The sequence below is a fragment of the Lipophrys pholis genome (genome assembly GCF_963383615.2).
Source record: "Lipophrys pholis genome assembly, chromosome: 4".
Classification (NCBI taxonomy): domain Eukaryota; kingdom Metazoa; phylum Chordata; class Actinopteri; order Blenniiformes; family Blenniidae; genus Lipophrys; species Lipophrys pholis.
The window spans coordinates 16988970-17110865 of NC_137637.1; the positions used below are offsets into that span (position 1 = coordinate 16988970).

General features: G+C 43.2%; 7 protein-coding genes across 15 annotated transcripts; 2 read left to right on the forward strand and 5 right to left on the reverse strand.

The window, feature by feature from the left end:
- Positions 1 to 1088: 1088 nt before the first annotated feature.
- Positions 1089 to 5650, reverse strand: myorg (myogenesis regulating glycosidase; the record flags this gene model as incomplete). Its single annotated transcript, XM_080462253.1, has 3 exons — positions 5550 to 5650; positions 3057 to 3423; positions 1089 to 2880 (listed from the first exon to the last, which is right to left on the reverse strand). The coding sequence occupies exons 2-3, from the start codon at positions 3317 to 3319 to the stop codon at positions 1089 to 1091; spliced, it is 2055 nt and encodes a 684-aa protein (XP_080318379.1). The 5' UTR covers positions 3320 to 3423; positions 5550 to 5650.
- A 4107-nt stretch (positions 5651 to 9757) lies between these two features.
- Positions 9758 to 15489, reverse strand: LOC308109095 (BOS complex subunit ncln). The gene is made up of 16 exons (XM_080462465.1): positions 15378 to 15489; positions 14921 to 15074; positions 13600 to 13790; positions 13245 to 13389; positions 12964 to 13061; positions 12781 to 12858; positions 12548 to 12651; positions 11804 to 11892; positions 11579 to 11718; positions 11316 to 11494; positions 11123 to 11210; positions 10987 to 11025; positions 10508 to 10680; positions 10360 to 10413; positions 10208 to 10286; positions 9758 to 10060 (listed from the first exon to the last, which is right to left on the reverse strand). The coding sequence occupies exons 2-16, from the start codon at positions 15045 to 15047 to the stop codon at positions 10004 to 10006; spliced, it is 1641 nt and encodes a 546-aa protein (XP_080318591.1). The 5' UTR covers positions 15048 to 15074; positions 15378 to 15489; the 3' UTR covers positions 9758 to 10003.
- A 2727-nt stretch (positions 15490 to 18216) lies between these two features.
- fam219aa (family with sequence similarity 219 member Aa) lies at positions 18217 to 27725 on the reverse strand. 3 transcript variants are annotated; one of them, XM_080460888.1, is made up of 6 exons: positions 27476 to 27725; positions 23091 to 23187; positions 22027 to 22120; positions 21330 to 21410; positions 19487 to 19541; positions 18217 to 19041 (listed from the first exon to the last, which is right to left on the reverse strand). In XM_080460888.1, exons 1-6 carry the CDS (start codon positions 27533 to 27535, stop codon positions 18883 to 18885), a joined length of 546 nt encoding a protein of 181 aa, XP_080317014.1. In that variant the 5' UTR covers positions 27536 to 27725; the 3' UTR covers positions 18217 to 18882. The 3 variants fall into 3 exon arrangements, with proteins under 3 accessions (XP_080317014.1, XP_080317012.1, XP_080317013.1); XM_080460886.1 differs by having other exon boundaries at positions 19466 to 19541; positions 27476 to 27719; XM_080460887.1 differs by lacking the exon at positions 27476 to 27725 and having other exon boundaries at positions 23091 to 24492.
- A 564-nt stretch (positions 27726 to 28289) lies between these two features.
- On the forward strand, positions 28290 to 38914 carry dnai1.2 (dynein, axonemal, intermediate chain 1, paralog 2; the record flags this gene model as incomplete). Its single annotated transcript, XM_080461109.1, has 20 exons — positions 28290 to 28313; positions 28432 to 28491; positions 28651 to 28746; positions 29248 to 29328; positions 29592 to 29715; positions 30161 to 30216; positions 30660 to 30815; positions 30960 to 31019; positions 31143 to 31271; positions 31498 to 31582; positions 31680 to 31797; positions 31918 to 31961; positions 32073 to 32320; positions 32794 to 32883; positions 33014 to 33095; positions 33209 to 33288; positions 34351 to 34499; positions 36325 to 36424; positions 37524 to 37706; positions 38822 to 38914. 20 exons carry the CDS (start codon positions 28290 to 28292, stop codon positions 38912 to 38914), a joined length of 2058 nt encoding a protein of 685 aa, XP_080317235.1.
- A 15397-nt stretch (positions 38915 to 54311) lies between these two features.
- LOC308108281 (cytochrome P450 3A56-like) lies at positions 54312 to 81391 on the forward strand (the record flags this gene model as incomplete). Its single annotated transcript, XM_080461110.1, is given in 17 exon segments — positions 54312 to 54382; positions 54454 to 54547; positions 68062 to 68114; positions 68279 to 68378; positions 68459 to 68572; positions 69334 to 69422; positions 69546 to 69694; positions 69803 to 69930; positions 70732 to 70734; positions 70738 to 70801; positions 70884 to 71005; positions 71007 to 71045; positions 72044 to 72270; positions 72367 to 72529; positions 73637 to 73864; positions 74268 to 74453; positions 81308 to 81391. Coding segments are annotated over 17 exon segments (1914 nt in total).
- Positions 81392 to 92413: 11022 nt separating this feature from the next.
- On the reverse strand, positions 92414 to 95991 carry LOC308108128 (transmembrane protein 233). The gene is made up of 3 exons (XM_080460867.1): positions 95769 to 95991; positions 95021 to 95155; positions 92414 to 94505 (listed from the first exon to the last, which is right to left on the reverse strand). The coding sequence occupies exons 1-3, from the start codon at positions 95952 to 95954 to the stop codon at positions 94494 to 94496; spliced, it is 333 nt and encodes a 110-aa protein (XP_080316993.1). The 5' UTR covers positions 95955 to 95991; the 3' UTR covers positions 92414 to 94493.
- Positions 95992 to 97322: 1331 nt separating this feature from the next.
- Positions 97323 to 121675, reverse strand: LOC308108891 (RNA-binding protein Musashi homolog 1). 7 transcript variants are annotated; one of them, XM_080462184.1, is made up of 14 exons: positions 121315 to 121675; positions 120666 to 120706; positions 119883 to 119964; positions 119650 to 119734; positions 111523 to 111564; positions 110959 to 111051; positions 105327 to 105375; positions 104575 to 104657; positions 104323 to 104440; positions 102296 to 102376; positions 101634 to 101690; positions 100390 to 100449; positions 99931 to 100085; positions 99428 to 99780 (listed from the first exon to the last, which is right to left on the reverse strand). In XM_080462184.1, exons 1-14 carry the CDS (start codon positions 121377 to 121379, stop codon positions 99739 to 99741), a joined length of 1053 nt encoding a protein of 350 aa, XP_080318310.1. In that variant the 5' UTR covers positions 121380 to 121675; the 3' UTR covers positions 99428 to 99738. The 7 variants fall into 7 exon arrangements, with proteins under 7 accessions (XP_080318314.1, XP_080318313.1, XP_080318310.1 ...); XM_080462183.1 differs by having other exon boundaries at positions 104305 to 104440; positions 121315 to 121470; XM_080462185.1 differs by having other exon boundaries at positions 104305 to 104440; positions 121171 to 121468.
- Positions 121676 to 121896: the final 221 nt, after the last annotated feature.

The window sequence follows — 121896 nt, forward strand, 5'->3', positions numbered from 1 at the left end:
TTAAAATACTCAACATTGGTCTGAAGTTAACGTAATTATTTTTCTTTTGTTTTATCAAACACTTATGAGAAAGAAATATACCAGAAGCCTTGTGTTTAGCAGCATGTAGACATTAAGAAATTTGTTAGACACTTCAAATAGTCCACAGCTGGAAAAAGCTGTTACCTGAGGAAGAGTATTAAAAATTTAGAGGCTAATAAAAGGCATCTTCTTCTTCTGAGCCAAAGAGTAGTTACATGACACTGTGGTATACAAATGAGAGCACACGCAGTTTGTAATGATTAAACCTCAAGCATTCATCCTAATAAGTGAAGCATAATTCCTGAAGAGTATCCAGAACAGACGAAGATAACATCACGAGACAGGCGGACATGTCAAGGTTTTATGCAGCCTTCCATCTGCTTGAGCTGCAATAACGATGCGCCCTCACTTGTCCTCCCACGGCACAGTCTGTGTGGCTGAAGTTGAAATTCAAAGTACACATACACAGGCTCCCACGCCTTATTCAATTCACAGTTTGTTCATTCCCTTTTTAACAAATGTTTCAAAATCGCATAATGGACAACCATTAAAAAGAAAATGCAACTTCAAACACATCACATTACTTATTTAAGAAACTAATAAAAAAAAAAAATAATAAAAAAAAAAAAAAAAAAAAAGCATGACAGTTTTTAAAGTTGCAGCCTGACACAAAAAAACAGACGCCCGAGCATCTCCTGATCAATTTGCTGTCTATTTGACTCTTCCTGTGTTAATTCTCCATGGCTGTGTAGGAAAGTAGCAAGCTATCACTTCTAAGCCCACTTAGTTATCTTCTGTCAAGATATTGCATTTAGGAACCTGAAATAAGACGGAATAATTTGATTAAATATCCAACTAGAATGAGCTTTAAGATTTTAAAGGGAAGTTTAATCATGTTTGTGAATTAATGCGAGTTTAAATAAATCCCTGTAAGACTTTTCAAATTTAGCCATTAAAAACACACGGACAAGCCTTCACTTTTCAGCCATTTAAGGTAAAGCTTTGAAGCTTTTGTCTGGCAGGTTAGACCGACTCCAGAAATGATCAAGTGTAGTGCTTCCTTCCTGCTACACCCAAACAAAGTAGGCAATTTCATCTAAGTCTACAGGATAGTCTGTGAGGTGCAGTGGCTCCTTGATATCGAATCTCTCCCCCTTATAGCTTTTCCAACGGCCGGCTGGGAGGTAGATGTCACGTTCTTGCTTTCCAGGCTCTAAAACTGGGGCGACCATGAGGTCATCCCCAATCAGGAACTGGGAGTCTATTTTATAGGCCGTCTCATCACCTGTGGCAATCCACCACAGGGGACGTATGATCGGGTCCCCGGTGTCCAGCACCTCGCCAGCCAGCTCAAGGACCCGCGGCGCCACAATGCTTTCATGCAGGGCTGTGTATTTCCGAGCAATTTCCACTACCTCGTTGTCGTATTCCCACGGTGGAATAGAAAACTGCATGGAGGGCATGAAGGCAGACAGCTCCAACCAGCGGATATAGAGCTCCCGATCAGGCAACACGCGATTTCCATCTGTGCGGTTCAGATAGGCATTCCCACCGATCATGTCTGGTAGAATGAACTGGTATCCCAGAATGCTGATGGTGAGCACTGTGGGAATAAGAGATTTGAGACCCAACTCATAGCCCCACACGGAGTCTCGGTCAATCGGCCTGAAGAAGCAGGATATGTTCTGGGACTGGTAACCACTGCGCAGCTCGGCTCTATCGTTGTAGGGAATCGCCATTTCTGTGTAGCGTCTTGTGAAAAAACTTGGATCGCGAATCGGAGTCCGAGTGCTAAATTTCCATGGCAAGTAGTTGGTCTCTCCTGCATCAAATTTAAAGGAGGCGACCCCATACCGGGAGCGCAATGAACGGAGCTGGGAGGAGAACCAATCGCGGGCTTCCGGGTTTGTGAAGTCCAAAATCCCACCAATGCCATTCCACCAACGTACCAGGGCAGGCATCTGGCCTGTGGGTTCTCTTACAAACAACCCCCTTTCTACACAGGTGTGGAAGTTTTCTGAGTCATAGTTAACAAAAGGGTGGATCCAGAGAGACAGCAGAAAGCCATCCGTTTTCAGTTTTTGAAACATCGACGAGGCATTGGGAAACTTTGCCGGGTCAAACTCAAACTCCCCATAGCGTTTGGTGTAGCGATCATCCAGCTCCAGGTGGCTACAGTTGAAGTTGTATTTGCGGATGTTGGCAGCATACGTCAGCAGTTTGTTTTGATCAATGTCAGTTTTATGCAATGCCCAAGTCGACCAAATGGGATGACGAAACATGGCTTTGGCAGGCACTTTGTTTGGTTTGTTGAAGTACCTGCGGACCATGTACTTATGTATGGATGTCACGTCTAAACCAACGCAAACTCTGTAGCTAAGCTCGGCGCAAGGCGCCTCCCCTGGATCTGGCTTGAAGGGACTGTCATTGTACCGTGCCTGGAAGTACATGGTCTTGTCTGTGTCATTCCATCCCAGGTGAAAGGGCACCGAGTTGTTGATCTTAATTGCGGTGGCGTTTGATGACAGCCAGTAACTTTCCAAAATGCCACCAAATTCATTGCGGTTTGAGTAGATGTCGCTCGTGACAAAGGGCTTCGGAGCCTGTTGACCAGAAAGGGAGATCGGCCAGTGCTGGATAGCTGACACTGCACCACCGTACCAATGTGCAAACTTGTATGTCATGGCATGTTCGACAGAAATGTCAGGAACCAGTTCCTCCCAACGCACACGGTAGCACTGCACGGTGTCTTTGGGTCGGACTGTCTCAATAAAGAAGTTCAGTGTCCTATCAGTGGTGCGTCCACAGCTCAGAAGCTCTCCTTCTTTAGTGCAGGAATCCAAATCAAGGGTCCCTGACCTGCCAATGATTTAAAAACATTACATTTTTAGGTATTCTCTTTCAAAAACCAAAAGCACATTTCCATGAATACCCAAGATATTGAACATATCATTTTACATTAGAAAATATTTTTGTATTTACTTTTGATTTTAAACAGATCTAAGAAATTTCAATAACCGACTTAAAATACCAACCTGAAATCCATTCGGAAGACAATTGATCCTCCTTGGTTGCGGATGATATAGCCATCTTTATTCAGATCCAGCAGCTGAGTCTTAAGCAGCTCAGCTTTGCGGAGAGAGGCTATGTAATAACACCACGCGGTCATCGCTGCAATCACCAGCAGCAGACACATTACTCCGTGCCCAACTAAGGGTCGAGTGTCCCTGCTGTGTTTCTGCTTGGGAATAACATCTGTAATTGTTCCCCCCGCGCCTCCCGGTACTACTTGGTACATGACTTCAGCAGGAAAATCCAAAAGGTGATCATCAGTGTTCAGCGAGGGAGCCTCTCTTGTTGGTTGGACTCTGACCTGTTGTCACATCTGTTTGCCTGAATGTCCTGAAAATGAGATAATGAACTTTGAAAAGGCACTGATGCAGTTTTTGTTTGTCACAGAGAAACACTGGTGTTCAGGAGGGAGGAAGGCCCACTATTTGATTGTTTTAAAGGACAATGTACCATGCATTTATCATTTGTGAAAAGTAAGAATTTATTGACTTAATGATAGGAGACGAGCAGGAAAACAGCCGCTGTCAGATCAGTGTAAAAGACGTGCTTTCAGCCTGACTTGTTCTCTGTCAGTTCAAAGCCTCCATTCCATTTTTTTTTTTTCACAAAGTCTTATATGCTCCGCAATGCTGAACAAGCACTTAAAAGGTATTACGCTGTCAGGATGCAAACTTTAAAGGTGTGATCGAGATTTAACCAAACAAATCTACTGCCAATTGCACATTAAAAAAACAGATAAAGTGGATGTTCCCAGCTGTAATTCTAACACACGAGTTCAATTGAAAGAAATCTCATTTGTATGTAAGGGGTAGAAAAGGAGAAAAGGGGATTTTAGCCTTATACCTCTGCCAGCGCCGAGAAGGAGAGGAAAGAATACTAAATGTTGTGGATGGCCAAAGCCAGCTATCCAAAAGTCGAGGTAACTGGGTTTGTACTAGTCCACTTTGACAAGTGTGCCAACAAATCCAACAAGAGCGGACCCCACTGTACCTCCCAGCATGGATACAAGGGAAGTTCTTGTGGATAATGAACTGGTCAAGAATAGTTATTGTGGCTTTAGCTAATCAGAATAGATCTGATTAGAATTCAGAGCAGAGCGACGGGAGTTCATTCGCCTCCGAGCTCCCCGTTTGCTGACTAGTCCTAACACCAATTGACCCTCGCGCCTTGCCCTGGCAGCAGGGGTCGATAATAAAAAATGCTGGCAATTAATTAGCAATCTTATTGACTAATTCTGTGTTCAACCACCCTTACTATAGATTTCCCCCAACAACAGGAGTGATAACATAAGCCCATTATTAATTAACACAGAACTAACCGTTGATTCCAGAGATCTGCTCGGGCAGCCACACTTAAGGATCCTGACCCAGGAAGTCTTATAACGATTAAATAAGTATCTCAAGTAAGTGCGAGGAAACAGCTAAGATTTTACAAGACTTTCCACATCAGGCAGCAAACGAATAGTTATCAAGTTTAAGGATTAGGCTGCAGATATATATACTAGTAAGGAAATTAAATTCCTCTTGTGCTTTTGCACTGTACCTTAAATCATCATTTGAAACTGTTTCCATTGCATTTATATTACAGTAGATTCTAAACATTACATTATTAATTAGATTTATGCACCACTTATTCCTTTTAATCTGAATTTCTTCTCACAAAAACAAACATTACAGTGAGAAATAAGCCATTTTTGACAAATCCATTATGTCACAAGTACTCAAGCTTGTAACTTGAAATCAAGTTATAAAGCATTTTGTTTGTAATTATAGTAACATAACATTTCATTTCTGCTTTTACTGAATGCACAAAAATCTATCAGCTGACTGATGAACCTGGCATGATATAAATAAAAAAACAATCAAGAAATAAAGATTATATGACTTAAAAATAGTGTTCTCTTACTTTTTTATTGAATGGGCTACTGATCACTCATCTTCCAGTCAAGTAAAAGTTTTTTTGTCTTGCTATGGAACAGTGAAATGTTCAGGTCGTGGACACGTCTTTGTTTATGGGGGTTCACATGTGCAGTTTCAGCCGATTCATTATCTGTCCTGAAGAGGAGGAAAACAAACAAAGAAGTGCTGATTCAGAGCAGCTGTGTGAGAAAGTCTCCAGAAGTGCGTTGGGTTTTTTGTTTTTTTTCTATTTTCCATACCCCTTTCTTAATAAACATGTATGCGTGAAGGACCATTTAAAGTATGCATCGCACTAAACAACACTAATCACGTGTACGCACTTTCAAAGTAAAAGTCAGAAACGGGATCAAATGAAATATGTTCAGTCACGGATTGTGCATGCAGTGATCTAATGTGGAAACCACACGTTGTTGTTTTGCGCCTTGATGGGTGGTGCGAGAAAGTTAACGGGAGAGAAATAAGTGGGACTGCAGTTATCTCCTCGTGCAGACTCACTTTCACTCTCAGCTCAATGGTTAAAAATAGTTTTTCGCCTACCGGTCAGCAGAAGCCCCCTCGGCACCTCCAGACCCAACTTGTTTGCCTCAGTTGACAGAAAAGGACTGAGAAAGGAATCAAAGCGTGTTGGTGCGTGTCCGCCTGCTCCGCGCCCAAGGCATCATGGGAAATGGAGTTCACCACCTCTGTTTTCGACTTCTGCTTGAGTTCCAGATGTGCAGGGTTTGATGATGTCACGTCGGGACACAATGACCTCCTTAGGAGTTGTACATCATCTTAGGTGTCGTTTTGGACTACTTTGTTGTCGTTTGTGTGTCTTTCTGAGCTCTTACTTGTGTCTCTGTTACTTTGCTTGAATTGTACTTAATTACCAAGAAAAGTACTGTTATGAAAGTACTCTTCTTAAAACCATTCCCATTGTCAATTGCAGACATTTCATTTACTTTAAATAAATTAGGCTATCCAAATGGAATACTATTAATCTCCTTGAGGAAAACGTCCACATTTACCCATCCTATTTCTAGGTGCTTTTGCAAGTATAAATCCCTCAGTGGACAGGTCACTACTGTGGGGGACTGGTCCACTGAGGGATTTATACTTGCAAAATTCAGATCAAGTTCCCTTCTCCAACCTTTACGTCACCACTGGCAAAAAAAAAAAAAGAACATTTCTCTGTCAAAAAATGAAGCACCCTAAAATCGCCATCCATCTTTAAATCCAGTGAAGGGTCATGGAGCACGGGAGCCTTACCCCAGTGCACAATGGGTATGCACCAGTCCTACGTTGGATGAACACAGCGAGTTGACAATCATACATTCACACATCTAGATGAGATGAAATCAGTACATTGATAATTAAAACATATTTCTCTGCGCATTAGTTCAATGGCATCTATCGGCGCTGTGCAGTTCTTCCTTTATTAGCTGTATCATATCCCTGGAGAATACCAATCATAAGATTGTAAATCCTTTGGATACATTTTTCTTGTTTATTTTCATTTTAGTTCCTGAAACATCCAACAGAAAATTTACGTGTCACATGTGGAAAATGATTGCTCTAATAGGAGATTTAATTTGTAATGTCACAGACAGCGCAATATGGACCACGCTACCTAATTTGAATTCATCGCCACAAGTCCCTTTTGGGAAGATCTTTTTCGCTGATTAACTGTTGGAGTTTTTCTATTGTGTGAAAGAAGATGATAGTGCTCCGGGGCCAGCCTGCATTATTCCTTGTTACACATTGTCTCACAGGGTTAATTAGCAAGGATTAAACAACAGTTAACAATCGCTGGTTTTGCAGGGGAATCCCCTGCAGGTCCTCTGATGGACCTCTTGTGATCCTAAATCCTCACTTTGGAATGTGGCGCTCTAATTGTTCTAGTAAAGGCATTCAGACACAAACTCGGGGTGTATGGTGTAGTGTCCAGCTTGGTAGGGCTTCACCACGTGGAAGCAGCTGTAGCAGCCACTGTTGAGAAGAAGAAGAGAGAAGAAACATGAGACTTCATAGGTATATTTGTGCAACATTATTTGTAAGTGAGTGTGCACCTATAATCCAGAGAGCTGTTGGAGCGACACTTCTGGTGTGTCTGTGGAAAGTGGCGAGAAGCTGCAGGAGGGTTGGTAGTTTGGGGTCTTGTTCGAAACGGCACGCCTCTGTTTTGCCTGTAAAAACATTGCTTTGAACATACCTTCAATTGTCAGTAAATTACTTATCTGTAAGGTTTATCAGCTGTTTTAGTGTTTTCAGGGTCCATAGGCCACAAAAAGAAGTCAAAAATCACTTAGTTAAATTAGTTGTTGTGCTGAGAGTGGATGGCAACCCCTCTGTGAATCTAGTCTGAACAAATCAATACACAGTCACTATTCATTTAGGTTAATGGTTTGCAAAGTGTGGAACACCTGAGGGGTGCCAGAGAGCTGGGCAGGGGGTAGTGGCAGGTAAATATGGGAGTCAGAGACAGGAATTCTATCAGCATTATCTTATATTTCGAATTCAAGTCATGGTAATAAGTAGCTTTAAAATGTTCACAACCAAGTTTGATGCAATACAGACAAATTATTATTTATTTTATTTAAAGTTGTAGTGCAACACCATAGGTGTAAGAGAATATTCACTGACAATATGTTGACTTACCAGATGTGAGGGAAAGAATAATACCTTATAAAATATTAGGAACCAAAAATTACGTCTTGGCCTGAGCCACTTCTGGATTTATCACATTTTGCTCCATAGAAGGTTTTGATTTGGGGTTTTTTCAAGATAAAATGAGATTGAAATAGATCAAACAATTACCTTTGTTGGATGTTCAGATCAGAGTGTAGCTGAGCAGTGGAGGGAGCAGGAGGCTCTGTCGGCTGTAGTTTCAGCAGTCGGTCAGCAGAGGGCAGAGCATGCTCTCTCAATGGGGTGAGAGGAGGCATGTGTTGGACTTCTGCATTTGTTGTGTTTGACGAGTTGCCAGGACAAGCCGTAGCAGGGCAGCGAAATGACAAATGTCTGACTGGGGGGAAGAGGGGCCGATGTGTGCTCACTGGGGTCACGGCATGTGGCGGTGCGCGTGGTGACCTATAGCTGGGCTGAAGGCTGCGAGGAAACAGAAAGTCCTGAGGGGACAACAGAAAGATGGATATGTAGAGGTGGAAATAAGATGGGGATGAATGACGTTTTTGGAAAACAGAAATAAAAAACCACCCAAATAGCCTCCATTTACACATTGCAGGACCTTGCATTTACAAAAGTATCTTTTATTTCTTTGCTGATTCCCCAATATTAAGGTGCGAGTAATTTCCATGTTGTGTGTAACTTTTAAGAGATATATGTCTTAGTTTTCTCTCAGCACCATTGCAGTGTACATAAATCAGAATCAGATTCTGATATGTCAAAATTACTCGATTTTTGCATTTATGTATTTTCTTTTAAAAGATAGGCATGAAGGGAGTAATGAATAATAGATATATTGCAACTTTCAACGCATAAGGGAACATAAACAACCAACCACAAATTAGTGAAGAACACTTCTGTGGCTTAATGAGGATCAGTGTCAGTAATAAGTGACCAAGTATAGTCTTGTCCAACTCTCAGTGCACCAAAGTTTTCAAATCTGCTAAATAACAGGAGCAGAGTGCCACAACATATCTATCTTCGATAGGTACTTTGGTAAGTAAATCTTGCAGTAGGACAAGCCTGAGTGTCTTACCGGCCGGGGCTGGGGGTTGTTCCTGCGGTGGGCTGACGTTGGCCGAAGCTCTTCTCGTTTCACTGTGCCGGGAGATCTGAACTGCTCTTTGTACGCTGTGATGTAGAGCTGAGGAGCCATTTTTATTTACTGGAGGGCTCACTGTGCACTGTTTGCCTCCTGTTGTGCTCAGAACTTCTTCCAGCAGCAGCATCCTTCTCCTCCCCATCACGTTAGCTCCACCTCTTCTCTTAGATCAGTGCTCCACCTGCTTTACCTTGGCATTTATTTTGAAATATGTTTGGGGTTTATCTGTTGTTTGGATTTGAATGCTTACAATTTCACAGTTTTAAGTGCCTCGTTATGTTTTCTGCACGTTTAAGGAATTTATCTGACGTCAGTTGCTGTAAATCCTGGAAGCATGTCGATCACTTCCATTTATTTTTTTAACATCTTATTTAACCTGTTGCCATTGTAACTACTCCTTTGGAGGTCAATAGCATCCTTACTGAAGCAGAACAACTCATTGTGCCATTTGAGCACTCAGCTACTAATCCTTCTAAAGCTCCAAGCCCCCTGCAGAGACTCATACCTGGGGGTCACTGTCCATGACCTACTTCCCTCCCAGGGGCCCCTTCACAACCCGGCCAGCACTGATCTCAAACACTGAGGCTCGGCTCCTGGCAGTGGAACTGCCTTCTAGTTAAAACGGACTCAGGTTTCATCAGATCTACAGAGCTGGAACAAACCAGCGGACGAATGGGACTTCTAAGAATCTCCCACCGCCACCCACACTCACCTCTATTCCGTGTCAGCATGCAACACAAACATTAATAATTCACCAAGCGCTGTAGGGTGTCTTTGTGTCTCCAGCGCTCTCACTGAGTTATCAGTGACAGGAACTGGCTGTTCGTCCACCGCCGTGCTTGGGCCTGGGTTACACAGCAGTGTTAAGGCCAGTCAAATCCATGTCAACAGATGCAGGGCAGAGGACAAGGGGCCATCACGGTAATGATGTGGCAGGGGCGTCTTTTATGGCTGCTTAAATCACATCCAGGCTGCGGGTGGTGTTCCTGACTTTGATGCAGCATCAATTCTTTATTGCTGTTTCAGACCTCAGCGAGTCTTTATATAATGAAAGGTACAAACATTACACACTTCAAAGCAAATGCACACAGTATAGAATATGCATATCGCCATATTGAGAAGATTCATGCTGCACTGCTTTCATGTTGTGCACAATCCAGTGAAACAAATGTCCAGCGTGTGCAAAGTGCTTGTCGCAGCTTCAGTGTTGGTAGTCCCACTGCATTCATTGGTGCTTAGATTTCACCGCAGCTTTCAGTTTTGTGTAGAGATATCCAAAATTCTGTAAAAGCGACAAAACGAAAATAAGACACTGAATATCTAATAATATTTTTTTTTTCCTACTCGTTTCAGTGCTTTGAAACCTTGTGATTTCTGGAAGATGCAAAATATTAAACATGAATTAATGACCTGACAGTACATTACTCACCTGGATTGCATAATAAACGATTGCCAAATAAGCAGCAATGCAACCACCCAGGAAGAGATCGAATGCAGCAGGCTTCACTCTGAAAAACACCGAGTGTCAGTGTCCAAATGATCAAATTTAATACATGCACAAATCTCAAAAGAATTCTTTACCTGTACATCACTACGGGCTGGTTCATTTGGTCAAAAAAGGTAATATCAGGGTCCCTGTAGGGAGATGATTATTTTTGGTCATTTTTAGATCAAGTCACAAGGGTATGTTTTTGTTTTGTTTTTTTCTACTTGAGCTACTGCGAGTGACCTCTTGTCCTGTCGAAACGTGTGTCTGTAGACGTGCTGCAGGTAGCGTTTAAAGTCGTGCTCCAGTGAGTTGACCAGCAGCATGTGACCGGGCTCCTTATCCAGCAGTTGAGTGGCCCGAGGGACTGACGTCAAGAAGGACATCAAACTGGAAATCTTACTGTCCTGAAAGTCCTGCATGAAGGTCGTGGAAGTGCATTTGCAGGAGGAGAAAGGCGTGATAAATCGCACCAAAACTAGAAGCTACTGTATGTCAAGCTGCTTAAAGATCTACTTTTCTAATGACCTGGAAAAAACACATTTTATTTTGTTATTCAAATACAGCTTTTCTCTCCATTTATTGTTATTGTCCTGCGTCGATGGCATAGATTCATGCAAAAGGTGTCAGACGTTCCAACGAACATTCTGTAATGTCTGTGAATTAACACCAGAGGTCAGCACTTGTCTGTTAATGCTCCCCCAAAAACCGTAGGGACTTACCAATTGACCCTTGAAAAGCTGTACTTCCTTTGGGGAACCCTACAGAGAAATAGGACACATGAAGCATTAACGTCCAGTAAAAACTGTTGACTCACTTTATATCTTCATGGATTTGTTGTTTCATGGCTTCACTCACCTTGTCAGAGAGATTGTACATGTGTCGGGCCAGCGCTTCTGCGACAATGATGCAATTACGCTTAAGTCTCCTGAAGTCCACTTGAGACCTGTGAGGAGATGTTTATTAAAAAATAAAGTGACTTGTCATGTAAAAATAAAAGTGCCTTCTAAGTATTAAAAGTAAGTTATTTCATTAGTAATTCAGATCCTACATTGTGTCCAGCATTGAGCCACGGAGCTCCGATTTAGGATCTTCGACATGAGAAAGAGTGAAACTGAGGATCCTGCGTAGGCTGTAACGCTCATGTTCCCAGGCCACTGTGGACTCCACCAGATTGATCTTCTTGTGAATTAATCCCACCTTCACCGAGGGAAATCTGGAGGAAACCACCTATAAGACCAACATAACATCGAGCCATTACAACTTATCGTATCTGCACATGTTTGCAGATGTAGTAGAGCTGATGCTGGTTACCTCCTCCAGCTGCTGAATGAAAGCGTGCATGGGACTTTCAGGTTTAGGAGGGCGGGACACGTGCACGAACAGCTCGTCTCCATTGGCCAGAGTATCCAGACATAGAACAAACGCCACATTGTCATGCAGCAGGCTGGACTCTGGAAAAATATTTGGCTTGAATAAAATTCTTTTTGGCGCGTACAGTACAAATTCCACATGTTGAGCAGGGCCACAAAAACTCACCAGCATGGTCTAAATTCTCCTCAATCCACCTCTTTGTGCCAAGGAAGTTGTATTTTCCTCCTCCAGTCAATGAGAACATTAAATTATATCTTTAAAAAAAGCAAACCGAAAACAAGAGAGTCTTAGAGATGCAAAACAATAAAACATACTGATGGCTGACCTGATTTTTTGAGATTTCAACATTTGATTCCCACCAACAGTCGCTGTGGGGTTTCTACCAGGACACTTCAGTCCTGGAAGAAACAGCACTCTTCCTAAAAATGTACTTTATTTAGTAGTTGAATGTTAAATTGCATTGTGAAAGTAGGTTTTCTATCCATGTTACCTTCAGTGAGAAGCACACTTCTAAGTCAGACAACACAGTACTTCATAATGTGAGTGTAATCTGTTACTACTGTTACTGGTCCCTGTGGTCAATTTCCATCCCTTTTTTATTGTTAGTATCTCATTGAGGTGTTTCTGTGGTCCATTTGTGTCTTTACAATCTTTTGAAACTCACCTCAAGTGTTTGTATGTTTATCTTTGTTCATTGTCAGTATTTTTGGAACCTTTGTGGTGATTTAGTGTCTCTTTAAGGATATTTTAGACTGCAAATCCTTACAGGTAACACGCTGGTTGTAATCAAAAAGGTAATGAGGACAAAAACTTAAATCAGTCCAGAAATATAAATGTTTATGATATTCATAGTAATTTATAGTGATTGAGTGCTGTATTGATGTCCAGTGTTCTATTCCCTGAGCTCACTGTGGTCTGGTGCTGGGGCTGCTGTAAAGCTTCTGGAAGAGACGAGCCAGCTCCATCAGGATGGTCACGCCACTGCCGTTAGAGTCGGCTCCAAAAGACAACCACTGTGTAGCACACAACCAAATCCCATCATGAGTGCAGTGGCATATTGTCCATTCTGACATGTTAAGAGGAGAGCTTTTGGAGAAAAAAAAAAAAAAAACTTCACATAATTTTTTTTGCATGTGACTCACTGGGGCCAGACCATAGGAGTCATAGTGGGCAGTGATGACGATAGTGGGCGCATCTTCAACCGATCCAAGAAGCACTCCCTGAAACAAACACGAAAAAAGCAGCAAATACAGATCTGACTTCCATACTTTTGTTGCTTCTCCTGCAAACCTTTCTATACAACAAGAAAGCGGTACCACACTCACCTCCAGAGTGATTACTGAACTGTCAGTGACGGCTTTTATCGGTGCTGTGTTGCTCACCAGGATCTGGAAGGCTGTAGCTGTGACCATACTACGAAGCACTGCCAATATTAAAACCAAAGTACATTGAAATGTTTCGTTTTCCTTTGGGTTTTCTTGATTGTTACCATGTTTTTCATTTTTTTGACACCTATTGGTATCTAATTCAAATTTGTGATTGAAGTCTCTAATCATCATATATACCATTCTTCATTTATATTCACTCGACTTGTTACGTTCATTACCTCTGACAAATATAGATGATGTACGCGTGGCTGCGGTCTGCTTGATCTCCTCATACATGTAGAGCAGCTGTTCATCCTCGGGGACAACATACACTGGCATGAGGGTCTCCTTCTGCAAGGTCTCACCTTCGCTCACCATGAAGGACTGAGAAAAAGGTCATTATTAAACGAGCAGATGAAGAAAACAATTAAGTGGCAATAATTCATCACACTTTAACCTTCTACCTACTTCAGACTACCAGGATGTTTTCAGATTTAAAAAAAATCCAGACACCATGACGTACAAGCATTGTGCCAAACAATGAAAACTGTGCTAACTGACATTTTCTCCTGCAGCGACTCTTTATCTAATTACCTGTATCGTGTCATGAGGGATGCCGGATGTGTTTTTGGGCAGCAGGATCAATACAGCTGCAGCATTTTGTCTCTGTGCCTCAAAGTACTTCTCAGTGCTGAAGTCCTGCACCTTCATGATGACACAGCGGCGGGTCAAGGACGGCTCGTCTGCTGAACGGGCCTCAGCCACCAAGATGGCTCCGCGGCAGCCTCAGCCAAGGACACAAGTCACATTAAAACAGATGTAAGTCCTGTTTGAGGGCAGCACCCACCGAACAGAGAGACTTTTCGCCAACGGTTTCATCTCTCACTGAGAAAGTAAGATGAACTTCCATATTTTAAGGTTGGATTATATATTCAATTCAAATGGCCATAAATGAAACCTCATCACAGAAGCCAGATTTTTAAGCAATTCCAGTCACAGTTAGAAAAAGAAAAAGGTCGGTTGGTTCAGTGATTCAGTGGTGAGGCTCTGCTTAGTTTACATGCTCTTCCTGCATCTGAATGGAATCCAGCTTCACCCCGCAGTGCAAAGCCACACTTGTTAGGGTAACTGGTGACATAGGTTTTGGTGTAAATGTATGCAAGTAAATGTCTGTCTCAGTTGACTGGAAAATCTCATGCACTTTTCCTTTTTTTTTTTTTGTTCACTCTCCCCTGTTTCTCTAACTTGGACAAAGCAAGGTTGAAAGACACATATGCAAATACACCTACTTTCATTCTAAAAACTAAAATAAAAAGTAAATATTCTGCTCAGAATAGAAAATTATAACTTGGTATGATTATTTTGCTATTTCTTCAACTGCTGTGCCCACTTAAAAGAAAAGTCCCAAATTTGAATGACAATGAATGCCAATATCTTTTTACTTCACATGCAACAAAAAAAAAAATTCTTACATTTTCTCTGAGAAAAACTAATTCGTGCAATTTACAAAGGTAATTCACTTTTATATAAAACACATTATCTGCGGCTATTCACATTGCTTTAATGCCAGCTTTTCCAACATTGGACATATGACACTTGTGTAAAAATATGTTGTCATGTATTAATCATCCTTCAGATTAATGTAAAAATATCATTATTCTGCCAACACCCAACCACACAACACTCAATTGCAATAACTTGCTATTTTCAAATGAAGCAACGTTCTTGTCATGTTTAAAGTTGGAGTAAGACTTTATTCACAGCTGCACAAAGCAGAAGCGAAGGTGAAGATCTTCCACTACAATACTATCCTCACATGCTACCTGAGCTGAGTTGGGACAGGAGGCTGCATTTCCCAAGAAATTAAAATACATGTAGGCCAGAGTGTGCAGGAAGGAGCATTGTCTGAACTCACCATGTTTCTGCTGTGCCAAAGTGTACTGTTGCATCCTGTAGGCAGTGAACTCATAGGAGGACACCGCGGGGAGAGCAGAGCTGTGCAGACGCTGCACGCCGAGTAGCAGCACAACAGCCAGGAACATGACGGCTCGTTCGGTTGTGATGTTGGTCTGTAAAATAAGAGTGATGTCACCCTAAATACTGTTTGTAGGTGTACCGAAAGTCCAAAGAAGAATGCATTCAGAGGATCAGAGCAGGTGTTTAAAATGTTGATGAGTACATCTTCTCTAAGTCATACAGATATACGTATGTGGACTTGGAGGCTGCAGATGAGGCCTTATTGCCCTGTGCAATAATCTCAACACACATGGACCCCCCCCCCCCCCCCTCATGAAGAGACATCTACCGGTGTTCTGGAACAAGGTAATTTGTTACTGTAAAAGCACCCATTTGAGTATTGCAATGTTTCTCACCTGTCTCCCTGCTCCTTCTCGTCATGAGACCTCTCTCCACGTCTTCTCCCAAGCTTGTCCCTCCAGCCAAGGTGGACACGCAGTGCTGTTCCCTCCTGGGATTCAAGGCGTCTAGGTAAGCCATCATTCACCATCTGCTCCCAAGGGATCAATTCAAGGCTAATCACAAAGGCCCAACCCCCCCCCCCCCCACACACAACTCCTCACACTCATTACTATATCCAAGCAGGGATCCCTATCCCGCCTCTCTTGGCTGTAATGTCGTTCACTTCAGCGGGTAATCACCCATCTCCAGCAGCGACTGTGTGGGAGGCAGGCAAACCGTTTCATCCACCAGCTATTTGTTTCATCTCCAGCAGGGACGACCGTTTGAGTCGGAGGAAGTGCCGGACTGGAAGATGGTAGTGACTGTTGAACACGAATGAAATCACAAGGCACTGTCGAACTTGAGATATCTAATATTTATTTTTTTGATATGTTGCACTATACACAGAACTTCAACACTGTTAAAATCTAAATGGAACCAGTTCACAATCGTCATAACGAGCATCTGACAAATAAAAATAAAAAATAAAAAAAGCGCCTGTCCGCAAATGAATTACTTCCCATCCATAAGAATCGATGAAAAAACACAGAACTGCAAATAAATAGCATTTGTTACGACAAAGTACTCAAGACTCTAAACTCAAAAGTTAGTGAAGCTACAGCTCGGTTTATACATTAGCCACAAGTATTGCACTCAGTAGAGGGCAACTGTGATGACTCGTGTGCAAATTCACTGGGGTGATGGTAATAGAAAATTGCAGCACCTTAGTCAGTCCCACAGTCCGTCCCTCATTGTTTTATGTGAAGTGTATACGGCTACAGGCAAAACAATCACATGGCCTAGTAGCTGCATTGGTGGTGACATTTTAAACTACCTACTGTGCTGTAATGTAATGTTCTCCCTAATGCAGAATAGTTTATTGTCTACACAAACGGCACATCGTTGCCAAACAACAGGGGGAAGAAAACTGGATTGTTTTCTTACTGGTGCACACATTTTTCATGATGGTTCACTTAAACCAGAAAAAAAAAAAACCCTCCATCCAAGTAGGTTTTAGTCGTTTTCTCTTACATACAGTACAATTCCTGAATGCATTTGCTCAGAGCACACGTTCTTCTCCCGACCATCCATGTATGAGTACAGATCTCGATCAAAATGAATAAGTAAATACCTCAAAATAATACAAACAGAAAAAAAAACAACTCTTGACTGTAAATCCAGTAGTCAACCGCAAAGTTACTTTTGCTGCAGTTTCTATTAAACTAGGCAGAAGTCTATTCCAAAAAAAAATGCTAAATCTCGGAAATCAGCAATTGTTTCATTCAGCTCAATGTGAAGTTGTGTAAAAACCGGGACACGAGTCTACGCAGATGCTCAAACTGAAATCAAATGAGAATGTTCACTGTGGCTCCCTGTGTTCACTCCGCAGAATATTCAGAATAAAAGGTGCTACCGTTGTGTAACACTTGCTCCATGCTGCGGTTCTCCCACCAACCCTCACAGACAGAAAAATACCTCAGAAATGTTTAACTCATCTTAACGAGGAACTGTTTTGTCAGCGTGTCACGAACACGAATTTCAGTGTTCGTGTTGTAAACCGTGGCCTGGCTCTCCGTCATTAGTTCTTAGCACTTTTACATGCAAACGAATGCAAATCTGTGGCGGCGGAGCAACCTTCTTTACAGTGATGTAAACATACATGTGAAAAGTAAACATTGCACATACAGTACTCCTAGACAACGAAATGCTATTGAACTCAGTGGGAAAACAACAAAATGGCATAAAGCACCGACGATACACGGCTGTCTGTTGCTACATGTGCAGTTCTTCTCCCTTACATCAGACAAATGATTCACTATGCAACCAGGAAGGGGAATGTGCACACATTCTGAAACTCATAACCAAAATTCACCTTTAAAGAAAGAAAGTAACTTGAACCTCCCTTTCTAAAAAAAAAAAAAAAAAATGGAAGAATCTCTCAAAAATAAGCAAAACCTTCCCATTTGAATGTAAAAAAAAAATAAAAATTTTCATTGGCATTTTTCAGGAGTCATCACTAAAACTGCACAACTTCCGTTGTATGTGGGATCTTTTTCCCCCCCGCCCATCTAATCATTCATTTTCTCTTGCATTTGAACTATTTCACAACCTTCATTGCAGGAGGTTAACTTGGACACACACACACACACACACACAGAAAGCACACATGAACTTGTGAGCTCAGCTCAGCCCTCATTACAATGGGTGCTCTAGATCTACTGACACTACAGTAGGTCAGGGGTCTTCAAAGTGTAGGAGGATGAGCCGCACCAACCGAGCCATAGACCGAATGAAATGCTGAATCGGGGTTTTCAGCCTCTGTTAAGTCCGTCTCGATAATCTGCGACTGACACAAGTGGAACAATGTCATCCGTCTGTTTTTTTCTTTACTTAATGAAATATTAATTTGAGGAACAAATCATGCAGGGATAAAGCATTCCCCTTACCAACAGATTTTTCCTGCAGCCGCGACGCCCCCCCCGAGCAGAGGGCTGCCCCACACTTTGAAAACCGCTGTCATAGGTAAACATGACTAACTTTATGATCTTCAGACGACACACTGTGGATGTGATAAGGGTCAATTAAAACTGATGACTTATCTGCACAGGCTGGTCGTCAGGATACAGTGTTAACAGGCAACATGCATTTTTTCAGCTTATTTTAACTGAATACAAAAATCAATCAGTACAATCTCAGTGGAACAGATGGGGCAAAGAATCTGGATTACTATTTTTTTTTTTTTTTTTTTTTTTTAACGTGTGGATAGTGTAAGCGTTCGGGTCAGCAGCTTGATGGTTTAGCAATATTTTTCAGGGCATAATTGGACACACGCGTGTCATTTCCACATACACACACACAGGAAGACCAAGCAGACTGGCTAAAAGAAGTTGGGAAGGAGGAGAAATCAATGGCCACTTTAAGTCCGACCTCTTCAAGTCCGTTGTCTGTGACCACCAATCATAAGAGAAGCGATGAAGTCCTCGGATGCTATAAGTGAGACGGCAGCAACTCAGTATTTTATTTACTTTGTTGGAATTTAATCGCCTCACGTTGTTTGTTAGCATTTCTCCCGCGGCGTCCCATAATCCGTTGGGGTCCACATTAAACCAGACAAATCTTGAGATGGAAGTCAAACAAAAGAAAAAAGCTCAATTAATGGGATTTCCTTCGAGGTAATGTTACTGCCATTAGTCCCTGCTGAACCAACGATGCAGAAGTAAGACGCACACATCCTGCCATAGGAGGAACATGCACAGATACTGCACATATTCTGCTTTTTCTTTTCTTTTTCTGAACCCCCCACCCCCCCTTTGTGCCCATGCCAGTTATTCTTGCTTGCTGCCCCTCTGGTCAGTAGTTGGCTTCTGTGCAGGAGCAGGCAGGAGACTTTGGGAGTCGGATAGGTGAGTGGAGGAGGTGCTACTGGATTTGACAGGCTGTGGAGGGAGCAGCCTGGCAGCACATGCAGGTGGGGTTGACGGCTTTAGGAGGAATCAGATCGAGATCCTCATCATCGGGGATCTCGTCCAGTCGGTACCCGTCCTTCAGGAGCTGAATATTCAGGTCCTGGTTGATCTGCTGTGGGAGTCAAACAAACAAGATGTCAGCAGAGTAACTTTCTCATGGAACGGCTGACGTTAAAATAAAACTTGTGAGTCGATCGCAAAAAAGTGTTTGCCATGAAAACGTTGTGAATTAAATTAAACGATTTTTTTTACAAAAGGCAGTGGGAGTCAGGTCAGTGATGGTAATGGCTGGAGGAAAAGCGCAAACACACACACAAGACGAGCTATAAACAAAGAGGAGGAAATGAAGAGGAACACATGAATGAGCAATGATGGAAAAGTCATCGTGACGACGAATGTTGGAAAGGGCCGGTATACATTTGTTTTCCAATGGGTGCACGAACACCTGGCGTGACAAAGAAACTGGGTGATCACGTGGCGATGTTTGTGGTTCCACCAAATGATGCCGTGAAACAATATAATATGTGCATAGATACCTGGTCCCTCAGACATCTCACCTCGGCTGAGGAGTATCCTGATGAAGAGTATCTGGACATGTCGAAGTCGTCGTCACTGTAAGACAGCAGGTAACAGCAAGTAAGCACGAGTGACGAGGCTCAATACACTCGCACCGTTATATTGTTTGTTTGCTTGTTTGTTTTTTTCATCAGAGTGAAATCTACAGCAGTAAGATTTCAATTGGAATGTTTCAGTCTCTTTTAATGTGTTGAGCACATTCATACAGATCATGGTTAAATATTAAATATCTCTAAATATTTCATCGATCGGATTCTTCTTAAGACCAAAAAAAAAAGATCAAAACATCAAAACTTGCTTACTTTTCTCTCCATAATAGTATTAATAGTTATGCAGATTCTTCGTATGAGTGACATTTTCTTGGCTGAATAAAGGTTAAGAAATAAATTTTAAAAAAAAATGAATAAATACTGCTTATAACTTTGTAAGTATAAAGTGAAACTACTGTGTGAACTCAGCAGATGGACGTTGTGTTTTAAATATACAGCCACGCGTCTTCAGACAGACATTATTTTGTTATTTTGCCCAATCATGACAAATAAACATTTGAGGTATTATTAACCTCAAAACCCACCCATATCTAAGACCTGCGTGATATTGTTTAGAGGCATGGAACATTTCCGTGAATCATATATTCTGTCTTCATGTGTGTCGTCTTTTCTCCTGCAAATGTTTCCTGGAGAGAAAGTGGATTTACAGGACTCGGCCCAGTTTACACGACGACAATGAGTTTCACTGCAAACCTTTCTTCAACTTTTGGGAGGTTAATAGTTCCTTCTGCTCATGCGCCTGTAAACAAACGTGGCGGACCCATAGTGGCATGACTCCGTATTCTAGTTTTATAGTCCATATCTGTAGTTTTATAGTTGAGATACACTCATAATAGCACCCGATCCGTCGTCAGTCCGGACAAATGACGGGTTCTCTCGATTTTGTCGACATTTATAGCGTAGTGTTCTCTGGCGCACATCCCCCCGCTGTCGCGTAAACTCCGACAAAACAAAACATTGAAATACAAGAGATTTGTCGAATGTCAAAAAGTGACATTTGAATCCCTAAAGTGTGCCAGTGAAGAACAAATCTGCTTTCTGTTGCATTAAATTTAAACTCGCACATGTTTTGATCCGTACCGGAATTAACGTCTTTAAATCAACAGAGGTGCCAGGAAATGCATCGCAATTTACACGCTCTTGAATATGTTTGAGATATGTGTGAGGAGAATCGGCAGCATGGCAACAGAGTGGATTGCATCTCTCTTTCAAATGAGTAATCTGCCTTTTCGCAGTGCAAAAGAACAGAAAGAACAGACAGACACTGTGCGGACGCTGTGCGCATGAATCTAAAAGATGGACAACAAACAAACGGGGATCCTGTGTTGCTCTGAGTCACAAAGCTACTCAGAGAGAGTATATGATGCACTCCATGATGTAAGCTTTATACGAGTGGCTTTGTCTCATGTAGCAACATACGGGTGGGGGGGTGGGGGGGTGGGGGGGTGGGGGGCAAAGGGTGGGCCTCATCTGTGACAAATACCGGCCTGCTGTTTCAGGGCGGAGGCGAGTGCTATCTCTGAGCTGATTCTGGCTCTCCAAATCCTCACCCTGCTATCCCTCTAATCCGGAGCCCTGGGAGGGGCTTTTGCCCCTTTTAAGGATCCCTTCTGTGAACAACTCTCTCAAGTTGCTGTACGGATTAATGAGCCACGATAACAAGAGTGAGTGAGACCTATAAAAATACACGTTAGCCACTTTCCTATTCCTAAAAAAATGTGTTCTCGCCGTCGTATTTGAGTGTGACAAAAAGGGAAAAGTGTTGGGTACTCACCTGTCAGTGTCCAGCGCTACCAAAGGCTTCTCATCTGGGCTCTGGTCTAAGGAGGAGTAGCCTTTGTTTGGCACCACCAACCTATAGAGCAGCAAAGAAAGGAAACAACACATTACGTTATGAGTGAAACGTTTAGAGAATCTCTGTGCACATGACCACATATTCCACTAGTTATACGCATGACATTCATTTCTCCTGAAACTGGGGCTAATCTGTAGCCTTCAGGCTGCAGTCTGCAACTAGATTATCTTCCTGCCTCAGAGAATCTGGGTTCAGACCAGTGGGTAGTCTTTCTTATATTTCCACTAATCCACTATGGAGTGGGATTAAGCAGATGAGCCAGTTGTCAATACTGCAGGTTGCAGAGAGTTTATGCCGACTCTTTTATCAGCAGTTCAGTTTCACTGCACAAATATATATAATGTCTCTATGAAGCCCTGCTGTGCTGTTAGTGTTGGGGTGTAACATTAGGAAGTCTGATGGTGTCCCTTGCAGGCTGGCAGCAAGCAAAGCCTTCAGAGGCAGCGAACACTGTCCTCGTGTTTTGCATTTCACTCGCTCGCGGTGTTTTGCACTGCATGGAAAACAGAGGATGCAAAAACATATTGCTTGTGATGCTAATGAATGCAAATTGTTGACATTTGTGACTGAGGTGGTCAAACTAATAGAGAAACAAAGGGTCAGTGGAAGCGGCTACCTTGTTCTAGCATTCTTCTTGGGCTGTTGATTGACGGGACTTCCCACGGTGCCATTCTTCACCGATCCCTTCCTGGCGAGGTCCCTCTGTTTCTCTGGGCAACCACAGGAAGTGAGGTCATCAATAAAGCCAACGATTAGGCTAAACACATTTACCTCAACTGCTGTGTTTGTTTCACTTAGCCGAAGGAATAGGAGCACCACAGAAAATTGAATGTCCGATAGTTGGGTAGTTTTGAGTGACGTGAAGCATGAACCTCGAAAATGAAAGCGGTTTCTAAGCAATTACCAACAAATAGTTTCCCAACACTCATTACAGTCTCTTATTTTGATGATGTTTTATATGATAGAATTTTGACAACCTCGATGCAGGCAAAGCTTCAGGCCCCTTGTGATCACTGGTGCCTTCATCGGAGGGGTTCTCAGAACCCCGGTTGAGAACCACTGGCTTAAGGGAACCCCAGTCCAATTTTCAACGTGACTGTGTGCAGTGTGTTCTTGTGAATGCACTATCATGTGATGTTTTTATTTATACATAGAAAAAAAGACTGTATGAAAAAAGTCTTTACTGTTTTCCGCCTTCTTGTGAAGCGTCAACATTTCTGCGTGCTGAGAAAACTATAAAATACTATAATTCTTGTCTGGTTGAGATACAATATGCGACACAGACGTCTTCTGAATGTTGCAATGTAAAAGAAATCGAGAAATAAAGTCTATACCAGACGTTTTGATTCTAAATGTACGGATGCAGATGTAATCATTTGGGACATCTGCATCAATGTGATACGTTGACAGAGATTTCTGTATCACACCTACTAAAACAGACTAAAACTGTACTGTGACGTCTCCTCATGAATGGAAAGATCGTTCCACCAACGTATAACACGCATCATGACCATCATATGACACCAAATGCTTATTTAACCGCCCCTGGCCTCATTTGAGGCACACTACAGAAATGCGTGGTGAGTTTCATGCGCGGTTGTCTTTGCTGCTGCTGTCTGGAGTTTGAGGATAGTGTGTAAACAGTTATCATTTTGTAACGAGTTGTACTGGTTCTGATACCTATTTGGACTTGCAGGGGAGACGGTTTGTAGTTCAGGGCCACACTCTCTCCCTTAGTGTCGGGCTCTGCTTCGGAGGTGGAGGACGCTGCTGGGTCCTGGGAAGAGAGACAAAGTACAACACGCCAGCTTTGAACGCCGCTAACTAACTGGACGTTACTTTGATATATTCCCATAGATTGCAAATGATCAGAGAGGATGATGTGTGGTCGTAATTCAGTTCTGATTATCTTGAGGTACATGGAGGTGGACTCAGTCTATGCGATCACTAACTACAAACAAACGCAAACAAAAATAGCAGGCTCGCTTTTGAAAACCCGCTTGTATCCATGAGCCAAGCAGGATTCCTCCAGCCTACTATTGCTGCTCGGAAAGGCTGCATCAATAGGCGTGAGTGTTCGAGCCTGTGTTGCTGGCTGTGTCTCTTTCATATGTGAGCGAGCGGTGATGGCATGGGGAGGAGGCAGTGGGAGAACAGAGGGGGCTGCTGTTGGAGCCACGGTTTCCCCCCCAGATTGAGAGAGGCGAGCTGGGCCACGCTTGGCCCACTCTACTGACAGAGCGCCACATTATGTGGCGCCTACAGCCCTCCCCTTGTTGCACTCTCAGGGACTCCACGGGCCACACAAACGAAGGCTAACCAGCGTTTGGCTTTCAGTAACTGAGTTTTCTCCTGAGAGTAGGCCGTGACAGTAAAAACATACTGCGAGTACTTTAATAGCTGGTATGAATGCTTGGAAAAAAAAAAAAGGCGTGTCAGCCTGTGCACCAGATATAGTATGCTAATTGTATAAATCTGTTTAAATAATGTAGAGTCTGCTTGTGTTGGATGCCTAAAACACCTCAAGCAAGCAAGGACGATGGCGGTATTCCATAATAATGTTTTAAAAATTAATTTAAAAAAGGTTTTATATTTGAGATTTGTAAGAACGAATGATACAACAAGCCCACATATGCCTCATTCATTTTCATTGTCACCTTTCTATGATATGATTGAGAAATTCTGCACCAATTTAGGCCAAGCCCATGAGGCCAACAGAGTTTATCCAATCTCACAGGCCCCGATGAAAGATTCATGAGTGTTTAGCAGGGACAGTGAAAGGCTTATTTTGCATACCAATTTTTATGTAACACAATGAACAACAAGCTGCCAACAACCAAACCAGATAAAACAGTACAGCAAAGCGCAACGTATTTAGACGCATGTACTGACTGCTGAATGCACAAGCAAAACTGTGATAACGATATAGTCTGACGAGTCATTAATATTTTGTCTCACAAGCATAATAACTGTATCTTTACTGCAAAGACTAGTCACATAATTTGGGATAAATTACCAGCATGGCCCGGATTGCACCTTCATCAACAACCTCATCTGCATGTGGTGATGAAGAGTTGTTCACTTTGGTGGAATAATTAGTAAGTGCAGTAAGAGTGAGCGTAATCCACAGCAGCAGTTGCCGGTGAAATGGCACAAAGATGAGGTATTCCTGCTGTCACAAGCACAAACTCTTTCTGTTCTGTGACAAGACGCCTCCCATAGATCATTAGGCTTACCCATAAGATTTTTCTCCCTATTCCTTCACACTTCCTCACTACAGAGAGATGCTGCAATGAAGAGGGGTCGCACAGCCCGTCAAAAAAAAAAATGAAAAAAATAAATAAATCCCTTTGAAATCCTTTAGTGGAGTTTCCAGTGAATAATGAAAGGGATTCAATATTAAGCTGTTTGTGACAGGACTTTCTGCCACTTCTTGAAAATAGGATGACACAGTTAATGATAGCGAGTACAAGGTAAACAAGCACAAGCTCTTCCTGAAATACACCAACTTGAAGTGTTGAACACCGAGCCGAGAACAGGGGCTCAGCTGCAGGGAAATGATGGGGGTCAGAGGAGGAGGGCCTTTTCCAAGGATTTCTGAGAAGAAATCATGATGGATAAAAATGATTGGATTGTAAACCTAATAACATGAATGAGTCTGGCCGCCACTGAAGAATTTGGCATGAGAAAAAAAAAAAAATCATGTGTGGTGTAAGAATTGAGGGTTGGGGTGTGAAACTCTGAAATATGAACAAACAAACGTATTGGTAATAAAAAAAAAAAAGAAGGAAAAAAATGACTTAACTCAGTATAATATACATGAAGAACCTGCAGTGTCCTGAAGTAATGTTCTGGAAAACTATCTACAAATGATTAGATCTAATCCTGAACACTGGAGGCAACACATTGATTTTTATGTATGATAGTAAAACATGGCCTGTCGCCCTGACCTTCAACACACATTCATGAACACCTGCCTCACACACGCACACACACGCTCACACACGCTCACACACGCTCACACACGCTCACACACCTTCATGGGGATGTTGCACAATACATCCTTATTAATTTTTCTGCAGACTAAGTGTAATTCTCAGTACAACCAGTCTAACATTAACCACAGTCTGACCTTGAAATACGGAACTTCTGAACAAAACTGTATGATTGTCCTTATGTGTTTTGTCCCATTCGGATACAAGCACCCCCAGAAAGTAGCTTGCCCTCTTCCAGTGCTGTGGATGAACACGTTTTCAGAGAGTAGAGTCCAAAATGACAGGCAAACATTACAAAAATGACGACTTTGTGTATTAGATTCATTAGTCTTTCCTCCTTCTCTCGCTCTGATGATGGAGAGCTACAAGGTTGCTGACACAACATAAACTCCAAGCGATTTGTAGGATTATACATCATGACTGTCTGTTGACCAATCACAGAGAGGAATGATAAGTCAGGTGACCAATAAAACGGTTCAATGCTGTACCTATACGTGACAGCACCAACCAGGCTATGTATATCACAGCCCAGATCTACTGCAGGGCACTCTGTCAGGAACAGATTCATACTATAGTACAAATATCTCCATATCATCATTTCTAAGGGGAAAAAAAGGGACGAGTTATGACGCCTTGCTACATTGACAGAAAACTAATATAATTCAAAACTCTACATAAAGCGGCTTTATTTGTGTTGAATAAATTCAGAACAAAGGGACAGGTGCCAGGAGCAATCACATGGTTTGGGACTCACAATGAGGCACATTAGCATTTCAATGCAGAGCCATGTGTGTCACAGAGACCGGGACTCTGACATGGCCAGACCATGTAGGTATCAAACAAAAAGGGACTGCTTTGACAGTCTGACCTGGAAAATATTGCACTGGGAGAGGTCCACAGTGTTGAGTGATTGGCATGGCCTATTATTAGTAGAAGATGAAAAAGAATAAACTAGTTAGTTTCCAGAGTTTTAGGTCAAGAGCTGACCGCTGACAGACTGCAGCCCCGATCTGAGCATCTCTGGTATTGGATTCATCTCTGCATTAAATAAATTAATAAAAATCTCACAGGATGAAACATGAGAGCGAACTGATCAAATCTTCATGGGCCAAGGCACTTTCAGCAGCATTATAAAAGGGAGACCCTCTCCACCAATGAACGCTTGTTCGTCTGTGATTTCTGAGTTTAGCTTCAGGGGCAAAAAGGGGGCTTGGTAAGCGTGGATGTGGTATGAACACTGGGACTTGTTGCTCTGCTTTCTTGCCTAAACCCCAGAGGCAAACACTTAAAAAGGGACGGCTGTTCCAGACTGCTGTGTTTGAAGACTGGAGAACAAGGCCGGCTGCTAGAAATGCATTGCTTGAAATTAAAGCTCCCTTTAAAATACAATGTAGGGAGAATCATCGGTGGCTTTTGCAGATCTAGCAGAGAAACCCACTTCTGATCTATTTCTCCATTCACATTTCAGTGACGGGTCTGAAACTTGTCATGGAGGAAGGAGAAAGTCTCACAGGCCTGATAGCTGACACTGTAGTCACGGCTCAGCTGCAGTGTGGCTTTGTACAGTGTGTGATTCGGACACAGCTCCAATCCACGCAGTCCTTGAGGCTTACAGCTCCTGCACCCATCCCGAACCCAGAAACACGTCACCAAATGACGAAATGCACAAAAAAAAAAGGAAAGGAACAGTGGGCTATGTCACCTCCTGATGTAAACAAGCGCATACTGACGTGGCTGTTAAAAAAAGAAAATCACGATCTAAGCAAAGTGCGCAGTCTAATCATGATGTAATACATAGAAGTGGACACTGCATGTATACCGCAGGTATTATCTGTGGAGGTTTTTCTGTGGGGAAAGGCGAAAGTCGCCATCCTTGCATCTGTAGATGGTGGATTTACACCCATCCCGAGGAGCGAGTCCGTCCCAGAGCCGCGCGCGGGGGCTATCGGCTAGCTGGCACGCAGATTATGTGTCACAGCTGTCACGGGCAAACCACCCAGGCGAGGGAGGAACATGTTCCCGTTAGCATTAAACACAGAGATTTGCATTAGATGTGTGTTCGTCTCTCACCAAAGGCTGCGTCTCGCCGTTGACTGGAGGCACTTGGAACCTGTCGATTTCTTCCATCATCTTGGCAAAGCGGCGGCGAAACGACGCAGTGGTCGGAAATGAAGCGTTGAGTTTAGTCGTAGCTATCCCGCTATGTGATGCTCGGATGTGGGGAATCCTCCGTTAATCACCATGATTGCAGTTCGTTTTCCTCCATCCTGACAGAGGTGACTCGACAGCAAAACAGCAGCACCGCCCCACTTCCGGGTCTATAAAATATGCATGAAGGAACCGACCAATGGCGGCGCGGAACGCGTGGAACTACAGTTTGACTCACGAGTTTCAATGAAGACAACAATTAAGCACTGACGTGCAAGGGCGTGCTTGTTTGCACATAATTCACATTTAATATATGTGACATTTCCTAAACTGCCATCCCACGTTTATCTGTGTGTATTTTATTTTTAATAAATCCATGTTTTCCTCATGAAAACAATGACAGACATTAAAATACGATGTTATCCAGAAGAAATTAGTAAGTACCTTTCAGACCCTAAATGTCCAACCTAAAAAAAATAAAAATAAAAAAAAATAAAAAACTTTACAAGTTGGAATTATGTGACCGGAACAATGTTTTTTTTTGAGTGTGTCCGGAGCGCCTGGTTGTCTTGGTAACAGATACACAAAAGCCGGGAGCGACCGAGAATTTGTCCTGTTGAACGGTTTAAAACCGTAAACATATTTCTAAGTATCTCTAGAAAGAGAGACTTGCACTCAGAAAGTTGTTTGCTGGAGCATTTAACCTTTATTTCCTGCAATGTCTGTCATCCTCAAAATGAATGCTGTGGCTTCCAAAAAGGTAATTATATTAGTATAGATAGTATCATTTAGCTGACGTCTGAAGTGAAAATGGATGTTCCAGAAACTTACGTCATGTAAAATGTTAATATTGTGGTGACCTCACTGCTTCCATGCAGGGTTCAAACGTTCAGAAAGTAACTGTTGGGAAGCCTACCAAAGGCGCAAGTAAGAAAAAAGTGAGTGTTTTTCTACAAAATGTATCAATATGTTTGTAACATATTTTGTATTTGATTGTTGGCAGGAGAAATACAAGGAGCACATGTGCAGTCATTTTTTTTATGATATATGTTTTTGTAATTACTTTGAAAATAAGTTGCCTCTATGTGATGTTGCAGGATGAAGAAGAGATGTTGGATATGGGTGACGTAAATGAAGAGACTCATGGCAGAGGCCTCATTCATCCTCCAGACCAGGCGGAGCTCACAGAGGCTGTAAGTATACAGTACCTGGCCTCACACTACTTACCGATGGACACTAACTTCTGGATGCCAGCCATCAGACTATTGATTGATTGCAGTATCAACTAGATGCTACATATTATGATCATATGTTCGTACATCACAAATTGGAGACATGCTTCCAATCAAGCACTAGGCTACCAGAAGCTTTCTGTGTGTTATTTGCATCTTATTCCTTTGCAGGTGTGGATTTTCTCTCGGTACTCCAGTTTAGTTTCCTCCCACAGTCCCAAAACATGTGTTTGAATTTTCTTGGTGTTTTAACATCACCTGTCATTGAGAATGCGAGTGTGTGGTCGTCTGCGTCTTTGTGTTGAACTGATGACCTGTCCTGGGTGTACTCTGCCTTCACCCTTATGAGCTGGGATGAGGGACACCAACAACAATAACTATTATGTTATTTGTAATTAACACCTCTGACACATCCGTGCTAATTTGTGTTGCCCTGCTGCTTTCTCTCTAATATATGACCAGGAGCTAAATGAAGAATTCACAAGGATCCTAACTGCAAGTAACCCGCACGCCCCTCAAAATATTGTTCGATACAGCTTCAAGGTAAAGCTATCACATCACCTGCTTGTGTCAACACTGAATAGATGCAAGTACCAATGCAGTACAAGCCATGCTCAGATGCTGTAGTCTTTATTTTGGGGGGATTAAGTAAGGAACAGTATTGCCCCACTGCAATACCTCATTGTCAGCATTCAATGTTAACAAGAAAGGAATTCAATCTGTGCCCTTTGAAAAAAAAAGTCAAAACACAGCCAAAATAAACTAATGCGTCATTTGCTATACTTTCTGTTATTTCTTTTACTCAGGAAGGATCCTACAAGTCTACAATTGTGGATCAGATGGCTGTGCACTTTGTGTTAGAGAGCAGCCTTCTGCATCAAGACTCTGATGAGGCTCGTAGACTAAGAGCCAAGGAGGGTCTCCTGGAGGGTAAATCATCACCGTCACAAAATACACACACACTGACACAGGGAGCCAGACTATAAATACATATACTTTATATTTGTGTGTTCTATATTTATTGGTGGGGATTATATAGAGTGTATGCAATATGTATACTTTGTTTATATTCTTTTTATATTCTGTGTTAAGTGGGAAAAGGTGAGCATTTATAATGGATGGAGAAGTGAAAATTAATCCATACAGTTCAAATGATCCTGTATTTTATCTTCAAACACATTTATTTCTCTGTACCGAGTCCCGTGTTGTTTTTTCTTTATGGTGTAGTACATGCTTAGTGCCACAAGATGTCACTTTTAACTAAACATTTCTAAAACGTTCAGTTTGAATGGATTGAATTGAAAAAAGGCATGTTTTAATATTTCTGCTTTGTCCAGTCATGATTATGTGTTTTATTTTTTTCTGATGGGTCCAGAGACTGCAACAGCTGACACTGAAACAGGATCTGATGGAGAAAAAACGGAAACACCGGTAATAATGTTTTTTTTCCTTAACTTACATTTTGGTTAATGCTTGGAAGTCTCTTTTGCAATAATAGTTGACAAAACCTTTACGGAGTAAAAAAAAAAGCATTGCACATGAGACACAAACCTTTCATTGTTTGTATAATGTTGGGATGTATATCATTGCAGATGCACTCACTGTACATTTGCACAAATTAGTCCGCAATGATCAGTCTCCTCACTAATGATGTCAGCGGCACCTAGATGTGTTTGAGCCATCCTTGGTTAAAATGTGCAGATTAAGATGCCCTGGGTGGTGGTGTTGGACCCCAATATGACAAGCTTCAAGCTTTTTTGGGTGTCTATTTTTTCACATTATTCACATATTCCATGCACAAGTCAAAATCCCTGGTTGCATTTGTTAAACTGTAGAAATAATTGGAATGAAATGAAATTGTTGTTTGTCCATAGGTAACACCTGTTGAGGATGGAGGGGAGGCGGAGGAAGCTGGAGAGGAAGACCGACCAGACAGTGTTGCCTCCAAAGCTGACAGGAAGGAGCTGAAAGCCACTAACCAGTTCAACTTCAGTGAAAGAGCCTCCCAGACTCTCAACAATCCACTGAGGGTAGCAAGACACACTGTGGCTGTTCTGCAAAATATTTGACACTTCTAACATGTACTCAAGATTATGATGTTGAAAAGTGCAAAAAAAAAAAAGTGTCATTAAATTCATAGAAAATGTCAGTCATGTTGATTTATTTCCCTGCAGGAAAGATGCAGTCAGACTGAACCTCCTCTGCGCAGCAATTTCTCAGCTACTGCAAGTCAGGTGCTGGATTTCTTTACTTATATATGTTGTATAAGGTTTATGTCAGTTTTGTTCACACTGGTCTGTATACAGAGAGAGAGAGAGAGATTTTTTCACACAGGATGGTTGAACTCTTCTTTGTAGTGGGAAATTTATGATGCCTACCAGGAAGAGCTGCAGAAACAAGAGAAAAACAAGGAGAAGCAAAAAACTGCACCATCAAAGAAAGATAATGAGAAAAACAAGAAGAACATGACGCTGCTGGAGACTCAGGTAACATTCAGTTGCTCCGCAGGTATGTTATTTCTATTTGAGATCATTTTGGTATATCTAAAATAATATAATAGCAAATATTTACAGGTGTTTATGTCAATGTATACAATGTAATGTATTTTCAGAGCTATGTGAACACTTTCTGAACTTATGCTATCAAAAATAAAACATGTGAGACGATTGTCCAGAAGTATTTCAACACAAGATGTCGTTTTGTTTTTGTCAGAGCGATGGTATCACAAAAGTGGGGAAGGCAGCAAAGATCTTAGAGAGAATGGTCAGTCAGAACATTTTTGATGACATTGCACAAGGTATGTTTGGTTCAATTTAGGTTTCAAATAAATCAATTACACTTTAATATTCATGTAAAAAGAAATATGATTTCAGTCTTTTTTTAATCTGTTACAGATTTTAAATACTTTGAAGATGCCGCTGATGACTTTCGAGGTCAGAAGGGAACCCTTCTCCCTCTGTGGAAGTTCAGATACGACAAAGCTAAAGGACTGGCTGTCACTGCCCTCTGCTGGTAGGATGGCTCATCATCACCACATTTCTTTGGACTAAACCAAGCAGCATTTCAGTGATTGTGTATCTCTTCTGTCATTATAAAAGGATGATGATTAATTCAGTCATTTGTTCCGAACAGGAACAATAAGTATCAGGATCTGTTTGGTGTAGGAATGGGATCATGTAAGTACCAATGACGATGGTCTGTCAACATCTCAGAAGATAAGTAAATGCTGTCAAATATGCAATATCTTTTATTGAAAATCCTCTGTTTTGTGGGCTTCTCCTGGCTAGATGACTTTTTAAAACAGGGGCAAGGCATGCTGGTCTTCTATTCACTGAAGAACCCAGCGTTCCCAGAGTATATCTACCCCACTGATTCGAGTGTGATCTGTCTGGACATCCATAAGCAACATTCCTACCTGGTGGCTGTCGGCTTCTACGATGGCAGTGTGGCAGTCTACAACTTAAAGGAGAAGGGACTGGAGCCTGTTTACAAGAGCACACCCAAGACGGGCCAGCACGCTGACCCAGTGTGGCAGGTGAGGATAGGTGACACTTCAGGGATGATGAAAGCTCACTGTCATGTTTATATGCTGGGATGTTAAGTCGACATATTTATAAAATCATAGTTAACTTGCCGGAGTTGTTCATTACAGACACACACATTCAGTCTTGTTGAGTTGACATTAATCCTCAATAAATAAGTGGTAAGCAAGATGAGGAAATCAGTTCCTCCGCCTCCCAGCGTTGCAAGAGCACAACATGCAGAGTTCTCGACATTCACAAGTACAAGTGAGACTATGAGGGCAATGCAGTTTTTATTTCATGTGTTGTAATTGTGTAGAGTACAACACTTTTACTTTTTTTTTTTTTTTTAATGATCTTCTCAGACTGAAGCAGTTAGTCCCTCACCTTCTTAAGGTCCTTCATCTCTGCGGCGATCTTGAAAATAACGGACCTCTCCGATAAATTAGCTTTGAGTTGAAAGTCTAATTTCACCTAATTTATGCAGGTGCGCTGGCAAGATGATGATATTGACAAATACCACAATTTCTACTCCGTGTCATCTGATGGCCGTGTTGTGTCCTGGACACTTTTCAAGGTGAGATAAGAAAAGTTATTCCTTTGGACTCTTTAGTGTTTAGTGTGTTGCTTTTTTGTGTGAACCGTTGTTATGTCTTTGTTGCTCGTTGTGATATGTCACTTTGTTTTGTGTATACACACGACTGCAGCACGAGCTGGCGTTTACAGACATCATCACACTGCCACTGCATGGGGAATTCTCAGAGAAACCACAACATCAGCACCTTACTGGTAACATTTTGCTCAGAACTTGCTCCACTAAAATACTGCGTTCATTTTGTTATCCGCCTGTTGTGTGTACATATGTGGGCCTCGCTTCAGTGTATGTTGTTTTCTGTGCACAGCTTGTGGGACGTCATTAGACTTCCATAAACAGAATGACTCTCTGTTCCTTGTTGGCACTGAGGAGGGGAAAATACATAAGGTGCGTATTAAAGATTTCACTCTGCTGCTTTTGTGCTGAATCAGTCCTCAGATTACAAATTGTAGATGAGAATGGATCCATTACCACTCTGAGTTGGATAATGCGATTTAGACGTTGGATGAAGACTGTAAGATGTTTGCAGAGAAAAAAACAAAACCTCCATAACTTGTGATCTAATAACTTTAAAACCCTGCAGGGGTTTCATACACTGGACAAAGCTATAAAAACATCAATTATGATTGATATTTACCAATGTCATCACATCATCTGGATTTTTTGAGAAAACAATTTGCCAATGTGCCAATATAAAACAGTGTCAAGAAAATATTTAGTCTTTTAAATTTTAAAAGGTATGTGTTTATTTACCCCATTGTTGTCTTACTTGTACATAATACAACTAGGATATATAGGTTGAGACATTTTCCAACCTAAAGATGGCTTATTTTTCTAGAGAGAGTTCTATGGCATCATCAAGTGATGAACGGTTATTATTTTGTTTTTTGAAACTATGTTACTCATGTTGGGAACACTGGTCTCACACCAGGACACTATTGTGGTGTGAATCGATTTTATGAGCTTTTTGGCTATCGATAATGATTAAAAATGATCGAAGATAGTTTGATATTAATACAAAAAAAAGTGGGATCTGATATGCATCAGATCATTTCAGGGCATCACCTGTTTAACAGGAAACGAGGGCCAATTCAATTTACATCCGTCTCATGAAATATCAGTAGAACTCAATCACAAATAATCGAATCAGCCCATCTTCAGTAAAGTCAAACCGTTCTGTGCACAGCCTACTTATTTAACCATCTAATGCCCAGTAGTTGCCACATTGTGGTTACAGTGTCCTGTTCCTCCCTGGTGATGAGACCAGACGCTGGTGCTGGCCTCTGTTGTCTGGTTTGTCCAGGACTTCAGGCCTTCTGGGGTTCAGGCCTCCTCACTGTTAGACGTTAGCAGTTCTGCATTAACATGCTGTGGAGCTGCATGGGTCCTGCTCCTTTGAAGGCAAAGGGTGGACCCCAGCGAGAGTGAGCCTCTGTCTCTATTTTGCAGTGCTCCAAGCTGTACTCGACCAAGTACTTGGAGACTTATTGTGCCCACAGCCTGTCAGTGTATGCAGTCAAATGGAACCACTTTCATCCGGAAGTCTTCCTCTCTTGCAGTTCAGACTGGACTATCGCGGTCTGGGATCATCTCATCAAGTAAGAGTCAAGCAAACATCAGATTTTTTTCATCTGTTGTTGAACACACGGTATTATTTTCTCATCGCATCATCGTCATCATCAACGCTATTGATACTCTGAACAAATATCAATGTGCAGTCAATGAACTATAAACAAGATAGTCACCATTTATGTGATACTTTCATAATATTCCTATATATTAGTCTTTATTAACCTGCTACAGTCATCATTGGCCAAACCAACTTTCCAGCCTTATTTGAATAACCCACCGTGCCTCCCACCTCTTGTCAGCACAGACCGCTTGACTGAATAATGATGGTAATCATCTGCCCATTATGAGAGACAGGGTTTTCAAGTATGATCTATAACGCCCTGGAGATACAGAACATATTGTTTTCAGGGAAAGATGTGATCAAACAACGGTCACAAACTTTTTTACCACACAATCTGAATGGTTTAAAGCTCAACTTGAATGTTTTGTCACCTATAAAATTGGCAGATGCCAGAAGTCTCTGGATGAATAGAAAGGCTGGAATTAAAAGAGTCAATGAATCATATAAACTGTATGAACATTTTGTACCATAGCCTATTGAAAATATTGGACATGACTGTCGAATCCTAGGAGGTCTCTTTATAGGTTTACAACAGTACCAGTCCTTTGGAGAAATAAAATAACATCATGTATGTGGCAGAGAGGTGAGGCAGCGCACATGATGTGAATCAGGTGGGAGGCCTCACCTCTCTGCCACAATGTAATATACTGAAGGGGAGGGTCTACACAAACCTGCATGCTATTTATCAAATAGGCAGAGCTGCACAATCGATGGGGCAGGTGGCTGAAAATAATGGCAAAAATTTTAGCCGGATTTAATTGCACATTCTAGTTGGTTTACAAGTACTCCACATCAGTTTACACATGTTATGAGTATAGTGTGTTGGTGAAAGGTGGTGGAGTGATAAAAATTATAAATGGACTTTATGCAGATCTCGTCTACAACCGCTCGGTTGTTTAAGTCCTTCAAAATTGGATCATTAATGATGGAAGTTGTTCACATAGTGTGAACATTGTTAAAACAATGTTTTTGTCAAATCGCTCTTATGAATGTATTTATCACATTTTGATTAGCTTTTCTTGATGGAGAGCAGCGTTTGATCTCTGAGCAGTGTTTCGATCTCCGCTTCAATTGCTAAATTTCCCCCAGAGACCATCTGGGTTGTTGGTTATGTAATTATTTCTGGCCATCGTAAATCAAACACCAGTTATACACACAATGCAAATGCTAATTGCCTTCTTGTACCAGTTAGTCATCTGCTGAAATTACAACCTATGAAGTGGTTTACACACACACACACACACACACACACACACACACACACGCACACACGCACACACGCACACACACGCACACACACGCACACACACACACACACACACACACACACACACACACACACACACACACACACGGTTCAGCTTACTTGCAGTGGTGTTTCACAAGTTATTAATGTCAGGGAACAGTGTGTACATCCCAAGTTTTCTCTTTCTGGCTCTCGTGAGGCGACACTGTCGAGACATGTTATCATTATATATGACAATCATTATGAATGACAATCAAGAACTGGGTTTGTGTCTGTGGAAACATGTGATTTAACACCCAAATCATATTTTGAATTCCTGAAAATTAAAATGATAGACTGTAAAAATAAAGCCCCATATTATGTATGTTGCAAGTTTCTGGTTTGTATTGTTTTTCAGATGACACCATGTAACACACACTTTAGACTCTATTTGTTCCATGTTGTTGTTCCTTTGTTGATCTAATATGTCTTTGTGCTTTTCCAGCACTCCAGTGTTGATCTTTGATCCTAAAGAGCCTGTTGCAGACGTGGCCTGGTCTCCATACTCCTCCACTGTCTTTGCTGCTGTGACAACCGATGGAACGGTAAGACTCTTCCTCAGATCCGTCTCAGATTGTGTGTGAACACTTCAGCAGTTCCTACCTGGCTGCGATTGCTGTCTGTGATTCAAGGATGCTAAGATTTCCCTTAATCCCATAATACTGCACATACTTACTACTACATACTATTTTAAAGCTTTGCGCAGCATTGTAAGTATGGTGGACGAAACAACATATTATAATGCAGTATAACTGAGGAGGGCCTTGGAGATGTTTATTATTCTTTTTTTCTTATTGATGCTTTTTAACTTCTTCATAAACGGTTTCTCTCTGTAAGTGAAACATAGTGGTTGCAGTTAAAAAGCTATGACCTGTTACACATATTTAGTATGCTGGGAATCAAGTTTATGGGTCTATGTATAATGATTAATAGCTATCAAAGATTCAAATAAAAAATTTTTGATCTGGTTTTCAGCCAATACCAGCAAGAAAGAAAGGCCCCGAAGGCTAGAAACAAATTAGAGCTCTTCTCATTTATTCAACATAAAATTAGATGTGTACTTACAGTACATAATATCACTGCATCACAGTCTTTTCCACACAGAGACTTACTGCGCTTTAAGTTCTTGCAACAATTAAAGATTTAGTCACCGTGTTCTGAGTGATTTCACTTGTCTATGATTAAGAACAAAATGACAATTGTTCTGTTATTTCACACCAGAAATCTGGAATCCGATGCCACTTAATATTTTCCACCCTTCCCACCTACACAATCTAATATGATCTTGTCCAACAGCTGCACCATAAATTCATGTTTAATTTTGCTCGAGTGCAATTTGATTTTTGATTTTAATTTACGAGGTCATGCAATGTTTTGGTTGTGGCACGCGCCTATATTTAGCTGATCAAAACCCAAATAAAGTGTCTTTTCAGCTGCTCTCTCTTTAAAGGGGCTGTCACAGTAAGTTATTGCAACTTGCATGATATAAAAAACGACTTTAAACCAGAAACTTACATGAGCGAACTGGGTTCAAACGTGGGGCCCGTGCAGCCATAGCCAGGACTCCACCTAATGCACCAGCTGAGTGGACACCAGGGTCAAAATACCGATGAAGTCATCAATGGTTACTCCTTTTTTCTTCAGGTTCATGTCTTTGACCTCAGCGTCAACAAATATGAAGCCATCTGCCAGCAGCAGGTGGTGCCCAAGAAGATCAAGCTGACTCACATTGAATTTCATCCCATCTATCCGATCATCATAGTGGGCGATGACCGAGGCATTGTCACCAGCCTCAAACTCTCTCCTAACCTACGCAAGAAACCAAAGGTGATACTCTTAATGTGCCGCTAATGAAATGTTTTGCATTTGAGGCAAGTCACTCCAATGCTATACCAGATTCAAGCCAGTATGAAAAAAAACATTTGACTGTTTTTATAATTATGTAAGATGTCAACTCCATGAAATAGAACCTGGCCTGCTCATCACAGCACACGTTTATGTGTCTGTTCTCTTTCCAGTCTGTGTTGTTTGAGGAGAAAAAAAAAACATGTTATGAAATATTTTATGAGTGTCCCCTCCCTGGAATATAACTTACATAATAACCCGGATTTTTTTTTTTTTTCATCTGTGTAGGATGCCAGAAAATAAACAGGCACAAATTGTTAGGCCTCACAGCAAAAGAAGAGGGATGTGTTTTCATTAGACGTTTCGTTTTGATTCTTAGAGGATGACAGGGATTTTCGCAAGTGATGAACTAACCCGCAAGAAGTAAAATACACAGGTGGATATCTTAAGATCGTAGAATTTATAAATGTGATACATTTCTAACCAATGGATTTGAAGTGTTGGTCTGTGTGCAGTTCTGTGGAGGACGCTTTGAAGAGCGCTGTATCATGGTAGTGATATTATGTTACTGACAGATTTGTCTGCCGAGTACAGCTGTCTGGATCAGCTCCTTTGCTGTATCCATTTCAAAACAGAGTATTAATACAACATTTTCCAAACTTCAGAGGAGGAGTTGGCAAGACATTTGTCATTTGAGAGTTCAATCATTTTGTATGAACCATCTTTTTGTATTTCGGCTTTCACCGTGTCCCTCTTACGTATGAGTACAGAAAGAAGTACATTATAAAGATGGCATAATTACATGTTTGCTCCTCCTACGCGACACTCCTATGGTTAAATTTCCCAAATAGAACTGATGAAGATCAGCTCCTGTCTGTCACATTATCTTCCGTTTTTTCTTCCCAGGGCCCCTTCATCAGACATTTGACAATTTTATTAGACGGCGGTTATTTTCAACTAGACATAATGCTCCATGATGTTACATCCATTGCATTTATTTTGTTGGGTGCATGCTTGTTGTGTTTTTCACCTCTCTCTGGGCTTATTCAGTACCAGGTCAAACAGTTGGCTATGTCTATCTGTCTCACTCTGTGTAGGTAAAGAAGGGTGAAGAGGTGTCGGAAGGTCCAGAAGTGGAAGTAGCCAAGATGGAGAAACTCCTCAGTCTGCTGAAGAAGAGCAAGGACTAAGGCCCTGTCGAGCCAAAACAATCTGTTTTGGGAGAAGAAGACACAGAGCATGTAAAAACGTAGAAGAAGACACGGAGAGTACTGGAGCATGTAGTCCGCCATTGTTGTTGTTAAGTGACGTCACGCAGAGGGTCGCGGGGGTCGAGAGGTGGGGCAATGACATAATTGTATAAATGCTACACCTCTAGTCTGCAAAATATTGTTAATAACTGTTGGTAAAATGTGTGTTTTAATAAAATATTAAATAGCACTTTTTTTTATGACTGTTTGACGAAGAGATATACCAGTAAAAGGCCTCCACCGGACCTTCCTGCCGCTGCAGCCCCCCCTGAAGTGCTCTGAGGAAACTCACCTCGCACTCGGATATAAACCATTTCTCTAAATCAGGCCATGCTGAGTCTGCCGCACACACACAGAGGAGGATTAAAGTCGTCATGGTTCCCTAGGCTGTTCTTTTTTTTGCCCCCCCCCCCCCCCCTATGCGACCCCACTCCATCTTAACTTTTAGTATGTTCACAACTACAGCAGTCGAACAACGTGACACACACACACACACACACACACACACACACACACACACACGCACACACACACACACACTTGCAGCACCTGTTGATTGGATAGAGGGGACCCAAGTCTGACCAATCACATTATTATTGTTAATTAATTAATTAATTAGATTTTTTTTACTTTACCGACCAATTATAGACTAATCCACCTTGTCATTTAAATTAATATTAATAAATTATTCACTTTGTGTTCACTGTCTCTATCTTTCTGTGTCACAGCAACTTGTGACATCAAGATGAAACATTGACTTTGAAATCTTAGAAAGGACGAGCATTATTATTGCTCGCGGTCAGTGCAGGAGCACCGAGGCCTACGCTTGTTACATTTGACTTTTACTTTTGCAGTCAAGAGGTCAACAAGTACTCGTGCTCCTTCGTCTGCTGGTTTCCTGCCTCGCTCGGCGCCAGCACCGGCAGCCTCTCTGGGCTGGAAGGGACCCTGCAGGCTCGGCAGAGGATCAGACAGAGGAGGAGAAGGAGGACGGCTACCAATGCATTGCAGCCAATCGCCACCAACGCAGCCACCAACGCGATGATGTGTTACCATGTTAAAACCAGTTTGGTTACATGCCTTATACAATGTTGTACTGCAGTAAAATGTGGTCATAAAAGTAGTCGATGGGAATAATGTGTCACTAAATTCATATTATATGCCACCTAGTTTTGATTTCACTTCAAGGAACCACATTAGTTAATTCACATTAGGTAGTTCTTCTAAGATAACCCAAGTAGGTCTTATCGGTGTTACAGTCGGCCTGGGGGAAAAAACATGCAGTCTATTTTAGTTAAGTTGAATAAATGTCCATTTATAATCTTAAACTTATCCTAACATGATGGAAAAAAATATGTTTGCCCGAGGAAGGTTTCATCAGTTCTCAGTGAACCGAGGATGATCACCTGGGGTTTATCTCCACCAAACAGAACATAGGACTTTTAAAAACTGTAAATGTGCTTTGGACTCAGGTATACCATTAGTAGCAAACACTGTGGTTCTAAATGGGTCTTAATTTAGATCCTTTTCATCACTGCTCAGTGTGATTGCCTCTGTTTCCAGGCCTGTTGTTGAACAGCGGAAATAATTTGTTTAGCCATACTCTGCACTGCGATACGAGGTGGAAGTCATTGTTTTGCCTGACAGGCGACTTTGCTTGTTCTCCTGCACAACCTCCTCCTTCTGTCTGCAGCAGGAGCCCCGTGTAATTACACCCAAACCATTCCCCTCACCACTGACACTCACCAGCTCTCCCTCCGTCTCTCTCTCTCTCTCTCTCTACCTCTCTCTCACTACCTCTCTCTCTCTCTGTTATTGGAGCTCTTGCAGGCAGTGTGCAGTCCTGGCTCATCTCTGGTCATGTGTGCAGTGCAGAGGAGCAGATAGAGAGGGGAAGGAAGACGGGAGGGATGAGAGAAAAAAAGAAGACAGAGCTCTGCAGACAGCTGAAGAGGGATCTGTGATGCTTGTGAAGAGAAAGACAGAGATGGAGCATCACTGACACATACTGTGGGATGTTCATGAAAAGAACTGGACATTAAAGAATAGACTATTGGCTGAGTCTTTCAGGTAAGTGTGCAACTAGTATGAATGTGAAACTTTGCATGTGACGGCAATACAGCATACAAACTGAAGGCTTTTAAAGTTGTCATTGTGACTAGAATCATGATTTTTCTCCCAAACTGGAGAGAGTCAGTGCATTTTAAAGTGGAACATAATTAGGCAGTACGTTTAAGCGTGATACACAGGGGAGATGTCTGCTTGTGATTGCTTCCTTCTCAAAAGTCAAATAAATCAGGTGTAGAAGCAGCTCTCATCCTGGGGATTGAAGGCTGCAGCCTTTATCAGATCCACCTGTCACAGTCCATGGGCAGCCAGCTTTCCATTAGAGCTGCGGAGGTATGAAATTCACCCAGGCACTCATCAGAGATAATGGTGAATCTGTTTGTGATAGATCTGTGACTTACAGGCAGGTGTGTGCTTGATGCTTTTAAGCTCACAAAGCTCCTGAACAGTTCTGCTGAGTTTCATGTGGAGCGTAGACCAACAGGGGGAAAAAAGACTAAGCAGATTGAACACAGATTGATTGCAGAGTATGGCAGCTCGAGAGAAAACTCTGGCTGTGGATGCAGCACATTTCATGATAAAGTGAAAAATAAGACATGAATCAACACTTGTCTTATCCACATAACAAAGGGAACCAACAAAGATGCCTAACCAAGCAAAAACACTCAGTATCCATATAAGAAAAACTCAAACATGACAGTAAAGTCAGGGCTAACCTACAGTACTAATGCTAAACAAGAAGACCACGTTAACCTTGATGTTTTCCCAGCAACCCCGATGTGGACAACGCCTTCCTGGCGAAAATGTTCACACTTTTCAAAGAAACTTCGGAGAAACAAGAAGAGAAACTTAACATCATTCAGCGAGCAACCACAGCTCTTGAAAGAAAACTAATATTTATAAGGATGTAGAAGCTAGACTGGGCTATTCTTGAGGGTCTCGGCCACCGAGACCGAAGTTAAACAACTTTGCCACAGAATTGATGACCTAGGGAACAGGAGCCCGTGTAACAATTTATGATTTGACAGTTTCCCCAAAAGATATAAAAGTTAGGACGCCCTCTCCCTTTTATGCAAAATCCCACAGGTCCTCCACCTGGAATATCCGGATGGGGTTGCTCACAGTACCATCGGCAGGCGCCGACGTGATGGAGGCCTCCCTCTGTGGGCCATCCTCGCCAGGTTCCTCAGGTTCCAGGACAGAGAGTGGATTGTCACAGTGGCACGCAAAGCAGGGAGAGCGAAAATGAAATGGAAACGCACCTGGAGTGGAAATTCCATAATGGAAAATCATTATGTGGTGGCCATTCCAGGTCTACTACGGATTACTCCAGACCGGTCATTGAGATGGGATTCCAGGTTTAACCAGCCGCTGCTCAAACAATGTGTCAAATGTTCTTTCTGTCCTGCTGTGCTTGTCATTAAGACAGCTGAGGCCCAACACAAGTTTGACGACCTGACAAAAGCCATCAGCTTCATCCGCTCTCTCCCCATAACCAGGTGCTCTCCATAGACAATTTTAGAAAGAATTCTACCGTAATACAAGTGGGTCTGTTAAAACTGCGCTGGGGCTTCGTGGGCCATGTTTTCAGCTCATGTGGGAGTAATAGAAATAGGGGCGTTATGACTTGAATAGATAAACAACTATAATTTAAATCTCTTGAAGAAGACAACAACAATGTTGAATATTTTCTGCTGTTGTCTGTAATCCAACGCCGAACTATAATACTTGGCAACATATATGCTGCGAATACTGACGACTCTGCCTTTTTCAGGAAAACTAAGCGAAATCACAGGGAACCATCCAGTCATCATGGGGGGACTTTAACCTGGTCTTACACCCTTACACACCCTCTTCAGTAAAACAGCTTGTAGGTGGAGACTCAATTCAAGCCCCCCACTGGATTTAGATATTAAAGAATCCTTAAGAGTGCAAACTAACTTTTTTAAAATGGGTAACAACATTTTGTGTGATCTTGGAATGGCAAACAGCTCACAAATTCACTCAACCTTTGTGTTTAGTTTGTAATCTGCAAAATATCTTAATGTGGTTCCTTCGAGTTAAAACAAAAATAGGAGGCATGTAATATGAATATTTACTTCAATAATGGCATGTTAGTCCCATCTTCTACTTTTATAACCACATTTTACTGCAGGAAGACATTGTATAAGGCATGTAACCAGACTGGTTTTAACATGATAACCTAACATCGATCAAAGGTCTCTTTGATCAGCGATCATGCCTCAATAGGTGTTTCTTATTTACTTTGGAAATTTATACTGGAATGACACAAGGGATAAGTGATTTAAGATGATTTGTGTTGTAACTCCTTAATGTAATCATTTATTTTTCCTGATTGAGACATTTAAATTTGCCTCCTAATTGAAACATATGGAACCTCACAGGAAAAGATACATGATACATTAAATCTGGATAATGATGTTGATAAAGCAGTGATTTGTTTTGGCTTTGCGACTAAATTGCTTCATGTTGTTGCAATGTTTAGGTAGACATTAAGGATGTTGGTTCCCATTCTTTTGTGCGACTTACACCGTTAGAGTGAGTTGGCATGTGATTGGCTGAAAGTAGGGCTGGAAACGGACTTAGCAATGTGCTAACAGACGGCTAACGGCAGCTTCGGCCCTGATGACGGCGCACTGCGACGCTTCAGTGTGTCTACAATGGAGTAAAGATCTTACCTCTCCAGGATCTGTTCCATCCCAAAATCTAATGGCTTAGTCCTTGGGTGATGACAAATCATCCCTAAACCGGGTTATTAGTTTTTGCGAAATGTAGGTAACATACATACATACATACATACATACATACATACATACATACATACATACATACATACATACATACATACACACGATCATGCCCCTTGTGGGCAAACGTCCAAACACAGTTCATTGGTAAAAGAAGAATAAATAGTGTTAATTCAGTAATAAATAGAATAAAGAAAGTGGAAAACATTGAACGGCAGGTAAAAGATGATTATTAACTAAGCTGAGAAGATTGACATGTTAAATAGCTGAGACACAGCTTGCTCCTGTGCCCCATTTTATACTCCGCTTGTGATCAATTATTTCTAATTTCAATTTTTTTCCTCTCTTCCAGACAATGGGAGGTATTCACTGGAGTTGATAGCAGTTTTGGAATTGGACAGACGGTTTTTAAATCACCCCTGCAAGCCAGTTCTCCGAGACTCGTCCATATGGTGAAATGTTGGTGTGTCATCCCAAAAGTACGATCCAGGAAAACTGTGCCGCGAGGAGTAAATGTTCGTCTCTGCTGAGATGACTTTCCGGCTGTTGTCTGATATATTCAGCAAAATGTGACTTGTTTTAAGGAACACTTCGGATTTCTCCTGATATTACCTGATTTACCTTGGGCATGAGAAAATACCGTAACTCATCAGTGGAGACATGAGAAACATGATCCAAAGGGTTCACCACGTGCAGTCTCCATCTTTAATAGCAAACTATGAAAATAATGGAACCAACTGAAACTCCAACATCCAAGAGAGTGACCCTGGACATTATGGGCTCTGAGGAGAGCACAACAGGACTGTCCACAGCTGCGTTGGTGGCGATTGGCTGCAATGCACTGGTAGCCGTCCTCCTTCTCCTCCTCTGTCTGATCCTCTGCCGAGCCTGCAGGGTCCCTTCCAGCCCAGAGAGGCTGCCGGTGCTGGCGCCGAGCGAGGCAGGAAACCAGCAGACGAGGGAGCACGAGTACTTGTTGACCTCTTGACTGCAGAAGGAAAAGTCAAATGTAGCAACAAGCGTAGGCCTCGGTGCTCCAGCACTGAGCGCGAGCAATAATAATGCTCGTCCTTTTTTCCGTGTGTGTGTGTGTGTGTGTGTGTGTGTGTGTGTGTGTGTGTGTGTGTGTGTGTGTGTGTGTGTGTGTGTGTGTGTGTGTGTGTGTGTGTGTGTGTGTGTGTGTGTGTGTGTGTATGTGTAAAGAAATTACCTGACAAATCTGAGAGAATGTAAAAGGACACGGCCAAAGGCACAGCGAGAAATAAATGTTCAGCACTCAAAGAACGACTGAGTTGTTTTTGGAGGTTTCTAAATATACTCACCTATTTCATAGGGTGGTCTATAAAAATAAAAATAAATCAGTCTATTGCTAAGAAAGGGGGAGTTGAGCCTGTGTGTGTGTGTGTGTGTGTGTGTGTGTGTGTGTGTGTGTGTGTGTGTGTGTGTGATTGTCACTCAGAAATACCAGTGAACTGCGAGGCACAGCGCCTTGCTGAGGGTGTTACATAAGAACTAGAGAGGCTTAGTTGAAATTTGTGTTCTCTTCAAAATGGCCCTCAAGCTGACATCTGCTCATGTTGTGTGTGATGGGCCACTCGACTCTGGACTGAATCACAGGATACTAACAAACAGTGAGACCAGCTTTCTCAGAATCAGAAAGACCTGGAACATGTGAGTCCCTGTTTCTCACAAACAATCAAACAGTTACAAACAATATATTGCAGACTAGAGGGGGAGTTGTTCTGAACATGCAACATGAAGTTCACCTTTTCAAAAAAGGAAAAATACTCCTTCAAAACAATTAGAGTACTACTCCATCAAACCCAATACGTTCGTCTGGACAGCGGCCACAAAAGGGGGATGAATACAAATGAGACCGATCAATATCCAACCTTTGTGAGCATTACTCTGTTTTACTGAAACAATGAGAGACAGAGACTCTACTGCTCTCTGAGACGGAGAAAGAAAGTAAAAAGTGGTGGTGACCCAGAGGAAATATGGAATGGAGCCTAGTATTGGATGACTGGGTGGCGCTTACTGAAGGACGAAATCATTAATACAGAGGGGAATGCTGAAAACAATCTGTCACGGATTAACACAGGACCCAGAAGCTGACTCACACCGGAGGAGTAAAAGTAAAAGAGTTTATTTCAGATTAGAAAAGCTCTACTTTATCCAAGCAGTGGTTTTTGAGAGGAGATTCGGAAGGAAGGTCACAAAACAGGCAGAAAATGAGACGATCAACAAATGAAACACAAAGAGACCGTGGGCCGTCACGTCGACACTCGAGGTACAAGATGATCGGGCCCAGACACATGAGGGAAACACATCCACTCAAATCACACCCACAGAGGGAGAGGAGGCAGGAAGGACAAGTGAATGGTGGTGAGGACAAAACAGGTGAGACAAAATAAAACAGGAAGAGACAAACAGACAAACAGACTCAAAAGAAAATTCTCCCTGTAGATGGGATATTAATAAGCTCTGACCTCCTCCCTGGATGGGAGCCAGAACACTGAGTTCCAGGTAAGATGTTGTCTGCATGTGGTCCACAAAGGGTTAATCTTTAACCGTCGTTCATCTCTCTGAGTCTCATTGCTCACCTGCAGTGCATCTCTCCTCTCACTTTTCCAGTGAATCAGCCTGTATAATAAACATGGAAATGATCTCACATATTCCTGCATCACAGATCAACTGAATCAGGTGAATTCTAAAGGCTGCCAGGTTACTGTATCAGGTCCTGCTGTATCAACACAGACAATGTTCTTCAAATCTGGGAAATAAATCAATAATCACACTAAAATGGGTTGATGGTTCTGTGAACTTTATTTAGTACATGCATGGGAAAAAAGACCACGTGGCAAAAGGAGGTCATGGCGGTCACATTAACTCTTTGATGCACAACATTAGTCCAAGTTGACCCAACTGAGATTTTTTGTATCATATCATCACATTAAATTGTTTCAATATTCAGCCCTCCGGGTATTCCTCATTTTCCTTATCATAATGCACTCTTCTTTTGTCTTTTTCAATCTTACTTTTTTAATAAAGATTTTTTGTAGGACTACCCTTTTAATGCGCAACATGGGTCAAAAATGACCCATATAAATTTTCAGTTTCTTCATGTATTGCTTAATGTTTCTATGCTATATCTTTGAAATGAATGTATTAAAACTCATCCACCAGGCTAAACGCAGTACTGTTGCCACAGCCAAAGCCAGAATATTCCCGTCTTGTTAATGCATAACTGCATGAGATTGTACAATTTTAATTCATTGGCCAATAAAAAATGGATTGGCACAGCTCTATGATGTCTCAGTTTCACGTTATCACGGCAGAAACGTTTCTTTCGTATTTTTCAGGTGGATGTTCCAGCCCTCAGAGGGGATCTTTGAGTTTCTTCAGAACATAACTAAAATCGTGTCCCGGTGCATCCTCAGATGTATCCCAAACTCGACAGTCTGACGAGGTCAACTTTGTATCACCCACCGCCCACTCAACTCAAAAATCTTTTTTTTTTTTTTTTTTACAAACTTTGGTAAACCAAAGCATGAAGAAGTGTCTATTTCCTTTTTTTTCACCACAGTGAGTCTTTGTCATATGCGCTGTAGACTTGCATAGTTTTTACTGCCTGTTCCTGCCGCGGCAGAGATTCAAACCCGGGTCCCGGGACACTCAAGGTCAAGATCTGAGTCCATGCATATCATCACATGCTTAATATGCTGAACAAATACAAGGCTGGCTCACATTCAGACACTAAATGGGTGCATGGAAAGGCGGGTTTCAAAATGAGCACTTACATAATGAGAAAACATTTTGTTATGAATAGAAACTGCAGATGATTAAAGAAGGTTGGTGATAAAGATGAAGTTTAGGCTGAAGATTTATGTATTCAGTGGATTTGTTGTCCTGTCCTGGTTTCACTGTGACATTAAGAACATTTGGCTCAAGAAATGTATCAGTTTTTGTTTCAAGAACAGAAAGTCAATTTGTTTTGATTTAAAATAGAACACACAACATTTAAGATTACTTGTCTACGGATTCCTAATTTTTGCCAGTGACCCGAGAATCTGATCCAGTAAAAAAAATTAAAAAAGATGTTGTGTGTCTTGAAGAAAACCCAACTCAGTATCAATAAGAAGAGCATCGATAACAGGAGGAGTAAACGTGTATATGTCCTCTGTATAATGTACTTATTTTTGTACTCATACGTAAGAGGGACACGGTGACAGCTGAAAAACAAAAAGATGATTCAACTTTCAAATTACAAATATCTTGCCAACTCCTCCTCTGAAGTTTGCAAAAATGTTAATACTTTGTTTTGAAACGGATACAGCCAAGGAGATGACAGCTGTACTCCGTAAACAAATCTGTCTGCAACATAATATCGCTGCCATCATGATGTAGGGTTCAACTAAGCTGCAACCACAGAACTGAGCACAGACCAGCACCTCAAATTCATTTGTTGGAAATTGTCTTGACATTGTCTGTCTAAGAACCAAAAAAATAAAAATTCCTCATCCTTTGCTGTGAGTACCTGCTTGTTTTCTGGCATTAGACACAGATGATAATAGTCATTATGTTAGATTCCAGGGGACAATCAGAAAATATTGATCTTTAGATCGACATTAGATCAAACTTATTAATATTAGATTTTATTGCATTTAGAGTGTGTCTACAGCTTTCAATCGTAAATTTCTATTATGTCCAGCTGACCATGAACTACAAACAAATATATCCCATGCCTTTAAGTCCAGGGGTACGTCCGAATTGTCCCTCCTAACTCCTTATCCATCGACTTTACCTTAACCCTGTGGATGACATCCCTGGGTTAAGGAAATGAGGTAGAGGGCTTCCTAAAGTAGTTAGTGAAAGGCGATCACGTCAGTGCGGCAGTCATACAGCACTTTCACTTAGTGATGTCATAATAATGCGACGGCGGCGCAAGTTAGTGACGTCCACCATGGTGGGGAAAGAACTACAAGTTTACGAAAGTGGACTGCAAAAAGCGCATTTGGGTTTTATATGATTTAAAGTTGTTCAAGGCAGATTATTCCTTTGGTAACTCACATGATCTGCTCCCGTTTTCCGACATCGTGAGTTTCCCTGAACGCTCGGATGAGTGGGTCCCTTTAAATGTTGTCGCCACAAGGAATTGTGGGGCAGCTCGCCTTCTTTGCGAAAAAAGCATTAGTGGTTTCTTCAGCTAAAGGAGGCTCTAAAGCACATGTGTCGAACTCCAGGCCTCGAGGGCCACAGCCCTGCACGTTTTGCATGTCTCCCAGCTTCAACACAGCTGATTGCAACGAGCAGCTCGTTATCTGGCTTTGTGCTGAATGTGATGAGGAAACATCAGGACATTCAGGGGAGGGAGACATTGAAAACGTGCAGGGCTGCGGCCCACGAGGATCTGAGTTTGACACCCCTGCTCTAAAGGAAGCAACAAGCCTCCTTTCCTTAGCTTATTGAGAATTCAGACAGTCCTTATCATGGCCGCCACACAAAACACTTCCGGGGTGAAGGAAAAGTAGATAGTTAAGGAGTTAGGAGGGACAATTCAGAAGTACCTCTGGTGTACCAGCCCATAGGCTGTATGGCTTGTTTGTGTGTGTGTGTGTGTGTGTGTGTGTGTGTGTGTGTGTGTGTGTGTGTGTGTGTGTGTGTGTGTGTGTGTGTGTGTGTGTGTGTGTGTGTGTGTGTGTGTGTGTGTGTGTGTGTGTTCGACAGGAGGTACCCTCAATGACTTCCTCCTCTCCACATGGAGCACATGGATTGGAGAATGCCGGCTGATTGGCTCAGCTCCGCCCACCAGCTGAGGCCATTTAACCGCTCCAGCAGACGCCTCATGGCGGCTGACATGGGTGGTTTCTGCACAGTTGTGGCACTTTGGTGTGTCTGAACTAGTTTTTGTGATCTTTTGAGCTCGGCTCCACTCCAATCTTTGAATATTTGAGTCTTAGTTAAACTTCGGTCAACAGGACCCTTCGTCCAGCAGTTTGGTGAAGGTACCAGCTGTTCCCTGATTTGGCAAAAACATTGTTTTAACAATGTTCACACTAAGTGAACAACTTCCATCATTAAAGATCCAATTTTGAGGGACATAAACAACCAAGCGGCTATAGACGAGATCTTTGCAAAGTACATTTATATTTTTATCACTCCACATTATTTCTAAATTTCATCAACACACTATACTCGTGTGCTTCAATGCAGCTCTGCCTGTTTGATAAATAACATGCAGGTTGGTGTGGAACCTCACCTCCAGTATATTCCTACAAAGGACTGACACTGTTGTAAACCTATTAACAGATACTAGGATTTTTCCATTAAGTCCATTATTCTCAAAAGATGCAAAATGTTCATACAGTTTATGATTCATTTACTTGTTTTCTGTTAATCCAGAGACTTCTGGCATCTGCCAGTTTTATAGGTGACAAAACATTCAAGTTGAGCTTTTAACCATTCAGATTGTGTGGTAAAAAAGTTTGTGACCGGTGTTTGATCACATCTTTCAATGAAAACAATATGTTCTGTAGCTCCAGGGCGTTATAGATCATACTTGAAAACCCTGTCTCTCATAATGGGCAGATGATTACCATCATTATTCAGTCAAGCGGTCTGTGCTGACAAGAGGTGGGAGGCACGGTGGGTTATTCAAATAAGGCTGGAAAGTTGGTTTGGCCAATGATGACTGTAGCAGGTTAATAAAGACTAATATATAGGAATATTATGAAAGTATCACATAAATGGTGACTATCTTGTTCATAGTTGATTGACTGCACATTGATATTTCTTAAGAGAGTTTTAATAGCATTGATAATGATGATGATGATGATGATGATGGTGATAGTGTGGTTGTTCAACAATAAATAACAAAATGGTTTAACATTTGTCTGTGATGTCATATCTATTGCAAAAAACATGTACATCTGCAACAAGCTGCCTTCACCTCAACTGTTCCATATTTTGTTTAGCATTAATTTACATGCTTCATGTATGATGCCAACACATATGGAACCAAACAAGATGTCAACCTACTTCTAGTATTTCCTGTTAGCACTGAGTATCTCATGTTAGTTCACAGTTATTTTACCCTCCTCTACGAACACACATCAGCCAACTGGAAGCAACAGGTACATGATCCCTCACCAGCTTCCCGCTGGGCCACACAGACAAATGTGTCTATTGTTACAACCACATACACTGGCAGTGACAAGTACGGTGGGCGGGTGAAGAAGCAACCGGATGGCACACGGGTTTTTCCCACATATATGACAGCATACATCACCTTATGATGCTGCAGAAAACAAAAAGCAATCGTAATTTGTAAAATTGGAAAAATTACTTTGAAAAATGTCGGACTTCTAGAGCCGAGATCTTTTGTGTTATGTAAAAGTAAGAAAACACTGGGGTGAACTATAGTTTGTTTTATATTATTTTACAAAAGTATTGAAACACAAACAAATTATATGTCCTTTGCTCAACTTAATTTTTCTGTTATTTATATTACTCAGGAAGGATGGCTGTGCACTTTGTGTTAGAGAGCAGCCTCCTGCATCACGACTCTGATGAGGCTCGTAGACTAAGAGCCAAGGAGGGTCTCCTAGAGGGTAAATCATCACCGTCACAAAATACACACACACATTGACAAAGGGAGCCAGACTATAGGAAATACATATACTTTATATTTGTGTGTTCTATGTTTATTGGTGGGGATTATATAGAGTGTATGTAATATGTATACTTTGTTTATATTCTTTTTATATTCTGTGTTAAGTGGGAACAGGTGAGCATTTATAATGGATGGAGAAGCGACGGGGATACAATAAGTTTCTAACCACTGTTTTGAATATGTAAACCACATTGTTAGTCTACAAATGCTGTGTCTTTCTTTTGTTGCTTCTAGCTTGTTTACAAGTCCAAATGGATTCATACAGTTCAAATGATCCTGTATTTTATCTTCAAACACATTTATTTCTCTGTACCGAGTCCCGTGTTGTTTTTTCTTGAAGGTGTAGTACATGCTTAGTGCCACAAGATGTCCCTTTTAACTAAACATTTGAAAAACGTTCAGTTTGAATGGATTGAATTGAAAAAAGGCATGTTTTAATATTTTTGCTTTGTCCAGTGATCATTGTGTGTTTTACTTTTTTTCTGATGGGCCCAGAGACTGCAACAGCTGACACTGAAACAGGATCTGACGGAGAAAAAACTGAAACACCGGTAATAATGGGTTGGGGTTTTTTTTTTTCCTTAACTCACATTTTGGTTAATGTTTGGAAGTCTCTTTTGTCAATAATATATGACAAAAAATTTACAGGAGTTAAAAAAAGACATTGAACGTGAGACATACACCTTTCGTTGTTGTTTGTCCATAGGTAACACCTGTTGAGGATGGAGGGGAGGCGGAGGAAGCTGGAGAGGAAGACCGACCAGACAGTGTTGCCTCCAAAGCTGACAGGAAGGAGCTGAGAGCCACTAACCAGTTCAACTTCAGTGAAAGAGCCTCCCAGACTCTCAACAATCCACTGAGGGTAGCAAGACACACTGTGGCTGTTCTGCAAAATATTTGACACTTCTAACATGTACTCATGATTATGATGTTGAAAAGTGCAAAAAGAAAAAAAAAAAGTCATTAAATTCATAGAAAATGTCAGTCATGTTGATTTATTTCCCTGCAGGAAAGATGCAGTCAGACTGAACCTCCTCTGCGCAGCAATTTCTCAGCTACTGCAAGTCAGGTGCTGGATTTCTTTACTTATATATGTTGTATAAGGTTTATGTCAGTTTTGTTCACACTGGTCTGTATGTAGAGAGTGGCGGGTGGGCTATAATCTGTATAAGTCATCACTGTTTCTGTTATTCGTAGGATCTAACAGGATGAAAGCAGAAAATTTAAGAATTCTAACAATAAAGATGTAAAGGGGGTAGGATTAAAAAAGTTAAACTTCTTCCTGCCCCCTTTTCTAACATTTCGAACAGCTGTTTGTTTCTTTTTTATTCTATATTTTTTTAGATGTTCGGAAATAAATAGATACATTTAAAAAGAGATAAGGTTTTCATATGGGATGGTTGATAACTGTTCTTTGTAGTGGGAACTTTATGATGCCAAGCAGGAAGAGATCCAGAAACATGAAACAAATACTTGGTTCAGTTGTACATAACAAAAATGGAAACCCGGCCCAGCTGCAGTGTGAAGTCCCACACAGGAAAGTGCCTCCAGCCTTTTATCCTCTGCTGGAGCAACAAGCCAAGGTGCCTCTGATCTACTTCTGATCTATTGATTGGCAATGAGCTCCCGAGGAGACGGAGGTTAACAGACACCTCACATACCCACACTTCTGAGCCTCAGCTCTGGGCCGTCACACGATGTGTTTCATATAAATCAATAGAACTTCCTTTTAATATTCATGTAAACAAATTATCATGAAGTTCTTTCCTCTTCAGATTTCAGTCTTTTTATTCTGTTACAGATTTTAAATACTTTGAAGATGCCGCTGATGACTTTCGAGGTCAGAAGGGAACCCTTCTCCCTCTGTGGAAGTTCAGATACGACAAAGCTAAAGGACTGGCTGTCACTGCCCTCTGCTGGTAGGATGGCTCATCACCACCACATTTCTTTAGACTAAAGTTTAACCAAGCAGCATTTCAGTAATTGTATATCCCTTCTGTCATTATAAAAGGATGATGATTAATTCAGTCATTTGTTCCGAACAGGAACAATAAGTATCAGGATCTGTTTGGTGTAGGAATGGGATCATGTAAGTACAAATGACGATGATCTGTCAACATCTCAGAAGATAAGTAAATGCTGTCAAATATGCAATATCTTGTATTGAAAATCCTCTGTTTTGTGGGCTTCTCCTGGCAAGATGACTTTTTAAAACAGGGGCAAGGCATGCTGGTCTTCTCTTTACTGAAGAACTCAGCGTTCCCAGAGTATATCTACCCCACTGATTCTCGTGTGATCTGTCTGGACATCGTTAAGCAACCGTGGCGGACCTGGACAGGGGGCAGGTCCGTTTCCTTGTTATGTAAGATCCTTTGGACATTTGTTTATCTGCAAAGACAAAGCATGCCCGCAGACACATGACAGGACATGTCTCTGTGTAGGAACAATGTGGAAAAGTTTGAAATAACTTGATTATATTTCTGTTTTGTCAACGGAGAATCTGAGCATTTGAAATGTCTTTTAAAATCCCAGAGCCACTCAACTGAAGATAATTAACAAGTCTTTGCATATTGATCCATTCTTCTTAACATTGTAGAGTTGTACAAGTGAAACAAGTAAACAACAAGATCACTATGAATGCTGCTGAGTCAGACCCTGTCAATCATTTTACCAATTAAAGCTGCCTGTCCCTCGTTCAACTCTCACACACTTCCTGCTCTCACGCAACCGACCTGTCCAGCAGTGAATAAAAGACCAGTGGGAATGATTTGGAGCTTCACAGAGGTGTCGTGCTGCTGCTGCTGCTGCTGAGAGAAGGGCACCTGCAGAAATGGCATACTTTCTCTATTTGTCTGCAGAGACATGGACTCTGCTGGTGGCCCTCGTCACACTGGTATATGTGTAAGTGTGCTCAGCCGCTTCTGGTCTTTGCTTTAACATCCGTTTCTCTTACAGTTTCATGTCTCTGGCAGGTATTCCACTTGGAACTTTGGGATCTTTAAGAAATTAGGCATCGCTGGTCCCAAACCGATCCCAATCTTTGGCACTATGCTGGCATATAGAAAGGTTGACCACGCTGCTACTCACATCACCATACACTATGCAAGCATCACAATGAACTGTGGGTCATTTTAAAAGTGTGATGGTTTATCGTTATGTCTGATTTGCATGGAATGTATTTTGTTTCATTGGACTGATACTTGTAAATATTTTGCTTGAACATTTAAACATTGAAAGCTAAAAAAAAAAAAAAAACCAGACCACTCATGATTTAGTCAGAAGATCACTGACGCTCATCATTACAACTTGTGAAATTAAGATTTTAAGCAAACACTGAAGAAGTCTCACGCAATGTATTGAGGTTGCAGATGTCAAAATGATGAGCAAAACAGTTAAAAATAGTATCTTAGTAGAAACAACACCATCCTTTAAATTCCTGTATTATTTAGTATTGATTTTCTTACATAATGGTGTATAAAAGAAGTCAACACTAACCTTTGCTCTGCTTTGCTGGATGATAAATTCCACTTGATCATAAACTGGAGGTGTGTGACCAATCGATTAATGCTGGTATTGATACAAGTTGATCAAACATGATAGTAGGACAGTGTGCCTCGTGCAATTTTACAATAAAGTGGGAGTGGACTGTTTTGAACTTGTAGTGTTGAAGGATTCAAAGCTCCAGCATTTGTAATGTTGGTAATGTTGTTACCTTTCCACTTCGTAGCCTGAATATTAAAGAGAGCAGCCTCGGGCCAATTTTACTATCTTTAATATGAAAACCTTTGTGCACTTATGCTTACATTAAGGCTTTGGTTTATTCTGTCAGTAATTCACAGACACAGAAATAATTTGTATTGGATAACTATTTACACTGTTGGGGTCAGCGTGTGATCAGAATATGCAAATTACCCTAGTGGTAGGCTACCGGAAGGTTCTACCCTGTCAGAGGTAATTTACATATAAACGAATCGCCAAACAGAAGTAAATTGTTATTTACGGGTTGACAATTACTGATCACTAGCGGTAGGCCACCAAAGTAATGGATTACTGGAGTAATAGATTACTAAGGTAATGTACCAAGTGTAAGTTATGCAAAGCTATAAAGGTTGATTGGAGTAAATAGTCAGTTATCGGCCAACAGCTTTGAGCTAAAAAGGGTCGCCTGACGGGAGGAACCTCCACGGGGTCCAATCGCGAAGGCGGTCCACCAGTGGCACGACCGGTCAACAGGCGTGACGGGTCACTCCTTTGTTGACAACTGCGGGTCAGTGGCGTGACCTACCGAAGCGCCTGTGGACCCACAGGAGGCGACTCGCTGGAGTAACCGGGGAAAAGCTCAAGCTGCGAAGGCGTCACAAATGGCTATTGACCTATCAATGAACAACGGTACTTGATTACGAGTGATGATTAAATTACGGAGAGCAACCTATGATTCAAGTTATCAATGAAACAAACCTGCGATTTGTAAGTCAATAACTGAGGGGAGGCTGAATTACTTCGGTGGAGTGGACCACCGAAGGTGATCTGCAAGTAATTTAGAATGGATTGTTAATCAAACAAGTTTGGTTATTTATCTAATAACAATCGGGAGTAATCAAGGAGGAGTTGGAATTAATTAAGTAAAGTCGGGGTTTACTAATTAAATACAATGAGTTATTTGAATGAGCTAAACCATTGAAATTGAATTAAATGCAGTTAGGATTATTAATTGGATAAACTTGCGCTTTATGAATTAATAATACTGGATAATTGGATGCTGAGATGCACGAAAACCACTTAAAAATGATTAAAAGCACTCTTGAATATTAATTGAATAAATTGACTAATTTATTAATTAATAAAGCATACAAATTATCTATCTGCAACAAAAATAAATGAACAATAGCTTAGAGACAATTCAAGTTGTGATTAGGTTAACTGGGTAACAGATCAATCAATAATAGTGCGGGTAATTAACCACAGAAAATGCGATGAAACACTTAAAATTATTTAAAAGCAATGCGGGTTATTCCCGTGGAAAACCTGCATTCATTCGCCAACGCCTCCTAGGTGTGTTAAATTACCCAAAGCGTTAAAATCATTGAAATTGATTTCAACCATTCAAACTATTAATCAATTGAATATTACCGTTACTTAATCAAAGTCGGGGCACCAGCTGAAGTTAGGGTCTTAAACGAAACATCAGTCTTAAAAAAGAAAGTTCAATTAAAATGTTTAAATTATTATTTCTGATTGAAATGATAATCGCAATTTAACTGAAGCAGGAAAGGAAGGCTGTAAATCCGAGCACTGACTGTTACAACCAGCAGTTGTCGCTGAAAAGCACACAAAAACCACCAAGAATCGTTCAATTCAACTATTAAGTGTTTATTAACAAACGTCTATTCCTAAATCATCAATCTATGAATCACATCTAATCAATAAACATCAAGCAAGATCTCATAAAACAACACAATACAAAACAAAGCCAGCTAATAAAGTGTGTGTGTGTGTGTGTGAGTGTGTGTGTGTGTGTGTGTGTGTGTTCGAGTGTGGGGGAGCGATGTGTGTGAGTGGGTGTGTGTGTGTTCGAGTGTGGGGAGCGATGTGTGTGTGTGTGTGTGCGGGTTTGTGGAGCGAAAGGGGCGTGACTTGGTGAGAGGGTAATGACCACGAACGTCCACCAGAGGGAGGTAGACGTCGGCGGTCCGGTGTAATCACCCGATCTGGCCACTAGGTGCGCGTCGGCGCGCGGGGCAGTTGTGATGACTTAATGCAACCACCAGATGGCGGTACGAGCGGTTGCAATTACCCACGCGACTACCAGAGGGCGCCAAACGGCTCGGCGACCCGGCGAGGAAATCGATGTGATTACCCACCCGGTCACCAGAGGCGCTCGGCGTGCTCTGCCTGGGATAGCGTGACGTCACTGAGCTCCGCACGGGCCGTAGCCGTCGGGAGCGCGCCGGATTCCTTGTGGCCGAGAAATCCGAGCCGCAGTGAACTACACACGGTCCCAGGGACGCACTGAAAGGAGGCGCTTGGAGGCAGCGGCGGCCGTACCGTGCGCTGGTTAGTGAACAGGGAAACAGAGGAGAAGAGGAGAGAGAGAGAGGAGAGAGGAGGGGGTGTCTGACTGTGTACACTGACGCGACCGCCTCAGCTTACACGTACAGAGTCCAAAAACGGCTGTTCAGGCAGATATGGACTCTGGGAGCAGAAGCGTGAGCTGAGGATGAGGAGGCTCGCGCGTGCGTGCGATGATTCGCGTGGATGGCCGTCCACGCGTAGACACAAAAGTACTCAGAAACAGGGATCGGCGTCCCAAAGTTACAAGTACCAACAATAAACACACAGCAATAATAATATCACGTTATTCTAATTCCTGCCCAGACTCTAAGCCTTACTTGGTTGGACGAGGGGGAAACGTGCTTCCGTGGCCAGGTGAAATCCGTCGATTTGTGGCCGCGGGCGGTTCTCTGGCGTCCCAGAAAATAGAGACCTGGCGTGGACTACGGAGGGGAAACCCGTAGTGTGATCCGAGGGGCGATCAGCAGCTTCTTGCGATGAGGGGGGGAGTGAAGAAGCGATGCTCAGGTCGGTCTGCAGACGAGCGTGCGGTTGCAGCGCGCGCTCGGGGTCCGGAGGATGCAAACAAAAAAAGGGAAGAAAAAAAGAAGGGGAAACCAAAAATAAAGGGAATTCCCGCTTTTCTTGAGCTCGTCCAGCGAGGTGAAGAAAATTCAGGCCCGGTCCAGGTGCGTTAACACGAGGCGCTTTGTCTCCTTACGAAAAGGTGCGTCTGGGTTGACGCGATTTCGTTTTGGAAGAGGCTGGATCTCTTCCCGGGCCTGAATTTATACCGTTATGATGTCTTCCGGGCTCCCCGCGGCGTTGGCCGTGGTTCAGCCAATCCACGCGGGGTTGGCTTGCGCGTCACCGGGCCGGTGACCCGGTGATGACGGGATTTTGGGTCCCCCTGCCGTCGAGCTGCAGTGCCGCAGCTAGAGGAGGGGGGACCCGGGGGCCCCCCAGGGGGGGGTCATGTGATCAATGGCGAATTTTCCAGGGTTGAGCACATGGTTTCTTTGTTCTCAAAGAAACGTGGCTCACCCCCCTCCTCGCCCCCCCCCCCCTTCCTCATGAGGGTGAGTGAACAAAGGATTTTGGCTCCAACATCCCCCCTTTGTTCCGAAGAGTGGGATGCAGGTCACAGTCTTTGGAGCAAACCTGGGCCGAACAATCCATAGAATCTGTGAACGTCCCCATGTCCTGTGAAACATACTGTCCTTCTCTGTCCACCAGTTCACATGTGAGGTTATTTCCTGAGCAGGCTGGGCTAGTCTGGGCAGGCTAAGGCTAGTCTGGGCAGACTTACTATTTCTATTCTAACTATCTAAGCACACATACATTTCATTTCTTAAGGGTCGTCACCAGTGAACATGAAAGAGGTAGGAAAGGGACAGGAGAGTGAGAAATAGGAAGGGAACGGGTGGTTAGGAAAAGGGTTAGTAGGCCGTGCCTTCACCTCTTGGTTGGGTGAGGGCTGGCCTATTGTGTGTTTGTGGATGGGCCCACAAAACGTGGCGAGACCAGGGTCAGGGAATCCAGTCGGGCCTGTAGTTTCTGGATGTACTTGTACATCGCGTACGCCACTACGGCCGTGATGATCCAGCCACTGAGCAACATTCCGAGCGCTGCCATGCTGATGGGATGGTCTTGGTATGGGTGTCCACCTGCCCGCCTAGGGAAAGTGGCTGAGAGCCCTGTGGGCTTTAAATTGAATTTAATCAATTTGGTTCCCTCAGCCAGAAGCTGGCTTTGGAGGGTGGCATCAATTGTGAAATTGTGCCCGACGAATGCATCCATCATCTCAATCTCCACCTCGTGTCGGTCGGCATCGAGATGATGGAGGATTATGTCGTCAATGTGTACTGTAGCCCCTGGTGGGACATTGAGGAATTTTGTTTGATTGGGCAGGGTGAGCTTGGTGGCTATATCATGGCGGTCGTAGGACATGGTCGCTTCAGAATGAGGTGTGTTGACGAGCCATCGACTACCTGCTCTCTCTACTCTGGTCTCGGTTCCTTCATCTTTGATGGACAAACTACCTTGACATTTCTGCTCCGGGGCGTCTGCCCTCAGCCCACATAGATAGTTGGTGACATCTCTAATGAAAGGGTTGCTGGGACAGATCCAGTGAATGTCTTTGGTGTTTGTGCACATGCTGAGATTGGGGACCAGGTAGAGTGAGGGGTTGTCGTCGTGGTAGGCGAGTGTGGGTGGCGTTCGGAGGTGTACGTGTGTGTTACCCTCCCAGAATCCCACATTCAATACGGTTTTTAAACGGTACACATTCTGCTTTTCAATGATTGGTAGGTTTAGGATAAATCCTAACTCTAGGTTCTGTGGGTTCACAGAGATCGGAATAGCACTGCCGAGACTATATGCCAGATGTACCTGTGAAGGTTGTACAACAGTGGTGGTAGTGGTCTTGAGAATCTGTTCAACCAGTGTTAGTGGAACTAAGTACGTGGGGATCTTCCCGGTACTGAGGCTACTCACGGAGGAACTGACTTCTCTAAGGAGATCTTGCATAAGATCCCTGACTATTCGCACATACGTTATGTCCTCACTGACGATACTTGACAAGGTTGTTAAGGCATGCAAGGTGTTATTGATTAAAGCAGAATGCAAGTTTACAGTGAGTATGGTTCCCTGAACCGTTTTGGTCAAGCCTTGTAACTGTTCACTCTGTATTAGGAGTCTCTGTTGGATTTCCGGCATTTCTTCTTCGAGTTCCCCGACATGTCTCTGAAGGGCCTTCAGGCTGACCGAGTTGGCTGCGGAGAGGCCAATCGAGAACAGCGAGCCGATGCCTGCTGCTGCGGAGAGCAGTGCACCGAGGAACCGCTTGGGTCGCTTACCGTCGCTGAGGTCTTTCTCAGTGACCATGAATTTGTCCAACTGTTCAAGCATGTGAACCGTTGCCTGTTTCGCATGCTCGATGGTGTCGGTGGTCTGGATTCCGCTTAGCCTTCCCTCAGTCAGCTGGGGGGGCTTGCGGATGTGGTTGCGGTATACATCCCAGGGGTCTAGGCGCACGTAGAACCTCTGGGTGTATAAGCCGCACCGGGTGATGAGAAGTCCAGGCGACCCCTGAAGGATCATGCGGGTGGGGAACGTGTACAACACCTTGTCGAGTGTCTCGTCCCTGATGAGGGATGGAGGTAGGTCGCCAATGACGGGCACCCTGAGCTCGAAGTCGTGAAATGAGCTGTCGACCAAGACGCCTAGTGGTTTTCCCGCATTCACCTGAACCGGATTGTGGGTCAGGTTCTGGACTAGCAGGTAGGCTGAGCGGTTGGTTAGCTCTAGAAGGGGTGTGCCACAAATTGTCAGGCAAAGGTCAGAAAAGCACGGTAAGGGTTGAAAGAATGCTTGTGGGCCAAGCATCCTCTGCCCCTTGAGCAGTGCGAGACGGATTGGGAACCCGGCTGTCCGTGCTGGAATTGTGGCTTCCAACTCACTAGCAGCGTGACACGCCTGCGGGATCGTCTGACCGGATGCCATTTGCTCCGGCTCGGTCGTCAGATGCTGCGTGTCCGCGCTCGCCAGTGACCACAAAACCTGGTTCACGGCGTCCAGCTGGACTCCAAGCCTGACAAGGAGATCCGCTCCTATGTGACAAGGAGGGCGGAGCTGCGGGACGACACTCATATAGTGCATGGCTTTCTTCTGTCCTATCTGCACGGAGAGGGCACATACACCAGTTGCTTTGATTAGTGTCTGCGGCGACCCTGCAGCAAGCAGGCGATGGCTGTGCTGCACTTGGACAAGGAGTGCGTTGTGTTGGCACAGATCCTTTAGAAGATCGGCATCAATGGCAGATTTCTCTGACCACAGAGCCAAGAGTGTCTCTGGGACCAAGGTCCCATTCAGGTGTACCCCCCCCACGATGTGGGGATTGTATAGTGGAGATCCATCGTTCGCCAGTGCGCATAGGAATGATGGATGCTCTCTCAGAGACTGATAGCTCCTAGACTGCCGCGACTGCTGGCCGTCAGGGAGCATGACAAGAGGGGTGTTTGAGCCAGATTCTTTGGAAGGCGTACACATGGGATTAGAACTTCTGGACTCGATGGCAGCGTTCATGCTGTCAGAAGAGGGAGGGTCCATGTCTGGACCGATTCGAGTCGGGTTGCGTACTTGGGCCCAAAGGTACCCGCGACGGCAATCGATCAGTGGGGCTAATCGGTTAAGGAGATCTTGGCCAATGAGTAATGGTTCTGTGTCCAGCGTGGTGACATAGATGGGATGCACCAAAGACATCTCTTGGAAAGTGACATCCACCCAGACGCGTTGGGTGATGGGTGAAGTGTCCTGAGTGAAGCTTCTGATGTTAATGCTGCAAGCTTCGACCTGCAGTGGCTTTCCAAGAGACAGCAGAGCTCTCGCAAGCTCGGCGAAGGTGGCTGAACACATTAGGCTTATTTCGGACCCGGAATCTAACAGCGCGAGGGCGTTTACACATCCTCCCACCACCACGGATGTGTAGATGCGGTTGGCGTTCTCTCGGTGCACGAGATTGCCTAAGAAAGTCAGGAACGGCAAATCGGTGGACTGGGAAGCTGTCGTTCTTGAACGTTCTCCCGCCTCACCTGTTTCTCCCCCCCACCCGACAAGGTAAACCTTGTTTGTGGTGGGTCGGGGCCGCCGCTCTAGTCAGGAGGGAGGGGGCCTACGTCCCCGTCCCCTTGAGGGGGGGTGGCGCCCCCTTTGGTTGGACAGGTCCAAGTTCTGTACAGCCTCTTTGATGCAGGTTTGAACCCACTGCTGTAGCTCAGTCTTTAACTGGTCAGCTCTGTAGCGACCGTGGTCCCTTTCCGAACCTTTCATTTTCCACTTTGAATTCGGGTCGGGCCCTTTCTTCGGTTGGAAGTTTTGTTCTGACCTGGCCCATTTTCCACCCTTTTGATTCGGTGGAATACCCTTCTGGCTCTGTTGTCCCCCCTTTTGATTTGGTTGTGCGCCTTTCTGCTCAGACGGAGAGGGTGTACCAGACCCTCCTCCAGCATTCGTTCTGGGTGTCGGCAACTCATCGCCCTCAAGCCTCAAATCCGTGTTTTCCCTTGGCTCCATTTCCAGGACCCTCTGGTCAATGTCAGGCTTCTTACCCGGGCATTGACGCAATTCCCACACCATCTGCGCGTGCTGGCGCAGTTCCTTCATGGTGGGTTTGGCGGTCCTGCAAAATAGAGCCACATCGAACCTCCCACTGTCGTGGAGGTTGTTGACAAACAGAGACTTGAAGGCGTGATCTTCCTCCAACCCCGGTGCATTGCGGCCTTGGAAGTAGGCCACTCGTAGGCGCCTGTAATACTCCTTTGGAGGTTCAGACTTCCGTTGGGTGATCGCGAATGCACCAAACGTTGCCGAAGCAGGGTCATTGTACAATGAATACTCTTCCCGGAGAGCCTGGCAGAGGGTGGAGTACCGGTCTCGGGTGTCTGGCGGCAGGGATTCCATGAAAACATGGACTGTTCTGGACGTTGTTTTCCAGAGAAGCTTTAGCTTCTCCCGCGTGGAAGGACGTGCGATGTCGAGGAGGCAGCGTTCAACCTCACGGAGGTAGTCCTCGATACTCGCGTCCTTGTTGCTCGGGTCAAAGCGTTCGATGTCCTTTGCGAGGGATTCGAGCTGGCGGGTCCGGACATCCCACCCCCTCACGGGACTGGGGCCGTCAGAGTCCTCTGACGACAGTTCCCCGTGGACTGCTGTCTGACGCGGGTCGGGGCCGCTAGGGCCATACAAGGGAGGTCTACTGGGGTGTAGAGGCACCCTCCTGGACCCCTGCTCCCGACTGCTAGCGTCGCGTGGGGGCTGCAGATGGGAAGGAGTGGCGGAGTCGTCGAAGCGCACCGTGCTGCGGCTGCGCGTGGGCTGAAAAGAATCACCATCTAAGCTATATGAGGCGTCATACCTCTGCGTTGTGGCGCATGAGGAGTCGATAGTGCCAGACCTCTCTGGCGAAGCCAGATTACGACGACCCCAATTAGGGTCACGTTGCGCACCTAGGGTGGCAGTGTAAAGCTGGTGTCGGAGATTTTCTTCCCTCTCCATGCCCATCGCGATTAGCGACTGAGCTTCTTCTAGGTTTTCCTTTAACTCCTGGATCTGAGGCTCACTCTCTAGTGTGCACTCATCGACCTTCGTCTCCTTATGAGGAGGCAGAGCCCGTTGCTTCTCGGGCTCTGAAGGCTGATCCTCGTCCTTGGAGGCGTCCAGCTCCTGTCGGAGGCGAGCGTTGTCCTTGGATAGCCTCTGGTTGTCCAGACGCAGCCGATCCGTACGCTCCTCCGCCTCCTTTGACTGTAGCTCTGCTCTACGCTGGTAGAGCAGGCTGATCTGGCCCAGGACGTCCGGCACTGTACGTGCCGGCTTGTCCCCTGGGTTGTTGACAAAACTTACCAGCTCTCGGATCTTTTCTTCGCAAATCTCAACGCTGTAGCGTTCGAGATTTGCTTTCTCCTCCACGGAGAGACGGACGAGGTGGGACACCACGTCTCGTATGGCCGGCTCAGTTAGCACCGGCGGAGCCTCGGCTCCCTGTGCCCGGGAACTCTTACCCTCCATTGAGTGGTTGAGATTTACGCCCGAAGTCAACAACGTTAGCTGTGGTTAACGGCAAATTAGCTTTGCTACTGCACAGGTAACGGCTGTACCTGTGTCTTACAAACCTCTCGGTTTCGTTAATTGCTCGAGCTGCACCCTATCCAAGTTAGTCAGATGCGTCTAACACCTTGGCGAGCAATATTGTTAGTGTCTATTAATCGTAGTCAGAAATCTTAACACAGCGTGTTAATCATGCGTAGAATGCAGGGAAAGCAAGGCACTAACCACTTCACCACTGATTTCACACCACAAGTGACTTTGTTCGACAGTGCTGAAAAAGTGTATCTTGAAAACCAATTCTGGGAGAATAAAGTTAACGGCTACACCTTAAGTGAACGATTCAGGATTATTTTGTGCAGTTATTCGTAACAATGCTGGTTTACAACAGCCTCACACGGGGCACCATTATGTTGGGGTCAGCGTGTGATCAGAATATGCAAATTACCCTAGTGGTAGGCTACCGGAAGGTTCTACCCTGTCAGAGGTAATTTACATATAAACGAATCGCCAAACAGAAGTAAATTGTTATTTACGGGTTGACAATTACTGATCACTAGCGGTAGGCCACCAAAGTAATGGATTACTGGAGTAATAGATTACTAAGGTAATGTACCAAGTGTAAGTTATGCAAAGCTATAAAGGTTGATTGGAGTAAATAGTCAGTTATCGGCCAACAGCTTTGAGCTAAAAAGGGTCGCCTGACGGGAGGAACCTCCACGGGGTCCAATCGCGAAGGCGGTCCACCAGTGGCACGACCGGTCAACAGGCGTGACGGGTCACTCCTTTGTTGACAACTGCGGGTCAGTGGCGTGACCTACCGAAGCGCCTGTGGACCCACAGGAGGCGACTCGCTGGAGTAACCGGGGAAAAGCTCAAGCTGCGAAGGCGTCACAAATGGCTATTGACCTATCAATGAACAACGGTACTTGATTACGAGTGATGATTAAATTACGGAGAGCAACCTATGATTCAAGTTATCAATGAAACAAACCTGCGATTTGTAAGTCAATAACTGAGGGGAGGCTGAATTACTTCGGTGGAGTGGACCACCGAAGGTGATCTGCAAGTAATTTAGAATGGATTGTTAATCAAACAAGTTTGGTTATTTATCTAATAACAATCGGGAGTAATCAAGGAGGAGTTGGAATTAATTAAGTAAAGTCGGGGTTTACTAATTAAATACAATGAGTTATTTGAATGAGCTAAACCATTGAAATTGAATTAAATGCAGTTAGGATTATTAATTGGATAAACTTGCGCTTTATGAATTAATAATACTGGATAATTGGATGCTGAGATGCACGAAAACCACTTAAAAATGATTAAAAGCACTCTTGAATATTAATTGAATAAATTGACTAATTTATTAATTAATAAAGCATACAAATTATCTATCTGCAACAAAAATAAATGAACAATAGCTTAGAGACAATTCAAGTTGTGATTAGGTTAACTGGGTAACAGATCAATCAATAATAGTGCGGGTAATTAACCACAGAAAATGCGATGAAACACTTAAAATTATTTAAAAGCAATGCGGGTTATTCCCGTGGAAAACCTGCATTCATTCGCCAACGCCTCCTAGGTGTGTTAAATTACCCAAAGCGTTAAAATCATTGAAATTGATTTCAACCATTCAAACTATTAATCAATTGAATATTACCGTTACTTAATCAAAGTCGGGGCACCAGCTGAAGTTAGGGTCTTAAACGAAACATCAGTCTTAAAAAAGAAAGTTCAATTAAAATGTTTAAATTATTATTTCTGATTGAAATGATAATCGCAATTTAACTGAAGCAGGAAAGGAAGGCTGTAAATCCGAGCACTGACTGTTACAACCAGCAGTTGTCGCTGAAAAGCACACAAAAACCACCAAGAATCGTTCAATTCAACTATTAAGTGTTTATTAACAAACGTCTATTCCTAAATCATCAATCTATGAATCACATCTAATCAATAAACATCAAGCAAGATCTCATAAAACAACACAATACAAAACAAAGCCAGCTAATAAAGTGTGTGTGTGTGTGTGTGAGTGTGTGTGTGTGTGTGTGTGTGTGTTCGAGTGTGGGGGAGCGATGTGTGTGAGTGGGTGTGTGTGTGTTCGAGTGTGGGGAGCGATGTGTGTGTGTGTGTGTGCGGGTTTGTGGAGCGAAAGGGGCGTGACTTGGTGAGAGGGTAATGACCACGAACGTCCACCAGAGGGAGGTAGACGTCGGCGGTCCGGTGTAATCACCCGATCTGGCCACTAGGTGCGCGTCGGCGCGCGGGGCAGTTGTGATGACTTAATGCAACCACCAGATGGCGGTACGAGCGGTTGCAATTACCCACGCGACTACCAGAGGGCGCCAAACGGCTCGGCGACCCGGCGAGGAAATCGATGTGATTACCCACCCGGTCACCAGAGGCGCTCGGCGTGCTCTGCCTGGGATAGCGTGACGTCACTGAGCTCCGCACGGGCCGTAGCCGTCGGGAGCGCGCCGGATTCCTTGTGGCCGAGAAATCCGAGCCGCAGTGAACTACACACGGTCCCAGGGACGCACTGAAAGGAGGCGCTTGGAGGCAGCGGCGGCCGTACCGTGCGCTGGTTAGTGAACAGGGAAACAGAGGAGAAGAGGAGAGAGAGAGAGGAGAGAGGAGGGGGTGTCTGACTGTGTACACTGACGCGACCGCCTCAGCTTACACGTACAGAGTCCAAAAACGGCTGTTCAGGCAGATATGGACTCTGGGAGCAGAAGCGTGAGCTGAGGATGAGGAGGCTCGCGCGTGCGTGCGATGATTCGCGTGGATGGCCGTCCACGCGTAGACACAAAAGTACTCAGAAACAGGGATCGGCGTCCCAAAGTTACAAGTACCAACAATAAACACACAGCAATAATAATATCACGTTATTCTAATTCCTGCCCAGACTCTAAGCCTTACTTGGTTGGACGAGGGGGAAACGTGCTTCCGTGGCCAGGTGAAATCCGTCGATTTGTGGCCGCGGGCGGTTCTCTGGCGTCCCAGAAAATAGAGACCTGGCGTGGACTACGGAGGGGAAACCCGTAGTGTGATCCGAGGGGCGATCAGCAGCTTCTTGCGATGAGGGGGGGAGTGAAGAAGCGATGCTCAGGTCGGTCTGCAGACGAGCGTGCGGTTGCAGCGCGCGCTCGGGGTCCGGAGGATGCAAACAAAAAAAGGGAAGAAAAAAAGAAGGGGAAACCAAAAATAAAGGGAATTCCCGCTTTTCTTGAGCTCGTCCAGCGAGGTGAAGAAAATTCAGGCCCGGTCCAGGTGCGTTAACACGAGGCGCTTTGTCTCCTTACGAAAAGGTGCGTCTGGGTTGACGCGATTTCGTTTTGGAAGAGGCTGGATCTCTTCCCGGGCCTGAATTTATACCGTTATGATGTCTTCCGGGCTCCCCGCGGCGTTGGCCGTGGTTCAGCCAATCCACGCGGGGTTGGCTTGCGCGTCACCGGGCCGGTGACCCGGTGATGACGGGATTTTGGGTCCCCCTGCCGTCGAGCTGCAGTGCCGCAGCTAGAGGAGGGGGGACCCGGGGGCCCCCCAGGGGGGGGTCATGTGATCAATGGCGAATTTTCCAGGGTTGAGCACATGGTTTCTTTGTTCTCAAAGAAACGTGGCTCACCCCCCTCCTCGCCCCCCCCCCCTTCCTCATGAGGGTGAGTGAACAAAGGATTTTGGCTCCAACACACAAAGGGAATAAATGACCTTTTTAAATGTGTGGAAGTTCATTGCAGATATTACATTTATACTTTATTCTCTATATTTATACTATTCTATATATCTTGAATAAAATTAGAGATATCTGCAAGATGGTATCTCATTTCAAATGAAACGACAGTGATTGGATAGCTGGAGCTGTACAGCTCAATTTTAAATTTAGTCTGCATTGTTCATAAATCAAATTTTTTCTCTCTCAGGGATTCTACCATTTTGATGAGGAATGCTTCAAGAAGTATGGAAAGACATGGGGGTGAGTTTGCATGTTGTTCTCGCATGAGCTCCTGTATGTGTAGAAGATGTTTCTGATTGTGTTCACTTCTTCACAGCGCAAATGGAGCCTTCTGTAAATTTAAATGTGTTTTTTTGTGTGTGTGTGTTTACATGATTTAAATTCTCCTTCCTTGTCACATTCAGCATTTTTGATGGCCGTCAGCCCGTGCTGTGTATCACAGACCCTGTCACGGTAAAAGCTGTTCTGGTCAAGGAGTGTTACTCCTTATTCACCAATCGAAGGGTACGTGAGATCAATTTTTACTTTCTTACCACCATCGTTTGCGCTTCTAGTTAAAAATGCTGCATTCAACTTCATTTCAGAACATACACGTGAACGGGCCGCTGTACGATGCTGTGGCCATCGCTGAGGACGATAAATGGAGGAGGATCCGCAGCATCCTGTCGCCTTCCTTCACATCAGGGAGGCTGAGAGAGGTGTGACCTTTTAGTCTGAGCATTTTACATCCTGCAGGCCTCATGCAGCCATTTGGCTTGTCAATGACAAATTATGAAAAAAAGAAGAAAAAAGAAAGAGAGAAAATGATTGTCCTGTGTGCACCTTTTTTTGCTTTGATTTTAAAATGGCACCTTCATGAAAATGCATTTATGCTTGAGGTGTATAATGTACTTATTACCCATATTCACTGTTTTGAATAATAGAAATGTTTATCCTGGTGGCCAGAGAACACGCTCAAAGAATCAAAAGCACCTGATTATTGCAGAAACATAAGCTTATCAACACCATGTAAAAAAAAAACTACTTTATAGTGAGAAATATATTCATATTGAGCAGACTGGATTAGGACATATGGCTCGGCCCTGCGCAGATGTCCTACTTCTTCATTTGACCATCTATAAAAATGACTTGGGCAAACCTTGTTTGGCTTGTGAACTCTCAACATGATTAGTTGACCTGGATAACAGGCTCACCATTGGCTCCATGCACTGTATGCATTTTTCCATTTCTAAGTGAAAATTAATCATTTTCTTTTGTCAAAGAAATTTGAAATGAAATGTCCAATTTGACTGTGTCATCAACACGGGGACTTCTTTGTTTATTCTTTTACCTCGAGCCCCTCAGATCTTCTCTTTCAGAGGCTGACGTAGACCAGAGTACAAACAAAAGCAGCAGGTGCTACCGCTGCGACAGCCAACATTGTAATTTCAGTAAATCGGTGTCTGCCTCTGTGTATCAGATGTTTGGCATCATGCAGCATTACTCGACCATCCTGATCAACAGCATGACAAAGACGGCAGACAAGGATGAACCACTGGAGCTGAAGGAGTAAGAGCACATCCAAGCAATTGCATTTAAATGATTCCAGACAAGAAATGACAAAAGAAAAAAGAAAAGAAAAAAAGCCTTTAATTATTACGGTATTGCTATAATGTCTGTGTGCTTGTTCAGCTTCTTTGGACCCTACAGTATGGACGTCGTAACGAGCTCGGCATTCAGCATAGAAATTGACTCACTCAACAACCCCTCATATCCCTTCGTCTCCAACATCAAGAAGATGGTCAAGTTTGATTTCTTAGCGCCTCTCCGCCTCGTAGTTGCTAAATTACTTTTCTAATTGATTATAAATTGCAGTTCTGAGAAATATCTGCCCTGTTAATATTTATTCAACAAAGGATTTGACGTTAAATGTGTCTTTGTAATTTCAGCCTTCTTCCCCTTCCTTGGTCCCATATTTGAGAAAATGGAGCTTTCCCTTTTCCCAAAATCGGTGACAGACTTCTTTTATGCTGCCCTGCAGAAGATCAAGTCCAACCGAGAGACCAGCAAAGAAAAGGTACGGATATCAGGAATACTTTGTGACCTTGTTGATCACGTTTGTTGGACTCACATATTTTATGGTAGCCTTTTGTTTATATTTTGTATTGTTTTATCATTTCTTTATTTTTGGTGTTAAAAGCTGCTCTGAAACATCTCCTTCATCATTGTTAGCTGGTTTGCTTTTGGCTTTGTACTCGCCAACTTTTTAAAAAAAATTTTTTTAACTAAGCATCTCTTTGTTTGGCTGAAGAAAAATAAATAATAATTATTATTATTATAATTATGTATTTTTATCTTAATATAATAAAAACATACTTTCTTCCCCACAAATGGAAATACTGCTACAGTTTTTCTTGACCATCAACCCACATAATCTGATCCTAATGATGACATGTCATTTTTTCCTATAAATGTTAAATGGTTGGTTTATTATGAAGTTACAATATAAATATTAATTGTCATGTGGATGCACAAATGCATCGTTTTGAAATATGTCAGTTTTGTTCCTCTCTGAATTTTCTCACTTTCCCAGCAGGATTTTCTTTTTTGAGTTTTATGGCATTAGGATATTATCAATTTTCTCAATTCCCAGTTATTCACAAACTACTACACAGGAGCATTTCCATCGACAAGTTCAACTTCTAGGGACAACTCTGTGATCGACTAGACTTGCTGTCTGTAAAAGCACCAACACAGAAAAACCTGTACTTTTTATACTGCTGTATTTTTTCCACTTGTACCATTAAAAAAACACAAACAAAAAAACATAGTCAGATCATTTTTCTTTTTTTTCTTTTTTAATGTGTCTGCCCCTCAGAATTGAGTGGATTTCCTCCAGCTGATGATTGACTCTCAGAAAAACTTCAATGGGGGGGATCGGGACAAAGGTGATTCATACGTTCACATGTACAATGAAACTTTACTTGGAGCTGTTCTAAATCCTGCTGTACGTCCTCGTTATTTCCCCAGCTTTGACTGATCATGAGATCCTCTCACAAGCCATGATTTTCCTGTTTGCTGGCTATGAAACCAGCAGCAGCTCTCTCACATTCCTGGCTTACAATTTGGCCCAAAACCCAGAAGTGATGGAAAAAGCTGCAGCAGGAGATCGACGCCACCTTCCCCAACAAGGTATCTGATTGGTGTGAAGCCTGCAAGGTAGAGGTATCTACTTAAAGAGGTGTCCGTGAGCTTAGAGCCATTGGCGGGGCAAAGGGGCTTATAGATAGATACATAAATCTCAAAAATGCACATATCAGACATGTCTTAACTTTTTGTGCTTCCAACGTGAGGGTTTAAAAGAAAAAAAAAAGCTCGTTATTGAGGCTGAGAAGACAATCTAAGTGTTGTTAAATTACGCCATTATGGGATTCAAATTAAGGGATTTCCTTACTATGATACATTTTATTTGGTAAATAAGCTTCAGTTATATTTTAGATGTATCAGGATTTCACTGTTTGAGCAATCTCAGAGTCTTTCACTCACATGTCCACCCACATGCACCACTAGAGACAGCTGCCATGCGATGTGCACACACACTCACATCAACGTGAGCTTTAGTGTCTTGCCCAAGGAAACATGGACACGGGGAGATGATGTGATTGAACCTCAGAAGTGGAAGATGAATGACCGAACCACAGCCCTCCCATATACTATGATATGTTGTGGTAAAAAAAAAAGAAAAATGTCAGGCTTCAGATTGTGCATAAATCACAAAGTTGTTTTGACTCTTTCCTTTTTTATTTTTTTTTATTTCCCCTTGTCCTGTTCGGCAGCTTGGGCCAACAATATGATGTGATTGAGAGCCTTCGGAGTCAGAACAGTTTTTGCTCTTGCAACAGGAAGAGACCTGTAGTCTCCTCCTGTTGTCGCCTCCATCAGAAGTTGGCATGGGTGCCGTACACGACTGGGGGGGGAACGCACAAAGAGAGAGAGAGAGAAGAGAAGAGAGGTAGGGGGTGGGGATAACATACAATACCTTTGTTGTGCTACATATATTATTTGCAGTTATCACACTGATCCAAATACTTTACAACTGTTATTAGATTAAACCAGCCTGAGAAGCTCTGTCTAGACAGACTCTTTCCGTCACACACCAGTGTACCTAGTGAATGTTTCTGTGTATGCAGGCTCCCATTGAATACCAGCGCCTCATGGAGATGGATTATCTTGATGCTACCATCAATGAGTCTCTCCGATTGTACCCCATCTTTTCACGTCTGGAGAGAGTGGCCAAGGCATCGGTGGAAATAAATGGGATTACAATTCCTAAAGATATGATAGTCATGGTCCCCACCTGGACCCTCCACCGAGACCCGGAAATATGGCCCGAACCGGAGAAGTTTAAGCCTGAGAGGTAATGAAAGGAATTTATAGTTTTTTTAGAAGGGCGTGGGAACACAGATTGAAGTCAGTGGCTTAATTTCTGAGATGTGTATGTGTGTACTTTCAGGTTCAGCAAGGGAAAGAAAGAGACAATCGATCCCTACACATTCATGCCTTTTGGAATGGGACCAAGGAACTGCATTGGCATGCGATTCGCTCTGGTGTCTATGAAACTTGCCATCGTGGAGATCCTCCAAAGGTTCAGCTTCGCTGTGTGCAAAGAGACTGAGGTGAGACCGCAGATGTTCAAACACGTGCAAACACGATTCATTGCTTGTTTATATTATAAACTGTTACGTAATGCTGTGAGATTTATCTGCCGGTTCAAAGATCAGAAATCACAACCTGATTTCACACGGTCATCATGTCTGGATTTCTTTTGATATTTTCTTGGAGATTCATAATGAAACAGTGCATTTGTACATCATTAACAATTTCTCTGCACATTTCCCACCAGAACCCCCTTGAGGTTCTGCTGTCTCCAAAACAACCCATCAAACTGAAGCTGGTGTCACGTTCTTAAATGTTAACTTTAAACAGAGAAATTAATGAATAGATGAAAGTTTGAAACGTGTATAAAAATATAACTCCCCACCACAAAGTATAACAGTAAAGTTTTGAAGACCTCTGTATCTCTTCATCTTACCAAAGTCAGAAATTGAACTTGACAACTGCACAATAAAGAATGTATGCACATATCCCATGTGCTGTCTTTAATACATAAATATAATTCCTATGTGTTCAAATGTGAACAATAACAAAAAGTAGTGGCCGTCTCTGCGCTGACGGCGTTCTTCAACTCTGATCACGCCTCTCAAATGCACCGCCTGAAAATTCCACCAAAGGTCACAGAGTCAGGGGAAGAGTTTGTTTCTGCGTTAGTTGAACTGCTGAGGCCGTGTTGCAATGGAAACCTACAGGAAAAACGTATTGTGGCTCAGCTGATCAGCAAAACAAACTACCCCCGCAACTCAGAAAAAGGTTGCTGCAGGAAGGGAGGGAGACTCGTTGAGCACGGCTTTTGGATATCGGCAAAGAGGTGGAGTCTGATTTAAGTCAGTCCCAGCTGTTTGAGATTCACAAGGTCAGTGTGGACATTGGAGATGAGTTGGAGCCTACTGTGAAAAAGACCCTTACAGTGGGAATGAAGAGCCCGAGGCTGGTGAGAGTCAGCGTTGAGGTGATGAGGATGTTGGAGCTTCATCGTCATCTCTGACCGTGAACGAAGACAATGAAGAAGAAGATGATGGTGCCATTATTGACAATGACGACGACGATGACTTTTCCCCCAGTTCAACAAAACACAGAGGCCCCCGCTGTCCAATCTGTGTCAACAGGCGCTTCAGAGACGCAAACAAGCTTGCCGGGCACATGAGGACGCACGCGAAGGATACAACTGTCCATACAGCTGTCCCATCTGCGCTCTGACCTTCAGCCAGTCCTACCGCATGGCTCGGCACCTGAAGAAACAGCAAGAGACGAACAAACAAGTCTGTACCACCTGCGGGGAAAACTTTGAGAGTTCGGCAGATCTGCAGACTCATAGGTTGACGCTCAAGTCGCAAGTTCTGCCGTGTCCACATTGTCATAAAAAGTTCACCAACAGAGACGTGTTCTCCTGTCATGTTGCACTGCACAGCGAGACCCAGTGCACACAAACACTAGAGCCTGGTGTTCAGTGAGAAAACTAAAGTGAAAACTCAAGAACTCTCAGATGCAGGTGAGGGGGTAAACTCTGATACTAGTGATCTGGAGGGTAAAGAGGTTGAAGGTGATGCTGCGTCATCAAAGAACAACTCCGGAGATAAACCTGTGGATGAAGGCAAAAAGAAAGGCTAAGGAGCCTCTAAGGCTCAAAAATGTCCAAAAATTGTGTCGGCAGGCACTTCAGAAGACAAACTCAAACTCGCCAGACATATGAGGAAGCACACAAAAGAGAAACCCTTCAGCTGCCCTGTCTGCGCGCAGACTCTCAGCCAGTCGTACCACATGACCCCACACAGGAAACAGCATGGCCTCGGCCAGTACATCTGCTCCAAGTGTTGGGAAGGTTTCGGCAGCTGGCTGGGGCTGGAAACCCACAGGAAGACTCACACCATTGAAGGCCTCGCGTGCCTGGCATGTGACAAACAATTCAAGGACAAGTCTGTCCTCGTAAGTCCTCTTAAGGCAAGCGCACATGGAGGTGAATCAGAAGTTGAACAGCTGCAGCATCTGTGAGGAGAAATTCAAGGTGGAGTACACGCTGAAGAAGCACCAACAAGCAAGTGTGTGTGTGTGTGGGGGGGGGGGGGGGGGGGGGGGTCCAGGCTACTTAACTGCGGTCTGGGTACCTCCCCCGACTTTGCACCACCCACAATTTAAAAGAAAGAAAAAAGAAGAAGCACCAGCAAGGCCACCAGAACGAGCAGTATTACTGTTCGCTGTGCGAGAAATGCTTTCTCAAGTGTCTGAGCCGGTGCCCCTGTTAAGTTTGCACCCTGGGCAGTTGCCCACAGCAAAATCCGCCACGCACACACACACACACACACACGAAAAGAGAGAAAGAGGAGAAATTGGTATTTTACCAGTATTTCCTCCAGCTTTAGCAGTTTAGTGGCTCCTGGTCAGCCAACATGGCAACCTGCTGTTTTGCTGCAGAGTTACTTCTGTGGTCATTAAATTCAGCTTTACAAAATAAAGCTAACGACTTTCACTTTCTCAATCAGCCGTCAGGTAACTTTTTAAAATGAAACTCTCTGCCCTAAGATTATTCCACTCGGTATTGTGCTGCTCTGTAGTCATGGTGCTGTGGCCAGAGACGCTGTACATAAGGCTGCTCCAATAAGGGAGTTAAAAAAACAAAAGCAAAATGGAAGTAAACAAAACTGCATTAATTACGTTAATTTTCTATAACGAGGTAAACGTTTCAAATCAATTGATTAAATGAACACGTCACTTTTGACAGCAACAGTGAAAATTAATGCTAGAAACATGGAACAGCAGATTTATATATTTGCATTAAATATGACAAAGAAAAATGTAAAAGCATTTAGTTATTGATTGTTGAACAACCACACCATTACCATCATCATCATCATCATCTTAACCGATGCTATTAAAACTCTCTGAACAAATATCAATGTTCAGTCAATCAACTATGAACAAGAAAGTCACCATTTATGGGATATTTTCATGATATTAGTCTTTATTAACCTGCTACAGTCATCATTGGCCAAACAAACTTTCCAGCCTTATTTGAATGAATGAGTGCCTCCCACCTCTTGTCAGCACAGACCGCTTGACTGAATAATGATGGTAATCATCTGCCCATTATGAGAGACAGGGTTTTCAAGTATGATCTATAACGCCCTGGAGATACAGAACATATTGTTTTCAGGGAAAGATGTGATCAAACAACGGTCACAAACTTTTTAACCACACAATCTGAATGGTTAAAAGCTCAACTTGAATGTTTTGTCACCTATAAAACTGGCAGATGCCAGAAGTCTCTGGTTCTGCAAAGGTTTCTTCCTGTTAGAGGGAGTTTTTCCTTTCTACCATCTCTTGCTCATGTGGATTTGTTGGATTTCTTTCTGATAAAAGCAGCTAGAAATGACTGTGTTGTTCGTGGTGCAATATAAGTATAGTTGAATTGAATTGAATTGAATTGAATCGAATCGAATCGAATCGAATTGAACAGAGAGCTGCAGGTCATTGAATCATATAAACTCTATGAACATTTTGCAACTCAGTATAGTTGTTTAAGTCCCTCAAAACTCTGAATTGGTTCATTAATGATGGAAGTTGGTCACATAGCGTAAACATTGTTAAGTTAATGTTTGTTGGACAAATCACTATTGGGAATGTATTTATCACATTTTGATTAGTTTTCCTTCTGGTGATGGAGAGCAGCGTTTGATCTCTGAGCAGTGTTTCGATCTCCGCTTCAATTGTTACATTTCCCCCAGAGACCATCTGGGTTGTTGGTTATGTAATTATTTCTGGCCATCGTAAATCAAACGTCAGTTTTACACACAATGCAATACTAATTGCTTTCTTGTACCAGTTAGTCAGCTTCTGAAGTTTTAACCAATGAAATGGGTTTAATTGCTCTCTCGCTCTCTCTCGCTCTCACTCTCTCTCTCTCTCTCTCCTACACTGTCTTTGCTACTGTGACAAGAAATGGATCAGTGAGACTCCTCCTCAGATGTGTCTCACATTATGTTGTGAGTACTTCAGCAGTTCCTACCTGGCTGTGAGCACATCACTACACCATATATACGATTCATGATAGTGGGATCTACGATAAAGACTGAATGCATTTTTAAAAATGGGAGACAAATGGAAACTCACACAAAAAAAATAGACTTAGTATATAGAAGATACTTCCATTTGCAAATGTCATCGTTGATCATTCCATTGTAACAATTGTTATTAGTCCCAACTATACAAGACTCACATTCATAGTGTTCAAAGGCATCATAAACATTTGTCTTAACGCTGAGGTTTCTCCCAGGACACGTCTGCTGTGTCCCCAAGATAACATCAGCTTGACACTTGCCTGATTGAACATGCGAAGCAACAAACAGCCGCACTCCCTCACACCTGCCACCAGCTTTACTATCATTCTCATATACCAGACATTGGCTGAGCTGGCTAAACCCTTCCTCGGCTGAGCCTCAGATTAATGTTGAACAGCCTCAGGCAATCAAGTTTGTTCAAACAGTGTTTCTTCTCACAAAAGGACTTCCTGCTCCGCCAGTTGTTGTTGATTCGAGCCCAGAGTAATTTCAGTGGATGCTGTGCTCCTTATCACCACATATTTTTTCGAAGTATGGCTCCAAGCTGTCCCCGTCTGTTTGTCTCCACAGTGTGAGCTACACTGTTGTTGTGTCTGACACATTTCTCCCTCCACTGTGCCAAGTGAAGTTTGATGAGAGTGGCAAAGATGAGAAAGATTCATGAGTAATTTTAGAGACACCTTTTGTGATAGTGTGCGTGTGATACCAGGATTCTGTCACCATACAGTTTCAGCCTTCTACCGTGTAATACACTGTTCAACCGTAAACTATGTTTTGAATGAATCGTTCTTCAATGTAGATGTCTTCTGCCACAGGAGGACAAAAGAAAATGTATCAAGGACTTTACTAGAAAGCACAGGGAGTCTCGAGTGTATTCTTAATTATGGTCTGTAACTAGATCAGAGTAATTTTTAGTCACCATGAAAAAAAAATCTCATTAAAGCGTCATCACGTGGCATATATCTCCTAAACACAATATCTGGGAGAACAGAGGTCAAAGTCGATCTGGTCCCTTTTCTTTTTTGGGGGGGAGGTTGTAGATCTCAATTGATCAAATCCACTATGATTGTTGGTACACTCTACTGACAAATGATTGGTATTTAAACTGTATTTTTATGTAGGTTATCTATCACCTGGTGGCTGAAGACATTAATGATTACTCCGGGGGTTTTTTTTCAGGTTCATGTCAGCGTCAACAAATATGAAGCCATTCGCCAAGAGCACAATGAACCTCCTCCCATCTATCCAATCATCACAGCGGGTGATGACCGAGTCTATTAACGGGCTGCTAGTTAAATGTTTTGCAGTACATGTGCAGGATTTATTCTTTCAAGCAATTCACGCCAATGCTCGACCTGGTTCAAGCCAATATAACAAATTATATGATTGTTTCTATAACTCTGTTTTATCAACACACACAAATGAAACATTTATCAAGAAGTGTGCTCCTTGAGCATTGCCATCACATTTATAGGACTGATTATTTTCTTTTGCTCACTGCCATTCTACTGCACTTTTGCATTATTCATAATGGCCACTTGGTCCTCATCGATGAAAGAAGGTCAGATGATTCGCTCATTGCAAAGTCCTGACTCCAGCTAATTTCACCAAATAACAAGCCTCAACACCGAACCTCACCCCTCTATTAGCGTCACTACTTTTATTTTCTCTTTACCATTATCCACAGAGCAAGCTGTTCCTCTTAATTGAATACGTTAGTTAAAATGATCATTTTAAAAGCAGGCCGAACAAGGATTATTGTATGGAAAGAGCTAACACTTTATGATCTGGGTTATCTGTGGGGAGTGCATGGATCATTTCCTTCATTTTGCCCCATCCCTCACATGGGCTGACAATTCCTAAAATTCAAGGGAGTATTTTGGAAAATCTGAACCAAACTCTTCAAATAAAGTTATAGCTAAACAGTAAAGCAAAGTCCCACTTAAAGGGGACATATCATGCTAAATCCACTTTTTTAGCCCTTAAATACATGTTGTTGTATATTTAGAGTGTTTAGAAGTACAGAAAAGTTCAAAGTAGTCTCTTCAGGTGCTCCGTTGATATCTTTATATTCTGTTTTGGTCATATTTTGCGATCCGTTTCGATTTTTCTATTCTCTATTACGTTTTTTGAACAATGACGTCACAGTATTCCCGGCGGAACTGCCAAATTAGGACATCGACACTTCGAGCAATCCGCCATTTTTGTTTCTCGCTGCGATTTTGTAGTCCAACCTAAGGGTGCCGAAGTTACGAGAGGATAAGTCGAAATGTTCGGTTGTTGGATGTAGTAACCCACAAGCTTCGTTACACCGTCTCCCAGCATCAGAACCTTTTCGAAGTGCCTGGTTGAGTTTTATTTTTCACAGAAATGTACCCACATCTGTGGGTAAGGTCATTTTTGTGTGCGCGAAGCACTTTAAGGACGACTGCTTCAGCAACCTCCGCCAGTATAAAGAAGGATTTGCCGAAAGACTTGGTCTGATTGAGCGGTCAGTTCCTTCTATCTATGGAGACGACGAACAGAGCACTTCGGTAAGCTGTATATAACGCTAAAAAAGTGTGATGATAAGACGTCCCTGTCATTGTTTTGTTAGCATTAGCAGTTGCACCGTCTTCATATGTTAGCGCTGTGTGCTCGTTTTAGATTATAATGTAACTTCTGTGTTAAATAGTCGTTGTAATACAGGCAGTATTGTAGTAGTGGGCATGGATGGAGAAGTTAGTGTAAATATAGTAACAAACCATTGCGTTACATCCATATGAAGACGTTGTTCTGTAGGTGCATCATCGTCATTTTCATCTCGCTCCGCCGGGTCCGACTCTGGCTCCAACATGTATGGCTGGATGGACAAATCTTCCGTTGTTGACATTTTGTAAATAATGTGTGAATATAAAGTTTCTGCGCCGCTAGATAATTGTATCTGTTCTATCAAACTACAAAGATGGCCGAACAGGGTGGAGTTGAACCGAGTGTCACCTCTGCAACCTGGAGAGGAGGCGGGGTATGAAGTGTCTCATTTGCATTTGAAGAGACCGCCCCAAAACGAGTTGCTCTCAGAAGCACATCAGAAAAGGGGTAGAAAAGGGGCCTGTGGAGCTCTAATAATGAGGAATTCAGACCCAAGCATTGCAGTTCCGCTTTATATAGACCACAACTGTATGATTTATATGTAAAAAGGAAGGATTTAAAAGCATGATATGTCTCCTTTAAGTTCCCCTCAATGGATGACTTCCCAAGGCTCCTTTGGCCCAGAGGACAATGGTTAATATTTGATATCAATCGTAACATAATCCTGAACCTTTAATCAGAGCTCATTTGGAGGGAGCTCTTCAGCCTCTCCAGCTCTTCTTTGTACCGTTCATTCCCGCAGCACACTAAAGTTTGCACGGTATTGCCATTCCTGGGTGCAATATGTATAAACAGCTCTCCTCCAACCACACTCAGAACACACACATTAGTGAACTCCAGACTGCAGCCCCCAAAGCTTACTAATGGGAAGGAATTGCTCTGTTCAGCACCACTGACGGCGCTCAGAGCTTTTTGGAAGCCCATATGGCAACTCGGCATCACACAATGCAACTGACAATGAATATTGTCCGGAATGTTTCTTTCAGAATCGACATGCGAGTCCATAAAAATGAACACTGTGAGCACGAAGGCACCAAGAAAAATCCGGCGCAACGTCCAGAAAGCTAAACGGTCAAAACACGCAGGTCATAATCAGTGTATATCGGATTGCCTGGACATGAAGGCATTGGGGTTTATATGTTTGTAGTTCATATTGATCGGGACTTGACTATGCTTTGAAATCTTACATAACCGACATATAGTTCAGTGAAATCTATGATTGAATGCTATGGACACACTAAAAGCTTTTCATTGATATTTGACGATTGTCCCCTGGCATACAGCTTACATAATAGCCCTGACATTTTCATCTGTAGGATGCCAGAAAATGAGCAGGCACAGATTTATAGGTCTCACAGCATAGTGGCTAGACGAGCTGGTGGCACAGAGCCAACAGATGAGGAGGGTCTGTGTGTGTGCGTGTGTGTGTGTGTGTGTGTGTGTGTGTGTGTGTGTGTGTGTGTGTGTGTGTGTGTGTGTGTGTGTGTGTTCTTTGAAATAACATGGAAAACAGATATATATATAATACATTGGAAGGGTAGTCCTACAAAAAGTGTTTTTATCAAAAATAAGATTGAAAATCATAAACTAAGGGTGAATTATGATTACAAAAATAAAAACAATTAAAAATCTCAGTTGGGTCAACTTGGACTAATGTTGTGCATCAAAGAGTTAATGTGACCGCCATGACCTCCTTTTGCCACGTGGTCTTTTTTTCCCCATGCATGCAGTAAATAAAGTTCACAGAACCATCAACCCATTTTAGTGTGATTATTGATTTATTTCTCAGATTTGAAGAGAGATGCACTGCATGTGAGCAATGAGACTCAGAGAGATGAACGAAGGTTAAAGATTAACCCTTTGTGGACCACATGCAGACAACATCTTACCTGGAACTCAGTGTTCTGGCTCCCATCCAGGGAGGAGGTCAGAGCTTATTAATATCCCATCTACAGGGAGAATTTTGTTTTGAGTCTGTTTGTGTTTGTCTCTTCCTGTTTTATTTTGTCTCACCTGTTTTGTCCTCACCACCATTCACTTGTCCTTCCTGCCTCCTCTCCCTCTGTGGGTGTGATTTGAGTGGATGTGTTTCAGCTGTGTGACGGCCTCCCCCGTCTAGAAAACTTCCTCCCTCATGTGTCTGGGCCCGATCATCTTGTACCTCGAGTGTCGACGTGACGGCCCACGGTCTCTTTGTGTTTCATTTGTTGATCGTCTCATTTTCTGCCTGTTTTGTGACCTTCCTTCCGAATCTCCTCTCAAAAACCACTGCTTGGATAAAGTAGAGCTTTTCTAATCTGAAATAAACTCTTTTACTTTTACTCCTCCGGTGTGAGTCAGCTTCTGGGTCCTGTGTTAATCCGTGACAGATTGTTTTCAGCATTCCCCTCTGTATTAATGATTTCGTCCTTCAGTAAGCGCCACCCAGTCATCAAATACTAGGCTCCATTCCATATTTCCTCTGGGTCACCACCACTTTTTACTTTCTTTCTCCGTCTCAGAGAGCAGTAGAGTCTCTGTCTCTCATTGTTTCAGTAAAACAGAGTAATGCTCACAAAGGTTGGATATTGATCGGTCTCATTTGTATTCATCCCCCTTTTGTGGCCGCTGTCCAGACGAACGTATTGGGTTTGATGGAGTAGTACTCTAATTGTTTTGAAGGAGTATTTTTCCTTTTTTGAAAAGGTGAACTTCATGTTGCATGTTCAGAACAACTCCCCCTCTAGTCTGCAATATATTGTTTGTAACTGTTTGATTGTTTGTGAGAAACAGGGACTCACATGTTCCAGGTCTTTCTGATTCTGAGAAAGCTGGTCTCACTGTTTGTTAGTATCCTGTGATTCAGTCCAAAGTCGAGTGGCCCATCACACACAACATGAGCAGATGTCAGCTTGAGGGCCATTTTGAAGAGAACACAAATTTCAACTAAGCCTCTCTAGTTCTTATGTAACACCCTCAGCAAGGCGCTGTGCCTCGCAGTTCACTGGTATTTCTGAGTGACAATGACACACACACACACACACACACACACACACACACACACACACACACACACACACACACACACACACACACACACACAGGCTCAACTCCCCCTTTCTTAGCAATAGACTGATTTATTTTTATTTTTATAGACCACCCTATGAAATAGGTGAGTATATTTAGAAACCTCCAAAAACAACTCAGTCGTTCTTTGAGTGCTGAACATTTATTTCTCGCTGTGCCTTTGGCCGTGTCCTTTTACATTCTCTCAGATTTGTCAGGTAATTTCTTTACACACACACACACACACACACACACACACACACACACACACACACACACACACGGAAAAAAGGACGAGCATTATTATTGCTCGCGCTCAGTGCTGGAGCACCGAGGCCTACGCTTGTTGCTACATTTGACTTTTGATTCTGCAGTCAAGAGGTCAACAAGTACTCGTGCTCCCTCGTCTGCTGGTTTCCTGCCTCGCTCGGCGCCAGCACCGGCAGCCTCTCTGGGCTGGAAGGGACCCTGCAGGCTCGGCAGAGGATCAGACAGAGGAGGAGAAGGAGGACGGCTACCAGTGCATTGCAGCCAATCGCCACCAACGCAGCTGTGGACAGTCCTGTTGTGCTCTCCTCAGAGCCCATAATGTCCAGGGTCACTCTCTTGGATGTTGGAGTTTCAGTTGGTTCCATTATTTTCATAGTTTGCTATTAAAGATGGAGACTGCACGTGGTGAACCCTTTGGATCATGTTTCTCATGTCTCCACTGATGAGTTACGGTATTTTCTCATGCTCAAGGTAAATCAGGTAATATCAGGAGAAATCCGAAGTGTTCCTTAAAACAAGTCACATTTTGCTGAATATATCAGACAACAGCAGGAAAGTCATCTCAGCAGAGACGAACATTTACTCCTCGTGGCACAGTTTTCCTGGATCGTACTTTTGGGATGACACACCAACATTTCACCATATGGACGAGTCTCGGAGAACTGGCTTGCAGGGGTGATTTAAAAACCGTCTGTCCAATTCCAAAACTGCTATCAACTCCAGTGAATACCTCCCATTGTCTGGAAGAGAGGAAAAAAATTGAAATTAGAAATAATTGATCACAAGCAGAGTATAAAATGGGGCACAGGAGCAAGCTGTGTCTCAGCTATTTAACATGTCAATCTTCTCAGCTTGGTTATTAATCATCTTTTACCTGCCGTTCAATGTTTTCCACTTTCTTTATTCTATTTATTACTGAATTAACACTATTTATTCTTCTTTTACACTGCCAATGGATTCTTACAAAAGTTATTCAACGTTCTGCGCTTGCACATTTTTGCCCACGAGGGGCACGCTCCGGACCCCATCCCTATTTCCTGATGTGCATTGAGTTAATCTTGAACTGATTTTACTTAAGATTTTAGTCAAAACAAATGACTGCTTCATGAATGTCATTATCTATGTTTCATTCATTCATGTAAGGGTCCCTTCCAATGAGGTTCTATAGGAAATTTGTGAGCGGGTTGGCCTTCCAAGATAACACAAAAATGTTGTTCCCGAAGATAAACCGCATCAGTAGGTCTCATGTTTTCAACTATTCTTGTGGTGATATCTGTGTTACAGTTCATGCTTTTAAGCTTCATTATTCAAGTTAGGTATTCCACTCACGTGCTGCAATTGTAGAAACGATAAGCATAGTTGCACAAAGTAGCACCAAAGCACATCATCCCACAGGACAAGTGTACTGAACGTAATGAGATAGATGTGATCATAATGACATCCACTACCAGGTATGATGACTGTCTCATCCCTATAAACGTCTGTTTTACGACACTCCTTTTGTAGAGAGGCGACACAAAGTCAGTGTGCACGCCGCGGGCTCTATTTGTAGTCAGTATTTGGCTTGACGTGTATTTCAAAACATAGTTAGGCACTTCTGGTCCGCCGTGGCTTGCTTTGTGGAGGTTTAACACAACCACAATTAGCCTGCTGCGCAGCAGCCACAAATGAAAGGCTGCTGTATTTTTGCAGATGGAAAACAACACGTGTCACACAGGAAATTGTTTTCCCTTTTAAAGATGATAACCAGGAAAATCCTGCACGTCACTGTACCTGTCATTGCTTTTAAGGTGGTAATATATGTCAATAAATGATGAATCCACTGGTAATGAATCAAATCCAGTCCCAGTCACTGTGACTTGCTCCTCTCATGAGCTGCAACCATATTACATAGTCAGCCTTGCACATTGCATTTTCTTTCACCAAAATAAACATTAAATAAACCTGCACTCTCGTTTCTTTATAGCACTTCAAATTGTTATTGAGAATACTGACATGTAGTATTAGAAAATAGGCTGGAATGGAATATATATATATATATATATATATATATATATATATATATATATATATATATATATATATATATATATATATATATACTATATATAACACATTACATCAAATGTGAATTCATTACATTTGTAAAGTATTCAAGTTTTATCTGAAGCATATATTTCATTTTGTTTACTATAGCAGCAATAAGGTAATGTGTTGGAGATGATGGTCAAGACGTGTTGCACCACAATTAGCAGTGTCACTGATCTTGTTATTCACAACACTTCCTATCAATCTGTGTTCAATCTGCTTGGTCTTTTTTCCCCCTGTTGGTCTACGCTCCACATGCAACTCAGCAGAACTGTTCAGGAGCTTTGTGAGCTTAAAAGCATCAAGCACACACCTGCCTGTAAGTCACAGATCTATCACAAACAGATTCACCATTATCTCTGATGAGTGCCTGGGTGAATTTCATACCTCCACAGCTCTAATGGAAAGCTGGCTGCCCACGGACTGTGACAGGTGGATCTGATAAAGGCTGCAGCCTTCAATCCCCAGGATGAGAGCTGCTTCTACACCTGATTTATTTGACTTTTGAGAAGGAAGCAATCACAAGCAGACATCTCCCCTGTGTATCACGCTTAAACTTACTGCCTAATTATGTTCCACTTTAAAATGCACTGACTCTCTCCAGTTTGGGAGAAAAATCATGATTCTAGTCACAATGACAACTTTAAAAGCCTTCAGTTTGTATGCTGTATTGCCGTCACATGCAAAGTTTCACATTCATACTAGTTGCACACTTACCTGAAAGACTCAGCCAATAGTCTATTCTTTAATGTCCAGTTCTTTTCATGAACATCCCACAGTATGTGTCAGTGATGCTCCATCTCTGTCTTTCTCTTCACAAGCATCACAGATCCCTCTTCAGCTGTCTGCAGAGCTCTGTCTTCTTTTTTTCTCTCATCCCTCCCGTCTTCCTTCCCCTCTCTATCTGCTCCTCTGCACTGCACACATGACCAGAGATGAGCCAGGACTGCACACTGCCTGCAAGAGCTCCAATAACAGAGAGAGAGAGAGAGAGAGAGAGAGAGAGAGAGAGAGAGAGAGAGAGAGGTGTCAAACCAACCCCCACTTCAGAAAACAGTCAAGCCAGCTGTGTTTAGCGGTGCGCCCATACACCATGCATTACCGTAAGAGCGCACTCAAACGGATTTCAAAATAAAACTGACATTCCAGTGAATGAAGTCTCGAAGTTAGTTAATAAAACACAAATGAATACTATTGCTGATAATAATAGGCAACAGAAAAGCTTATAAATGAGTACATGAATAATACTTAAATAACCATTAGGACTCAAATAATAATAAAATGTACTGCACATAGAAGCAAAAAACAAAGAACAACCTCAGTTTCAGTAAGTGTTTTATAATACGATAAACATATTCCCATTCTGATGATGTCTTTCAAATTAGAAGCCCCAAAAATTGCATATCTTGTCGAAATTCAGATTAATATTAAATTAAATTCTTCTGTTGCTATAAACCCATTTCACTTCAGATTGATAGTTCAGGACCAGTTCAGGATGTGATATATCAAAAATAATACCCCTCTGAAAAAGCACATAAAGGATTCTTTCACTTCTATTTCAGACTGATTTTATAAGGAAATTCCTTGTTATCATAAACCTATTCGGTGTAGACTACCTCTGGATGTCACACACCAAGTCCCAGCCCAATCTGATGTGGCATATCAACATAAGAGCCCTCTGAAATAGCACCTCTGGGTTCCATTCCTTCTATCCTCAGACTGTTATTAAAAGGAAATTACCTGTTATCATAAACTCATTCCATGTCAGACAGAGAGGAGGTCACCTTAGGCTGTCACTCACAAAGTGCCAGCCCAGTCTGATGTGGAATATCAAAATAAGAGTCCTCTGAAGTAGCATATCTGAGCTCCTGTCCCTCTAACTTCAAACTGATATTGCATAATTCCCAGAAGCTCAGAAGTCACCTGAAATATATTTATCTGAAGTTAAAGGGATAGGAGCCCAGATGTGCTATTTCAGAGGGATATTATGTTGATATGCCACATCCTGAGCTTGAAGTTAAATTGGATTACGGCAACAGAGGGATATGATATAAATCTAATATGATATGATATGATATGATGTATTATAATATATTATATTATATTATATTATATTATATTATATTATATTATATTATATTATATTATATTATATTATATTATATAAAGTTTTTTTTTTATTATTAATTGTTTGTGTTAATGATGCATTTATTTATTCAGTTAGTTTGTTTGTTGTTAAGGGTTCTTATTATTAGCAGTCATATTAATTTGCGTTGTTTTAGTTAACTTAATGAAAGTAGGCTCTCATTCGCTGGAACGCCACTTTTATTATGAAATACGTTTCGTATGCCCTTACGGTAATGCATGGTGTATGGGCGCACTGCTAAACAGAGAGGCAGCTTGCTTGGCTGTTCTCTGAAGTGGGGGCTGACTTGACACCAGTGATATCAGGCGTAGGGGAGAGGGGAATGGTTTGGGTGTAATTACACGGGGCTCCTGCTGCAGACAGGAGGAGGAGGTTGTGCAGGAGAACAAGCAAAGTCGCCTGTCAGGCAAAACAATGACTTCCACCTCGTATCGCAGTGCAGAGTATGGCTAAACAAATTATTTCCGCTGTTCAACAACAGGCCTGGAAACAGAGGCTATCACACTGAGCAGTGATGAAAAGGATCTAAATGAAGACCCAATTAGAACCACAGTGGTTGCTACTAATGGTATACCTGGTCCAAAGCACATTTATAGTTTAGTTTGATCTGACCCCACCCTGTCTCCTGATCATCCCGGGGATGTACCTCAGTGCTGTCACACCTGACGAAACCTTCCTCGGGCAGACACATAGTTCTATTTTACCATGTTAGGATAAGTTTTATTTTCAATTATAACTTCAGTGGAATAGACTGCACGATTTGTTTGTTTAGTTTTTTAGTTTTTCAAAGTCTGCTCTTTGGCTTGTAGGATCAATACTACACTCGAAATGTGCTGCAGAGTCACTAATGTGGCACTGCTTCAGCACTATCAAACTGCTGTCAAGGCTCCAAAAGAGTCTCACAATGCAGAGTCAAACAATTAGTGTTGCAGCTTTTGTCCCATGTCACTGTGGAAAGCCTTTCTTCTCCAAGTTGTTAATCCCCACAATCTATAGTCAATCAGTCAGGTTGTTTTTTTTAATGTATGTAGCTCGTTGATGAAAGTGATCAGCCACTTTACACAAAACACTTTGACTACTATCAAGTCAGAATATTTATGAGTCACAAGGACACTTTGCACAAGGCCTCTCTGCAGGCCATATACTGTATATTATTACTGAGAGTGCAGCTCGCTTTAGAAAACATCTTTGACTGTTAACTTGGTCACTGGGCACACAATGGTGTCATCATGAATTAACCATTTTTGTGTCTCCATTGTATTCGCCTTGCTCTTTGTCACGTTTCACGGCCTGGGCGTGTGAAAAGGTTGTCCTTCTTCAGCTTAATGGCAGCGTGTGTCGTCTCATGGCCCTGAGACCAACAGGACAAAGAATACGTGATGTGTGTAGTGATCATGGCATCAAAGTATGTGAAAGTTGCTTCGGTGGTCAGAATATTCCTGATGTGTCTAAATGAGGAGATAATATAATTAACCGAATTACATCATTTTTTAATGTGCTTTTTGAAGCTCAGGGTTTGGTCCAAATATACTCCTATATTTCATTTCTGTCACAATATTTATTATGGTTCCATTAACAGAGATGTTAGGCATCTCTATTGGTTTATTTGACTTTGAAAAATAAATTCCAACAGTTGTTTTTAATCATCAATGTTAAACGAGACAATTGAAGCCAGTTACTTATTTTGTCCATTGCTGAGAACAATTTAGTTCAATTCAATTCAATTCAACTTTATTTACAGTATATAACACCAGATAGAACACAATCATTTCTGGGTGCTTTAAACGGAGAGAAACCCAACAAATTCAGATGCCACAAGCTCCATATCTCTCCTATGTATGTAGATGACGGCATTGCCTACGTACATGATGACGTCTACATCTTTGAGCACAGCCGGAAGATCATTTGTGTAGATGCTGAATGACATGGGCCCCAAGATTGACCCCTTGTTGGACCCCAGTTGTGCCGGGCTTCATAGAGGACGGTGCATTATCTGTCTTCACACATTGCCCCCGATTTGAGAGCTATGACTGCATCTACTGCAATGTCTCCATGGACAGGTTATGTTGAGAAACCTCAGACAGGAGGACACGATGGTCTGCTGTGTCAAAGGCTTTACGCAAGTCCAGGAACACTGCACCCCACCAATTGAATTGAACTCACATCTTATCACAGGGCTATCACTGTGACTAATAATATTTTCTTCATTCTGCATGTCGCAACTGCTTTGTGTTTCAGACCCTATTGTCTGTCTCTGTTCACTAAAGGTTAGCAGCCATTACACACACACACACACACACACACACACACACACACACACACACACACACACACACACACACACACACACACACACACACACACAGCTTTTCCATACTTTTCTAATGTGTGTGGGTAAGTCGTGACCCAGTTTTTTCCACCACATGTTTTCAAAGGGCAATGCTGTCACACTGAAGACAAATTATAGGGGGGTCAAAAAAATATATCCCAACAAGTTTCTATTATTACCACAAAGACCCACCAATATACCACAACACAAGTATCACAACAGAGAACGATTAAGAGAAAGTACGTCTGAAATAATATAAAATGATTAGAAATGAGGATGAAAAGAAACCATCTGGTGAGAATAGAACAGAAGCACTTGTGAGATTGTTTTACCCAACACGGAAATCATCTTTTTGAACAACCTTACAGCTAAACTGCTATTAGTGTGTGTAATAATCAGCACCAAGGGGGGGTGCAAAAGGACAAAGACACAGGTCGACACAAGCAATATCATTGTTGAAGCGTGTGTCAATATACTCTGGTAGCACCTTAAGAAACGCAGATAAAAACATTTGAGCAACAGGATGCGACCACTACAGGCTGATGGGTTTTCAAATGAACAACTGTAGCAAACAAATAATGCACACAAACACTTGTTCAACATCATCATCTCATGCTTGTTAAAAATCAAATAAGATATGTATATATAGAAAATAGAAATGAGCCTCAACAATCCAACATAAGGCGGCATACATGGCAGCAGAGACTAGACACTCCCCTTTACCAGGGGGTAAAGTTACCACCCAAGCAGACCCCGTGTCAAAGATGGCAGCTTTCAGCTTGAACCAGTTTTGGTGAGTTCATAGTGGAAGAAAAGGGCAGGACAGAGGACAACAAACAAGCAAATAAGTGGTCATCAAACAAATTTGTTTATATAGCACTTTTCAAAACTACAGTTAAAATGTTCTACACAACTAAACAACAGCAGGGAAAAAAGAAGTTGAGATACACAATCATAAAACATGTTTCCTCCAAGGCATTAAAAAAAAAAAGTGTCATAGGAATTATACATTTAACTTTGTAGACCTAAAACAGTTGAAAAAGTTAACAAAAGGCTCAACTCAAAATGCATTCTTGTGTAGGGGGTTGCCTGCCACACATGTGAAAACACTAACAAGGAGCTTGCTGTATGTTGGTTTTCTTGCCAATAAAATTGTCAGAAATCTGTTTATAGCGGCATTGTGTGGTAGTAGTTAGCTCTGTTTCCCCACAGCAAAAAGAGTAGGGAGTTTTATTCTCCCGACCCCTTTGCCACGGAGCCACTCGTCTTCATTGACACATGATCTTTTGCTTTGACATTCCTCTTGCCACCACGTCGATGTTAATATTTTGAAGAGTGTTTAAAGAAGGGTTTATAAGTTTGTTGCATTGTATATCATTTCTTTTTCCATGTACATGAAATGCGATCCAGTTTATTACTGGTAGATTAAAGATGTTGCTTGAAAGTTTGAGTCTTCCTCACATTTACACGTACCGGGTTGTAAATAAAAAAAAAGCAGATATTTCCCTCTGTATGTTTAAAAACAAAAATCTTCATCTACATGGACAGCATATACACACTTTGGTTCAGAGCTGCAATGAGCATGCCAAACCTGTAGGGGGCAGTGTCGCGAGAAGCATGAAGCCATGATAACCAATCAGAATCCTGGAAAAAAATAACATCATGTCAGGAATTGTGACGTAAATATCCACCTACCCCACTTTAGAGGCAACCGGAGACACGGAATTTATCCAGATCTCCAGTGTGGCCGGAGTTTTCAGGAATCACCGTTTTTTGGTGAGTCGTGGCTACATTAATGTGTAAATGTGAGGCTCAGACGCAGAGAAATATCACCGTATTTTCAAATACCCGGGTATGTGTAAACGTGGCCTCGGCTCCATTTGAAGGGAGATTGAGATCACCTGTGAGCTCTGCCTGATTGTTAAAGGAGGGTGGTTCTTCTTTGTTTCCCCTTTCGTCTGTGCAGAGGCTGTGAAAAGAGGCCAACCGCCGCTGAGTGAAATTAAGATTTATATATTTATTGTCGCTACTAAAGACTTTGGGATCCAGTCATTTCACACGAATCTACTCACACTGAAGTGTAACACCTTTGCCCAATGTCTTTTTAAGATTGGTTCCAGATATTTTAACCTTAACTTAGAAAAAGTAGGTCTAGATGGATGGATAGGTGAACGTAATGGCAAATGCAGTTTTGATAAATAAATATGGATAGGAAACTATTATCAGTTATTTAAAAACAAAAAAAATAAAATCACACATTTTTCCATTTCGCTTTATAATAGAAACAATTCATTGGGGTTTCTTCAGTTTCTGCGCTATCGGGTATCTCCATTCCTGTTATATACTCTCCGTCACGCTTTCATTTATCTGCAGCTGGACGGGAGGAAAGTGTCATGGGATCCGTACAAATGGAAGCTCGATCAGGTGCTAATGGAGGCAACTTGTTTGAGTGGCCTGTTTATGAGCACTTCATATGAGTCATGAGTGCCTCTCTAAATTTATTGGCTGCAGTGCAGGCAGCAACACAACGGCAGTGCTTAAGGTGAAGCCCGAGCTGTGAATGCAGACGGGAGAATGAAATGATTCACTGTTTTCATGCGGGGAAAATAAACAGCAGCCGCCGCCGCCGCACACGGGATTGAAAACTGGGATCTCCGTTTGATGCCGCATGAAAAACGAGGACTATTTTTCATTAATTTGTTTGTGAGGCATTTTTCTTCATTACACACTGTGGCAATCAGTTTCTTGTCACAAAGTCCACCTTGATCCCTTGATAATCTTTCCAAGTGCTTTCAAGTCACCTAATCCCTGCACTCATTCCTTTTTTTCATCTCGTCCCCTTGAGTTTTGCTTTGGTGTGACATCAAAGAGGCAGCGCTCCAATCCCGCTGCATTTCTCTTTCAAGTAATGGTAGATAATAGTACGAGATTACTGCCAAAACTGATTTGTCCGAGTGCATTATGGTAACTGTTGAAACTTGGCAGCAGGCTCATTACATCAGAGGGGCTGCTTTGAATTAAACCCGCTTGCAATGAGATAGGTTTTGATGGAAAGCTTTATGCTGCACACATCAAATGCAAAACACAAGTGGGACATTTAGTTGTGTTACACGCACAATACGTGTGATTTGCATGTTCTCCGGGACACGTCGCTGGCCCCACGTCGAATGGCGTGACGCGCATGAAAACACACTGAAAGTGTTGTTTTTCAATGGCAGCGGTAAGAAAATGAGTCGTCAAGATAAGGCTGGGACGGACACCTGGGATCATGGCTCTCTCACTCGAACCGCTCTGATTCTTTTTTTTTTTTTTTTTTACCTCTTCCTACATTTTTGCCCACTTTTGACACACTTCAGTCACTTCCCAGCAGGGGGCAGTTTTCACAGACCAATGTGTCACAACCAGGCAGTCTGCTATATTTAGTTGGGGATATACTATGACATATCAGACTACATGAAAATGTACCAGTGAGACATATTGTAATTCCAAACTTCCAGGTAGATTTTGTAAGTCAACCTACCGGGAGAAGATATTTCAGACATGATCCGCGTCTGTTTCTGTGTGTTGCCGTGATTGCAATCTAAAAAGAGGCGGATAATGAGGTGGAATAAGAAACAGGTGTAGAGATCTCAAACACGTTACATGATCTTACTTGTACATTATCACTTTGATGCCAAATCGGGCGCCTCCAAAAGCTGAGCCGCGGCTTCTCGGTCCACACAGGAAGTAATGTGGCGCAAGTCAACGAACATGACTGCAGGAATAGCTCCGCCATTAGCAATACGGCAAATGTGTGCCAAGGCAGCTCTGACATGACTTTTAGTTGATATTATGAGGTAGGCGTGTTTTGCAAAATGACACACCAGAGAAATGGTCAAACTATTTTAAAAGAAAAGCAGAGAGCTCAGAAAGGGTTGCAAAATGGACACCCTGAATTCAGATCGGGTGTGTTCCCTAATCTGACCATAGCTGCTTTTCTACATGTTCATTAACCATAACACCACGATTGATTTCGCCAAACGGGCAAAATTGAGTTGCCTTTGAGTAGCTTTTTGCATGATTGTGTGATGTTTTTCTGCCCACGCCGCAAACAAAGCATTCTCATTGATGAAGCTACGACACCGCTAATGCTGCTCCAACCTCTCATCTAATTAAAAGCACTCATACAATATGTACATATGCATATGAAAGTTATTTTATCCAACTACAGTTTGCAAACAATGAATTGATTAGCAGCTGAAAGGTACGTGGCACAAACAGATCACGCTAAGTTGTGGCAACAAAGCCGACGGCTGTCCACAGTGGAGAGGGTTTTTATTTCTTCTCAGAAATATTCCGATTCACTTTAAAAGGTTGTTTTTCTTTGTCACATTAGACGTTCAACTTGCAATCTCTTCTTTGCAGCTAATAAACAATATTGATGGGTCAACAGGTGTCATATACAGGCTTGTTTTAAACATTGTGATTGTTAGACGCAAACTGAATGTACAGCCAGGGATAATGTGCACATAGATCAGGATGCATTCAGACCAAAGATACACTGAATTCTCTCTGGCACAAAACCCCTGCAGTATAGCTTGATACGAAATAGAATAGATATTCCAATAAAGGTTTTGACGTTATTTTACCTCCTTTATGCTATGGGTGTATTTTATATCTGGCAAAACTAAGAGCTAACAACAACAATAGCAATACATTTTTCATCATTTTTAATATAAAGTAGCTCTACAGTATCCTTATGCTGAAACCTTTTGAATTGATGGCGTTCCAGGATTTCCTAAATCACATAGAGGATTTTTACAAAATGAACCATCACATCTCGTATTAAAGTGTAGAAGCCACAGGTTTTGTCGAGGTTAAATCAAACTTCAACAATTTTCAAAATGTTTCCTACTGAATTTTTTTTTGAATGATTTTCACCCAACGCGATCTGCATCGAAGAGTTTACAACAAAAAAAGATTCAGTCAGTAGTTATGTTGTTTATAGAAATTATCTTGCACACTAACCACAACACTTAAATTCGAGTGAAACTCTTCTGTGTTTTGTGTGCTCCACAAACAGTGGCCTCGCGGGTTAAAAGTCTGAGGTTTGAAGCATTTTACAATAATAGACTTTATCACCTGACTATTCCTTTTGTTCCCAGTATTATGCTGACCACTACAGGCCACAGTCATCTTAATATCTGCTCTGAAATCCACAACATCCACACACAGCGTTAGTGAAATGATTGAAAATGTTCTCCAAAGAAAATCAAGGAACTCATGTACAGATGCAAGTAAACGTGACTCCAGACAAATTTCTATCAGGGGCCGATGGTTTGAGCCAACCACCGTCATCATCCAGAGGTTTCTGTTCCAAGTGTCTTTTTTCTCGTTCTTCATCCATTCTTACTTCCACAGCACTAAAAGTCCATCTGCAACACAGAGACAACGACACTCAGCAGAACTATCCCAGTATGCAGCAATATATTGTTGACACGCAGCAGTCCTTCTTGTTGGATTTAGTTTGTTCCATGGAAAGATAATATGTAGTGCTGTTTAATTACCATTTCTACATGAGAGTTCGTCTGGAGTTTAACAGAGAGAAATTAAAACGATAATACAGATTTCAGTGCACAAACATAGTGACCACATCTATCTAGCACGAGCGATGTCGCGCCTTTTATTGCTTATGTGAATCTGGTGTAATGTGCTTTAAAAAGCGTGGCATTGTAATTTAGAAAGGTATTATGTGGAATGAAGTCTTAATCAAAATACCAAAGGAATATAGTCTATAATGTTTATTTTTGCAACTGGGTAATGCTTTACAGCGGTTTCAAATAACTTGACAATGTACGTTTTGATTGTACGTCTCCAATCACAGTGAATAAAATCCCATTTAGTCTAAGAAAAAGTCAATACAAGTCAAATAGTTCTCAGTCTGCCTTACGGTGGTGAAATGAACAATGCAGGTGGTGGCGATGATGAGAAGGCCGATGATAATTGATGCAAGAGCCACATAGAGCGCGTTCCTCCCCAGTCGCCTGGACCCGTCAAAGTCACCTTGATAGTAACTGTTTCTAGACTGGAAATAGAAAAGGAAAACTTTATCACAGCACTTTATTCCATTGAGGGGCCACATAGAGAAGGATTCACTAACGGCCAGGCCCTTCACTCAATGGGGAATATTAGCTTTATATCCAGTGTAATAAAGCTTGTAGTCTCAGGATAATTGAAAATTGATCTGGCGCTGTCGCTGGCCTGCTGCCACCTCTGCTTTAGGAAACATTGTGCGTAAATGTCTGACACTGACAAACCTTCTAAGCATGCATTCAGCCCGTGCACAGAATTGGACAGATTTTGAACCTGTTAATATGATCTTTAGAGGATAAGTCCTATAAAACCATTTGATTTGTAATCTGGCAGAATGAATATTTGTATCTGTCACACGTGGAAATTTTATTTCATTTTCTAAAGCGGAAACATCAAACTGTGTTGGTTTGATGGGCAGAGCAGCTGTGTGTGTGACTGGGTTACATCTTAACGCCCAGCGCGTTCACCAACGACAGCAGCCGCGCACCTCTCCTTTCAAAATCAACCCAAACAACCACAATTTCTCTGCTTTCGCCACAGATCGCAAACTGAGTGAGCGATTCGTGTCGATCGGGGGAATCTCACGTGGGAGAGTTCAGGCTTACCATGATGGAGAAGATCAGGGCCACAATGTTGACGGGGTACGCCGGACAAAAGCAACTGAAAATTGTCAAACAAAGATAGCTGCGGAGCGGAGGTGGAGGTTCCTGCTCCACTATGGAACCCACGTCTAAAAATCTGCTCCCACTCAGGGAGTGCTTCACCTGCGGATTCAGCATAACTAGTGTCATTGAAAGTGGCAGCGAAAAAAATACCCCAAAACAAGAAATAAAAAAGGATTTCAACAAGCTGCCAGGAGTCACAAGTTTAGATGAAAATCCAACTGGAGGAGTAAAAGTCCAAGTTTTTGTAAGAAGAGGATTTTGCCGAAAAGCTTCCTTCACAGCTCAGATGTCGTCTGTTGGGTCTAATTCTTTCTCAAACCTGGGAAACGAAAAAAATCAAAGTTCATGAGGAAAGAGAGAGAGAGAGAGCGAGAGCGAGAGCGAGAGAGAGAGAGAACAGGGCAGACGTGGGAGACGGGAAGAGGATCGCTCACCCTGCTGGCCTCCATCCAGGACTGGCCTGAGCAGAAGTGTGAGGTATCAGACTCTGTTTACCACCACTGGCACTTCACACAAACAGTCAACAGCCCGTACGAAGACAACATGCCACAAACAGCGCACGTAAAGTCGGAAAAGAATCTGCTGCAGCGGGGACTGTCACGGCGCAGAGGAGAGGCTCTGCTTACGCTGTGGTCGACTCTTTGTTCCTATTCCCCGGATGTTCCGGTCACCTCACGCTTCGGCTTCGGCCACATTTGCTCCAAATCTGCCTCGAAGGTGCATGTGTACTCAAGTGTTGTAGAGGTCAAAGGTCAAGGTCGGCAGCCTTACAGAAAAGAGCCCTATGAGGATTTTGTTCCTTCTCCCAGTAATTTCACTCTATAAGAAAAGCGATTTCGATTATCTGCTGGGATTTAGGAACAATTTCCTGTCATTTGCTTTTTCACCAAAGCCTATTTCAGTTCACTGGGGCTGGACCTTATTTTTGGATGAATGTGTCACACTGCTGTGTCTTGGACACAGATACAATAATACCTGCTTTCAGTCACGTTAGTACAGAGACAAACTAACACCAACCAAGAGTCCCCCCCAAAAAAATCACTGAGCATCTTAAGAATCATTTCTCTGCTATTTTTGACGAGTCGTGGGAAAATGGAATCATGTACGTGTGGTTGATTAATCAAACCGACTGCAAACACAGTGTCGTGTTTGATACCTTTCCTGTTTCTCTCCAGGTGAACTGATTCATGAGGCGGTCCTTCTTCAGTGAATAGGAGTTCAGTGAAATAGTAACAAGAGCACCCCGTCACCGAGGCTGACAGGATGCTACTGATGCGAATGCTGCATGTGCAGGACCGAGATGCAGCAGCTCTCCCAACTGCTATTACGTCACCTTAACCTCAATAATCCTAAATTACTAAATGCCTCGGGCAGCATTAGCAAAGTTATATGTTCAATTCCAGATCTCAGTGTAAAGTCCAATCAATTCCTGAATTTTTCACATGTCGCGTAAAGCCGTCCTGAGGGTTTAAAAAAAGAAATAAGTCGTAAAAATGCTTTAGAATAATTTATTAGGATTTTCAAATTGAAATTGTCAGAAAATAAAACAAGGAAAAAAAGAAAAGCATTGCTGTAAAGCTTTGCGGGGGACAGCCCAAATCTTTAACTTTATCCGCGCTCCCGTAGAGCAACAAGCTCCATTCAAAGCATTGGCCCTTTACCTTACATCAGCACAACAAAAAGACATCAGTAAAATCAACATACAAGGGGAACAAGATCTCAAAACAGAAAAATATAGAATCTTTTTTTTTTTTCTGAAAATAAGTCTTAATGCCGCAGAATTATCCACTTGTCCGTCTGCTATTACCAATAATAGTACTATTTTCATTTGTAAGGTAAAAAATAACTTATTGCTTTATTGTAAGTTAAAAAGTTACAGTGTTGGTGTCCAGCAGTAGTTTTTTTTGTTTTTGTTTTTTTCTTCAATTTTTTTATTTTTTATTTTTTTTTTCCCATCGTGTCCCAGCTAACCTGACAGAGGAACTACTGGCTGGATCAAGAAGTTTTCTGCTGTGCGAAACATCAAACAGGCTGCAGCAAGAAGGCTGAACAAACAAGCTACTTGTTTTTGCAAACGTTGAATTTGTTCCAGCTTTTTTTTTTTTCTTCTTTTTTTTTTTTTTTTCCTTCCAAAAACTTTTCCTACCAGCCAGCGTCCTGCATTCAGAGCCCGCTGGGAGCGAGACCCTGTTCCATTTCTGGTTCCCTGCACCTAAAACCCCTGCCTGTTCACCACCACATGGAGCAGCAACCCGGTCTTGTCGACGAGAACGCGTTGCTTCCAGAGGAGCAGAAATTTGTTAAAAACTATATATGACATGGAAGAGAGCGTCGGGAGGGGGGGGGGGGGGGGGGCTCAGGAACCAGAGTGGAACAGGGTGATCGTTTTAGTTTTTCAGTACCAAAGAAAAACAAAAAATAAAATAAAAAAAGGCAATCAAAATGCTCCTTCGATGCCCCAAAAAAAAAAAAAAAAAAAAAAAGTAGTTCCATTTTACACCTTGATGTATGCGCACAAACACTCACTCACACGCACTCAGACGCAATCACATGCACCTTCAATAGTGATAAGAGGACAGAACATGATCGTGATTTTTTTTTTTACAACTGCTTCTCTGAGAATGTCCTTCATTTGTATTCGCGGTGAAGAACACCGCATAAAAGAACTTTTTTTTTCTTTCTCCAAAAAGAAAATAAAACAAAAACAACAACAAAAAGAACAATAAGAAGTGAATTTGCGCAAAAAATATATATAATATTTTCAAAAAAGAGGAAGTCAAGTCAAACCCGCCCCCCCCCACCCCCGATTCCCACGAACCCCCTGATTTCTTCTGTTTAAGGTTTATTACTCATCTGTAGTCCACCGGGTTGATCCAAAGTAGTTTTTCATGAGGATGCCAGACGTAGAAAGATGATTTGTTTACGGAAAATAAATGTTGCGAGAACAGGAATATGCCAAATGAACTCTTGGAAGTTTGTTTGAGCTGTCATGGATGGCGGTGCCCTGTTGGAGCAGACTGGCCCTCGCTGTACACATATTCTGTATGCATACTGATAAAAAGGAGTGAGATGACCGCAGACAGTCGTGGATGATGTCCAGTCAAATTGCTGTTAACCCGTTCCAAACCAACCCATGACATGCCAGCAGGTTCAGAAACCCCCGCCCCCTCCCTCAACCGCATCTATATACAATATCTTACAGGAAGACATAAAAACATTGCTTTAAAACCAATTACAGAATAAAATACCTTACAGATTATCATTATTATGTCAATATTAATAACAATATTACAAAGGTTTTGTTTTTAAAGACTACCAAAATATACATTTTAGTTTTTTTTCCCCCATGTTTCCGTGACACTTGAGTTAAAAAAGGACTTTGTTGGATTTGTTCTTCCTTTTGTTAAAAACGCCCACCTCGCACGGCCTCTTCTCTCTCTGTTCACATCAGTAACAGCTTAGAAGGATTTCATGATAACATGACATATCACATTGAAATAAAATAATAATTATTTAAAAAAAATCATAATAGTTCTCTGCATCTTTGCCAAAGATGAAAAACATTTCCTCAGAGATTTTTTTTTTTTTTTTTTTTTTTTGCAGTTTTCTTTTCTCAGCTTCAAACGAGGAAGAAGAAAAAACAGGGATAACAAATAAGGGGTTCTAGTTATTACACTACATGAGGAGAAAAGAGGAGAAACAGGGACGTTATGTTGAAGTGAGATTAGTACAGCAAAAGAAGAGTTCTGGATTTAAAAAGATATTCAGTCGGTGGGTGGAGCCACATGGAGCCAGGAGGGCCCGGTAGAGCCACTGGCCGGCCAATCAGGATGTGCCATCATCGGGCAGCCAGCATTGTGATTGGCTCATCAGCAGAGAAGCCCTCCCATCCTCAGTGACCTGAGTCTTCTCAGTGGTAGCCATTAGTGAACGCAGTAGCAATCAGAGGACCCTGAGGACACACGAACCGCAATGAATACACATGTGCTTTGTCAACACATGTGTGCATTCGAGCGTGAATCTGAGTGTGTGCGTGTGTGCGTGTGTGTGTGTGTGTGTGTGTGTGTGTGTGTGTGTGTGTGTGTGTGTGTGAGAGACCTACCCCGAGACTGTGGCCGAACCCTGTGCTGGGGGCGGGGCTAGCGGCACTAATGTAGCTGCTGACTCCTGAGTCCTGATTGGCTGCAGCATACAGATCAGCCATTGGTCCGGGGCTGCTGGTGCCCAGGAAACCAGCTGTGCGTGAAGGGGTGGAGCCTGTGAGGCAGGAGAGACAAGTCAGGCTGCGACACTGGAGGGCTATACACACACACACACACACACGCACACGCGTCTAAAAATATGCTTTTATTTGTCTGAGCAGGCCAGTGTACACACATCCTATCAAAAATACACACTCTTTGTCTCAGTATATCACACACACACACACACGCACGCACGCACGCACGCACGCACGCACGCACGCACGCACGCACGCACGCACGCACACACACACACACACACACACACACACACACACACACACACACACACACACACACACACACACACACACACATACCTCTAACTACTGCTGCTGCTGCAGCTGCTGCCATTGGTCCATATGCAGTCAGGGGGATGGCTGGGGATTACACAAAACACCAAATTATTGCACAAAGGACTCATTGTGTGTCACTCATATCAGATCATCAGTAATAATCTACAGCTCAATGTGGTTGAAATGACATCTGCTGTCACATCTGTCACGTCATCTAAATCCAACCGGTCCGAGAGGTGAGAATGAGACGGCGACAGCAACACTGATTCTGCATCCAATCACACCGGGCTTCGGATTCATTGAGTAAGACAAAACACAACGCGATGGGGATGAAAACAAGGACGGTGACGTTTCACCGGTAAAGGTGCAGGTACATTTTACAGCCACCAGATGTCAGCATGGAGGCAGAGCAGCTTGTAGATGAGGGAGCACAATGCACACAACATCCTGAGGCTACAAGTTTCTCCTAACTGGTGGAGTCAGGAGAAACCAGCCAGTTTTTAGTCTAGCAGTGGTTTACAAAGCGCCTCATAGCTGAAATAAATGTGAGAGAAGGGAGAGGCCACATAAACGTGCTCAGGATCAGTTCTACATCCCACAGGTTTGAGTGTGAGCTTGACAGATACACTTTTCAAATGCGCACTCTCATAGCATGTGAGAAAAATACCTTACTCTTTGACATTCAAGAGGGTCTAATCACCAATCAAGTACATGTAATCACATGCCATAAAATTAAACTGACCCCAATCATGAATTTGCTCATAGCACAAAAAATAATAAGCAAGGTCACACAAGGTCATAAGTCTATTTTTCTTTTAAAAATCTGATTAACTTTAGATTTCATTTTGGTTTCACAGTGTAATTTTAACCTATACCATCAGTACTATCCCTGCATAACACATTTCTCTAATAATGAGTTCTTTGACTTGAGCAACCACAGGAAGCAGCAGAAAAGTGCAAACGTTATTCATAATTTTCTTACCATCAACAAAAAGTAACTTGTTAACTGTGTAGGCACTGTGACCTTTGAACAGAATAAATGTGTCGATCTGGTTCCTTTTTAAAGCTAAACTTGAATCAAAGATCAAACATGGACCTGTGGAAACAAACTGATCCTCGGACAGTGTAGCGCAAAAGACGCTCCTCAGAGATCTAAACCTTTTTGGTAGCAGTGACGTCAAATGCACGAAGTACAGTTTGAATTTGTGTTTTCTAAATAGCATTTGTGTTTTCTTGTGGGACTCTGGGGGAAAAGAGGAGCCACTGACCTGCCAGCTCAGGGGGGTGGGATGATGTCAGGAGGGGGGTCCTCTCTAAATGGAATTCTGGAAACAGAGAAGGTCGAGAGAAACAGCACTTCGTAAATACAGTACACCGTCCGCCAGTCAGTCTAACAAGCCACAAACACAGAGGCGACTGCAAAATAAACGCACAAAAAGAAAAAAGAAAAGAAAAAAGAAGTCAAAAAACAACTACAGTGGGGACAGGCAGGAAGGTGGGAGCGGAGGAAGAGGAGGGGCGGTGGGGCCAATTCAAAGAGGGTTACATAAGGACATCAAATAAACAGAGAACGCAAGAGGAAAACAGACAAATATAAATCAAAGCTGGAACATCAACAATTGAAAGGAGGGTTTCAAAGGGCAGAAACTATTTCAAATCGCACTCGATTCCACAAGCAGCCACAGACGCTGAAATGAAGGCGGTAATAACCATGATTGTAAGAAAGAGTGAGAGGAGAAAAAAAAAAAAAGAAAAAAAAAAAGGGTCCATTCACGTGGCTGTCGTTGTTCATACATGTTTCATGTCCGACAGCTGAACTAACTACGTGCCGCGGCCTGCGCCTCTCAGCCTTTCTTCTAGCCCTGTGAGCTTATCCAGCTGTGAGTCAGCTGTGTTTGTGGAGTTTGTTTATATTATCTCGCAAACTCACCTGGAAACTGGTAAGTGTAACCGGGCGCAATACCAGAGTAACTGCGGCTGGTGTAGGTAGTAGTCTGAAAACCTGGGTAACCTGTCAGGACAAGAGCAAAATCGTCAGTTTGGTGAAATGATCCACGTGAAGATGAGCACGATGGGAAGTACGCTCAAGGATCTAACGATGTGCTCTGAGGTAGAAAAACAAAGGTCATTGCAGTTTCCAAACAGGCATTTCTCTCTGCTCTGACGATATTCATGCCAGAAGTATAGAACAACAGATCGTAGGAGCGCTGACATCCCGTACGAGACGGCTCCATCAGACGTCCTCCAATAATGCAACACTAATCACACGGAGGACTTTTGTCCGCATAAATAAATGTGCAGAAACATCCCAAGAAAATAAAGTTAAGCCACAATCAGTTTGTGCTTTGGCGGCGGCACTATCCGTCTTGGTGTAGACAAAACAAACGGCCAAAGGAAAAAGTCCTAGTTTATATTTTTCACACCGTAAACCGAAAAAAAAAGAGAAAACAAAAGCCTGAGTGTAAAACTTGAATATCGTCGCGGCTTTATTTTCCTTCTGTGCACGGCTGCTGATTTTCAGCAAAACGGTTTGACCTTGAGTGTGATATTGCTTAAATGCAATTTGCAAAGCAGCTTCCTGAACAAAAACAAAAGATAATGAACGTGTTTATCGTTTGCAGTCTTAATATTATTGAAAATATATTGCTGTAATATGAATGATCTTAATAATAATATCAGAAGCTTTTCTTCGGGACTGTTCCAGGAACAGGATGTTTAATGTCTCTGCGTCTTTGAAACAACAAGTGATCCGTGTCCTTTGCGCCTACAGGTTCGCCACAGGATTTCTCGTCGTAGTATAGCTTTACGACCGCAGGGTCACCGAGGTATTGTTCACCAAAATGAAAGGTGGCTCGATATTTCACACTGAGGGTATCTAACATCACATCACTGTAACGTTGGCTTGATTCCTTCACTGATTAGTTTGTGAAAGAGCTTCAACTGCCAATGTCCAAGATCAAAATCCTAAGTGGTCTGTGTATACTGCTTTTTATAACTGATTTTAATGAGAATATCAGGTCCCAGGTAAAAGGTGCTGGGTGAGGGCTATGTTTTTGAGTTCTTTCTACAGCACCAACATCTGCTCAGAACCAAACACCAATAACAATTGTGTCTTTTTGTACCTTTCAGGTAAACAGTGTTGTTGTGGTTAGCGCTCTCGGGTCACAGTGAGGAAATCCCTGTGTTGAGTTTACATTGTTTTCCTGTGTATGTGTGTCCAATTTTCCTCTCGAAAACATGCATTCGAGGCTAATTGAGGACTCTAAATTGTCTGTAGTTAATGTTGAAAGAGACCCAAGGAGTTTAACAGATGGATGTTTGGCCTGTTTACTGTTTAAATAGCATCTTTGCATTGATTGATCAAATAAGGACACGGAATTTACACTTCTACATCATCAAAACATACACGTTTCCTCTCATTAAGTATCAGCATGAGCAGAGAGGAAAAACCAGTGAGGTGTAATGGCATCAACAACCATTGGTCAGACTACAGTCAGCACTACGTGAAGTAAGATGGCCAGTAGAGGGAGCCAAACAAAAGCCAATGTTAAACTCAGCTTGTTTTCTCAATGAAAATCAGTTCAAACAGCATTTTACTCCACATTCAGTCTGTGACCTCTAAATGTTAAACAAATGATAGGCGGTATTATTGACTAAAGTTGGGAAGAGAAGTTCAGCCTGAATCCACGACACAGTGTTTTTTAACATGTGTAATGTTAGAATCTAACTAAAATACTGCAGACTTGTAAATGCACTTCACAAACAGGCTATGCAAATACATGCTTTGAATATTGAGTCCTATTCAAATGCACTTCAGTCGTCTCCCAGCTAATTTAACATAGAAGGGATTTCCACATACAAAGCTTCAATTTCAAATACATCTTTGACAACATTTCCCCCATTCCCCACATTATTGTGATGAAGTGTGTCAGTAAATACCTAAATAGCCGATCTCACCTAACATGCCAATGCCCAGCATGAAGGCGTCCATCCCATAGGGCATCACTCTGGAGCGGCCTCTGGCTGAGCCCGTCGGCGTCATTACCTCCTTTGGCTGGGCTTTCTTACACTCCACCTACAGCACCGGAAACCAGCACTGAGTAATCATACTGACCAACACCACATGAACCCAAACTAAATGCTGCCCGGAATAATTATCATTTAGTCAAAGAGACTTGAAACATTGTGACAAACTTTAGATGGTCTTACCATTTTATTGTTGATCTCGTGGAAGTGGATCTCGCACACTTTTTCCACCACGTCTTCATTCTCAAAGGTCACAAAGCCGAAGCCTGCAGGAGACCGAAACAAAGTCTTTACAGGTACATGTAGCAATTTTAAAAGATTTATCGAAACGTAGCAGTGTATTATTCATCTGCAACTTCTGGTAAATGTGCTAATATGTTGGTGAAGATGAGCGGAGGCAATGAGTGTCTGAGAAGTACTGTGTGTGTGTGAGCATTTCTGCTCGTTCTTTACGAGATCTGTTGCATTGTCCCCCAAGAATCAGGACCTGATCACTACGCTGAAAAAAGAAAATCGTTGGAAATAGCTCTTTGAACTTAATTGACTTCATGAACTAGATTGAGTTCAAAGAGCTTCACTCATTTAGATGTTACTTATTGTCGCAATTCCGTTGAGTTGGTCCAACTATTTCTTTTTTCAGTGTACCACAGGTCTCAGTGACTCCACCCAACTCTGCTCGTTCCAACCTCAGCGGGCGCTGCCCTCCTCGCCCACGGAGGCGATGGAGATAAATGAAACAAGGGAAGCGAGAGCATCAAAAAGACGTTTTTGTTAAGGTTCACCCAATGGCTCCATCACGCTGTTTCTCCTTTCATTTACTGGGATGCGTTTCTCCATGCCTCACTCAGTGCGTCAACATATATTAACATAATGTGTGTGTGTGCGTGTGTGTGTGTGCGCGCGCATGTGTGTTGCGCTTAACGTTGCGTACGTACCTCTGTGTCTGTTGGTTGTTTTGTCAAACATAAGCATGGCATCGTCGACCTGTGAGAACAAAGCAAAGAAAAGATGAGCTCCGACATATTACGATATACAGACACACACACACACACCCAGAGCGCGCACACACTTGCACATCATTACACAGCATGGGGTGCCATTGTCCCTCTTTAGCATTGGAGTAAGAGGGGAAAACAGATGGAGAGGGTGGAGAGGAGAGAGGGAGGGGTGACAGGTGACAAAGGAGGAAAGAAAAAGGGGAATGAAGGGTGAAAAAGGGAGAGAGAGAGAGAGAGAGAGAGAGAGAGAGAGAGAGGGTGACATCAGGAAGGAGTGTTCGGTGGAAGGTTTATGAAAAATGAAATCAAATCTGTCAATGGGAAAACGACGAGAATGTTCCCGCTCATGGGGCATTGGGGGAAACTCTTTCCTTTTCTTCTATCTGTCTTTCACCCCAGTTCTCACAAACTCTGTCTCTCTCTCTCTCTCTCTCTCCCTCTCCTTCATTCGTTCACCCTCGCTGTCTTTCTTTCCCTCTCTGTAAAGTTTACTATTCCCATGGAGACCTTGTAAAGAATTTCAATTAGAAGAACTTGCCCCCTCCTCCTTCAACTCGTTTCAATGAAAAGAAGAAAAAGAAAGACAGAAAGCATGTGACAGAAAAAGAGAAAGGAGGGAAAAGGTTACAAATAATGGGATGTTCCAAAAAAAAAACCTCAACAACAATAATAATAATAATAAGATAAAAAAAAACAGGGATAGAGGGTGAGGTTTCTGATGAAGCAATGAAATTGTGCTTGTGAACATTTTGGATTTGAGAGGGGAGAACAAAGGTGAGCTGGGGTCTTTGTCAACACGCTCTCCTTTTATGCTCCCTTCACTTTCCTCTTTGCACTCACTCCACTGCCCTATTCATATTCCACCACCTCCCCCCTTGTCCCCCCCTCTATCCCTCCCTCCCACCCTTACTTGTCCTTTACTGGGAGCGAAGTTTGTAGCCTCTGCTCGAGCTCTGGCGGCAGGAGGAGACACACGGGGAAAGAGACGAGGCCTGGGATCTCTGTGGAAGTACAACTTTTCTGCCTTAAAACAGAGAAACTCTGCCTTTTCCTCCTGCATCCCAGTGAGACACGTGCGGAGTATGACTCCATGGCTATTTTCATTAGGCAGCAAGCATACTGAAACTCAAACCAGCGTAACATGAGTGGCAAGAGGCCTCTGGATGGTCCCGCCATCTGATTCACAACACTTAACTTGGATGAAAAATGGGCACGCACCTTCTACTCTGATTGAGATCAAGTCTTAGCAAGTGTTTGCGCCCATAAAAGTCAAAACTAATGAATAAAGAGAGGATCAAGGCTGCTCCTACCACCTCCCTCACGCCCATCCTTCTCAACATAGAGCTGGGACATACACATGGAGCTCACCCCCTCCCCGCTTACTGTCCTTCATTCAATCTCTCCTCCTCCTCCTCCTCCTCCTCCTCTCATGTCTTCCACTCTTCCGGTCGTCCAAACTCAATGACACAGCAGCGAGCCGGAGAGGAGGACAGTAAGCAGACAGCTGCAAGCCAACATGTTATCATAAGAGTAGAGTTACACGCACAGCTAGCCCTCCTGTTAGCATTAGCAGCGTCTATTCTGGAAGAGATGACCGATAGCTAACACCATTGGTCCCGGGGAGATTTTGAGCCGCTCTCATGGCAGATGACAGAAGCGGAGGAGAAAGAAGAAGGGAGCAGATAATGTGCTGGGGAGCCATGCTAATACGGTTCAGCTAATTGTGCACCATGAGAATACGGCGGTGTGCGTACGAGTAAACATTTGTCACGTGTGCGAGCTGATGCTATGCTCGCACGCCAGCCCCCCTTTTTGCTTTTGCCAAAACCAATAAGGAGACGATCCCACAATGTCCACTGCCCAGGGTTGCTGTAAGACAATCTGATTGGATAGCCGTGGGGGTCTGAGATTGGCTTAGCGGCAGCTCAGTCGCTAACCACTCAGCATGCATGTGGAGAGTGGAGAAAAGTTAAGGTCATCTTCCCGAGTTCTGACATTCTCAGGTGCACTGAAAGCAGGGTCGATCCAGATCCCACACAGCATTTAAAAATATCCCGGTTTTAGTGAAGCATGCAGTTATTGTCTGAGGAACGAGTGTTTGCTGACAAGTCCATTACACTTTTTTCTGTGCCAGATTATGAAAGGTGGCATTCACATTTTTTTCCCTGCTGTCTCCTCACATCTCCCTCTTTGAATCTCTCTCTCTCTCTCTCTCTCTCGCTCTCCGGCCATCTCTCTCTAAACAGGCCAGCAGACAAAGTGTTCAGTCAAGCCTTCTAATCGCCAGCTCACATGGGTGAGTGGAGTCCCAACTTTTCCCGTCTGCCCTGTCCATGCTGCATTTTTCATCTTATCCACTCCTTCCTTTGCCTGCTGCTCCACTTTTTTCCCTCGTTTTACTTCAGAGGAGATTTTCTTTTTTTGAAATCGGAGTGTTTCATGAAAGGTACTTTGAGGAACGCAGTGGCGGGATGAAAAGCCGCGAAAACTGGGATTTCCTTTGGATTAAATGTAAGTGACTGTAGGCCAAAATGACTGAAATACTAATTATCAAATTATCTGAGTGCACGCTCAATTTTCATCGCAAAACACACCTCTGTGATGTAAACAGGTTGCATATTCAGCCTGGGCCAAGAAGAAAGGGGAATGGTTTGAAGTGCGCACCATGTTGAGGTGGATTTCAAGCCCCTGACCTCAAGACTCAAACCTCATTTCTCACACAAACATGGCTGCTGCAGTCTTATTGGCCTGGGGACATTGAGCAACAGGAGCAGAGATTTGCTCAGTTAGAAAATCACACACACACACACACACACACACACACACACACACACACACACACACACACACACACACACGCACACACACACACACACACACCTCCCAGTCCATAACACCTGACCTGTCAACGAGGCAGCCATTCTTGTCTAATGAAGGTGCACTTTTGGAGGTGAACTCTGAAGAAATAAACTTCAGCGCGTATCAAAGAGTCACACAAAATGCATGGTGCATTCTGTGTTTTCCCTGCAAGGCGGTGCCACAGTAAGAAAACAAACAGGACACTGAGTCCTGCTCCATCCAAACCTGCACCTTGTAACCAAGCTCGGATAATAAACAAGAAATACCTCCCGCTCAGCAGGAATGCACTGTGGGATTGCCGCTTTCCATGATAGAGCTCTGGTCTCACGTGTCCAAACAGTCCAAATATTCCCTCATCCTGTGGAGGGGGTGTTGTCTTAGATATGAGTGTCTGTAATCACCAGGGAGAACTGATTCGGCACAGAGCTGCAACCAGCCATTTTAGAAAAGACACACTGGAGACAACATGACACATGTCACAACATCCACCTGGGAGTGTGTGACGGTCACACACATGTAATCCGCGCGCGCCAAGATCCGGAACCCAGAATTAAAATACTTTATTCAAATTTGAACCAGTGGCACCTGAAATACGGTAACACCCAGAGTATGAGTCAGAGGCCAACCGAGAGAAAACACAGCCAGACACGAGGCAGCAGGAGCTTCGTGCTGTTAATTTCTTCCGAGCCATTAGGCCTTCATCCTGAAGCAAAGCTTGTTTTCAGACTGTCCTGCTCACCAACAGCAGCAGAACCGTACGCTGCATGTTTGTGACAACTGGATCACTGGCTGTGAATCTTACTGTCTGTCTGGATCTGGACAAATCTGTGCAAGCTCGCCTCCTCTGTACAGCCACCTTCACACTTTTATACACTCATACACACACACACACACACACACATCGTCCCATTCATGCAAATATACACTTCTCACTTCTTTTTTTTTTTTTAAACAAAAAACACAGGATTATAGTGGGACAATGGGTGAAGGCAGGTCACCACGGCAACAAGCTGAGACGAGCTGCGTGTGCCTGTATGTGTGTGTGTGTGTGTGTGTGTGTGTGTGTGTGTGTGTGTGTGTGTGTGTGTGTGTGTGTGTGTGTGTGTGTGTGTGTGTGTGTGTGTGTGTGTGTGTGAGATAGGAGAGTGTCTGAAGTACTGATTTTGGGTAAGGTTGGGGAGGAGGGGGGTGGCTGTTACATGAGCAGCTGTTGTATGTGATTAGTTAATACTGAAGAGGCTGAACTCGACTCAAACACACTCCTGAAACCCCCCTAAAGTGTAGTTAGCTTAAAAAGTGACCCACCATGTCATGCATTATGGATATTTAGATACATTTATGGCTGAGAAGATTGGTGTTTTTCCCCTATGATAATCACTGTCTTGCATTCCTCCTTTCCTCTGCCCTTCAACCTTTTCTGAGTTCCCCTCCCTCTCGCTCCATGGGGGGTTGCTTCTTCTCTTTCAGTCCCCTGCCATCTCCCGCTCCTCTCTCCCTCCTGCTTTTTTTTTTTTTTTTCCTTCCTCCCTCTCTCTCCCCCGGTCGCTCATCTGTCTCCACAGCATGTGTTTGCCTTTCACCAAATTTCATTCAAAGTAGCTGAGCAGGACAAACGCAGATTCTCTGAAATGTGATCAGGAAAGAGCCAACCCGCACAAACGAAAGCCATAAACTAACAAGCTAATCTTGCCTCTGAACCAGCAGAACTATCGTTGACCACACAGGACTTGTCTTTCTTTTTTAAGAAGTTTTTTTTTTTTTTTCTCCACACTTAAAATCCTTTTCTCAGTTTATCTCATAATCAAGCTCTTTCTCCTATTTTCTCCCCGTGTCTTTCCTGAAGTTACGAAGGAATAAACTGTTTGAAAGGTACTTTGGGGACAGGCCCAACAGATGAATATAATCTATCAAAGGTATACAGTCCATTAGAGCAGTAATCCCTAACCAAAGGTAACGCGCACCCCAGGGGGCACTTCTGCGTCAGCCAGAGGGAACACAGAAAGCTTGCAGCTTGCCCCTGTAATTCGATCACAGCTTTATCAAGTCGTTTGGTGATATTGCTTGAGCCGGTTCGACTATTAAGTTCGCTATAACACCGGGAGGAGCATCAACAAGAGAGCGAGCAGGCAAAAAGTTACAAACAGACGGTAGCTTGTTAATAAACGAGTTCGCTCAAAATCAAACGGTTCACACAGCTCAACAGAGAACAAGCTAAAGCGTTTGACTTTAGTCTGATAAAAAAGTCACACACCCGCCTAATTTAAAAGCAGCGGATGAAAGATAAATGATTGAATTGGCTGGGAAAAGATATAAACTGAAAACTGTTAGCAAGTGCATGAATAATTAAAATAGCTAATGGATAAATAGCTGAAAGAGTCAGCTGGCAGTAATTAATGGCCAACTGAAAGCGTTCGCCAAGGCTGCTTAAAAAGGTTTTGAATGGTTTGTTCTTTCGACTGTTAAGTCTCGACTTTGGTAAATGTCTCGGGATGACTGGCTTGTACCCCACGATAAAAACAACAACACGTAGTTCCAATTGAAATGAAGGAAAAACTGGAAACGATGGATGAATGTTGAGATGCTGAGTTGAACGTAGGAGAAAAAAAATGTTCGAATCGATTTAGAAGATGAGATGCCTGTCCCTGTATTGAATCATGCGATAGACAGCTGATTTTCAAATGCAGAGACCGCATGTGTGCGCACAGTTTACCTTTCCAAACTGGTCGAAGTATTGCTTCACATCTTCGATGGTGGTATTGACTGACAGTCCTCCGACAAAGATCTTCTTTGTCCTGGTCACCAGCTAGCAGCACAGAAGAAGAAGAAAGCTTCTTTTATCACTAATAACATTAAGTAGAGAGTAGATGCCTGCGATAAAGACACTTTGAGTTGGTTGGTGTTTATCTAATTTCCAAGATTCCTGAAAGCGTTTTAGTGCGTCACGATAATTCGGCTCAGTTTAAGGCCGCTGGGTTCGTCGGGTGTGTGCATGCAGGTGAAGGATGTGTGTAAGACAGCAGTGTGTGTGTGTGTGTGTGTGTGTGTGTGTGTGTGTGTGCGTGTTGACTGTGTGTGTTGACTGTGTGTGTGCAAGGGGGCAGTGAAGGGGTCAGTGTACAGGGTCATTATGTCAGCCTGGACAAGTGGATTGCAGCTCCTAGTTGGTCACGTGCCTCAGTCTAATCCCTGCCAACCGGGGCTGAGTGATTAGGGGCGACACATGACATCACCACTACGCCTCCTTCTTGTTAACGCCCATCAGGGGGGCACTCACCTTCGGCTGAGCCCGACGGGGAAACGCCACCTTCGGGTCGATCTGTAAAGAGGGAGAGAAGAGTGGAGGTTAGTTTTTAAAAAGTGGTGGCGGCTTTAAAGTCAAACTGATTTTCTCATTAAAGCAGGTATTTGAGGAATTACTACAGCAAACACATAAGGTTTCACTGAGTCATGACCAACGACCTGATCGTTTCTGACACCCCAAACATATACAAATAGAAAACTTATACTGTTCTTGTCTTCTATGGGGGAGAAACCGTGAGGCAGCACCCACCGTAAAAAATCCATCCACCCATCTAATGTTTCTTTGAGCAGAAAACACCAAATGTGGAGCTGCTGTTCAGTAGCTGATCCTGTGCAGGATAAACCCCTGGGCATCAATGAATTATCACACTGTTAACCAACTAGAATTAGTCACAACACGGAGCCTCAAAGTCTGAACCCATCTGAAGGACTCCAGGTCCAGAAATAGAACATATGCTAATCTGCGAATATGTATAGTAGACCCTTGTTTATGCAAGCCCCCAAAAAATCCAAACACACCAGCCAAACAAACAGGCAGGGTGAACAAACTCCACAGTGAGGCTGGGATACGTATGCTCCCCGAATTGTGTGTTGAGACAAAACTAAACGCATCTTAGCCACAAACTAGACAGAGCAGGGCAGTCTGGAATCCAAAATGAGCATTTAATATTCTGAATACATTTCAGATGGATGTGTGTGGGTTTTTTTTTTTTCCTTCTTCTAAATCTCACAAATCCTGACAACCTCCATTTTGGATTAGCCAGATTTGACTATATCCATATTTCTCCTCACTGGAATGTCTCACCAGTGGTCAAGGTTACAGATAAAATTAGAAGTAAATGAGCTTTGAATGAGCTGCCCTTTAATAATGCTAAATATGCAAAGCCTGGCCTGGCATTTTAAATTTGTGTGGAATCTCGTGTTATTCTCACTCAAGCCAACAAGAGAGATGATTTTAGGTCACAGGACCTTGTGGTGTATTATGGTCTTAGAGTTTCATCTTTGTTCTAATAATTGGATGTGTGAAGCAAAACCCCTTGTGTCTCCCACAGCCGCTATCAGACGTATTGAATTGATATTGGCAACTAAAAAGAGCCTATCAAATAGCCAAAAATAATTACTTATAACTCAAACAATACACACGATGCAAGGGAGGGTGTTCGTTCAATATTCAAACAATCCTTTCATCTCTTTCCGGCAATAATTCCCCGCTTCTGAAGACAATTCTAGGGAGAGATTTATCCTACGAGGACTTTTAAGTGCCTCAGATTTACCACTGCTTCCAGAGCACAACACTGTGTAACTAAGATGCAGCTGCAGCGTCCTTGGAAGGGATTGCAGAAGGACTTTGCACCTTGAAGTGGGACACAAAGATGAGAGGAGCCATGTCACCTCCAGCTGGTCGAAGCAAAAAGACAAAGGTGACAAGGACACGCAAAGCCACCAGCGGGCAACAGCCGAGCAACAGCAGAGCGGGCTCACCAACGGGGACGACGCTGCATTTTCTCTCTATAGCCACTCAAAGTGGGGAAATCGTAATATAATAGATGCGTGTAATTACTACTGCTTTATGTAGCAGCTGCATAATCCTGATTTCACTCGTTTAAGGAATTCAAAAATGAGTGGAGGGCACAATTATTGCAAAAATGGGACGCAGACACCTCTGTACAATATAAGCCGAAGTCACCAAAAAACCCAAACAGCTGCAAGAGGCAGAAGGAAACCTCATGGAGTCTTGTTGTTGTGATACGTTTCCCTGCGAGCAGCATGTCCACTGTTTGTTCTGACCTGAAGTCGCTCTGAGGTAACAGCCTCCACTGTTCAGGTCAGCCCACCCTCCTTTAACCGTTTCAGCTCCACTCGAGGACCGGAGCTGCCCCGAGGCGGTTATGTGGCACAAACACACGCCAGGAGCTGACAGTGACAGCGGTCACAAGATCACAAATATACAAACACCCTCTCTGTTAATATATAATATATATTAATATATAATAATTAAATATGGAATCACCATTTCAACTTGAACATTAGCTCATGAATTCTCACGGGTGTAACCAGACACTATGAAAAGATATATCATGGTGTACAGCTTTGTCATGTCATTACACTGCCTGCCAATATATATATATATATATATATATATATATATATATATATATATATATATATATATATATATATATATGGGAATATTTAAAAGCTTTTACATGAACAGAGGCTCAAAAAAATAGTGGAGGTTACCAGCTAGACTAGGTTAGGCCTAATGCAGTATCTGTGGTAGTGCTACTATAACTACAGTCATGCCATGCTGTTAAAAAAAATCATTCCACTTCAGTGAAGTAACAGAATATGCTGTGTGTAACATGTAACATGTGGCTGTATTCAGACAGGAAACAATAATAAATGAAAACTAAAGCATCTATCAGACTGGCGGATTAGCCTTAAGGAAGACAGCTAGGCAGGCCACAAAGCAAAAAGTAAAATGACTTAGCCAGGTCACTGTTTGCAACACTCACAAATAGCTCTTCAGAGGAGTGACGTTTCAGAGCAGCTTCTGCAGCCCAACAGTGTGAAACAGACTGGTAAAAATGTAACTACCAGTTAAAAAAAAATTAAAAATACAAAAAAAAAAAGGAAAGTCACTCCTTCCAGTGTGACGGAGAAGAGTTATGAGTGAGTGTTCGCGAGATGGTCTGACTAACATCCTGCTTCATGACTTCCAACCTCCGCTCAATCTAAGCAGCATAGTGACAGCAGAGCCTACGGTATGATTTTTAGTGGTTTAGCCTTTTTTACGACTACGCTAATCTACGACCAATAGTCACCTCACGTGGCGCAGCGCATCCACCAGTGTTACAAACTGGAAAAAAAAATTGAATGTCAAATCAATAGATGGGTTGATAGGAAGAAGTCAGTAGAGAGAGAGAGAGAGAGAGAGAGAGAGAGAGAGAGAGAGAGAGAGAGCAGGGGAAAGAGGAAAAGCAGAGGGAGAAAGAGAGGAGGCATTCATTTGGAAAACAGAGTCAGGCCATGAGAAAGTGGGCCTGTCCGGCGTAGCGGTGCAGCGGGGCCGTCCCAGCAGGCAGCCCCTCTGATTTCATTAATTAACAAGACAAAGACTACAAAACAGATGGGCCTGTAGAGGAACTGGGGCTCCCGTGCTACCCCCACAGGCACACATACATACATACACACACACACATTCACAAGTACCCACATAATGTAGCACAAGTGTAAACACCGACGAATGCATTCAAAGTGACATACATGTAATTAAACATCCAGATATGCACTCATCCACATATAGACTAATGCACATCCTCCCAAGAACCCTTCACACACACAAACACCCAACCTGCCGAGACATCCGTGCAACAAAATGGCAAACACCCGCATTATGAAGGAAAAAAAAAAAAGACACCACAGGCTTCCCCATTATGGCAATATAATCAATATAAGCTAGACAAAAAGCTAAACACAAGGGGAGACAAAAGGAGTTGGCATGTCAATACACGCACACACACTGAGAGGGAGAGGGAGAGACTTGGTTTGGGCTCCGGCCAGCAGGGTCAATCTGCACAGCTCAACAATGGCACAGTAATTAGTTAGCGAAGCACACTAATGAGGACCTCCAACCCAACCCCATGGCCGCCCCCTGTAACCCTCCCTCAGCGGACTAACCAGGGTGGGTGCTGTGCATTGGGGGGGGGGGGGGGGTCGTGGCGGCGGTGTAGGTGGTGCACATGTAGCGTGGCGAGCAAAGAGAGCGAGAACGTCCTAGATCCACCTTTAGAGCAGGTCCAAGCCTTATCCCCAGATCTGAAGCCTGCACATGGTCCTCGGGAAGCCCAATCCAGTTTGTTTCCTCCAATCCGATTAGTTGCTTTTCAGATCCATACTAATTACAGCACGGGAGCTGGGCCTCACTCTCTTTCTCCCTCTCCCAATCCTCCACCTTCTCCATCCATCCACCCACCCCCCTCACAACACACACACACACATTTTTTGTCCACGTCAGCATTAACAGCTAACCTTCCAGTCGGGAGCGAGGAGCCGCCACTAGCACCGGAGCTCTCCAGTAGCCAGGTGTTGGGCCAGTAGCCGCCGCAGACTGTAACGCCAGCGGTCCACAGAGGCCGCTGCCAACATATGTTGTGACGGTGCGTGGCGACACACGGAAGCAGCTATATTAACACCTTGCTGACAACTATGGCCGTACCTTCAAGGACAGTTGTGCCAAAGGCAGCAATCAACACCTGCAGTGGTACAGCCGAGTAGAAGTAGGTGTAAAACTTGAAAATACAACGTGAGGTTTTTTCCGAGCGTAGCCAAGCCGCACCAAGAGGCCAACAGACGTTTAAGGAGTCACGGCAGTGGGATTAATCTGGGGATCAGGGGACTTGGTTTTCTCTTTTTGCTATTTCAAGCGTAAGGGAGACAAATGCAATGTTATCGGGCAAAATGATAAATGTAAGACCCACCAGATATTGTATTAAAACCATCTAACTAAATAAATACATCTTATGATTTAAAATTAATATTAAATTATTACTTGGTGTGAGAGTTCGGGGAGGAGTGGGCAACTAATTTTCCTAAGGGGGGCCACATAAAAAATGAGCATTACATATTAAGGCCAACACATAAGACGACTTGAGTTTTGCTTAATAAGAATTATCTCTTGATTAAAAAAAAAGCAGCTTTTAAAATATTTTTTATGAGCTTTATGAGTCATTTTTTTCTCAGAGTTCCATTATTAGTCTGGAAATCATGATGACTTTTTTCTACATTTTGAGTTCAGTAAATATTTATTTTTTTAATTCACCATCCCCCCCCCCCCCCACTGTGAAACACTCATTTTGTGAGGTAACGCTTGTTGGCTCTGCCAGCCAAGGTGCTCGACCCAACCCAATAATGTAATAAAGGCCAATAACCTGGAAACGTGTGATCATTTTAGATGTAATAAAACCAATAATGACAGTGATTTTTTATTTGATTCAGGATTTCTCTGTGACACCCTGAGGGCCGGTCAGAGCTAAAGGGCCTCGTATGGCCCCCGGGCCTTATGATGCCCAGGTCTGAATTAGAGGGTTGTGATGTGGTTCATCTTCCCACACTTTAAAAACCACCAATCGACATTTCCCCCACTTTTCATTTTCTGTTCTCAAATGATCATTTCTTTTACTAAGGTAATATCAGTTTAGCATTGAGCTTCAGTTATTTTAGAGGTCATTTGGGGGCAACTGTAATACTGAATTATCAGAGGAGCCACAAAGTCCACAGCACTATGTGCAAGGCAAGAAAATTTAAAAATGTTCATAAAGTGCTCAATAATCCATCACCCATTGATACGCCACAAATAATAACATCTAGATCTAAAATTCAACCCCGCGCTGAGCCGGGGAAACGAGGAGCAGTCGTTTTTCAGAGAATATCTGCCCCCTGTTTCTTTCTCCTTCCCGTAACTGGTTCCACTAAAGCATTTTCTCCAAGAAAACAAATACCAGTTGTGCCCTTCTTCTGCGTCCAGAGAAACACACCAACCAGCACAACACTGCCCCGAGGCCACACTCTGCCCAGACAGGAAATCTAACCTCCAACCAAAACAACAACCTCAACAGACCCACTCTCCGAAAACAATAGACAACCCCGCTCTGGATGGATGCTCAGCTGCACAGGTACTGACACAAATCATAACGTCTGACTGATGATTTAGCCGGTGCCTTGCTTTTCTGTGGAGGGATAAAGCGAAGCTGGAAGGAACGGCACGGTAAATGTTTGATATCACTCTGTCACTGGCAGTATGGACCTTGCTCCAGTTAATGTACTTCTCACAACCCCTGTACCTTTCGTCCACACAACTTCCTGCTCTTTCTCTCTCCCCGTGTCTTGAAGCGTCTTTCCTCACAAAAAAAAAACAAAAGACTCAGCATGAAAAGGCAAAAAAAAATAATAAAATAAATAAAAATAAAAAAAACAACATCAGAGCATCGAGTATTCCTTCTCATTCCAGCGAGGAATCTCTTTCTCACATCTTACGCTGATCAAACAGCGCCGTGGAGAGAGTCCAGGTGTGACGCACCAGCAGGTCCATGAAAAAATGAAGGAGTGAATTAAAATTGTAATAATTTTAAAGATTTCTCAACTCATTGTGCTGTTTCTTAGGCTAAAGATAAATGGTTTACTACACAACGACCCTCAGTTACATTCCATGGAGCACTTCACCAATTAGTCAACAGAGATAAAATACAGATGTGCTTTCAGGATATTTGGATTATATACCTGCCAATGACAGAAAGTAAGTTCAAAATCAATGTGCCTATTATCAAAACTATATCCATACTTTCCCATAGATGTTACTATAATGTGCCCAGCATCACCACCTCCCTCCCACCACAGACCTGACACAACCTGAGCAACCACTGCTGAATTTGAGTCAATTAACCTTCATTTTGTCTGAAGTTATACTATATTTTGGTGTATAATAGGAGGTAACTGCTTACACCGCCTGTGTCCTGCCAATCTGAGCTTCCAAAGAAGTGCCTAAACAACCAGTGTTCACATTATACTCACACACACTCACACACACACACACACACACACACACACACACACACACACACACACACACACACACACACACACACACACACACACACACACACACAGAGGGTCTGGCTCCGTACTCCAGCAGTACCCAGTTTTAAGAGGTAATATGACTCACTATGTAACACTTTGCAGTTGCTTCAAACCTACTTCCAGGCAAACTGGGAAAAAGAAATTGACAGATTACCAGCAGCAACACGGCCCTTGTAATAAAATATTACAGCAGCTGTGCAGCAAGATCCACTCGTCTCCATTGCCGGGAATATTTCACGTTCAAACTTTCCTCGACGTGTAACTATGGGACAATAGCTTGATCTGCCACGCACAGCGTGTAGACATCAGACATTTCACATTACCTGTGTCTGTGTGTGTGCGTGTCAGAGCTGCCCAACTAAAACCAGTCTCAGGTTGATGCAAAATAGCAGAGAAGTTGTTATGGAGACATAAATCCCAGCGGAGGCCGGTGCAGTCACAGCACCGCCGTCTTCCCTCCCGAGGGCGGCGTCACCCCCCGCAACAGGCTTGCTCCAACAACTAACCAACTCTAAGTTTCCTCCACCCCAGGGCTCTCCATGCCTTTCCGTGCCACCGGTTCTCACTCTCAAATGATCCTATTGTTTGTGTGTGTGTGTGTGTGTGTGTGTTTAGGTAGGACCATAAGCAGGCGAGGGACACACCCAGTCCTCCAACCAATCTACATGACCAGGACAGCAACGTCCAGAGCGCCATCAAAAAAAATCAAATCGCAGGCCAGCAGCTCCAAACACCACCAAACAAACCGCAGCGAATCACACATGTTTTTTTGAGTCATGTCCTTCTGTGAATTAACTAAACACCAGCATACTGTCCGGCCTCTGTCCTGCAGAGTGATTTGTCCCATTTACCCACATTTGAATTTTCATGTGTCAGTGGTGTGGGAGTGGAAATTACAAAGACGCCCCCCTACCACCACCACCACCAGCACCAATCAGAGGAGTTGTTCAAACACATCCAGAGCAGGACCTCAGAGTTTACATCAATATTTAAATGTGACTAAGACCTCACACACTTCTTCTCCTGCATCAGTTCTGGGTTTTCCTCAACAACTCTTTGAGCATTTGCCACCAGAAAGCCAGGTGCTCTTATTTTGTAAGAAAAGAAAAACTTGTGAGCTCTCTGCTCTGCATTAAAAAAAAAAAAAAAAAGCCCTGCCAGGGTTTTGCAGGGGGCTCCTACCCCATTCAGGTCCCCCAGGTAACCATGGCAATGAAGACCAAGAAAGAACGCTTTCATGTTGGCGCCCTGAACCGGGATTTGGAGGGGGAAATGAGCAGAGAGGAGGAGGAGGAGGAGGAGAGGAGGGGGGGGGGGGGGTGCTCTCCTCAACTTTACAAGCCGTACGGTGGGAGGCAAAATGCACCGAGGGGGAAAAAATAAGCTGCACACAATCCAACAAGGGAAAAGAAAAAGAAAAAAAAAGTTCCCCAACTGGTACCATGGAGCTCGGAGGAGGACTCACCGTCTTTGAGTCCAACTCGTGTCTGTTTTGCGCCAAAACCTTCTCCACGCCGGCCTGTTCCGCGTATGTCACAAAGCCGAAACCCCTGCAGGAAGGGCAAGTGAAAGCAAAGACTGAGAAATTCAAATAATAAATACATTTTAAACAAAAGGCAAAGTCGGGTTGTAGAAAAGCATGGACGGCTGTGAGGCATCCAGTGATAGGACGGCGGAGCGCACACGCCTCCTTCTTACCTCGACCGCTTGGTAACGGGATCCCGCATCACCATACACTCCTTCACCTCGCCAAATTTACAGAAGTACTCCTTCAAGCCCTCTGCAAACACACACACACACACACAGGGTGAGGCAGACGCACGCACGGGAGAGTTGTCCTGCACCAGGCCCACGCTCGAGGTGATGAGGCCGGGGGGGGGGGGGGGGGGGGGGGGCATGGAGAGGACAATGGGGGTCGGGCCCGGACCACGTTGCGTGTTGTGTCCCCTCCAGTCCTCCAGAGACTGCACACTGGCGATCTGGCCGCTCGGCATAATGGCCCATTAAGGCCCTGCGGACCATAAACAAAGCTACACTTGGTGACGATGGCTGTTTTGGACGGGATAATAACACGGGCCATCGCGACGGGAATAAACTGCACTCGTGCATCAGACGGATCCCAATGAGCAAAACAACAACTTCAACGCGGAATAACCCGTCACTTTTTTTTTTCCCTCGGTTATTACCAGTGTGTGTGTGTGTAGGGGGGGTGGGGGGGGGGGGGTAAGGCAGGCAAGTCGTTGTGTGTGCACGATTTCCAGTGTTAATCTCCTGCGTCTCTGCAAGTCTAAATCCTGGGAGCTGATCCTTAATGAATAGGAGGCTTTGATTTAACTATTTGCTGCGTTTCTTTCTCAACTTAACCACGCAGGTACAGACAGGGGAGGGGGGCGGCTATTCTTAGGCCGTGCGTGTAGGTTCGGAGGAGTAAACAGGAGGCGTTCATCCAGACTTATTAAAGTAGCGTGCGGGACAGCTCACCTTGTGTTGTCTGCCAACTCAGACCCCCGATGAACATTTTGCTGAATGAGAGAAATACAAGCCGTAAGTCACACAGGGTAGAAAACGCGTCTTTCAGGCACAACACAGACACATGCACCGGCGGAGGGAGGGATGGAGGGTGGGAGGGAGGGAGGCGGAGGGGGGGGGGATCTGCAGGATTTATGTGTAATATAGCATCAATAAAGTAAAGAAGAAAGCATCGGCCATGTTGCGAAGTCGCCAATCGGGCCAGTCGGGGCCGTTATAATCCCCTAGAGGAGGAGGAAAGACAGGAGGATTTTCCAGATGATGGAGGAGAAGTTGCGATGTGGCCTTCTGGAGGAAAAGCGAGATAAATAAACAAACAAGAGGAGGAGGGAAACAGGCGGAAAGCAGCGGTGCGCCTGTGTCTCCTCCGCTGAGTGGATCCATCCCACACACACTCACACACACACACACGCGCTCTGACACACACACACACACACACGCTCGCACAGGAACCCACGGCGTGCTTGTCTTTTGTCTCGGCGCGGCTCTTTGCTCGCGCACTGAACTCAACTAAAGTCCAAGGTGAACTCAAACCGGGCCGAGGAGGCGCGCGAGGCAGGCGGGCGGGCGGGCGGGCGGGCGGGCTCCGGCGGGGCTTTACCAGGGGTCGTGGGGGGAGTTGTCCGTGCTGGAGGACAGGCTGCTCTGGCTCCCTTCCGTATCCATTCTGTCTCTCCGGCTCGGCTATATTCCCGCACTGTGAGGCGAGGAGAGGCAGTGAGGCTCCACCGCTGCTTGCTGCTCCAGACTCAGGGGCGGGCAAGCAGCACGATGGGAGGAGGAGGGGAGGTGGAGGAGGGAGGGGGGAAGGGGGGGTGGAGGAGGGGGTGGGGTGCTTTAAAAAGGGGAGGGGTGAGCGGGGAAGCGCACAAATGCACATACGCCGCGAGAGGAAAAGGCCCCGCCTCCTACCTCGTTTTCCCGTAGCCTACCGCGGCCTCGGCCCGCCCCCTCCTCTCCCCTCCCCTCCTGCACATTGCCTGCCTTTATTCATGCTGCCAGTGGCTCGCTCGCTCTCTCTCTCTCTCTCTCTCTCTCTCTCTCTCTCTCTCTCTCGCTCTCGCTCTAGCTCTCGCGCGCTCTCTCTCTCTCTCTCTCTCTCTCGCTCTCTGTCTCTCTCTCTCATTGGCTGATCACCACAGCGTGGCCCATTAAAAAGCATATTGGATGTTTGGAGATCTAC

What these genes read in the sequence shown, in the direction of transcription:
- LOC308109095 (XM_080462465.1), bottom strand. Translation starts at nt 15,047, where the DNA reads ATGTTCCTGGCTGTTGTGCTGCTACTCGGCGTGCAGCGTCTGCACAGC. An exon ending in TCCCTCATGACACGATACAG is followed by an intron (nt 13,390 to 13,599) that starts GTAATTAGATAA and finishes CCTTTTTCTCAG; the next exon opens with TCCTTCATGGTGAGCGAAGG. An exon ending in ACTCCTATGGTCTGGCCCCA is followed by an intron (nt 12,652 to 12,780) that starts GTGAGTCACATG and finishes TGTGCTACACAG; the next exon opens with TGGTTGTCTTTTGGAGCCGA.
- fam219aa (XM_080460887.1), bottom strand. Translation starts at nt 23,331, where the DNA reads ATGTACCTCAAGATAATCAGAACTGAATTACGACCACACATCATCCTC. An exon ending in TCCCCTGCAAGTCCAAATAG is followed by an intron (nt 22,121 to 23,090) that starts GTATCAGAACCA and finishes GTGGTTGCCCAG; the next exon opens with AGAAACAGAGGGACCTCGCC. An exon ending in AAGAAGAATGCTAGAACAAG is followed by an intron (nt 21,411 to 22,026) that starts GTAGCCGCTTCC and finishes GCTGCTCTATAG; the next exon opens with GTTGGTGGTGCCAAACAAAG.
- LOC308108128 (XM_080460867.1), bottom strand. Translation starts at nt 95,954, where the DNA reads ATGACACTAGTTATGCTGAATCCGCAGGTGAAGCACTCCCTGAGTGGG. An exon ending in CCCTGATCTTCTCCATCATG is followed by an intron (nt 95,156 to 95,768) that starts GTAAGCCTGAAC and finishes TTCTATTTCCAG; the next exon opens with TCTAGAAACAGTTACTATCA.
- LOC308108891 (XM_080462183.1), bottom strand. Translation starts at nt 121,379, where the DNA reads ATGGATACGGAAGGGAGCCAGAGCAGCCTGTCCTCCAGCACGGACAAC. An exon ending in ACGAGTTGGACTCAAAGACG is followed by an intron (nt 111,565 to 119,649) that starts GTGAGTCCTCCT and finishes CCCTCTTTACAG; the next exon opens with ATCGACCCGAAGGTGGCGTT. An exon ending in GGTTCGGCCACAGTCTCGGG is followed by an intron (nt 99,781 to 99,930) that starts GTAGGTCTCTCA and finishes GTGTGTCCTCAG; the next exon opens with GGTCCTCTGATTGCTACTGC.